The sequence below is a fragment of the Indicator indicator genome, chromosome 22 (genome assembly GCF_027791375.1).
Source record: "Indicator indicator isolate 239-I01 chromosome 22, UM_Iind_1.1, whole genome shotgun sequence".
In the NCBI taxonomy this organism is placed as follows: domain Eukaryota; kingdom Metazoa; phylum Chordata; class Aves; order Piciformes; family Indicatoridae; genus Indicator; species Indicator indicator.
The window spans coordinates 7,225,265-7,367,457 of NC_072031.1; the positions used below are offsets into that span (position 1 = coordinate 7,225,265).

The 142,193-nt window shown below is 52.1% G+C and overlaps 1 protein-coding gene across 1 annotated transcript; it reads right to left on the bottom strand.

Moving 5' to 3' along the window:
* Positions 1-58,080: 58,080 nt before the first annotated feature.
* Positions 58,081-114,818, bottom strand: HS3ST4 (heparan sulfate-glucosamine 3-sulfotransferase 4). The gene is made up of 2 exons (XM_054391129.1): positions 114,184-114,818; positions 58,081-58,717 (listed from the first exon to the last, which is right to left on the bottom strand). Exons 1-2 carry the CDS (start codon positions 114,816-114,818, stop codon positions 58,081-58,083), a joined length of 1,272 nt encoding a protein of 423 aa, XP_054247104.1.
* Between the last annotated feature and the right edge of the window lie 27,375 nt (positions 114,819-142,193).

The following is a 142,193-nucleotide window of genomic DNA, read 5'->3' on the forward strand; positions in this document are numbered from 1 at the left end:
GGTGTGGGAGTGACAGCGGTGCTGGGAGCTGGAGCACAGGCAGGGAGCTGTTTTCTTTCTTCATGGCTGGTGTCTCCTCCTATCTCTCACACTTTTATTTTCAGGGGCTATTTTCTTCTCCACGTTTTGGTGACGTGCTGAATACAGATGAGAGCCAATGTACAGAGAGCGATGAGACTGGCACATGCTCACTTGTGGTGTGGGGAATAAACAGCCCCCTGAGCAGGTTAGCCTGGCACAGTCTGAAAGGGATGCAAGACCCCTGGCTGGTGATAGTCCCATGGCTAGCAGAAGGCCTGGGCCTGCTTGCCAGTGCCTGGTGAGGGGCACCAGCCAGTTCTGCAGGGTCCATGGGATGAGCTGTCCTAGGGTGACCTGCATGTGGCTACACTGGACCATGGCTGCTCTTGCTCTGCCCGGGGCTGAGGCTGCCCTCACTCTGGCAGCTTCTGGAGCCCCCTGGTCTGGAGCCTGGAGCTGGACAGTTTGTGATCTGGTCACTTCTCTGTGCCTGCTTGTCCCAAGGCAAAGTGATATTTCTTTCCATAAGCTTCAGGGATTCTTCTTGGAGTACCTGGCTGGCCATAGTGGTTCAGGCAGAGCTGGTCAGGCACTTCTTTGTCAAATGGATTGTCTGATTAATTTTATCATTTTGAATGGTTTATTTATAAGTCATCTGCAGTAACAAATATTTATATTGCCTTCTGACCAGCAATTATTTGCCCTTCCATCTGATAAACTGCCATCCCCCTGTGGCAGCTGATGTTAATGGCCTTGACTTTGGAGCAAGACTCTGGGAACATGAAGAGGTCTCTGCAATTCCCTCAGCAGCCTGCAGAGCATTGGTGTTATCTTCAGCTCTCCTCCAGAACCCTTCCATGTACACTTTTATCAGAAAGGAGACTGCACAGGCCCCACGGAGGTCAAAGCTATTACAAATCTTTTCCACAAGCAGTGCTGCAGATCTTCAAACACTTGGCAGCTCTCCAGGGAAACTCTGAACTTGCAATTTTCACCTTTAGTTGTTCCAGTTCTGTCCAACATCCACCCCAAACCAGGGTGGAAAAGAACTTCCTACAGCACCCAGGTCTATCAAGCCAGGCTTGGTGACATGGCTGTTGTATTGTCCCTGGTGAACCTAGAGAGATAAATACATCTGGCCAAGTAATTCAAGGGACTGGAGTAGCACAGGGCATGCTAGGTGCAAGACATTTTAAAGCACAAAGGGATATTTGTTCAGCATCTTTTCAGGAGTCTGCTGAACCTGTATCAATGCAGAGAAGCACAGGGCTCAGGCAGACCTTGTGGTGCTGCTCTGAGACTCCAGGTTTGCAGCAGGATTTTGTGGCTCTCTCTTTACCTGTTTTCCCCTCACTTTGTGAGATGCCTCAGAAGGTCCCTTCAGGCAGTTTTGGATTTAAATGATGTAAATAGTGGTGTCATCTGTATGCTGTGCTGAATTCTCATTCCACCTGCTGTCTCACTTGTCGGCATGGGTGTTAAATGAAAGCGGTTCCTGCACAAGCCAGGATGGCACCCTGCTAATAGCCTTTGTCCTGCAAACATCTATGATTTATGTCTGCCTCTGCTCCTGCCTCCTCAGTCCCAGCTGGGTGTGGGTCTGTAGGGATGCTGCAGAACTTGGCTGCATGTGACCAGTAATGTCACCCTCATGCCTGCAACGGTTCTGAGGGATGATGTGAGAATGACATTGCCTGCAGCCTCTCTGTCTGAGCCAATTAAGCAGAGAAATTAAACAATGTCTGACTCAATTAAAAAGAGAAATTAAACAATGTGACAAACAGGAGACAATGGAAACAAAGCTCACTGCTGAAGTACCTCTAAGGAAGGACACCAAGTACGTGTACAGCAGCCAGGGTCTGGCCACGGTGCTGCGGTGCCTTCCCTGGGTCTGTGCCATTGTCTCACCAGAGAGTGGGAATCATCCCTGGGTGGGGTTAGCAGCTGTACCTGCTCTGAACCCATTCCTCAGGAGACATCATCTCCTTGGTCTGGCCTCTCGGTGCCTTCACTTCTGTCCTGCCAGTGGAAGCCAGCAAAGCCCTTTCTGGGGCAGATTATTCTGGCTTTAGTGGGCTGGGTGCTTGGTGAGGAGTGAAGGGTGAAAGGCACACAGGACTGGCTCTGGCAGGGCCAGTGTCCCTCAGCCTGACATTAGTGTATGGTCAGACCATCTTCAGAGCCTCTGTTCGTAGTCACAAACATAGCATCCAGAGTAATGTATACCAGGAAGCAATGAGCAGTTCTTCCAGTGAGCTCCTCTGTTTGGTTCAGCTGCAGCACTTCTCTTCCAAAGACAAGAATCCACCCCTGGAAACTTAAGAACCCCACAGCACTCTCCACTGCTCCACTCTGCCCGCTGGTGGAAGGGAGAAGCTGTCTAGAGCCTTCCAAGGTGCAGCTGGAAGGTAATTTCCCAATAACTTCAGGGAAAATGATAAATCAGCACCATAAATTGAGCTGTGCTTGGCTAAGTCAGCTCACGGCAGCTTGTGATGGTGCCTGGTAATGCAGGAGTGGAAGCTGCTGCATTTCAATACCCCAACACCTCCTCCACCTTGGGAAATGGTTACTGGAGAACAGACAGCCTGGGCACTGGCACCAGTGGCCACTGACAGATTTGCCCACATGGTGGGCACAAGCTGGACACAAGCTCTAGGAAATCTCTGTTAGTCTGTGTGGCAGGTGGCATGATGCCTCTGCAGGCAGGAGCACCATACACTGCCACCACAGGGCCCAGCAAGCAGGTGATGGGCAGGAGGTAGCCACCAGGCAGCATGGCTTTTGCTCCAGGTTCTTCTGGGAATCTCAGGTCCTCCTTCAGCAGGTCCTTTGGGTCTGCAAAACCAGACAGGCAACTGGGACTCATCTGGCTCCTTTCAGCCCGAGGGGTGAATGCTGTCAAGAGTGTAACAGGCACAGAGCAGGGTTCAGCACCCTTGGAGAGGAGAAGTTGAGGGCCAGACCATCACAACTCCTCTCTGCCCACTGCAAACCTCAGGCTTCCCAGACTAGCAACTGACTTCTCTCCTCCAGAGCTGTTAGTGGAAGCAGCTGAGCCCAGCCATGGCTTTGCTGTATCTAATTGGTGCTTTCAACTGTAAGTAAAGTGATCTACTAATCATTTTGATCTCTGCTCAGCTCTCTGATCTAGCTGTTGTTCTCAGGTGCGTACAGTGACAGCACGATTAATTAATGGCAAGCTTATAACTGTGCAGCTGCAGCATGCTCTACTTCACATTTGGAGTTTTACTAGGTGAGTTGCCAGGATCTGTCATTAATTCTGGCAAACAAGAGTGATCCAAAATACCACTCCTTGACCTTTTCAATTTCCCCAAGTCCACAAGCAGGCTGAGCACCAGGGATGGGCTCCAGCTCCTGTGAGGGCTGTGGGGCTGCAACATTTGGTGCCTAGACTTGGCTGGGGGCAAGGGGCTGAGCTGAGGATCAGCATTTCCTGGAGCTGTTTGATTATTTATGGGCAAGTGCTGTGAGAAGCACATCATCCAGCTCACTGAGAAAGAGGAGAGTGAGGGAGAGCACCTCAGGGAATAACCCAAAGACCTCTGCTAGCATTAACTATTCTGTATCCTTTGGTTTGAAAGGGAATTAATTAAACCTCCTGCTGCTGGGTTTTGATCAGTCCCTGCTGCAGGACAAAATGAGACCTAGCAGAGGAGCAGGAGATTCTCCATTGTGCACTCTTCTCAAGTGGCTGGCAGGAAAGTAAAGCAGATGCATCACAACTGTGATTTGTTTGTGCTGCTCCTTTTGCTCATCTGTTTTCCAGACCAGAGAGGTGACATTGCACTTTTAACTCAGCACCAGAGTGGCTGGCAAGTTCTTGTGTTGTGGGCAGAGATCTGAATGGTCCTCGTGGATGGGGTAGGTCATGCTGGGGGGAAGGGCAGGAGAACTTGGCAGCTGAGGGCCCTGCATGGAGCCAGCTGCAGCCCTTGGGGCTGTCAGGGCCAGCTCTGCCCCTCTTTCCTCTCTGATGGGGCTTGTTCAGGCTTGTGCTCCATGAGCTGTCAAATCTCCTTGCCAGGAGAGCCAGTGGACAAAAGAGCCTCATCTATATGTTTTGTCTCCCTTAGAACAAGGCAAATATTTCAGTATCTGTGGAAGAGTATTTGCATTTTTATGGATAAATTCAAGAAAAAAGGCGCCACGCAATCCCAATTTGCATCCCTTATTTCCATAGAAACTACAGGAGCCTTGATTGCTTTCATGTGCTTTTGATGAAAATTGAGTGGGGTATCTTTATCCTGCCATAAGGTGGGAAGAAAAATTGGCATTCACAATAATATCTAATGGTTCAAAGGATACTTTTGCAAAACAACTTGCTGTGATTTATTAAATAAGTTGGTGTTTTTCAAATAACTGGGAAACAAAAAAAATCCCAACCCAAAACTTTCTAGTCAACTTGTTGCAGGCCTTTGCTGAACCATTGTGGATGAACATCTGCCTGCATGGAAAGGGAATTGGGTCCCTGCACATGAGTGCTGCATGTGAGCTGATCCATTCGGCTCCCAGAGCTCAGGCACTAGCAGGGAGCAGGAAGAGTTTGGGTTTCCTGATCTGGACAAATGCTTTTAGAAGACTGAAGGAAAAACCCAGCCAGTGAACACTGGACCAGTGTGAGCAGGCAGCTTTGTAGTGGGATCAGAGGCTATCAGGGGATGAGGGTCAGCAGCATCTGGGCTCCTGCTGTAGCACAGGGTTCTGCAGGTAGGACCTTGCCTCCCCACCCTGCCCATCCTGCTCACCCTGCCTGCCTGCTCTGCCCACTATGCCCACCCTGCTCTGTGCACTTGCTGCCTCTGCCCCTCCATGTCTCACCTCTCCTGTGTCTGTAAATATTGATTGGAATCTGAAAACAGCAATTTCCTCTTTTCCCTCCTCATTTTCATCCTGACAGCAGGCCCAGTCTTGTTGCCAGCCCTGCTGGGTACTGAGCAGAGACTGGGGGATGCTGGTTCCCACTTTGTCCCACTCAGGAGCAGTTGAAGCCAGATCTCAGCTGCTGATCCTGAGCAGGCCAGATCTGCTCTGCTTGTGCTGCTTGTCCTGACACAAGGCCATTTATATTTGATGGTGTTTGGATGAATTATGCACATAGCCACTAAGAGAAATTTAATGATGGGTTTTGTGGTCTTTTTTTTTTTTTTTTACAGATTTCAGCCTTTGAATTAAGCACCAGTTCACCCTCACTGCTGCAAGGGATAAAAGGAACATGCCAGGGCCTGCATCCATCAGAGCTGCCAAGCAAAGTTAACAAGTAAACAGTAATCGCCCACAATTATTGCCCATTATGTGCTCTCTTCACCTGAGATCACAGCGAAGCTGAAATGTGGAGCCACAGGAGGGGCTGGGTGGCAAGGAGCTGTCAAGATGAAATAACAGCAAAAAGACCTGTCAAGCACCAGCTCTGTGAAAGACCAAAATCCTCTCTTGATGGCCCCTCGTGCAGCATACAAGAGCTACTTCTGTGTAATTATAAATTGTCTGCAGGGCTTATCTGAGAGGTTCAGAGTTGACATTACAATAATAGGGTGGGTGAGCTTTATTTAAGGGATAATGTTCCTGGCAGTGGTGTATACATGGCAATGAATGAGTGTGGTGGGTGATTAGCACCAGCACTGAGCCTGCCTGGTCCATGGACCCTGCTCAGTGGCCAGAGGAAAAGAAGCCTAGCAGGTCCCTGAATGGCAGGGAGATCCCATAGGTCCGGTGGGACTTTGTGTGCTGTGTCCAGAGGGTGCCACATGGCTCTGCATGTGGCCGTGGGGCTCCACACGTGGTTGTAGGACTCCACCTCTGGTCACAGAGGTTTCAACATGTGTGGCCATGGGGCTCCACATGTGGCTGTGGGCCTGTGGGTGCAGCTGTGGGGCTCTGTATGTGACCAGGGGCTCTGTGCTGGAAAGGCTGAGGTGTGGGAACGTGGGATGGGCAGAGAGGTGAGCTGGTGGAGTCATGTCACCCCGCTCTGCACTTGTACTGGTGCCATGTCTCTGTAAAGCTGTCTGATTGGACAACCTTTATAGCTGGCAAGGAGGGAAGGGCAATGTTTTGGTGTGGTTTGTCTGACCTGCTTTAGATCCTTACTTTAGGGTGAACTGAATTGTTCTCAGAATTGCCTTTTCTCTCCTTTTGCTATAAAAAAGCGGAAGGTGATGAGCTCAGATGTGGACCTGCAAATCAGGAGGGATTGATCCTGTTGGATACTCAATTTGCCCAGTATTTTCTCAGTGTGTGGCTGCTTCTGCTTTATTTTAAAGATTAATTTTCTAAGGAGTGGTTTTCTGCAGTGTTTCCATAGAAGTATGAGTTAGAAAGGGAAGGTGCTGAGAACAAGCCTTGCACCTGAGCACTCAAGGTCACCTTTTGTTTCCTTGAGCCAGATTTGCCCTGAAGGTAGCATCTAAGGAATGTTTGACTGCCTGCCAGCCTTGGGCAAAGCACTTTCCCCTATCTGTCTGCTCCACCCTGCAGCCAAGGGACACGACGGTGAGGATGGAGGGGGCGGGGGGGGCTGGTGGTGGTGTGCTGCTGCGAATCCAGCTGCTGCCAGGAGGACGTGCAGTGGCTCGTCTGTCTGCAAGCACGACAAGGTGGGGCTGGCTGCCAGCCCTTCACTAGGGACAGCCCCCACAGCCTGCAAGCAGGTCGCTTGGGCTTTGGAGCCGATACCTGAATCCGGCACTTTGCGTTAAAGTATAAAGAAAAAAATATCCTGGTGGCTCCACAGACTGTGCCCAAAGCCTCCACGGGAGCTCAGGGCCTGGAGGCAGTGTGATGCTGTTGCTGCAGAACATCGTGGGAGGGCAGCTCATGGTTGGAGGTTTGCTCGGGGCAGCAGCCCCCGGATCCCACGGGTTACAGTACATGGCAGGGATCCGCTGCTGGTTTAAAGTGAAGGGAAATGTCCCTGCTCACTGCCCCTGGGGCTGGGAAGTGATAAAAAGGCAGCGTGCCCGCTCCCGGAGATCTGATCCCATCCCCGGTCAGAGGGGCTGGTTTGGATCGGTGGAGCTGCCAGGCTGGTCCCCCTTCAGGAGAGTTAGTGGTGATATTAACTGGAGGAGATTCTACAGAGTAAGTATTAGCCTTGTGTTATGTAGAATTTTTAAGTGCTTCATTAATTTACAATTCCACATTTTATTAAATTAATTTGCATTTTAATGAAAAAAATAAGTGGATCCAGCTCTCTTCTTGGAGTAGCAATAATATGCAGCCCGTGTGTGCCTGAGCTGAGGGCAAGGCAGTGCCCCATTCCTGGCTCCCAGGTGCTTCCCCTGTGTGAGGGGCTTGCCAGGGGGACTGCCATTCTCCCTCCCCATGTAAGACATCCCCTGGCTGGCCCTGCTATGTCCCTGGGGGAGCTGTTGTGGTCAGTCTGGATCCTTGTGCAGGGGTCTGCAGTGCTGAGTAGGGTCTCCACCAAAGCATGGGGTGAAAGGCTGTAGGGCAGTGCAGGGGCAGGATGTGGTGATCCTGTGTTGCCACCAAAAACACCTCTTGCTCTGGCCGGTGTGCAGCCTTGTCCTCCTGGACACACCTTTGTGCCCCGCTGTCAGGCTCTTCTCATTCTCCAAGAAATAAGGGCTGTGACAGTAGAGCACACAGGACTGAAGAGCCCCTTCATCCTCTACCCTGAAGAAATTAAAGAGTTTAGCTGCAGGTAAAACAAAAGTAGTCCTCACTGATGGGCACCTTGTGAAATGTGCTCCCTTCTGACACATACCAGCCAGCAGCCCTGACAAGTGTCCTCAAACCTTGGCATGTTCCTAACTGGGGTTGTTTCTCTTCAGGGAGACTGACATCATGGCACTCCTTGACTGGCAGGTACCCAACCTGGAGTGAGGCAGAGCATGCTTCAATAAAGCAAATATATTCAGAGATCATCTCAAAATCACTGGTGTCAAGCAGCTTGGCTGGTACTTAACATGTGATACAGGTGGTGATTTTCTCTGCAAGGTGGTTTGGTTTGGTTTTCCTAGAGAGGACTTCAGACGTGGTTACAGCCAGGGAAGTAAAAAAAATAGATCCATCAGCCTCTGCCCCCTGCCCTCAGATCAATAGGTGACGTCTCTGGTGCCGCCACAAGCTCCTAAACTCTTCACTGGCACACAAGCATTTCCTTCAAGGTCCTTCTGCATTGCTTCAGAGAGTAATCATTTAATGATTCTATTCTTCAGAGCCCTAGTAAGGTAAGTTGACTGAAAATGAGATGCTTTCCACCAAACCATCTTTACTTGCAGTCTCTTTTCACATCACATTTGCTGTTAGTCTCACGAGCAGTAGTCCCGTGTGTTCCTTTTCCTTTTTAGACAGGTTAATTTAATAAGCCTTTTAATTTATTATTTTCCCCCCTGATAGCATCCACGTGTCTGCTCAGAGAGCCTTGACTCCATTACCTCATGGCTTACACGCTGTGATGACTTCAGTAACTGCAAGCCATGAATGCAGATCTTCTGACCTGTGCAGCTGGTGGCTGTGGGAGCTTCTGGACTCCAAGTACACACAAACTGTAGCTCCTGCAACTTAGCAGAGGAACACCAGAGGCATTGTGTGTGTGTAGGGGTGTTAGAAAGGAAAGTCAAGCAATAAATATCCAGAGAAATGAGACATTGAAGCATTCAAAGTAATTGATACCAGGAAAAAAAAAATGAGAGGATGAAATCTTTTCCTGCAATAAACTGTCCATTAGTTAGGCCATCAGCATAACCCTAATCTAAAGTTATGAGGATCCATTACAGATATAATCAAATACAATTTTCTATATTCCATGAATCAAAAGCACCATATGTATTAACAACCTAGTTTGTCTTTTTGTTCCTGCCTCCTCCTGGAACAGTGTATATCTGATTTCTTGTGTTATATTGCTCTGATGTCTGCTAAGGGCACTGTGCCCTAGAAATTCACATTAAATAACTGAGAGCAAGCACTAGAAATGAAAAAAGTGAAATACTATCTAGACAGCTGGAAGTAAAAATATGAAAAGTGTTGCACTTACAGAAGGAAAAAAAGCCTGTTTTTATGACTTGAATAGACAGTTTGGTATAAAGAGAAATTCCTCACCCAAGATCAGATGTGCAGCTGAGCTGCAGCAGGAGGCCTGGGACACTGCCATCCGCAGTGTGCTGAGGAGCAGCTCAGGCACTGCCCGTAAAGACCAGCGAGGGTCTGGGCACAGCTGTGGAGCTTGCAGGAGCACAGAGCTCCTACTATTGCTGGGCTGGTGACCACTGCCATCCCAGGACAAGTCTTGGTTTCACAACCAGGCCTGCATCAGGATTTTAATGGAGACACTGCAGATGGGGTGACTGCAGCTAGACGTGGCTCTGTGTGCTCTGTGACACCAAAGGATGATTCTTACGTTTTCCATGCCCTGACTTCCAGCTTGTCCTTTCTTTCCCTTTGCTTTGCCAGTTTTCCATTCCTCCCTATGGACCAGGTTGTCCTTATTCAGAAGCCTGCTGTCAGGCCCTCACTGTTCCTGCCTCTGTTCAGCGAGGGACCTATGCACATGGCAAATCCCATCCTGCCCAGGGCATGGGCATATCCTAGGTCTGTCTGAAGTTTCTCGCTCTCAGTACCCACATCACATCATCATCTTTGAAGTACAGAGAAAGCTGAGGTCGGAGTGGCTTCTGCAGGTCTGAGAAGACCTGCACTGTCCACAGCTTTAGCATTGCCCTTGGCACTGGACCCCTCAAGTCTGAGTGACCTGAAGAGGGGGCCCAACACAGGGGTTTTGGGGTGGGCAGCAGTGTCAGCAGGAGCCTGCCCTCTGAAGCCATCTGTCCTTGTCACCTCATCAATTATCCAGCTCTTCACTATCCCATCTGGAAAAGGATAAATCTCTTCTGTCTCCCTAGCCTACCCCATTGATTTATTTGCCTCAGTTCTCCATAGGTGCCTGTCCATGGGAAGGGATGCTTTAAATGATTTGTCACTCAGGACTTCTATGTCATTTCCTGCAGTATTCTATACCCATTCCACTGCTGCCCTGCATTGTTTGGCTCTACACAACATTTTGGGCAACAGCCCATAGGGAAGACAGTCTCAGGCAGAGCACTCTGACATTGTGCTGTTGCCAGTGTTCCAGCTCCATCATCCAGATAGACTCAGGAGTACCAGTCAGTGTTCTTGCTCCTGGGAACCATTGCACACTCCAGCTCCTGGCTCCTGCCCTCTGCGACGCTTCACCTCGTGATGTGCCGTGGCCAGCTGCTGGATCCCTGAGGGCAAGTGCTCCCTTCATGGGTTGGCCCTGCTCAGACAACTGCGGTGAGACCTGGGAGAGGTTTTGTTGAGAGGAGCAGGAGCAGCAGTGGATCTGTCACACCAGTGTGAGGGGCAGCTTTCAGAGCACGAGGCAGGCTTGGTGATAAATTCCAGGGCGAGAAGAAAAAGGTTGTAAAAGGGTAACATTCTGTTGGTAGTTAGGACAGGAGCTAGTGGCCAAGTCAGCCCAAGTCAATTAATGGATGTGCTGAGAGAGTTCCACTGCAGGGAATGGGCAGTGAAAGCCTGCTGAGGGCATCGAGTGGGAGAGGGATCGTAGCCCTTGGCTGAGTGGAAAGCTGTCAGCAGCAGGAATGAGAAGGAGAGACAAGAAGGAACGAAACCCATGTGTGGATTTCTTTGCCTGAGAGCTGAGGATCAGCCAGATAATGAAGCAGTGAGTTCTGAGGCAAAGGAAGAGCCTGGGACATGGTTAGCTGCTCATTAGCAGCCAGAGACGTGCAAGCTCCCAGCACAGTCCCTTTGCCCTGGCCGAGCCTTTGCCGTCCCTGCAAGAAGGGCTGGCGCTCTGCTCCCTGCGGCAGCGGCTGTGGCAGTGCTCCTGAGCGGCAGAGCAGCAGCTCTCAAGCTGCTGTGCTAAGGGCTTGAGAAATTAATTTTGCCTGTCAGAGATTCAGATGTGAGCATGTGAGCTGAGGTTCAGCGAGGTGTGTGCTAACCCACCTGGCTGCGCTCCAGCTCCAGGGATGCTGCTCACTGCGGGAAGGGGAAGGCCAACAAGTACCTGTCTGTGTATTGTCTTCCACATAAAACATGCCCTTAATTAATAGCTAGCATGAACCTAAGCCACTATCTCTGTTATCAATTTGTGGATGTGGTTGGATTGTCTGTCTCCCAGGACAGTAATATCCCTTCATCTTGCTGCAAATTGCTCGCAGCATCCTTCTATTACACAGGCTTAATGCTTGAAAAATAGAGATTTAATACTCCACTATATCAGACTAAGTGAGGTCAAAGCAATTCATATTCACGATCCCTCAGAGCTCCTGACAGTGTTTCCTGCCAGAGATATGGGTGTGGAGGCAGCAAACCGGGGAGCTCTGGCCCTGCTCTTGGCTGTCCTGCACCGGCAGGGACCCTGACAGTTCCCACGATGGGTCTGTGGGGTCCAGCCCTGGGAGGAGAGCAGATGCATGGGGAGCACTGCTTGCGGGGCCTCTGCTGCCAAGCTGTGCCAGTCCCCCCAGCCCCTCGCTGCTGAGCCCCCCCAGGCTTTTGCTGTTGTGTGTTTTCCCAGAGCAGTGCACCACCAGCAGCAGCAGCAGCTCGTGTTTGTGTGTGACAGAGCAGAGCCTGCCGCGTCCCCAGGGTGCTGCCTGTTCCCCAGGTGCTGGGTGTCGGTGTGGATTTAATAAGCTGTTTGTTAGTGAGTTGCAAGCCAGTTTCCTACCACTTGCCAATTGTCACCTTGCCTGCTGAACAGAGAGCCTGGGAGTAATGCATCCTGTAGTTACATGTTTATTTTTGTCCTGAAATGTGTATATTTTGTGGGAAATGAATAGCTGCTGTGTGTGTGAGCCTTGAGGGTTTCCTCCCCAGCGAGAAAAGATTTATCTCCAGGGATGATGCGTATATTGCTAGGACACATTCCTTCTGCATTTGCTTTTATGTGTGTGCCAGGACATGGATTCCACCTGCAACTCACGAGGAAATATCTAAGCCTGTAAAATAAATGGGAAGTTTAAGTTCAGAGGGATTTATGTGCAGAAATTAAACATGGGTTAGGAGAAATATCCCTTTGCCTTGCACAAACCCAGTGTAACAGACATAATTCTTCTGGTGTGAGCTGCATAGACCTGGAGCTGCTTCCTTCCAAACTGAGCTGATAAACAACAGCCTTGCTGGATGGACCTTGGGGTTAGGAGAGTCTTGCCTGCAGCCTTGGCTATGGTAAATGACCTTTAATGGCACAAACCAGGGTAGTCTCAGGGCAGCATGAAGGATCTGTGACCACTCGGGGTCCAAAGTGCAAGGGTTGCTCCCTGGCTTTCAGGCCAGCTGAGATATGAAATTTCTGTCACCTGAGAGGGGACGAGACAGAGCTCAGAGGTCCCAGGAGCAGACACAACAGAGGAGGGGAAGTGCTGCTCTGGGAGGCAGGAGGATTTTGTCTGCCTGTTTTCCATGGCTACGTGTAAGGACTGTTGCAGTCAGAGGCTTCTGATGGCTGGACCCATCCCAAGGCTGTGACCACCCATGGGATGCTGCTGCAGAAGGGTCATTTGCAGAGGTCCTGGGAGATGCCACTGTAGCTGGCTCCAACCCCATGTGCTGGCTGCAGCCCTGTTCTGGCACACTGGAGGTGGTACTGCAAAGGCTCTGTGCATCTTTCCTGGGCTCAAAAAGCTCTCTCTAAAGAAATTTGCCTTGGACCTTGGGAAAGAGGACCTCTAATGTGTATTTCTTCATTAGCAGAAAGCAAAGGGAAGTTTTATATTCCTGACTCCAAAACCTGCAGGAGTTTCAAGAAGCCTTTAAGAGAAAGAGACTGAAGATGGTCTGTATCTCAGACTGTATTTTCACCCAGACAAAAGCTATAGTCTGTGTGGAAAGCCTGAATTTTGCTTTGACACTGAAACAGTAGGGTTTGGGAATCGTCGAGATGGATGGTGATTGGGCTGTGATGGAGGATTGTCAGGAGGAGACCTGAAGAGGGAGGCATCCAGGGGGCTCTGCTACCTGCTCTCCAGCCGCAGAGGAACATGTCCCACTGGGGAGCACCAGTGGCAGAGCAGGTGCCCTCCTGCTGGCTGCTGCACAGGCAGGGCTTGGCACTGGAAACACTACGGGACACAGAAGAGGATGATGTGCAAGCCTGAGGAATTCTTAGCAGGAAACTGCTGGGCTAAAATTAACTGGCTGAGCTCACAGCAATGACTCCAGAAACACCTGGATTGCTGAAGCAGGGGCAGCTGCAGAGAGCCACGGGGGTTTCCCTGCTGGGACCAATCTCCTGGTGACCTTGGGTCACGCTGACACCATGGTGAATGGCAGCTCTTCAGCAAATGTCCTCAGTGAGGGAGCTGTCAGGAGCTTGTGGTGTTTCCTGGGGCTTGGTGACACACAGAGGAGCTACGACAGGAGGCTGCTTGCTCAGGGCAGTCTGACATAATGGAGCAGATTGAGAGCACCTCCACTACGGAGGTCAGCAGTGACGCGGGAGGGATAATTCTTCATAGCGTGCTCCTTGCGTCCTACAACTCCTTCTGTAATGGACTGGCAAATTACCACGCTGTTTAAGAGGCACCAATTTATAACATTTTGATAACTGCATGCTCCTGAGGCTACATCATCTGTGCCTGTGGAGAGGATGTATGAGAGTGCTCCCCTCCCTGCAACATGGGCATGGCCTCATAGAAACACAGCCACACATGTCCCTCTGCCTCCCCACCACCTTCCCCTTGGTGCAGAGCAGAGGTTCATCAGACGGGATCCTGGAAAATCCCTCTACCTCTTAGGAACAGGCTTTGTCTCTCCCATTCCATCTCATTTCAGTGTGTTTCTGGTTTGGGCACCCTGCTGAGGTTCCAGTGCCCACCCAGTCTTACTGTTTCCTACCTCAGCTCCCTGGACCCCGCATAGGCATTGCTCAGTTTGGTGCACTTGGCAATTCTCCTTTCACAAGGGAATTACTTTAATCCCCAACAAGTGTTCAGGTGGTTACTCCCACAGAGGAACTGCAGTCACAGTGAAGTAGCAGTGATCACTGAATCATTCTGTCCTCAGTTACAAAGCCCCAAGGTCAGCAGGCAGCTGTTTTTAAGGTCTCTCCTTACCTCTTGTTGGGAATGCACCTTGGGGCTCCATTGTATGTGCAGCTGCCATTGTGACTCTGCTGTCTCTAAACACACTTTTGACTATCATGCTCACATCTACTATGCTGCCCCTCTCCTGCTGCTGTTCTGCACTGGTGTCTCTTCTCCTGCATGGGAGGAACCTCCACTTCTGCCAAGAGTAATCTGAAGGACTGAGTGCCTGAAAGATTTGGATGGCACCATTCATTCCTGTTGAGTAAATAAACCCTCATCCCAGGTCATGGCAGCAGGTAGGCCCTTTGCAATGTCCTCCAGCACAGCTGCTGCTGACAGTACTTGCTGTGTCCTGGCAGGAAGGGAGCAGGAGGACCAGGGCACACTGGTATAGGGTCTGGGCAGCTGGCCAGTGTCCCCATCACAGGAATTATTAGCAGAGCAGAGGAAAGCACTGGCCAAGGCTGCTGCAATGCTTGTGGTGATGAAGGGATGTAGGTTCCAGTTGCTCCAGCCCGAGCATTGGGCACTGTTCTTCCCTGCAGAGTGGGCTGGAAGATTGCAGGAGGTGGGAGCGAAGTCTCAGGAAGCTGAGAAAAGTGGATGGCAGTGCTGGGCTTGGAGGGCACATCTTCTGGAGATGTTGATGCTGTGAAATGCACAAGACTCCAGTGGCCCATTCTTCTGGGCACGGATGTGTGCTGGGCTGCTGAGCGTCTTCTCCGTGCCCTGTGCCCAAGCCCACAGCCTGCAGCCAGTGGGCACCTGAGTGGCAGTTATGGCAGTGCTGTGCTCCTGCATTGGAACCACAGCAAGACCTTCATTAACTGTCTGCTCTCCCTCTGGAGTGAGGAAACTGCACCATGCAGCAGAGATGGGCCCAATTAATCGGATGGCTAGAAGTGGTTAATGCACCTTGGAGAAGTGTGGTTTAATTGGGAGTGATTATTACGTGCTGCTCCTATGTAAAGAGTGAGAGAATTAGCACTAATGACTCTGCTATGAACATGACTTTTAATTGCTGCATGGTTCTGTGATTTAAGTCCTTTTCTGGGAGTGCTTTTGTTTCCCAGAGCTTTCACAGGGGATGCTGATTGCAATGACACACAGGGGACAAATGCAGCATGTGCCAGAGAGTTAGGGCTGTCAGTCCTGCTTGTGCCAGTTCTCGGGGGGAACCAGGATCGATGATTTGCCTTTGAAATCTATTGAGACTGGCTCTGCTTGCAGTGTGCTCAGGGAGAAGCATCTGGGCTGGTGGCGTCACCCAGACCCTACCTCCTTGCTTGCTGCTGGTTCCCCATTTGACTGAGGGCTGCTTGCAGCAGTTGTGCCCACTGAGGCAAAAGCTGTTCTATTCCTGGCAGTTTGGCATCACCTTTCTCCCCACGTCTCTGCTGATCCAGACGTGATCAGTAGGATTCCTCCTTCCCTTGCTGTGTGCAGGCAGTGGTGGAAGCAGCAGCACATGCACTGCAGGCAGTGCTTTGTAGCTGCCATGTAGGCTGTGGGTGCTGTGGGACTAAAGCTGGTGGTGCTGGCTGTAGTAACCAAGCTCCTGAGTATCCCCTGTGCCCCTGTGTTCACCCAGGGAGCTAATAAACAGCCACGGGAGGAAAGATGGAACATTCATCCTCCAGAACCTGCAAAGAAAACAAAAAACTAAGGAAGGGGGAACTTCCACCCACCCAAGCTGTAGAACACTCTCAGTTCACAGGCTATTTGTTACAGTGTCTTTTACAGCCCTTTGGGATTTGCTGCCACACAGGAGTGGTGCTTGCACAAGTGGTGAAGGTATGGTTTTGTAAAGGCATGGAAAATGTCTGCAGCAGACAAGATCCTGGGCTGTCACCAGCACAAAGGTATCTGTGCATTGTTTGCCTGTTTTCCTGGATCCAGAACAAGTGCCACTACAACCAACAGTTTTTCTATCCTTTTTTCCTGTCCTTCTACAATGATCTTAAACCAGACTCCTCCCTCCCAGCAGGAACAGAATGCGCTGCTGGGTATTGAATGAAAAAAAAAAGGAGGTATGGGGAGAAAAAGTTTCTGTTGGATGTAAACCCAACCAGTGCCCACTGAGCTCCCTCTGTGCCCTTGACCAGGCCCTGCCTGTGCTGGGGGGGCCAGGTGTGTCTGTTCCCTCTTCCCCCAGAGATGGAGCTCAGCAGCAGCTTGCACCTGCAGTGCTGTGTCCCAACCTGTCCCAGCACCACCAAGCCAAGCTCTGGTCAGAAGTGAAATGGGGAAAGCAAAGTCTGATAGGACCCCAGGGTCCCTTTCTGTGCAGCTGATGGCTGCCTGTGGGGTTGCAGGGGCATCAGTGGAGCTGCTGGGAACCTTGCAGTTGCCCAGCACTGCAGATGTGTCCAATGCTGCTATCCTCCTGTTTGTTCACAAATCTGAGAGGAAACAGAAGGTGCTCTTTTAAAGTACAGATGCCTCTCACAAGCTCTGCAGTACATATTCTATTTGAACTTGCTTTACAAAGTGACCTGTAAGATTTAGTCCACTCACTTTGATATTAGATACCATTTCTTCCAACAACTGTTGTTTTAGCTGTTGCTTTAAATTAACTAAACTCTCCACTTGCAGGGCTGGTAACTAGCCCAGACTTTCCTCTTGTTCAGGGGAAGCAGGATGCAGATCCATGGAGCTCATGGTCCAGCTTTGGAGGGAGCTGAACCGTGAACCCTGGCATTTTCCTGTGCTCCAAGCATTGTTTTGGCTCCGATCCATCTTCCCAGGGAAGGTAGTTTGTGGGATTACCTTCTAACTACATGCAGATCTTCCTCTTTAATTGATTTAAAGTTGTTAAAAGATGTTAATCCATAGTGGAGCTGTGGTCCTTGTAAAGAGGATCTCAGCAAGCAGTGCCTCTGCTGCCGAACCTGAACACACCAAAGCTGCAAGTGGCAGCTCCTGCCCTGTTCCTCAAACCTGGAACAGAGTATTGTTGAAATGACCCAGAACATGCTCTGTTCCCTGCATCTGAAAAGTGAGAAATGCTGAGGGTGGAGAGCCAGGGCTGCCTGAGACCTGGCCAGAAGCACTGAGCTCAGAATGGTGCTCAAGGGAGGATCTCACTGCAGCCAAAATCAGATCAGAAGCATGGGGCTGGTGCAAGCAGAGGTGAGAGGCTGAGGCTGGAGAAGGTGCAGACCACAGGCCAGGGTTTACCAGATTCCCACTCCAGGGTGCTCATACTGTGAGCTTGCTGAGTTCCACCATTATATCCAGATCTCTATCTAGTCCCCTGGCAGCATTGTAAAGATCTGAAGTTCATGTGTTAGCTCTCAGGGTTCTCTTCTGACTGAGATGCTTGGGGCACCTCCTCCCTTGGCCAGACTCCCAGTGCTGACATCACCTTCTTTGCCTGCATCTGTTGGTGACAGCACAGGGATAATCAGTGAAGAAAGAGCTAGAGGGTGAATGGAGGTGAGATGTGTGAACACCTGTTATCACCCTGCCAGGAGCAGCAGGACTGGGGAAAGGGAGGAGGGGGAGGCCCAAAGCTCTCCTTTATCCATTGGCACATTGGCACCATGCCTTGGGCACTCCTGCTCCCACTTGCAGCAGCCTCTGACCCTGTGAGATAGGAAAGCAATGTCTGATCTGTTTCCCTGGCAGCTCAGGTCTCACAGAGGAGCTGGGTGGCCTGTCCAGCAGAGCTGAAATGATGTGAGCTGCAGCAGCAGCGTGAAGTGCACAGCTGGGTGCTGGGGTGACCCAGCAGGAGACATCCTGATGATGACAAAGGCAGAAACCTCACCACAATCAGCAGGTAACACCAGCCTGAGGAGGGGACTGGCACCAGCATGGTCGCTCTGCTTTTATGTTTCAAATGTATGTGCTGCAGATGATTTAGTGTAGAGGGCAGAAGGAGGGCCAGAGGGAGGAGACATGGATCTGAAATGGTCCTTAGCTTTGTGTTTGTGCCACCTCTCAGGTCATTCACAGATTAGTACATCCCTACCACTGGCCCAGGACCTGCCAGGGAGAGACACAATCTATAAATAATGAAGCCCAGGACATGCTAGGTAAATTTAAGCCCAAAAGGAAAAAGCCCATGGGGACTCATCATCTTCCTTGGCAGGCTCTGCTCTGCACCTTGAGTTTCCAAAGCCATTGCTTCCCTCTCCAGCAGCAATGCATGGCATGGACACAGCCAGATGGCTGCTCGGGATCGAGGGCAGCCCTCAGAGCAGCAGCTTCGCCAGGCAGAATTAAACCCTGCTCTGCTTATTTATTCACTGCAGAGAAAAAGGAACTCCTGAAGCACTGTGAAGAGGAAGAAGGGGGAGAATGGGGTGTGCGTGTGTGCAGGAGAGGTGGGAGGCAGCCCACAGCCCCACTGCTGAGTGGGATCCTCACGTGTCAGCCAGAGAGGGCTGACAGGAGCTGGGGGAGCTCTGCCTGTCTCTCCTGCATGCAGCCTGAGGAGATGATTTTTTATTTAAGCGCCTTTGAAATGCACACAGAAGATCCTCCACACCTCAGGCATCTTGGCAGGCTGCTGCTGGGGGGAGTGCAGGAGAGGATGGCAAGGGGCTCTGCCTCCCAGCCAGGATGTGTTGGGGCTGAGGATTGGGGTCTGCACACCTGGGGTGGGTGAGGGTGTGTGGGGTGGTTATGCCTCCCAGTAGGGCACTCCCTTTGTCTGCTCTTGCTCCCATTGGCATGGCACAGGTGATGCTGTGATGGGTATGTTCACCCTGCCAGTCGGCACTTCCTTCCAGTGGGCTCCAGAGAGCTCCAGGCTGTGCTGGGCTGTGGTGCTGCCAACATATCTTCTGCCTCTTTGTTCCATGTTTTTGCTTTTGGCTTAGGCTGCAGCTAGGGACCGAAGATGCACGTGAAAAGCAAAGGAGCCAGCCTGCATCCACTGCAGCCCCTGCTGGAGATTCCACTGGGAACAGCGTAACTCGGCTCCTTCTCATTGCTCTCTCCAGCACCGCCCCAGCTTCCAGACCCACCCTGGGTACGAGGCAGGGGTACGAGGCAGAGCTTCAGGCTCCTTCGTTGTGCTTGTGGCAGCAGACTCAGATGCTGACGGCCCCTGGCAGTGGTCCACAGCTGAGGCCTCCTCACGCCTCTGGAGATGGGAAGCTGTTGAGAGGGTCTCGCTCTGTACGGGATCGATCGGCATGCCGGGGCCCAGGTGCAGTGCAGGTGGGTGGCAGAAGGGCTGTTTTCAGGAGTCCTCACCAGTACAGGAGAAAGGTAGGCAGGCAAGAGGGACTCAGCAGTAGGAGGTCACCGAGGGACGTGTCTATTTGTGCCTCCAGGGCTGCCCTTCCGTAGCAGGTGCCCCAAGCTTTCCATCAAAAGTCTCTCCCTCAGCAGGGATTCCTTTGAAACTCTGTTCCAGGAGCCCAGGCAGGGAAGCTCTAACCCGGGCACGGCCAGCCCAAGGGAGCAAAGGGGGCTGTTCTGCAGCAGGGGGAGGCTTGGAGCAGGGAGGATGGTGGCAGTCCACAGAGTCCCAACCCAGTCCCAGCAGCAGCCAGGGCAGGGCACCGGCAGGGCTGCTCCTTGGAGTGCACTTGCAAAGCGAGCTGATTTAATAAACACCGGGAGTGTTTTCCCAGGCCACATGCTGAGCTGTATTCAAAATACATTTGTACGAACATCAATTTTTAATGCAATTTATGCCAACTGTTGTTGCAAAAAGCAGCCGTTAACATGACATTAATTCAATCACTGGAAATACAGTACGTGCTGCTAAATGAAAACATGTTATTAGTCAATTAGATTAACTGGATGTAACTCTTCCAAACACAATGTATTATGGTTTCTACATGGTTAATTACGCTGTGCAAATTATGTGGCAATGAGGCTTTAGCACTGGACACACACACATACAATTAATGCACAAGCAAAGAAAAAGAAAAAAAAAAGAAAAAAATGGCTTGCAATTCACAGCTGAACTCTGTGAAATTATTCGAAACACAAATATCTTGCAAGCTTGAAGTAAAGAGAATTGTGCTGATGTTACAGCAGGAGCAGGGCAATTTGTGAGTAAGACAGGGAAGCCTTTGTTGTGAGATCACACTTGTTCGTGGGTGCTTTCACAGCAAGTTTTAATCTGCTTTTAAGAGAGCATTTTAAACAGAAATACCCCTGGCCCTGCTGAGCGTCTCCCTGTGCAGGAGTCTCTCAGCGCCCACATGAGCAATGACTCTGCTGCCTCCTCCTAGTTTGTGTTTTAGGATGAGTTTGTGCCCACATGCAGGGAATTGCGCCAGACTTTGGCACCAGGAGCGGGCATGGTGCCTGGCAGCCATGCGACACACCACAGGCACTCAGCCCCATGCATGGTTCATGTGCCACCACAGACACCCCTCGCTGGGCAGGCCTGCAGCTCTGATGCCCCTGGGGATCCCCGTGGGGGGTCTACAAGTGATGACCCCAGAGGCCCCTAGGAAGAGAGAGCTGTTGTTACAGGGAAGGACCCAGTTCAGATCTGCTCAGGGCGCAGCACAAGGTTGGTGGTGTCCTTGGAGGAACAAAGTGCCCTCAGCCCCTCAGTTCACCAGAGCAAGAAGAAGGGGTGGAGTGGTGGATGAGTGCAACACAAGGTGCAGCAGGAGCTGCTGTGCTCACAGACTGCTGGAGCTGTATGACACTGGCTGGGCAGGATGGGCCAAGCCCCACTCATGGGTACCTGTGTGGAGATGAGGCATTTGGGCAGAGCCAGAGGTGGCAGTGGGAGGTGCACAGCAGACATGATGGGCACAGTCTTTCAGCCATGCCTGTGCAGACAGGCCTGTGCCAAGAGCAGTTACTGCACTGTAGTGTGTGGCTGGATTGTGCAGATGTCACCATGGGATGTGTGGAGAATCTGCTTGACCCTTGCAGGAGCCAGTCCATGGCTGTGCACACAGTGACAGCATCTGTGTCCTCAGATCCACGTGGTGCTGGTGAGGTGGCTGGGCTGGGAGGTGAGATGTGCCACCCCACTGCCCTGCAGCCTCCTAAACCCCCCAGCCCTACCAATGTGAGTGCTGCACTGGCAGCTCCAGCTCCAGCTCTTGGAGTTCCCATGGCTGTTCCCCAGCCCCAGGGGTACCCAGGGATGTGTGCTGGTTTTGGCAATCTGCCAGGCACGGGCTGAGATTTAATCTGGCACGGGCAGGGGGCATGGGGCGGGAGTGAGCGGGTGCAGTGGAGTAGAGCTTATTGGTTTCACCGGGAGCCAGAAGGATCTGAGCAGCTCCTCACCGCCGGCCCAGACACACACCAGCGCTCTGCTGACTGAACCAGCGCTGACAGGGAGAGGTGATAAAGCTCTCGGAGATATTCCCCTCTCATCTGTCTCGGGGAAAGCAGGGGAAGGCTGGAAACATCAGAGGAGGCAAAATGCAAAAGCAACTAACCACTCCTGACTCTCGCTGAAGGCAGAAGCTGGTCCGACATGACCACTGGCAACAGAAAGGCTTCTCATGATCAGGGGGTTGTTGATTATTTAGTGGCTGCTGAAGGGGCTGGGGGAAAAAGAAATCAAAGCTCCTGCTGTTCGTGGGTTGATGAAAGGACTGCATGCTGCCCCTCCGCAGCCCTTGTTTACCACCAGCCTTACCTGCTCCAGTACTTGGAGAAATTTCTGGCTGCTTGCTCAGAAATAAAAGGAGCCAAGAATCAATCATTCGTTTACATTGTATAACTTGTTGGGAATCAATTGGCTCCACATGTTGCAGATCTGATTGCATTTTGTTAGCGGTCACAGGGAATGGTTTTCCCCTGACATGCCTGTGTTCCTGGTTTCTCCAATGCATCAGTTGTACCAAGCTTTTAGGATAATTGAGACTGAGCAACAGTCCCCTTTATAAATATTAACTCTGATATGCTTGGGAAGCTCTGCCTCTCTTGGATGAATTTTTAACTAGCTTTTTAATCTATCGCTTCTCGTTAGAGCAGCAGCAAGAGAGTTTTGTGGTGCCTGTTTCTGTGCTCCCAGCTCCAAGGGAGCAGTGTCCCTGCAGAACCCTAGCTCCCAGGGCAGGGAGCCTGCTCCTGCCCTGACTATCTGGAACAGCCCCACAGAGCTGGTGGTTCCTTTTCCCCTCCCCCTCCCCTTCCCTTTCCCCTTCCCTTTTCCCTTCCCTTTTCCCCTTCCCCTTCCCCTTCCCCTTCCCCGTCCCCTTCCCCTTCCCCTTCCCCTTCCCCTTCCCCTTCCCCTTCCCCTTCCCCTTCCCCTCAACACTGCTGCGGCACAGGCTGGGAGGCAGCAGGGACACAGGGCTGAGAGCAGTCACGTGTGGGCTGAGGAGAAGGTCTGGTTTCTCCCAAGGTGACTGGCATGAAGGGATGAATTTCCATGTGGATCTTTGGAAATTCCCTTAGGTGGTACCTGGGAAAACCAGAGCCCAACAATGGGCAACAGGAGGCCATCCCTGTGCCCAGCCCATCACATACTACCTCTCAAACGATGCAGCCATTGGAGAACGTGGCCAGCAGGGACCCTCTTGTGGCACTGCCATGATCTGCCAGCAAAAGGGTGGTCTAGCTCCACTGGCAGGGGCCATTGTATGACCAGTGCTTTGGTCACACGGGATGCTGGGCTCCTCTTGTCTCTTCTGACTCCAGAACAAGCCCCAAGGCTCTAATGGGAGAGGCTGCTTGAGCCCCATCTCTTCTGCTCAGGTCACCCTGCAGGGAGCTGAAGGTTTGGGAGCAGAGGGCTCTGGCTGCTGCCTGTCTTGGCAGAATGGCTGTGCTGCGGTCTGAGTGTGGCAGCAGGCAATGCATGTCCCTCTCCTCTCCATTCCTCCCCATTGCCACCATGGTGAGCTGGGACCTGTCTGAGTGGGGTGAAGGATGAGGAGCACTGGGTGTTGGGCTGGGGCAGGCTGTGGTGTGGGTGGGTGAGTGGTGAGATGAGGCTGGGGCAGGCTGTAGGGGGGATTAGGATGGATTTGTCTCTGCCAGAGGCTGCAGTGTGGCACTGAGACCCTCTTCCTCTTCCCTCTCCACTGGCATTTGTCCACCTGGTTGTACAAAGCCTCAGGTCAGAGTCGAACAGCTTGAGCCCATCGCAGCTGAACTGTTTCTGTTCCCCCACAATCAGATGTTGTCTTCTTTAATATCATCTGAAGGTCTGTCCAACTGTGTGTATTCTTGTGGAACCTCTGTGCAGGAAGAGACAATAGGAATCAGGGATGCTGATAAAATGAAAGCCCTGCTTTACATTTCAAATAATTTAACAGATTTTTCTCTTCTTCCTTTCTTGGATCTTTAATAAAAGCTTTTACAAGACTTTTATTTTCAATGCTGATTGCTTGCTAAAGGAGCCATCTCTGAGGAGGAAGAAGACTTTGCAACCAGAGGGTGTCCCAAACCAGGCTCAGCTCTCTGGGCTTCTGAGCAGCTGCATGGTTCCAGGAGAGCCTGGGCATCACCTACCACCATTTGCCTAACAGGTGCCTGAGAATGCACCCTGGGAGTCCTGCCTCTTCCCCAGCAGCAGCTGTTTCTCTCCAGTAAGTACGGAAATCTCAGCATGTTCCCAAGGGCAGGCACTTTCTGCCAGACACCAGAGGCTGAGCACTGCCAGGGGAGCTGGGAGACCCCTGGTGAACTCCAGAACATTGTGATATGGGCAGCATTGGGTAAAATAGCTGCTCCTGGGCACTTGTTTGTGCTCCGAGGTAATTTTTTTTTTAAACAATCTGTATCATGCCATGGATGCTATTAAATGTTCTGCCAGTCAGTGAAAGTGCAGCTTACTCAGAGGAGTATGCAGAAATGTGAGCACAAAAACTCCATTTGATGTTCTTGCAGACCCTGGCACAGCTTTGTCTGGATCTGTGATCTCTGCTGCTGCCCAGCAGGGCTGGCAGTGGGCAGAGGCCATCTGGAGGATGCTCAGAGTGTCCTGCTATGTGTGCTTGACTCCCAGGGTGATGGTCACTCTCTGCTGTCTGTCCTATAGGTGTCTGTGCCACCATGCCTGCAGTCTTGGCATGTTCCCAACTCCTCCACCCATTACCCAGCTGGCAGCAAGGGAAGGGGTGCAAGGGAGCAAATGGAATTTCAGATGAGAGGATGGTTGCAGATATGCCCATGGGTCACCCCTTGGTGTGGCCATGCACGGCTGCTCAGTGGCTGCTGTGCTGGGCAGCCTTCACAGAATCACAGAATGTTAGGGGGGTTGGAAGAGACTTTGAAAGATCATCCAGTCCAAGCTCTGTGCCAGAGGAGGATCACCTAGAGAAGGTCACACAGGAACACCTCCAGGTGGGTTTTGAATGCCTTCAGAGAAGGAGACTCCACAACCTCTCTGGGCAGCCTGCCCCAGGGCTCTGGCACCCTCACAGTGAAAGTTTTCCCTTATGTTCATGTGGAACCTCCTCTGCTCCACCCTTTGCCCCTTGTCTTATCACTGGACATCACTGAGCAGAGCCTGGCTCCGTCCTCCTGACACTGCCCTTCACATCTTTATAAACATCAATGAGGCCACCCCCTCAGGCTCCTCCAAGCTAAAGAGCCCCAGCTCCCTCAGCCTTTCCTCACAGTGGAGACTTTCTACTCCCTTCAGCGTCTTTGTGGCTCTGAGCTGGACTCTTTCCTAGCCATATTTCAGCTCCAGGGGAGGGCAGGTCCTCTCCTGGCTACTTGGCGTGGCTGCAAAATGTAGTGGCAAAGCTAAACCAAGCAGACTGTGGAGTGTCACATTTCGTTAGCGCTGAGTGGAGAGAGGCTGTCAGAGCCACCGACGAGCTAGGGACAAAGCCTGGGAGTGACAGCACTGACGTCTGCTCCCGCCGCGAGGCTGTGCTGCGGGCAGGCGGCGGAGCGGGGCTGGCACACCTCCGCTCGTTGCCAGCCCTGGTGACGAAGTGCGGAGCGGCGAGGAGCCGCGGAAGGGCCTTTATTTAAATTGCCAGGATAAATTAACTTCTAAAGCTGCGCCGAACAAAGTCTTAAAAGTCTGTGCCGCGAATCCGGGGCATGAATATTCAGGCACATGCACTCAATTGAATTAGGTTGTTGCAAACATATTTGGAGGCAGCTGTTCATTTAATAATCAGAGATAATCACAGAAAGAGACGACCGGTTACTCCAGCTAAATTGCATGGTTAAAATTATAATTTTATAACTCTATCTCAGCAATTAGATTTAATAGCTATGAAAAATCCAGCAAAACCCAGTTGAGGGAAAGCTGTGATTCTTTGACTGCGGGAAAGCCAAGGTCAGGCAGGGGCTGCCCCTGCACCTAACCAGCAGCATCGCCTGAGCCTCGCTCCCTCCCCATCCCACCCAAAGCGCAGAGGTGAGGCTTCAGGGCCAGACAGGCCGGTGCTAAAACCAGCCCAGGCAGGAGTTAATTTTCTTGGCGTTTCCTGTCTTCATTACAGTATTTGTCCCAAGAACAGATTCATTCCTCTCATTCTTTCTGCCTTTCCAGCCTTTTGTCACGGGAATGCATTTCACGGGACTGTAATGTCTGATACTTGCTCTGAGTTATAGCTGTGCCGCATGCTGCACAAGTTTGACTCTCTCAGTATTGTACATTTTGATTCTACCCCTGCAGGCTATAAACAACCCAAATTACCTCTTTCTTTAGCTTCCAAGAGGACTAATCCCCTGCCTAGTGCTTTATCAGTCAGTTGAGAAAGAGTGAGACCAACCTGCCAATCCAAACAGAATATATTGAAAAAATCACATTACCGCAGCGCAGAACCTTGTTGTAACTCACTGAGCGGCTCAGCTGGTGGAAACTTGGTGTTGTGGCCACCTTCATTGCTGTGATGAGACCAGCAGCAGATGATCCAGCCACCCACCCAGCCTTCACAGAATCATAGAATCATAGAATCACAGAATGGTCTGGGTTGGAAGGTACCTCCGAAGGTCATCTAGTCCAACCCCTTCTGCAGTCAGCAGGGACATCCTCAATGAGATCAGGCTGCCCAGAGCCCTGTCAAGCCTCACTTTGAATAGGGGCCCCAACCACTTTGCTGGGCTACCTATTGTAGTGTTCCACTACCCTCATAGTAAAGAACTTGTTCCTACTATCCAGTATAAATTGTCCCTTGTCCTACCACTGCAGGCCTTTGTAAACAGTCTCTCTCCATCCTTCCTGTAGGCCCCCTTCAGGTACTGGAAGGCTGCTATTAGGGCTCACTGGAGCATCCTCTACTCCAGCTACCTCAGCCTGTTTTTGTAGCAGAGGTGATCCATTTGCCTCTCCTAAGGCCCTGCATGGAGCAGGGAAGGACTGGGGATAACAGACCACTGGAAAGGACCCTGCTCAGCATCATAAACCCCATGTTGATGATGGGTGCTGTGCTGCTGATGGGCTTTCAGGGTCTCTGCACCTCCAGCTGATGTTGAGCCCCTCATGCACGACAGGAGCATGGGCTGGGGTGGGTGGTGGGGGCCACACTGGTGATGTGATCCATGGGGTGGGAGCTCCTCATCCTGGTCAGGTCAGATTCATCAGAGCTAGGCTGACCCAAAGTGATGCCCTCCAGCCCACGGCAATCAGGTCCTCAGCTGAGCTGAAGCTCCTCTCCAGCTCTGAGGCCAGCCTGGGCTTCTCCAAGGTTTAACACTTTATTAGAAAATGAGAGGTTAGAGCATGTTCCAAAGGAGAAGGAAATTTATTGTTGTCCTGGCCCTGCAGCAAAGCAAAACTCAAATAACCCATGTGCAGGGAGGACTATAAATTCCCCATGGCAATCATACTGCTAAAAGGATGGTGACAGCCACAGCAAAGTTTGGCCAGTTCATATTTCTCATATCTGAGTGAGAAAAATAGCAATATTTAAAATGCTATCTCTGCTGAGCTATACAAGGGAAAAAAAACCCAGACCTGTAACCCTCCTCAACGCTCAGCTTTGGGAGGTGCAGGAATGCAGAGGGCTCCCTGGGAACAGTGGAGGGTTCTGAAGTCTCCTCCTCATTTGCCCCCTTTGCAGCTGGACCTTGTTGCCATGACCAGGGGGCAACAAATTCCCTGCCTGACACTGGGAGGAGGTGGCCCAGCCTGGTCTGACCATTTTGTGAAAGGGAAGGCAGAAGAGCTCCAGAGACACCAGGCAGGTGATTAAAGCACTGGAGGAGTGCAAGAAGCTGGTGTCACACCAGTGTGATTGGGGCAGCAAAGGCTGGGATCTGTCACCCTCTGCAGCCATTCTCACTGCCCAAATCACTGCTGGGGTGAGCCACACCACCCCAGGGTGGTCACCCCAGGGACAGGAATGGAGAGAGGTGTTGTTCTTCCTAGCTGGGGCTGATGCCTCTGATGGAGAGGATTGTTGTCACCTTAGGAGCTCTAACGGTTTCTTCCATTTAATGACTTTAGAATGAGAAATTTCTGCTTTTTAGTTTTTATATTCATGTGTTGTGTTTTTGAAGTTATACTCCTCCACAGACTAAAGGTCCTTGGCTGATAGTCCTGGGAACAGTAGGGAACACATAGCAAAGGAAGCATTTCAGCCCCTATACATTTCAAGCATATGTTTTTGTTGTATGTTCTGGGTGAAAGGAGCAGAAGTCATCAGTTCTTCCTCCTGTCCCTGAACTGCTCATGTTGCAGGCAAGCTGGGCAGAACCTGTCTGAGAGACACTTATTGGGATGAATGTACCTGAAGGGGGCTACAGGAGATCTGGGAAGGGAGATTTTACAAGGACTTGTAGTGATAGGATGAGAGGCAATGGCTTTGAGCTGGAAGAGGGGAGATTTAGACTGGAGATTAAGAAGGAATTCTTTACAGTGAGGGTGGTGAGGCACTGGAACAGATTGCCCAGGGAGGCTGTGGATGCCCTCTCCCTGGAGATGTTCAAGGCCAGGCTGGATGAGGCTTTGAGCATCCTGGGCTAGTGGAAGGTGTCCCTGCCCATGGCTAGGGGGTTGAAATTGGATGATCTTTAAGGTTTCTTCCAACCCAGACCATTCTATGAGTTTGTGAATCTATGAATGTCAGTAGAGAACCTGGGACATGCTGATGGAGATGAAACTCAGTGAAGAACCTGGGACACCCTGCTGGGGATGAAGATTTTGGGCTGCTTTGGTCTAACAGATTTGGTTTTAAACCCCGATTTTTCCATGGGCAGAAAGCGCAAGGCACGGAGGGCAGAGCAGGAGGGGAGGGGATGTGTGGCCGCTCCTGGTGCGACGCCTGACACCCGTTATACTCAGCAGCAGCCGGGGCGGTGCCGGTGCGGGCTCCGCGGCGCCGCCGCCCGCTCCGCCTGCAGCCCTGCGATTCATGAGCCCTCACATCTCTGTCATTAGCCCTCCTTTAATCCAACACCGCCCTCCAGCCCCGCAGCACCGGCAGGATTTATGGCTCTTCCAGACCAATTTCATTATCCGGGGGGGGAAATCAGCATCTCGTTATGGATAAAATGCAATAAATGAAATGGCCATTAATTCGCCAGCTTGCCACACAGTGCCACTCCAACAGATTCCCGTTAATGACTTCTTGTTGTCACCTCCTCTACAGGGCTAATAACAGTTTGTGGAGAAACCTGAGCCCAGGTACAATGATGTCTGCTGGGTGTGTGGGTAGTGACACCCCATCCCTGTCCCCCAGAGAAAGATGACCTCTGTCCCTGTCCCACAGTGGCAGGTTGACCCCCCAGCCCATTCTGTGGTCAGTGGGAGCCAGGGAGAGGCCAGATGCCCCTAACGCTGACCTGGGTGGGAAAGAAGCAGTCAGCCCCTGCTATTTGGGACCTGCTGGCTCTCTAGAGCAAGAGGCATCTCAGCCACAGAGGCTGATGCTGTCCCTCCCCTTAGGAGCTGTGATTCAGAGCTGCCTTTTGCAGAGGCAAAGCAAGAAGCAAGGTTGGGCTGGCTGCATCCTCCCAGGGACAAAGGGACCAGGCTGACACTGGTACAGGGCTGTGATGGGTGGTGGAGATCCTCACCCCACCCTGACCCTTTATTTTGCACTGCAGACAGTCCAGGGAATATTGCCTGGGGCTGGAGCTTGGAATGGGCTCTGTGCTGGGCACTGACAGAGATTGATCAGCCGGGCATGGAGGCTGCTGTACAGAGAGGGGAGGGAAAGCTTCTGCCAGCTGGGAGAGCATCCAGCAGAGTGGTGTAAAAAGTGGATTTTTCTGTTTGCTTGAGGCTCAGAAAGCGCAGGAACATTGGCTTGACATCAAACAACTTCTCAGAATCTTCAGCAAAGCAAAAGCAATGTAAAACACAAAGCAAAGGCCAGCTTTCCTGTGTGGTCAAAATACTTAATCTGGTCCAAAGTGAAGAACCAAACTCTTTTATTGAATTTATGCTTTTTAAGAACATTAAGTGGCATCAGATGGAAAAGCCCCTAAATGTCTGCTTCAAACACTGTCCTTATAGCAAAATAAATTGGCAAAACCAAACTCAAACTGGCAAAAGTCTCAGTCTAATCAAATTTGTTTCTTTGCCACCAAATGTTTCATCTGAAGAACATCTCCTGGCTGCTTTCTTCTATCTGTGTGGATCCAAGTAGTTGGAATTTGCTGGGGATCACATCGCCTGAAGCCTGGACACAGGCTGCCAGAGCCCCACCAGACAGAAGAGTCCTGTGCCTGACAGAGCTGTGTGCCCTGTAGAGCCCTGTCCCTCGCAGAGTCCTGCGCTGGGCAGAACCCTGTGCCTAGGGCAGCCCTGTGCCCTGCAGTGTCCTGTGTCCTGCAGAACCCTGTGTGAGCAGAGTCCTGTGTCCTGAAGTACCCTGAAGTGCCCTGCAGTGCCCTGAAATGCCCTGCAGTGCCCTGTGCCCTGCAGTGCCCTGTGTCCTGCAGAACCCTGTGTGAGCAGAGTCCTGTGTCCTGAAGTGCCCTGACGTGCCCTGAAATGCCCTGCAGTGCCCTGTGTCCTGCAGAACTCTGTGCCCAGCAGGATCAGATGCACACAGCTGGATCCACTGCTCCTTCTCTGTGCAAATTCTGTGCAATGTGCATTTTGCTGAACACAGTTTTGTGTAGCAAGCAAAGATTCAGAGAGTGGTCTCCATACCCACATTTTCACAATATTACCTGATGAATAACTGCTCTGAGAGCCTCCCAGTGTTACTTTTATTTACATTTGGAGTGACCTGCTCTTACTGCTCCTCTGCCACAAATGCCTAATTGAGAGGAGGGCAGTGAGTGGGCAGGGCTGATGTGAAAGTGCATTATGCTAAATAATTCATAACGAGTGCTGTGGCTGTGGCAGTGAGAGATGTAAAGAGAGGCTCCTGATTTTTTTAACATGCAGTCTGTGTTGGTTTATGAATTTTAAAAGAAGAAAGTCTTCACTTTCCAGAACAGAACTGAAGAGTTTTGTGTTCCCTGATGCCCCATCCTCAGCAGGTAGCTTCACAGGACTGACTGTGAGAGAGCACAGAGCTGCTCGCAGACCTCTTTCTGCCTGAGCATGTCAGGTCTGTGCCCCCTGTGCTTTACCTGTCGTGACAGTTCCTGTGCCACCTGCAGACCCAGAAGATGGAAACTGGCACCCAGGGATGAGAGTGCAGTGTCTGTGTTGGGGCACAGCAGAGCATCCTTCCCTGGCACCTGGCTGCAGAGACCCAGCCCAGGAGACCTGAGCTGAGTTTCTCCCCAGCTGGGTGAAGATATGGGGCTGGTAGTGGAGCTGACCTGCAGCCCAGACATGAACCCTGCAGATGCCAAGGCCCTTCCTCTGCAGCCTGGACATGAACCCTCCAGATGCCCAGGCTCTTCCTCTGCAGCCCTGAAGCACTTTGTTCTTGTCAGGCAGAGCAGGGCACCCCAGCCTTCTGGCACCTCACCTGGGCTGTATGGCACCAAGACTCACACACTTTTTACAGCTCATGTGAGAAACGTATTTCCTGCTTATTCCACCTTTTAAATCAACATCATGTTTTCTCTTCCTTTGCTATGAGTGGGATGAGTGGAGCTCCCTGACTGGTGATTCAAGACTGTTCATTATTTATTTGTTCTGTTTCTGCCTTGGTTTTCTGCCTCTCCTTATTTGAGAATTTTCCCAGCCCTTGATATTACTTTTACTCCTCTCTAGTTCTCATCTGTTCCCACAATACCCTCCAGAGAGAGGGTAATCACTCCAGGAAAATTGACTTATATTCAATGGCAAAAAGCCTCATTAAAACCTAGTTAAGGTTTGCAAGATGCTTTCTATTTCTCAGGAATATTCAGCAAAGCTCATGTTCCCAACCACACAAATTGTGGAGTTCTGGTGCCCTCTGAGCAGGGCTGCAATGGCACATGGGCTCCTCTGCCCTCTGGCTGAAGGCAGGGCTGCAATGGCACATGGGCTCCTCTGCCCTCTGGCTGAAGGCAGGGCTGCAATGGCACATGGGCTCCTCTGCCCTCTGGCTGAAGGCAGGGCTGCAATGACACATGGGCTCCTCTGCCCTCTGGCTGAAGGCAAGTTCTGGGGGCCCTGAGATGCACATGGGGAACCTGCACTGTCCCAGAGCTCAGGGCGCTGCCTACAGTCCTGGCAGCTTTATTCTGGGTCACCCTGCATGGGTGCCTGGCATGGGGTGATGGGGTCCTGCTCCCTAGGGAGCCTCAGGATCCTGCAAGTGCTTCTGGCTGCTCCTGGCATCACAAAACAAAGCCAAAGCTGGCAGTGCTTTAAATGGTGAGAGCTCTGTAAGTGAAGCTTCCCAAGCCCTGACCTGAGGGATAGCTCAGGAGAAATGAATTATGTTTTTTTCAGTATTTCTTGAGAAGGGCAAGGCTGGAAAATTTGCCTTAAAATAACTTGGAAAGTCAGCCTCTTTCCTCCTGCAGCAGAGGAGTAATTACCACTTGGTAAAGCTTTTCATTTTTTTTAACATTGCATATAAATACTGCTGCTCAAGAGTTCAGAGGCAGGGATTTTAAATCTAATCCACATTTAACAAGGCTATTAAAGAAAATGTTTAAGCTGCCAGAATTTAACTGATTACAATATTTAATAAATCTTAGCCAAAAAAAGATGTCTTTTAAAAAGGGGGGGGGGCGGGGGGGAAGCAGCAAGGAGCCAAGATCACATGGCTTTTATAGATGCACTACTGAGAATGCTTTAATGGGAAATGGAAACCCAAAAGAATGCCATAATCCTGCCAAAAGGGCCCAAATGTATTATAAAAATGTTTAAAGCACCATTTGAGTTTTTCTAATTAACTTGATAATGACACCAGCATCCTCTCACTATCAGTCTCCTGGAAGATTGGATGCATCTCCATCGTTAGAGCAGTTGTGAGAGGGGCAGGAAAAGCCACAGGGTTTTTTCCTGTCCATGGGAGGAGAGGGCTTTACTGTGGCTCTGGGGCTTGGCTTTGGGTCAGGGTGGGAATGTGGCCTCCAGAAAGGAGCTGGTCACAAGTGCCCACCCAGCCTGTCCTGTGCCCAGCTGGGGCACTGCAGGCAGTGGGGACTTTCTGTTGGCAGTGAGAGAAAGGCAATGGACAAAGGCTGCTGCTTCTCAGGAGCTCTGGGCTGGTGTCAGCAGCACTTGGTCCTGCTTCCCAGCTCCCTGTGAGGCTGTGGTGTGCCAGGAGCTCAGCTGATGGCAGTGCGTGACCAGCCTCACCTTGTGCACAGCCGTGCCCACTGGGGACCTGTGCTCTCTTCACCTGGGCAGGGGGCACCTGGGGAGCTCTCTCAGCTCTTTTCTCTCCCCCGGGTGGTGAGAGGGGTGTCAAGTTTGCTGACACAGAGGAGCATCCTGGCATGAAGCAGTTTCTTGCCCGCTGAAAATTCTGCCAGTCCTCCTGAGCCTGGTCTCTGTGCAGGCTCCAGATCCTCACCTCCTGCTCTGCAGCACACCCAGATTTTTGTGTGTTTTAAAAGACACCCTCTGGAAGAAGGTGAGCAAATGAAGGCTTGAGCCCCTGGCAGATGCTCATCCTGTGTTTGGGTGGATGTCTGTAGTGCTGGTTTCTGCAGGTGCAACACAGGGAGCCAGGGGGATGTGAACTGGGAGTGGGCAGGTCTGCAGCATCAGCTGTGGCTTGTAGTACAAGTCCCAGGGGACTTCTACAGGGAGCAAGACTCCACCAGGCAGACCTAGGTAAACTGGAGCTTCTTGTCCTCTGTCTGCAGATCCTGTCCTGTTCTCACACAGGGCATTCCTTGGAGGGCAGGAGTAGACTCTAACAGCAACAGCACCTAGATGGGTGGCTGGGGACAGTCCCAGCAGGTGAAAGGGGGCAAAGAGAACTGGGTGCCTGTGGGGAGGTGTGAGCTCTGTGGTGTTCCTCAGACAAAGGCCTGCACACAGGCAGGTGCAAGAGAGGACCCTTGCTGGAGCCATTGCTGTAGCAAGCAAGCCTCTGCTCTGGTGCTGGCTGCTCTGGAAAGGAGAGGAAGGTGTCCTGGTGGACTGCAGATCTGCATTTTGAGGTTGCATTTCTTGCTGGCAGAGTCAGAACTGCCCCCAAGCTGTGGTGTGTATTCTGTAGGAGACATTAACTGGAGAAAATCTGAGGTCAAAGCAGAGTCATATAATTTCATGCTTGAGGACTCTGGGCTGCAGCAGACACCTTACTGATAACGTGTTTGTTGTTATTCCTGCTCCAAAAATCTCGACTGGGGTAGTGCTTGAGGGGGGGCTCACAGCTCTGTGTCTTGGCTGTCCGCTGTGGGGTACCTGCCTCTCCTGGTGCCAGCTCCTGGGCAGTGCTGATCTTGCTCCCAGTCTGGGCAGGAAAGGATGGTGCTGAAGCAATACAGAATCTCCAAACATCCACCTGAATGGACCCGAGATCATGAGCTGGCTTCCAGGGCTGCTGGTATTTGCTTCTCTCAGTTACTCTGGTCCAGGCTTTGCTGTTCAATTGCAGGTGTATTCTTGAGCCTGTTTTGAAGCTCTCATCCCCTCTCTACAACTTTTGCACCTCATCATGGCATGGGAGGGGAACAGATGTGATATTTCTGCTGTGTCTCCCCACTGCTGTGTGAAAGTTGTTCTCCTGGCTCCTGTGTCACCACCTCATGCTGGGACCTATGCCACGTTTCAAGGTCAGTGGTGTTGAGGAGGCAGCTCATGCAGCAGCTGGCCCCATGTCTGGCTCTTGGTACCCAGGTCCTCTGTGGCAGGTCTGCCTGGTGTGTCCCTGCTCATGACAAGGCTGAGCAGTTTCTGAACTGTGCTTGTCCCCAGGAGGCAGCTCCTTGACGGGGTTTCCTCACTGACAGCCACTTCAGCTGCTGCCTAATGCATTTAGCATGGGCCATGGCATGGAGCATGGTGCTTCACTGGGAACACTGTGTGACATGGTGCCAAACACCTCACAGAAGCTCATTACATCAGTGTAATTGCCTTAATCAGCCCAACTTGTCATCTCGTTGAAGGAGGAGGTGGGGATTGTTTGACAGGGCCAATTTTCTGTTGCTTCATGCCAGCTGGACTTATCCCTTCCTGTTAAATCTTCATGGGGCCCCTTGCAAGCTGTCCTGTTTCCCTTGAGGCTGCAGCCAGCCCCTCCCACACAGAACCTCAAACCTTTTGTGGGCATCTTTTCTCTTCAGCCTTTCTAAGTCGTAGCATGGGTTGGGTTGGAAGGGACCTTAAAGATCATAGAATTATAGGATGGTTTGGGTTGGAAGGAAGGGACCTCCAAATGTTGTCTAGTCCAACCCCCTGCAGGCAGCAGGAACATCCTCCCTTAGATCAGGTTGCTCTGAGCCTTGTCCAGTCTCACCTTGAATATCTCTGAGGTTGAGGTCTCAACTACCTCCCTGAGCAATCTGTTGCAGTGTTCCAGCACCCTCACGGTGCAGAACTTGTACCCAACATCAGCATTAAGTCTGCTCTTCTCTCATTTCAAACCATTGCTCCTTGTCCTGCCACTGCAGACCTTTGCAAACAGTCCCTCTGCAGCCTTCTTGTAGCCCACTTCAGGTACCGGAGGGCTTCTATTAGGCCTCCCTGGAGCCTTCTCTTCTCCAGGCTGAACAACCCCAGCTCCCTCAGCCTGTCCTCATAGCAGAGGTGCTCCAGCCCCCTGATCATTTTCATGGTCCTCCTCTGGACCTGCTCCATCAGGTCCATGTCTTTCCTGTGTTGAGGAGAGGGTTCCAGAGCTTGACACATTACTCCAGGTGAAGTCTTACCAGAGCAAAGCAAAGTGGCAGAACCATCTCTGTCCATCTGCTGGCTATGCTGCTTTTGGTGCAGGTTTTGATGCAGATCATCTAGTTCCAGCCCCCTATTACATTTATTCCCCATTTTCCCCCCTCAGAGTCTTCCAGAGCACTTCAATTTCTCCCAGCCTTGAAGAGAAAGGAACAATAGGTTGGACACTTTTCTTCTGTTGCTTCCCAGGTTGCATGGACAGGAACTTTTCAGGCATGGAACACTGAGAATTGTTGCAGTTGCTGTCATTGTGACATCCTCAACTAACTGCTGACTGCAAGCATTTACCTGTGTGTGACCAATGGACACAAGGTTGAGTGCAGAGAGTGCAGAACGAAAGTGCTGCTGAATATCTATGGAAAGGGCACATTTGAAGTGGCATCTTTGCTATTCCCCTAGAAGCAGCCTCTGTTGTTGCTGGAAGTGACAGCAGTGCCAGGAATCTGTAACTTCTTTTTCCTTACCCCTGTCAGTACCTTCTGCTGTCCTGTAACCTTTGCTTCAAAAAGCTCCTGGCTTTGCCCAGACATCTGCTGCCTCCTCCTATCTGTGTGGGCATCTGCATTTCCAGTAGCTTCTTCTGCTTCCTCAGGGGACAGCAGGAACCCTTTAACAGAAGTTGCTGTTTTCTGCCTCTCCAGCTGGAGCAGGCTGTGGAGGGTGAAGGAATGCAGGGGGGGTGCTGGGCTCCGGCGTCCTCGCTGCGTTGGCAGCAGCAGCACATCACTGGCAAATATCAGCTATTGAGCTAAGGTGCCTGCAGGAGGTGATGGATGTGGCTGTGATGGATGTGGGGCATGGCTGGTGCGTGGTCACCACGCTCCTTTACAAGCCTTTGGTGACAAGTGTGCAGACATTCTGGTACTGTACAAATTGTCTGATGCTTGAAGCTGTCAGACACAAATTCATTAGCCAGGTGGATTTTGAGGATATAATCTGCAGGATACAGCAGTGCTGCCTGAAGTGTCTGCCAGCAATGACCCAGCTCCCTTAGCACTGCTGTGCCCCAGCCCTGGACTCTGCTTACTTGCCCTGGGCTCCTGCACAGCCACAGCAGCCCTCCCAGCCTGCTCCTGTTACCCCATAATTGGGGTTTATTTCTCTGTTTTCTCCTCTGGCTCAGGGAAATTTTATTTGCTCTGCCACATCCCTCAGTAGTGTTGATCTGCATTATTAAAACTGAGGTTTACTACTACTTAAAGTTCTAATCTGGAAGGTTTTTTTAGGGCTGTAGATCTGTTTCCTTGCCATAGATTGGCACTTCAACCCTACAGCACAGCCTGCCTGACTTGATGCTGCTGTGGGAAGGCTTTGCAGGGCTGTGCATCTTCCCCCAATAGATTTGAGCAGTCTCTCCATGCTTGGTGCTTTGTCCCTCAAAGAGCAAGTGCGTGTCATGTGCAGACTGGCTTGGCTCTGTCAGGAAGGGTGTGGGCACTGCTGGATTTTTCTGATGTGGATGGAGAGGCCCCTGCAGCATCTCTGCAGCCTTTGACAGGTGCCCCTCAGGTGCCCAGGAATGGATTTGGGTCTGCAGGGTGTGCTGCTGTGGGCCTGGGGTGAGGGCAAAGCCTATGATCAGTTGGTGCTGAGACCAGGAGAGGAAATGTGACCATCTCCTGGCTGCCTGTGACCAGCAGTCCCTCCCCTGACTGCCTGCCAAAGCTGAAGAGGTCACTGCCCCCAAGGAGCAAACTGAGGCCGTGGTGCCATGGGTGATGACTGCACCTCTGCTACAGGCTCTCCTACGCTGGCTGCTGTGTCCTGTCAAGCAGAGCAAAGCTGTTACCCTCCTGCAGGAGAAATCAGCCTTTTTAGAGCTCCCTAAACCGCTGTCACTTTGCAGAGAGTGCTGGTGGAGCTGCTGTCTGCTGGCTCTCCCTGGGCTGGCACAGATGCCCTGGAAGCAGCAAGTTGTGGTGCAAAAGGGGCTTCCATTTTTGCTGGGGGTCAGCACGGCCTGGGAAATGAGTAGAGAGTGTTCCTTTCCTGGGGATCTGGGAGATCTGCTGCTGGTGGCTCTGCTGTCACTGCTGAGGGTTAATCATTCAGCAGCAGCACCTTGCTGCTTGAGACAAAGATTGGACTTGTGCTGGAAAACAGCAGAAGAGCAGCGGAGGAGGAAAGCACCTTTGAGAGCAGTGGGTGAAGAAAAATGCTGAACACTTGTGTGTTCTGAAAACCAAGGTGTTTTAACTGAGGTCTGAGAGCTGGCTGTGGAAGCTGGCTCTCCTTGTTCTGAATTTAGCCTTGAATAAAATCAAGCAAATACTGCAGGAAGTTTTCAAAACAAACAACCTTTACTAAAAAGCAGAGATTTTTTAAACCTTGGTGTCCCCTCCTGTGTGAGGGTGGATGGGATCTGTGGCTGGTGAGAGCTCTGCTTCCTGAACAGGCAGCCTGGGTGTGGGTCCTGCTTCCAAGGAAGGGGCTGGGTCTTAACCAGCATTCAACTGAGCTCTGTGGGACTGGCTTCTCCCCAGAGCTAAGCATCTGGGGGGGGGGTGGGGGGCCTCCCTGCAGTTGTAGGGGATGCAGGATGGGCATCAGGTGAGGACTGCATCTTCTCCAGCCCCTCTGGACCTCATCCATAGCATTCCCTGCTTCAGCATGACCTCCTAGGGGGTTTCAAGCCATGCCTGCAGGTGTTGGAGGCCTCCTGTATCACCCAGGGATAGGTATTCTGGACCAACAAGACATCGATGCTGCTGCTGCTGAGCCTCTTCATTGTCTCCTCCACTTCTTAGCAGCTGTGGTCCCTTCCTGCTGTTTGTGCTCAGAATGGATTTTTATTGCTTAATTCTCTGTAAGTGAAGTGCTAGCAAATTGTAAAATCCTATTGCTTAACATGTAGCATTAAGTATTGAACTAGCAAAAGAATCAATTACAGGTTTGGTCACTGATTAGCTTGACTTTTTATGGAATTTAACGTCAAGTCTCATTATGATTCCACTCTTTAATTCAGCAAATCAAGCACATGGAGGGGGGATAATGGCTGTGGGTGGCTCTACTCCAGCTTTCCTGCTGGGGGGAGGCTCAGCACCATGCTGCCAGGAGGACCTGGTGACATCCAAACTGCACAGCCTTTGGAGCCTACTCCCTACTTCCCCACCAGAACAGCCCTGGGGCTCTTTTGGAGTTCCCCAGTCCTGCAGAAAATGTGGCTGAGCCTCACAGTCTGGCTCTCTGTTTCTCTCCCTCACTCCTGTGAAGGGCCCAGGGACTGCTCTGTTAGCTCAATGCAACTTTACCTGCAGTCTGGTGAGAGGGAGAGATGCTGACCTGGCACCTTCTTGGTGCCCAAGCATGAGGCAGCATCCCACCTTGCAAAGCAGACAACTGCCCATGCTTTGAGTTTTGCAATCAGACTTTATTTCACTATTTCCAAAGCCTGAGTGCAAAGTCACTTACACCTGGCATCCAAAATACTGATGAACCCTCCAAGCCTCCTTCCTTAGAGGAAGTGGGGTAGGAAATGGCTGCAGGGGGCTTGCAGGAGCCTTTCAGCAAAGGGCTGAGCTGGAGCCACATGGCAGAGGACTTAAGCCTTGGTCATATCACTGGAGTCCATCCAGGACCTTGAAAAACTCTGTCTGGCTTCTGGTAAAATATCAATGCAATGACTCAGGGCAAGAGAAATATTGAGGAGGGATCTGAGCTCAGGTTAAAAATCCTGGCAGGAGCATTGAAATCAATGTAATTAGTGTCTGGTTTGCCCTGGAAATCAAGGGAGGTGCATGGAATGCAAGCTGTGCTTTCCTGGGAGGAGTGGGGTGTCATTGCAGCACTCCCCAGTCCTGATGGGACTGGAAGCAGCCCTCACTTCCCTCCCTGCACCTCCCAGTGCTGCCATCTAAGGTGGGGAAGGCTTGTGCCAAGCTGCTTTCCTCCATTCTGCTCCTGCTTTTGTGCTCCTCATGGCATCACTTGTACTGCACATGGTTCCCATGCCAGTGTAAAATCCCTTCCGGGAAAAGGGCTGTGGACTGGAGCAGAGCAAAGAGGCCTTACACCATCCTGGGGGTCCTCCTGCCCTGTGCAGACTGGGATCCCCTGGTGCTGAGTCCTCTGTGCCCCTGCCTTGGTGCTGTAGGCTCGGATCACCTGCATCCTCCTGCCTCCTCTCATCAGCTGCTGCTTTTGCTGATGGACAAGTGCAATTGGATTTCCAAATTACAGCAGCTGGGATTAGATCCAATATCCTTTTCTCCAGCCAGACAACCCTTTAACTCCTTTTCTTTTGATTACGTGGGGACCCTTTTGTGCATTTCAGACCCTTCGGCAGGAAATCTTTGCTGTGCAGGGGCTGCTGAGTGCTGCTGCTGCTGCTGCAATAAACTGGAGCCACAGAGCTCCAGCACAAACAGTGGCAGCCTGGCAAGTTTTCCCTTCCAGCACCGAGGCTCCTGCAGGCTCCTTCTTGTCTGCCCGAGCTTGTGCCCCTTCCAGGAGCAGCACTGCTTGCATACTGATTTGTAGCATACTTGAGCAGTTCCCCTATGTCCTGGGCATGGACTGTGTGGGAAATTAAACTTTGTAGGAAATGCATCAAAACTCTGATGTCCTCCAGCAAGACATCTGTTTTGCCAGCCACAAAGTGAGGGCTAAACCAAACTGTGGTGATTTGGGGGTCAGCAGAGAGGAGGGAGGGAGAAGCTCTTCCTGGGCAAGGGGTGAGGGGCATGTGGCTCCTGCACCTTGGCAAGGGAAGGTTGGTTCATGCCCATGGGCTGTTGGCACTGGGAGCATGGTGCCTACCCAGGAGCCGTGTTATATGGTGCCTGCACTGTGCTGGGCACGTTCCTGGTGCTGGCAAGTAATAAATAACAATAATGATTATGGAAGCAGCATGCATGTACCCCTCGGGCTCTGCAAAAAAAACCTACAACATCAAAATCCAACCAGAACGTTTTCCCCTTTGTCTAATTTGCAAAACACACCCACAAACCCAAGAACTTACCTATACAAGGGCAACTCCTTAGGGATTTAAACAATGCCTGAAAGCTGCTGAATCGATCCTGTCCTAGCAGAGAGAGAGGCCCCGGTGGGATCCCCTGGGACTTTGCACAGAGGCAGAAGCGTTTTGGGTTTGCCTGGTCAAGAATCATTAAATGACATAGTATCATAGAATGGCTTAGGTTGGGAGGAACCTTACAGGGGTGTCCAAGGGACACCTCTCAACTAGACTTGGCTGCTCAAGGCCTCATCCAGCCTGGTCTTGAACACGCCCAAGGAGGAGGCATCCACAACCTCCCTGGGCAGCCTATTCCAGAGTCTCACCACCTTTGTACTGAAGAACTCCTTCCTAAGAACCAGTCTAAACTCAGCTTGTAACCATTCCCTCTTGTCCTATTGCTAAACACCCTTATGAAAAGTCCCTCTGCAGCCTTCCTCTAGGATCCCTTCAGGTACTGGAAAGCAGCTGTAAGGTCTCTCTGGAGCCTTCTCTTCTCCAGGCTGAAAAACCCCAGCTCCCTCAGCCTATCCTCACAGCAGAGGTGTTCTAGCCCTTGGATCATCTTTGTGGTCCTCCTCTGGGCTTGCTCCAACAGCTCTGTGTCGTTCTCATGAAATACCTACTTCCTTTCTCAGCAGCCAGCAGGGAGGGCACCTTGCCCTTCTGCACAGTTGCAGGGAGCCCCACATTCAGCCAAGCTTTCTTGGCATGCATAGCCACATGGTGTTTACTGCCTGGGATTAAAAACTCTGGGATAGGTGCTGGAACAGGTTGTCCAGGGAGGTGGTAGAAGCCTCACTGCTGGAGGTGTTTAAGGCCAGGCTGGATGTAGCTCTGGGCAACCTGATGTAGTGTGAGGTGTCCCTGCCCATGACAGGGGGGTTAGAACTAGATGATCCTTGAGGTCCCTTCCAACCCTAACAATTCCATGATTCTATAGGTCTGGCCCACCTCCAGCCCTGTCTCTGCACCTGTTGATGACATCCCTGGGCCTCTCAGCTCAAATTTTCAGTAAAGGAGCCCAGAGCCAGTGCCTCTCCCTGCCCCCAGGTTTGACTTTCATATGATAGCTTCTCAATGCACTTCAGTCTGCGCGGTGTTTAAAATTCAGCGATGTTTGTCGGAATTCAATTACCCCTGAAGATTACACAAAGATTATCAAAGTTGTAAACAGCAGAATATGCTCAGAGATCAATGAAGCGCAACAAAGACCACATTTAGCAGGAGAAATAAAAGAAAAAGCGTGCTGGCAAACTCTGGCAGAAGAGCATAATGGTGCAGCATCGTGCTGGAGGTTGGCAAGTAATTGAAATCTATGTTAGAGCACAACATATTCCCGTGCAGATTTGCAGACATGGAGCACAGTTTCAGCTCTAATACCTGAGCAATTCATTTGCTTTAAGCAGTCCCAGGCTCTGAGCTGTTCCCACTTAGCATGGCTGTGGAGCACCCGTGTGGGCTGTATGATGGCTGTAGAGCAGCTGCCACGCGTGTCCCAGCTTGCTCCTGGCACTCTTCCAGGGGCAGAAACTCTTCCCTGGAGGGTACTCAGTGGGTTGGGGTCAGGAGGATTACCCATAACAAAGTGCCTTGCTGGTTTTGGTTTGTTATTTGTTTTTGTTGTTGTTGTTGAAAGAAGGCATTGCCAGCTCTGGAGCTATGCCCATGAGGTGTTGCTGGGGAGCTGCTGGGGTCAGAGCTGTGCCAGCTGCCTCCATGGTGTGCAGGCACAGTTAGTCCCTGTGCCAACAGAACTGCCCTGCTCTGGGACAGTGCCATGTCCTGGGGACAATGCCCTGCCCTGAGGTGGTGGAATGCCCTGCTTGGGCAAAAGAGCTGCTGCCTGAAGAGCCTGAGCTCTCCTTGGCCAGCTGCACCTCCATCATGTTTTGTGGCTCTCCATTGTCATTCTGGAGGCAAGGCAGCCAGCTGATTTTTCTTCTCTGTAATATATTGCCACTATAATACCAAGTCTAGCAGAACAATGAACTCTGGAGGATGGAGATACCTTCCTCCTGTTTTGCAAACTAAACATAATTTTTATTTTCACACAGATTTGTGGCTGCTGCAGCAGGGAGCATGGGGCAGGGAGGAACAACAGTGCTGGGCAGGTGCTGTGCTCCATCCCTGGGTCTTGCCCCAGGACCCAGCACTCCTACTCCTTATCCCTGCCATCCCCAGCAGCATTGAGATTCAGGGGAGGATGCCTCCTTTTGTCAGACACCGTGGGGTTTCAGAAGAAACCCTTCAACCCAGATTAATTACTGTTATCTGTACCCACTGGGGCTGGGTCCACCTGCCTGCCTGATACAGCCAGAAATTCTCATTCCCCTTCTGCCTTTCTCTTTTCATTCTCTCTCTCTCTTTTTTTTTTCCTTCCCCTATTTACTTCTGCTTTAATCTGCATATTATCATCAGTGCAAAGACCTCTGAAATAACATCTGACAAATGATGCCTATTAAAAAAAAAACTCTGCACTGTCCTCTTTCACCGCCTTCCAATTTGGTCCTGCACCATAACTATGCATCAATAGACAAGCAATATTATGTTAAGAACATGATAAAATACCAGCAGCTTCATAATGGCAGCAGCCAAATGGTAATTTCTGCTTCAGAAATTGGTCATTTATTTTGCTGGTCTGTTCTTACGTTCAAATTAGATGAAGTTTAATATACTGTAAAATTGAATGTATTCTATCCTTTTCAACAAATATGGCATGTATGGAATGATTCATGGGTCTTACAAACCTTAAAATGTTAAATAATCTCCTTTTCCCTCCTGCCTTAAGTCAGTGACGCCAAATAGTTTTAAGTAGAGAGAAGCAAAACTTTATTAGCTCCCATCCTGATCATCACTTTATTTTGCTGCATTTACAGAGGCAGGAACACTATTTAACATATTAGACTGAGTTTTAGAAGCAGCCATATTAATTGGTACATTAATTTTACCCTATTAACTGTAATTGGTAGGAAAGAGATTCTTTTCTGGTGAATGTTGTAATTTGTGGTTTAAATTTTTAATGATGGCACTGCAGATGCCTACAGGAGTGGGCTCTTCTTGGCTTGAACCTCCAGCTGTGGCTGGGTTCCCCTTGGATGGTGCATTGCAGGGCTCCCCCGTGGCATCCAGGACCACTGGTCCTGGGCCTCCAGCTTTGCCCCCTGCCCATGATGTCCCCCAGCATACCCTTCATGGGGGTCTCATATCAGTTCCATCTTGTCTGAATCCAAACATGCCTCCTCCTGTGCTTCCCCTACACAGAGTCACAGTGCTGGGTGCCATGGGCTGGGTGGGTGTGAGAGTGCTGCAGCTTTGTGTCTCTTGATCTGCTGCATCCTGAGGTGTGCACTGGTGGGATGCTGAGGGCACAAAGGCTGTGGTAACCTCCAGTCATGGCTGCAGGCAGTGTGCCAGCTGCTCCTAGCTGGTTCCTGCTGTCACCCTTGTGCAGGATCCGTCTTGGCATCGTGTCTGTGCATGCTCTGGGTTACTCCAAGGGCTGGCAGAGCTTCTTGCAGCACCTTCCAGCTCTGCAAACACGAGCCTGCAGAATGGCAGAGCAGGCAATGAGATCCACCTCTAGTGATCTGAACGCAGCAGCCCTTGGAGACATGCTGGCAGTCCCCTGAGGTGGAAAGAGAAGCTTGTCTGAGTCTGAGCTGAAGCTGATCTACAAGATGCTTCTGTGCAGACAAGGAAATCAGCTCCTCCATAGCATAAGGAGAGGGAAACAACCTCACCCTGGCCAGTGTTGCCCTTGGTGAGTTTCTGGGCGCAGCTGGTTTGTGTGGTCTGGTGCCTCTGATCTGTTTTGGAGACAGCAGTATGAGGTCCCTCTGTCCCCACAGAGCCAAATCAAGCCAGGCTTTGACCCTCCCAGTGCCCAGCTCTGCCTGGGAGATCAGAGCCAGGATTAGCATTCTGGAGGGGTTTGCTGAAAATCACTAACAATGTGCAAATTCCACCTTGATTTGAAAACAGGCAATTATGCCTCTTAAAGTTACAGCTTTTGAGCATCCTGTGGCATCCGAAGCTGGCAGAGGTAGCTTGTGTACATTCAGCTTCCACACATTCAGCTTCCTACAAGGCTGGTGACAGTAGCTCCCCCAGTGCATGGGGAGGTGTGTGGACTGGAGGCCGCCCTCCCCTGCAGGGCAACTGCTCATCTGGGTCAGGAAACAGTTCTCCTTCCCCAGCCTGACAGCACATCAAACCCTCTCCCAAGGTCTGACCCCAGGGAAGTCTCTGAGGCTACCGCCCTGTGATGGGGTGATGGATGGTGCAGAATCAGCCGAGGAGCAGAATGAGGGTGACTTCCTCCTGGCTTGTAGTTATTTAAAACCAACTTGTCTCCTTGCCCTTAGCCCTTTCTCTGTTTCCTGATCAGCAGCTTGTCCCTGAGGATAAGCCTCAGAGCAGCACAATCTCCTGCAGTCCCGTGGAGCTGCAGCCCTGTGTGCCAGGATAATAGAGAAGCCTTTTATTCTGTTTATTTGCTCTATATAATTTTTCCTGCTCTTGCTGACCCTTCTGGGAAGCGTTCCACCCTTCAGTCTCTCTGCTGGGTGCCAGAATTGTTGAGCTTAGGCTATATTTGCATTTCATATCCTAGTTAAACCAACATCATCAAGGTCAGAACACACTGTTGAATTGGAATAGGCTACAAGACAGCATCCTCCTCCGTGGTGCAGGGCAGAGCAGAATCCAGACATCCATTCCCCAGGAGTGCCTGTTCTTGCCCCAGCCTGCTCCCAGCAAAAAGGAAGGGGCTTCTGCCCCAAACCCTGCCCACTGGGGGTCTGACAGCTAGAGGGGACTGGGCAGGGGCTGCTCTGGTCTGCATCTTGGAGGCTGCATCCCCAGGGTCTGCTTACAGACAGCCCTTGGCAGAGGCATAGGCTCAGCAATGGGTTTGTGCCCCAGCTCACAGGTCTGAGGGCAGAGCCCTTTGCTCAGCCCTGCTCTGGGCATGGTGCAGGGGGAATGTGGAGGTTTTAAGACCACACCAGCCTGGTTAGCTCTCCCCTGGGCAAGGCTCAAAGCCCCAGCAATGTCACCCCTCTCCAGGAATCTCCTGGGCGCTTGAGTGACATGGTTGGGCACCCACTCCTGAAGCGATAGCATGCAGATGTAACTCCCAGACCTCTGGGACCACCACAGCCAAGGAGGTCTCTCCACTTGGGCTGTCTTTGCTCCAACAACCTTCCCGCAGACTCTCAGACAGATCAGCCATGGCCATGGGTGACAGTCCTTGCAGAGGGGGCAGAAGACCCATGTTTAAACACTCCTGTAAAAGGGTATGAGGAGCAGGCAGAATGAGAGAAAATGCAAGAAACACGAGAAGCAACCCCCCTGCTCCCCAAAGGAAGCTGGAATTGGTTTCAGAGCATAACCTGAATGCAGAGATGCTGATGCGCATCTCCGTGTGTGATGTGTGTTCCTACAAACAGGCTGCAAGACAGCAGCTCTATGGAGCACAGAGCTACCCTGGAATGAATTTTACATCCGTGCAAGCAGTCTGTCTTTCATTAAGGAACAATTCTTACAGAAAAATAGCTGGATTTCTGATGTGAAAAAACAATTCTGCTCAAGACTGAGAGTGGTTTAGAATAAACGCCAGACACTGTGTGATGGAGACATTGCACGGAGACTTAATGCTGGTCACATCTCTCTTCGCTGCCAGTAAGTCAAGGATGTGTCTTTGCTATTGTATTTGGTGACTCATCTTTCAAATAATCATCTCTGGAAGAATTTTGTGCCAAGATGAAAAAATGCCTGGGTTCCAGAAGTGTGTGTGTGTGTCCGTGAGCACAGCCCAGGAGGGGGCTGCAGGGCAGCTCTGCTTGCTGCCCCCCCTCTCCCCCCCACCACAACAAGGCCAGGGGCTGGCAGCATGGGTGGGGAGGGAATGAACGCAGATCCTGGCAAGAGGTAGTGCTGCCTTGTGCAGGTCCCACTTACTATGATTTGGCTGGAGAAGAGGGTCAGGCAGGCACCCCCAGTCCACTAGCAAGCCCCAGGGGGGGGCAGCCAGCAGCTCTCTGCCACACTTGTGTGTGCCCACCTGCCTGAGAGCTGGAGGCCAGGCCCATGCCAGCATCCTACCAGCACCTGGAGATTCCCTCATCCTCAGCAAAATATGTAGATTAGCTGAGTAAGTGGAGAGCTGTATGCTAATTAATTCAACACACTCGCTGTTCCCTAACATCAAACCTACACAGGGAGGATGTACTGGCATCCACCTCCCCTGCAAAACGTTACCTGGCTGCTCAACAGAAGTTACACAAAGTTATTAACCACTCGACAAGGTGAAGAGAGAGGAGCTGCAGGTGCTGCGTGGGCGAATCCCCAGCAGCTGTGCCCATGGAGAGAGAAGGAGTCCTCGGTGGCACCGGGAAGGCTCCAGCAGCAGATGTGTGTCTGATGATGCTGAAATGTGCCAGCAGCAGGGTATTTGCAACCCACAAGGAACCCAGAGTGTGAATGGCCCAGAGACCAGCATGGCCAAGCAGCACGGGCTGCCAGCACCACCTCCATCTGCTCCAGATCATCTGAGCAGCAGGTGACAGCATGGCTGGTGTCATCAGCATAAGCATGGTGGGGACAGAGCTGAGTTTCTGCAGGAAGCTTCAACAGCAAGTCCGCAGGTTACATCTCCTAAGGCATGTGCCAGGGTGAGGCACACTCCCATCTGAAATGAACACAGCCCTGAAATGTGTCTCTTTGGGCAGTTCTGTGCCTCAGCAGGCATAAAGCAGCCTTTGATGTGAGAGGGGAGATAACATTGTGAGGCTTCCTTAGAGTGGGAGCAGACCCAGGTACTGTAGCCTGTGGGCACCACCCTGTGTCCTGCTTCTTTCTGCCACCCTCCAGATACGCAGCTCCTTCTGCTCCTTCTCTGCTGGGATAGGGACTGGCACCTCCAGAGCTGCAGGCCCAGCTGGAGCCAGAGCATCAGGTGCTTCCAAAAGGACCTCTGCTGCCAAACGAGCGCCAGGGCTGCCAAGGACACAAAGCAGCAAAGCCCCACAGCAGGAGCATTTGCTATCACCTGGGCACAGCTGGGAAGAGATGCTGGAAGAGGCAGCTTCGAAAGCAGGGAGAAAAAGGCTTTAGCAGAAACAATTTGACAGCTGCAATCAGGCCAGGAGCTGAAGGAGCTGAGGAAAGAAAGACACAGCTGGGTGGAGGAGGATTGGTCACAGGCAGAGCACAGCTCCTAAGAGATCCTCTGCACGAGCACACACATCCACACCTCCAGAAGCCTTGCACTCCTGCAGGCATCCAGCATGAGCACAGCCTGAGAAGGTATTGTTGGCCTGGCTCTTCACTGATACATTCAAAATGCAAAACGCCTTTCCACCTGAACATGGGAACTGCCCCTGCCTGAGGCCAATGGTGTGACTGCAGTGAGGCTGATGGAGCAGCTTGCAAGGTGCCTGGGCACACAGGAACATCCTAAACAGCCCTGCCCTGGGTTCTGGCAGGGCAGGGGCTTTGACGGGAAGGCTCCCTCTCTATGGGTAACACCTCCAAGACGGTGCAGTTCAGCTTGTTCACTCCATGACAAGGGGGAAAGAGTCTCTGCTGCAGGGTTTGAGTCAATTCTCAGTCTGCCTCTTCCTCTCCAGCACTGGTTTGTACCCAGTACCCTCAGGGTGCCTGAGGTGCCATGCGTGCTGGTCACTCCGGCTCATGCTGCTCACAGCTCGTGTGTCTTGTGGTTAAAATAATAAAATGGACACTGCAGTTTTTGAGAGGACCCAGGGTTGATTCCTGGTCTGAGAGCTCTGCTGCTGCAAATAGAGCAAGACAGATGGACAAGCCAGTGGCATATGCCATTCCCTCTTGGAGTTGCATGAAAAGACATTTTCCCTAATAGAATGGGAATGAAGCTCACAGTTCTGAGGGCATTCGAGCATCTCTAATGTATGTCTCTGGGAACATGGGCTTGGCTTTTGGTATTGGGTTTTGGGGTTTGGTTTTTTTTTTTTTTGCCTTTCTGAGAGCAATTCTCCTATTGTAAATCTACAAATCTACTTTGCCACACAAGTTGTCATACCTGGAAGGAAAACACCAGACTTACGACTTTATTATTAAATCTTGCTAGGAGGAAATGTTATTTAAACTATTTTCCTATCTTACCCTGTAGAGATGGCCCTCAACCAGATGGATGAGCCAAGTGATTGCTGGTGCATGTGCACTCCAGCTCAGGAGCTGGAGCTCTCCAGAAACTGCAAAGTCCCTCTCAGCAGGATCTCTTCCTCTGTGAACTCTGACAGATTGTGTGAACTGGAGAGTGGCCAAACCACAGCCTGGGTAAGGAGCCTTTTTGCACAGTCACTAATGAACTGCCTCTGCAGGCTGCTGTCACGCTAGGCAGAGGCTGTGGTGGTGCCAGTGCTCAGGATTAAGAACTCTCTGCAGTTGGCTCAGGAGATGCAGCTGGCTTTTAAGACAGAGCAAACTTTGGAGCAGTAAACCTTTGCTAGGCAGTAAACTTTTGCTAGACAAACAGGTCAGCCCACAAAGGGCAGCCAAAATCACTGGTGCTTGCACAAAACAACCATCAGTTGCTCAACCTCCTTCAAGGAGATCATCTGCCGAGAGTCACTCAGCTTCATCTGCCAGGATTCATAGTCATGTTACTCCAGCAGTGCCCACTGCCCAAGTGCTCTTGAAGCCACAGGACAGTGTGGAGCAGATGGTCAGATTGTTGAGAAATTAGATTAAATCAGCAGGAATTAAGTGTGGGGCTGAGGACAGGGAAGGTGCTGACCCCCTCCTTTCCCCCCTGCTCTGTGCAGGAGACTGGGTGCCCTGCTCATCCTCAGAGAAGGACGTATCAGGGTGCCATCTAGTGCCAGGCTAGGAGGGACACTGGGGACAAGGGTGATGCTGCCCAGGACATGGTGAAAGAAGGACACACACCTGTGTGGGGCACAGGAGTCCCGTAGCTGCAGCAGTGTCCTCTCACAGAGCGGGTGGGAATCTTTCTGTCATCTCCCATAGCATGACTGGGATGTGCTGCATGTCATGGACTGCACTCTCTCCCTTCATCAGTGAGGAGGGAAATGGTGCCAGTGTGTCCTGGGTGCAGAAGGCAATGGTTGCTTTGTCTCATGGTGCACAAGCTCCCACCACTGTGCAGGATGTCTGTCCAGGGTCTACTCCTGACCTGTGTCTCTGCTCCTGTCCAGGACCCCAGACCTCTCTGCTCTCAGATCCCTTTTTCTGCAGACTGAGGGGCAGAGCATGGCCCAGGCAGGGAAGACAGAGTGACTGTGTCCTCGGTGTCCCTGACATGTGCTGGGGCACAGCAGGAGTGAAGCAGGTGAGAGTACCAACCCAAGACCCTGCTGGTCAGGTCCATGGGCACAGCTGGCTCCTGCTGTGAGCAGCCCACGTGCAGCAGAGCCCAGGCCACCAGCATCACTTCCATGTGCAGGAGTCCCATAAAAAAGGAAACACCAACAGGGTTTGGCCAGTGGAAGTAAAAGCTGCAGGTCACAGCCATGGTGACAAACCTTTAAAATGTTACTCAGGGGGACCAATATCTAGGGATTTGTCATCTGAATGGAAAGATTCCCTGAAAAAAGCTGAGCCTGTCAGAGGACTTGCTCTCAGCTGCTTATTCTGCTGAGATGAAATCCTTCAAGAGGGGAGAGCAGATGCCCTCAGTGACCTGTGCATTCCTCACTCTTTTCATCAGCTGCAGCTTCCTCTGTGGGTGTCTTTCTAGGAGAAGGGCAGAAGCCATCCATTAGCTTTCCCTTGTTAAACCAGGGCTGAAGCCCAGCAAGGCTGGGTGCTGTGTGATGTCCCTGGGGAGGGGGAAGGATGCTGGTCCCTGGGGAGGGACATTGGAGTGCCAGCACAGGGCTGGGCTGGTGGTGACCATGGGAGGAGCACAGCTTGGCAGGGTGATGTGAACTGCCCAGGCAGCACTGCTCAGTGTGATTAGGGCTTCCTCAACCCTTGTCTCCTCCTGGAAAGTGTCTCCCTCTGCCACTGCCCTTCACCCATGGCTGTAACTCCATTCTACCTCCACTTTTGAGGGGCTGGAGACCTGGGCAGCACCAGCCCACTGGTGGCACACTGGCCCCACAGACTCTCAAGACAAGCTTTGAAGGATACTTACAGCATTAATGGGTGTATTTATAACTGTTTATCTCTGTCAGTTGGGTGGAAAATTGCCAGCTGTGTCGTTTGCCTTCATTACACAGACAGCTCTCCTGTTAGCCGGATCAGTGCCTTCAGGCAGTGTCAGCACCAGGGAGAAGTTTGTTTCTTCTGTGTGGTGTTTGTGGCACCTGCTTAGAGAGCATGGAGAGCAGTGTCTTGGAGACAAGTCTCTGTACAGGACAGATCTCAGTCCTTGTTGGAGTATAAAATCATCACAGTCATCCACTGCTCTGGATATTAGTCTGGAGGAAGGAAAAGGGAGTGGCAGACCTGAGAGGCTCCTAGATGGGGCTACAGAGCAGCCAATCTTTCTGGGTTGGGCACTGCAGCCCTGAGGAGCAGAACCCTGCCCCTCAAGCTGGTGACCAGGGATGGAGAACATGGCCAGGCACAGGAGGATGGATGGAGTGGCCATCATGGAATAGGGCTGGTGCAGCTGGGGTCAGTTGGCTGGAGCCACCCCTTCACAAGGCCATGATCTGCTGGCATCTAAGAGGCAAGGGACCACCCTGGGGCTGTGTCCTGAGCTCAAATACAGGTTATAGTGCCCACCACTGCCTAAGGGTACAGCATTAATTTACCCTTCTTCAGAGCTGTGAGATCCAAATGAGCACACTACTTCAAGACAGCCACTTCTGTGGCTATTTCCTGGGGCTGATGCCACATGCCACTCAGTGCCACTTTGGAGGCATCAGGAAACCCTCCAGTTGGGACCACCATCCACCAGCTGTGAGAAGTGTTGAGGAAGGTAAGGGGTTCCAGCTGGACAGGGGTCCTGGGAAGCAGACACCCTGTGTGCAGGAGAGGCACCTCAGAGTTGTGCTGATGTCCCTTCCGACACAGAACGAGGGAGAAAGATAAGAACAGCTTAAACAGAAAGAATTTGTCTCCAAATAAAATGGTTTTCCCTCATTTCCCATGATACAGTGAAATTTCTTCACAGCCAGATAGTCAGAGTCAAGTCCATTACACTCCACGCTTTTTGCCTTGAAACATAAATAGCTGCATATCATATAAGTGTTTGTTATGAGGAAATGTGTATGCTGGAAAAAGTTAGACATTAAATCATTATTTCATGCAGAAAGATATTGCTAAAGGGAGAGGATTACTTACTATATTAATTCTGTCCTTCAGCTACCCGTACATCTCCCTGCACATAATGACTCTAGTCACGAAATGTGATGTTGAGCAATCCTGGTTCCTCTCACTTCCCATTTCCTCGGAGACTGCGCAGATGGTCCATGCCCCTCCATGCCCAGCTGCAGCACAGAGGGCATTGGGGCATCTGGACTGTGAGGCAAAGTGCAGGAGGGGTTTGCAGGTGAGCAGACCCACCTCTGAGGATGAGAAGAAGGGAGGGGATGCAGCTCCAGACCCTTTCCTTCCTTCCCCACACAGCTGCTGGGGTACAACAGATGTCAGCCTCCACCTGAGGGGCTCCTCAGCCATGCTGAGGTGATGCCCACCCTGACCATGAGCCAACAAAGGACCTTTTCCCTGCCTATACTGGAGCTAAGCACTGGCCATGCAACTTGTCCTGCAGCATGGTGAGTCAGCAGCAAAGAAATGTGCCTGGGGTCTCTTAGCTGTGCACAGCCTCTGCTGCCCCCCTGCCCAGGCTTCCAGCTTGGTACGAGGCAAAGCCTTGGCCATGGTCCTCTGAGAGTGCTGAAGTCCATGATGCTCCTTTTCTGGGGTGTCTGACATGGATGAGATGTGTCCTACATGTCCTGGAGCAGCCATGGGGCTGGGCATTGCTGGCATGGGGAGCTCTTTCCATTCTTCAAAGCCCCAGCATCTTCCTTCTCTATCATCCCAGAGCACCACCAGGGTAGAGCAGATGTTCCTGATAATCTGCAGGTAAATCCTTCTGATTTGGCAGCTTCTGTGCCTGCATGGAGTGCATATGGGCAAGTGCTCAACTCCTTTGGGCTACTGCATTACGCCTAAAAAATTCCAGAATATCCCTGTTGGTGATATAAAGCAATAGCGAAGAGACCCTCAAATTGCTTCTTCTGATTTCAAGGTTTGCATCTGAAGTTAGAAGAGCTTCTTAAAATGCATCAAGAATTTTCTGATTTTTTTCCCCAGCAAGTAACTAATAGAAGTCACCAACCCCCCAAAATTTAAACCTCCAACACTGAGTGAAAGGCATCAGGAAAGCTGGAGAGGTGAGAGGATTGTTTTGTTTTATGTTTCTGCCTGGCACAACTGGGACACAGCATCCTGTTGGCACAAGGCACAAAAGCCACCACACACAGAGGGATCACAGGAACTCAGGGTAGGGGGCTGGAAAAGGGAGGATTGGGGGGGTTTTGTGCTGATGAAGCTCCTACAGGTCATTGTGAGTTTGTAACCTGACCAGCTAAATAATCCCCATGCTGCTCTTCTCCTGGCTCATGTGTCAGAGGAGGACTCATTATTCCAGCATGTGAGAGCTGACGGCTGGAGCTCCTGCCTGGTGCTCTGGTTTCCTGTAGTTGCTGATCCAGATTCAGAACCCAGTGCTGCACATGGGCTGGGGAAAAGCAGTCAGCAACAGGGTCTTCTATCACCATCTAGTATGTCATCCTTATTCAAAGGGCTCTGCTTGAGACCTGGCATTGGCACATACAGAACATGTTGCATCTTTGCTGGTACCTCTTCAATCTGCTTTGCAAGACATCCTGGAGGATGTGACCTTGGAAGGCAGGTGGAATATCGAACCTGCATAATCAGAGCATCTCCGCATCAGTGGCAGCCTGTTGGGTACAGGGCAGTTAATAAATAATGAGGATGTCAAAGATAACAGCAGGAAAGTGGGAGCAGGGAACAGCTTTGCAGCCAGCTTCCTGACAGCTGCCTGGAAATGTCCAATTACCCGGCACTTGCCTCGGACCAGCCCAGTTCCAGGACTGGGGCTTTTGTGGTGCCAGCACCGGGGCAGCCCACAGCACTGAGGTCACAGCACATGGTCCCCAGGGTGGAGGGAGCAGGTGACTGCTTTGCAGAGCTGAGCATGTCTTCTGGGGAGCAGATCCCTGAAGGGGGCAAAAGGCTCCTGGCTAGAGTGATGGAGAGAGAAAACAGCAGCCAGGAAGAGAGATGCTGGGAGGTCCAACATGAAGGGGTGTGCAGAAGGCCATAATGCCCTGCATGGAGCAGGGGAAGGAGACCCTGCAAGGGACAACTGGAGCAGCTAAATGTGGAACTTACTTCCTCGGAGTTTGCATGAGAGGGACCCATCAGCCCTGCCCTCATGCCAAGGCAGCTCCTTGGGGTCATGGTGCCTGCTCATGCTGGGGGTTGTGTTGAGGGCAGAATTCTATTATGCCACATCTCAAACAGCAGCATTCTGACTACTTCTGAGGTGTAACCGATCTTCTGACCATCTTTGTAAACTTCTGGTAAGAGGGGACTGCTTTCCAAACAGCAAAATGTGCACCAAAAGTGGTCTTGATTTGAATAATAAGTATTCCATCCTTGTTTGGTAAATATACCCAGTGTTAATGGTGCTTAATGGTGCCTGTAATTGGTGTCTAAAGTTATTTAAAAGTAAATTTACTAGAAAATAATTAGCAATTTTATAGTTCACTACTTCCTAATTTTGTTGATAAAAGTTTTTCAGTGTTTTTTATCAGATGACACAATAGGGCCATGTGAAATGGCATTTTTTTCCTTTTTTTTTTTTTTTTTTTCCAAACTAGCAGGAAATTGTGCACACAAAATAAGATGAAAAAAAAATTCTCTCTAATTTCTTTGCCTGGCAGCCAGCCCTTGCTTGCCTTTTATTATCTACTGATTTATCCTCCAGCAACAGCAGCAGCAGCAGCAGCAAGTGAAACTTCCTGGGCATTGTTCAGGGATTTGTTCTTTGTGACCTTGGGAGGTGCACCCCAACCTGTGAGGTTGGTGGGGAAAGCTGTCCCCCACTGCATTGCCAAGCCTGCTGTCCCTCCTCACGGGGACATGGACACATCCTGCTGTTCCCCACTGCAGGACTGCAGTTGAGACAGCTCTGGATCTTGGAGCTAGTGGCTGGTCCCTCCCTAAAGAGGAAAGCAGGGCTTCTGCTCTCCATGGGTCCCTGACCTGATCCCATGCAAGGGATCTCTGGGGATGCTGCCCAACAGGCTGCGAACTCCCCCAGCTGACCCAGATGGTCCTGGTCCTCGTCCTGGTTCTGGTCCCAGTCTAGGTACAGGTCCTGTCTGTGGCATGTGTCTTCTCCTGGCCATTTTGGCACTGGTGGGGCCATGTCCTCCTTGGTGGCTGGACTGGCTGGTGGTGGGTCTTGGTGAGTGCCCACCATGGTTTGGCTGCTCACAGGGTGTTGGTGCTGCTGGGGGGTGTGCAGGAGAAACGGAGCAGAGAAATGCAGCTGCTACAACGTTTTATTGTTTAGTGCTGTGGGTTCAAGTGTTCAGTTCAGGATTTTCATACTCAGGTACAGAGTGACACCGACAGACAGAGACACAGCAATTTGGTTTCAGAAAAAGAAAAAAACAAACCCTAACTCTCCATTTCCAGTCCCTGAACCATGAAGTACCAGCTTTTCCAGAAGAATGAATCACCCAGTCTGTGTATAAAATTAAATATAATTTATGCTTTGCTAATTGAAATCAAATACAAAATTCAATTTCCTGTGTATTCTAATGCTGACATTTAAATAGTTTTATTTAAAAACAAAAAAAAAGTGTAATTAACCTGACTCTCTCTCATCTGGCAGGCCACTGTCTGGCCAGCCAGGAAAGAACCCCTCTGCAAGCCCCTGCTCAAGCTTGGAAGTGGCAGGGCAGAGCTCAGGAAAACAGAACAGCACAAGCCCCCCAGAGCCCTCTGTGCCCCCAGCCCATGCTGGCTGGCACATCCTGCTCCTTGCCAGTGCTACCAAGGGGCTGGTGGCACCTTGGTGGCACCCAGAGGGGTCCCATTCTGCACTGCTGGGGTGGTCACTGTCTGTGGGACAGCAGAGTGGGGCCTCCTCTCCCAGCCAGGTGCTGGAGATGGCACTGGTATAAAAAATAAACCTCTGGAGATATGGCAGAAAGAGCAGGAGTGAGAGCAGAGGCAGGGGGGCGAGGCATGGGCAGGACTAGCTCCATCAACTATGGGGTGGCTCCTCCTGGGGATGGGGCCCTGCTGTGGGAACCCCCTTCTGGATCCCTCCTCCATATCCTCACTCCAGCTGCAGGACTGAGCCCCAGGCATGACCGCACCTGGTGCCACTGCAAGAGGGCTGCTCCTGCCTGGCCCAGCACATGCCATAGCTTCCCCAGAGGGGTGCTTCACTCAGTTGCAATTCTCAGACACACAGGTTTGAATCTTCTGGCCCTCCAGCGAGGGGCATGATGAGAAAAGTGACAGTGGTTTGATGGCAGTTGGAGACCAGAGCTGCTTCCCAGAGAAGCCAGCCTGAGCTGCCCAGAGAGACATGATGGGGCAGGGCTCAGACCAGACCAAGGCTGGGCTTGCAGGGAGACCTGCTGGGTAGGGAAGGAGGTCTCAAGGGCTCTTCCAAGTGCAATGAGACCTTGATCAGGGAAAAGCTGCTCCTGGACAAGCCGTGGATGAAGGTTGACTGTCCAAGCTTTGGCCATGGAGGCAATGCCCAGTACCATGCTGATGGCTGTAACAGCGGTGGTCGCACGCAGTGCCAGCCTGCCAGGTTCTGGCCATGCCATGAGCCAGGACGATATTGCCTCAGATCTGAGCCTCTCCAGCAGAGTCAGACCCACTGGTCCTGCCATCTCCCCCAGCAGGCTCCACTCACAGCTACCGGTGCCAGGGGTGTCATGGCTGCAGCACCGTGGAACAGGCAAAAAACTCTGAATATCCCTGTGGTGAGGGGCCTGGATGAGCCCCTTGTCCTCTGCCTGACTCCTTCATGCAGCTTGCACCAAACTGTGGAACAGCAGCTCTCACTTAGGAGCTGAGCTGACATTTCAGTGAGACACTGGGAAATAATTCCTATTACATACTTCCAATTTTCATGTCATATTTTGGGGGGTTGTGAGTCTGTGAAACCTTGTGTTATGTCAGGAGCTGTATTTTAATCTAATCAGGCTAATAGGAACTAACATGGTGTGAGCAGGGACCTTGCAGCGCCCCTCCAGCATGGCCCACAGTTAACATTTTCCAAATGGCTTCAGTTCTTTTTCATCCAATCCAAGGCACCAGCACCACTTCATGGTGTAACGAACCACACGACAGGCCACGAAACCCAGAGCAGGCTCAGCTTGTTACCCAGCTCAGCACTGATTTCATTTGCTTAGCTGGATCAGCAGGCATTTCTTGCCCCCTTAATCAAAACTGAGTCTCCCACAGCAATCTCACACCACATCTCTACTGCCTTCCAACAGCCAGGGACCTGCCACCCAAAAGGGGATGAGGGACACAGCTGCACTCCACTGGAGCCATCCTTACCATGCATTAAACCAAAGCAGGCAGCCAGTGATGTTTGAGTGCCATTAGAAGTCACCCAAGCAAAGGAAACATTGCAGCAGCAGCAGCAGCTCCATGTTTTCTTTTATTTCCCTCTCTTGCTGGTTTTCTCTGTGTGATGGTGATGAAAACAGAGCAGCTCTGTCAAAGCACTGCTGGTCTGCTCTCCACTGCTTCCAGGGTGCAGCTCCCGGCACCTTGCTGGATGATCCAGTTGGGATATTGGTTTATTCTGCAGTTTCTACCAGGATTTGCAAATGTGGTTGCCTTGGTCATTTCCCCTAGAAAGCACACATACTTGTGGAGAGCCATGCTCACCCTCAGAATTAATTGCTGAGTTGGAATTCTGAAGTAGAGGTGAAGCTGCTCCCCCACTCTGCCAACCTGACAGTCAGCAGCAGGCAACAGAGATCTTATTTTCAAGGTGCAAATGAAGAGCAGTGCCAGGGACCCCAGGGCTCAGTCCTGCCCCAACCCTACACTGGGGCTGTCCCCACACTTCTGCCCTGTGGTGGGCCACCCAGTACCCATCAGGAACACCTGGCTCCAAATCTCAGAGCAGGGCATGGCACAGCCTGGCTGAGAAGAGCTGCACAGGCTCTGCACCGCACCTGGGCAGCTTGGCTGTGCAGTGAGGCCCCAGTGTGCTCTGAGCAGGTGCCTGGGCATGGTCCCAGGAGTGGGGGGGTCTGGGGAGGCCCTGGTTCTGATCTAACTGAGCATCCCAGCAAAGCAGGAATGACTCTCTTCCAAAGGTGGGGATGCACCCATCAGCTGGAGGAGGATCAGGCCCTGGTGTTTTGTGGCACTTGGTAAATAGGAGTTTTAGTGCAACAAGTAATTGAAATGTCTGGTGCAAATGAAGTTCCTGTACATAGTTCCTCTGCAGCATAACTGGCTTTATTCCTTCCACACACAAGTACCAGTGTGCATGTGAATGCATGTGTCCTGAATTCACCAGATCTGATGCTGCTGTTTGGGCAAAACTAAAAGCCAGGGCAGGAGAACTCAGACCTCTGGGTTTGTCCCAGTGCTGCTGGGTTTTGTGAGCCATGCTCCTGCTCAGCTGGATGTGGCAGGAGGTGCTGGTCCTGCCTTCCTGGCTGCGAGCAGCACACTGGCAGCAAAATGTGGACACAAATGCCTCCTTCTCCTCCCAGCCACACCCCTACTCCTCAGCCCATGTGCAGCCTGAGGTGACTTGCCACTAAGGTTCCAGAGCTGGAATCTTGGAGCAGCTTGGGCTGCAACCCTGACAGCGCAAGAGTCTTGCGCTTGCAAGGCTGAGCCTCAGCCCCGAGCGTATTTTGGGTCTATGAGGATGATTCTCATCTCAAAAGAAAAGAGCTTTTTTTCCTGATCTTGTGGTTCTACTTATCACTTTCCTCCTGCTCCCACTGGAAATCCTGGCCTGTCATTTGGTAGAACATGACATTGAAGGGTTTGTAAAACTTCCGCAGTCTGTGGATGACATCTGGGTCTATTTTGGGGTGAGTTCGACCCTTGGACTTGCCCAAGCAGCGGGGAGCACTGCTGTCCTCTGGCTTCTTTAGACAGGGGAATCCCTTGGTTTTATTAAAATAAAAATGTTTCTCTGTCACAATCCTCTTGAGGCCTAAGAAGTCCTGAACTTTGGCCATCTCCCCTGCTGGGTCAGTGATGAGCCTCTCACCACTGACAAAAAGGATTTGGGAGAGGGGGAAGTACTGGAGCCAGTTCTCGAGGTGCAGGGCATAGATCCCGATGCGGATTGCGCTCCAGGAGGCATCAATCAGCCCCAGGGTCCGGTTCTTGAAGGCCAGCACCTCAAAGGTGGGGATCTCTGGCTTCTTGGAGAGCGTCTGCGTGTAGTCAGAGATGGCCCTAGTGACCGGGTTCCTCACCACCACGATCAGCTTTGTGTCCTTGGCCATGGAGTGAATGCGCTTGGGAGCCTCGTTGGTCACAAAGTAGCTGGGGGTCTTCTCCATGGTGATCTGGCCCTCCAGCGTCTTGGGCATCACATTCCTGCACAGAAGCAGAGGAGGGGTGGTTAGCAAGGGGCCAGGCATGGGCAGACACCTTGGCGTCCCTCCTGCCCCAAGCAGGTGCTGGCAGGACATTCGGGAGGAGGGATGCTGCCACACCGCTGTGCCCCAGCGACCAAAGCACTTCTGGCTTTGTGACTTCTCAGCCCAAGCGTTAAATGAGCCTTGGTAGCACACTGCACAACCCTTTCGCCATAGGCATGGTGTAGACAGAAGTTAATTGGCACTAAACCTGCACAATACCTGTCTGCTCAGCAGCCAGCTGCTGCCAGGGGCTCAATTAAGCCCATTCACTTCAGAGCCTTGTAGCAGAGTGGTGCAGTTAGGATTACACAAGACCTTTTTGTTATGATGACATGCTTTTAAATGTCTCAGCTAATAAAACTTAATACAGAATAAGATCCCTTGCTTCTAGTACAATAATTAAATTTATTTACTATCTTGTGTGTAAGAAAGAATGACTTTTCTTTTATCTCTAATTCACATGCTCTGTCAATAATTAATCGCTGCTGGGTTTTGAGCTTCCCGTGCAAGCACTTTTATTAGCCAAAAGGAATTCGCCTGCTGGATAAATTAGCATGGAGCAAGACTTTCCTGGATAGCATATTACCATTTGTAAGGTGGAACTGCAGCCAGATAGCATTTATATCTAAGGAAATGAAGAGGTAAACGCTTGTCCCAGCTGCCCCCAGTTAAAGACTATCATAACAAGCCAGAAGGTGTTAAATGATGTCCCTGCAAGAGCACTACAGCCACTTTCACAGCTCCTCAGCAGCCATATGGAGGGCACTGCCATCAGCCAGGTACCCACCCACCTTCAGCTCCTACATATGCCATGGCCATGGGCAGCCCCAGTCATGCCACTGTGCCCCCTGCCCTGTAGGTCTCCACTCTGGGCCCCTCTGTGTCATCTGCAGCAGAGATGCTAACAAGAATGGTAGAGGTTAGAAGGGACCTCTGGAGATCATTCAGTCCAACCCCCTGCTAAAGCAGGGGCACCCACAGCACCTTGTCACAATGTTTGCATTTTCTCCAGACAAGGAGACTCCACAGCCTCTCTGGGCAGCCTGCTCCAGGGCTCCAGCACCCTCACACCAAAGAAGTTTCTCCTCCTCTTCAGATGGAACCTCCTGAGTTCCAGTTTGTTCCTGTTGTCCCTTGTCCTTTTGCTGGGCACCACTGACAAGAGTCTGGCCCCATCCTCTTGCCCCCCACCCTTTATCTCTTGCTGAGCATTGCTCAGATCCCCTCTGGGGCTGCTCTGCTCCAGGCTCAACAGCCCCAGGGCTCCTAGCCTTTCCTCCTGACAGAGATGCTCCAGGACCTGCAGCATCTTTGAAGCCTTTGTTGAACTCTCTCCAGTAGTTCCCTGTCTCTTTTGGACTGGGAAGCCCAGAACTGGACCCAGTACTCCAGCTGTGGCCTCCCTAGGGCAGAGTAGAGGAGGAGGAGTATGTACTTCAACCCTGCTGGTCAGACTCCATCCAGTCCAGGATGCCGTTGGTCCTCTTGGCTGTGGCAGCACATTGCTGGCTCATGGTTAACATGGCAGCTTCTTAAATGTGTTTTACCAAAATTTTTATTTTAACCTTTTCAAACACCCCTGCCTAGGCACACGCACACAAAGTGTAGTTTGTTTAACCTGTTATTGGCTATTTTGACCCAAAGACAGAGTGCTTGAGGGTGCTGTGTTTGGGAAGGACTGACCAGGTGCCCTGCAGCAGACACAGAGGATGACAATGCTGAGGGCTTGCAGGTTTATCCCTTCACATTGCAACTATTTTTAGTACAAACATATGGTGAGGAACAGTGTCAACAGGCTGCAAATGGTTCTGTGAGAGCACCTTGGCCACTGGCAACCACAATGCTGCTGACGTCAAAGCACCAAGCTCCAGGATGCAGCCATTCCAGGAGCTATGCAGCTGAGCCTGCAAACAGCAGTGGCTGGCAGGGCCCAGCCAACCTGGCCTGAAGAGCTGCCCCTTGTTTGTGTCTGCTAAATCACAGAATCAGAATCACAGAATGTTAGAGGTTGGAAGGGACCTTGAATGATCATCCAGTGCAAGCCCCCTGCCAGAGCAGGATCACCAAGAGCAGGTCACACAGGAACACATCCAGGTGGATTTCGAATGTCTCCAGAGATTCCATGACCTCTCTGGGCAGCCTGTTCCACTGTTTTGTCACCTTCATAGTGACAAAGTTTTCCCTTATGTTCACGTGGAAGCTCCTCTGCTCCAGCTTGCATCACTGCCCCTTGTCCTATCACTGGACATCACTGAGCAGAGCCTGGCTCTGTCCTCCCAACACTGCCCTTCTCATATTTATAAACATGAATGAGGTCACCTCTCAGTCTCCTCCCCTCCAGATAAAGAGCCCCAGCTCCCTGAGCTTTTCCTCGTGCTCAGCTTCTTTATACCTCCCCACAGTCTGGGTGTTTCTTGCTGGTGCAATTCTTTCATTTAGGAGTTGCCAGGTCTCCTATCAAGGTGACAGTGAAAGTGGGATTGGTGCTGCCACAGGGCTGCTCATGCTTCCAGCCTTTTTTGGATGAAGAGGTCAGAGGATCCTGTGGCTCGTCCCCCTTTCCTGCAGTTTTCCTGTTGAGGAATCTCCAGTTGAGTCCTGGCAAAGGGGGTTTTAGGTGAGTAGGGCTGCAGGCCTCCAGCTCACACATTTCAGAGCCAGCACAGTGGTGGCCAGGCTGTGCCAGAGAGCTCATCCCACCAGCATTGTGGCCCACTAGCACTGTGTCCTACCAGAGCTGCCTTCTCAAAGTGGCAGGGTGTCTGCAGCACTGCACACCCATCTTGTCCTGCTCCCAGCCTTTCAATGGTGCCCACACAATAGCAGTGTGGCTGTGTAAAATCCCCTCTTCAATTTTTCTCTTTTAATATATTGCTTAACAAACTTGGAACTGGAATGCTAGAACTTCTGCATGGAAATTAGGTCTCAGCCTTGGTATGACAGTGGGAGGAAGGAATGAAGGGAAGGAGAGTTGGCAGCTGCTGGGGGTTCAGCACTGCTCCATGCAGCTGCTCTCACAGCCCCAGTGCCAACTGCCAGCTTCTGAGGAGGGCATCAATCCACTCCCAGTGAGGACTGGCACTGGAAACCACTCTGGCTATGGCTGGAGGAGGTTTCCATCCCTTTGGGGATGAGCACTGCCCAGACAGCCACAATCCCTGCCCTGAGGAACATCTAGAAGAGGAGTGGGAGCTCCTGAGGAGCAGCAGCAGCCCCAGCTGGGCAGTATCCAGCACCTGGGGTCGTGCCAGAACAGGCAGAGGACACCAGGGAATAAAGGCACTTCCAATCCAGTGCCTCTGCCCAGGGCACTTGCACAACAGGTTTGTATTGAACCATTAATTACCAAAATCAATGTGTTACTCTTCTGTTCCTTGCTCCACAAAACAGTTATTTTATCATCAGCTGCAGCTAGCATCAGTCTGCCCCTCCTATGTAAAGGAGCCAGCTGCAGACACCTTCTGCCCTGCTGCTGGCTGTCTGAGCTAACCCCAGAGCTCCCCCAGTCCCCAGCATCCACCCCAGAGGCACAAGTACAGCCTGCATGCTGCCTAAGAGATCTCCTGCCTGGTTGCTTGTCTTGGATGCCGGTCAGTAATGGAAGACCCTGAAGAAGGACCAAGGGGGTCCTGCTGTGAGATTACTCTGCCCATGCTCCTTTCCTGTTTCCCATCACTGAAGATTTAATCTAATACTCAAGTGGAAAGTTCTGATATGTTTAATATTCCAAGTCTCTGTAGTTAGTGGCAGCTCTAGAGATGGTGACCAGTCCCTCCCATCTTGCTAAATTCTCTGCTCAAAGACATCAAACAGAAACAGGGTCCACAGACTCGTCTCTCTGCTCAGGCAGTGTTCCTTCTCCACTCTGGTTCTGCAGTCACTACTGTCCTGCTCCATGAGGAGGGGAGAATGCACCTCTCCACCTTCTCCCTTTATCCCAATCTTCATTTTACTCCATAGTAAAGCCTAAAAAGGACAGACCAGCTTTGATGCTCCCTTTTCCAGCTCTCCACAGGAATGCTGAAGGTCTCTGCTCATGACAGGCTCTCCCACAATATCCCTTCAAGGCCAGAAGCAGGTTTGGTCTCCAGCTGACAATGGTGGTGAAGCTCTGGGGAGGCTCTGGGGCTGTCCTTACTTCTCCTGCTCCTGTGAGCTGGGATCAGTGCTTTGAGACAAGAGGGACAAATGGGACCATCAGGATGACAGCAAACCCACATCGTGGGCACAACAGGGAACTCCCCTGGTGTCCAGTCACCCTGAGACGTGTGCAGCAGTCCCGCATGCTTGTTTGTGCTTCTCAGAGAGGAGAAGCTGTTTTCCTGTGCAGGTGTCTGAGCAGAAGGAGGCACTAGGCAGGCAGAGTTGGCTGATGTCTGCTCCTCTGAGTCAGACACCTTGGTAGCATGCAGCAGGCTGTCACATGTCAAAACGTAGCAATTATGAGACACTAAAAGCTTTGCTGGACTATGAGCAATGGACTCTCAGACAACAGGACTCAAGGGGACCATTGCTGTCATCTGTTCTGCCCCTAGGTATGGCATAGACCTGCTCTGGCCCACCTGGACACATCTGCTCTACAGTGAAGCTCCAAGGAGTGGGGGACAGGGAGGCCCTGGGAGTTCCCAGGTTGGGGAACACTGCATGGCCACCCAGCACCTTGGCTGCTCCTTGGACTGGTCTGACCACAGCCTCTGGCTTACTAAGGCTTGATAACACATCTTTGTACCTAGGCTCTCCTAGCTGACAATACTGTTCTGCAACAAGCAACTGTGGAGGCTCAGACCCAAAGCTCAGAGAAACTGAGGGCTGGCTGGGTCCCTGCCCCTTGTGCCAATGCTCTGGCTGTGCAGCTGGGTGTTACTGATGGGGTCTGTCCTGTGCTCACTCCCCCCACCAGCATGCCCCCGGAGTGCTGGGATCCATCTGCAGCCCACATCTGTGGGCAGGTACCCAGTGCAGGCACAAGGCTTCATTTGCTCTGTGTTATGAATTGTCTGTGATTTGTGGGGTTTTAGATGACAATGCTCTCAGAGAGATGAAAACGGATCAGGAGTCAAAGTTCTGCTACTCTCCTTCACTGTGCTGCCACCCCTGTTGCTCCTGCTGCTGGCAGGGGCTGGTGACAGCCCAGAGCATGTTCACCTCTCCTTCCTGGCAGTGCCATGTTCTGGAATAGCTCCTTCATGGATAGTTTAGTAAACAAGGATTTTGCTCCCCTCTAGGGCTCTAGGGTCAGGGCAAGATGATTGCCTTGCCTTCAATATTATACTTGCTTAGTTTTTACTTTAAATGATGATCTCAATAAGCTGCTGCTAAAAACCCAAACCAAGCCCAAACCTCAAAGTCTTCTCTCTGCGATGGGGACACTCCAGACCATACACTGGAAGCAAGCTGTAGCAACTGATGTTCAAGTTATAAAGCAAACACACCAGGGGGTTATAAAAGAAGCAAGAACAAAGTGTTAATTACAGCAGCCCCTTCAGATGATGTTATCACAATAAACAGGAGCCAAGATATTGCAGAGCTAATCATCTGAAAGGGTTGCCACATTTAAGGACTGTGTTTAATTCGGTGCACAATAAAGACAAATGGATAGCTGGGCTGGCACTGAAGAGAGACAGCAGGGAAGTGGTGATCAGGCAAAAAGGGGAGGAGAGGCAGGTTCAGCTTTTGCTGTACAGTTTTGAAGATAATGCTGGGAGCTGCAGCCTGTCCTCGAGGCACCCCTGGCCCTGCAGAGCACTGGAACCCTGCAGCTCTGGTATTCACAGGCAGAAATCATAGAGTCAGAGAAAGCTTTGGGTTGGAAAGGACCTTAGAGTTCATCTATTTCCAAGCCCCATGCCATGGCCAGGGACACCTCCCATTAGATTGGTTTTTTCAAAGCCCCATCCAACCTGGCTTTGAACAATTACAGGCTTGGAGCCTCCACAATTTTTCTTGGCAACCTGTTCCAGTGCTTGCCACCTTCATGGAGAAGAATTTCTTCCTCAAGTCTGATCTAATTCCAGCTTCTTTCACTTTGAAGCCATTACCTCTTGTGCTGTCACTCCATGCCTTTGTCAGAAGTCCCTCTCCAGCTCTCCTGGAGCCCTCTTCAAATGCTTTTTCCCAAATTGTGCTTTGCTTCAGAGTGGCATTCAAGGTGCTCCCTTCCCCAGGCAGGCACCTGGACATCCTTGCTGAGCTCCCACCTTGCAAAGGCAGCTGTGAAGGGGTTGGTGCCTGCCAGCCCCAGAAGTCAGCATGTCCTATGGCTCCTGCTGCAGGCAAGAGCTGTTGCCATCTCCACAGCAGAGAGCAATGCACAGCACTGCTGGCTCCTGCTGCTGAGAGTCACAAAGGGTGCTAAAGCCAGGGCAGCCAAGTCTCTGGCACAGCAGGAATGCTCTGTCCAGATTGCATGTGCTGACAGATGTCACCAGCTCCACTTGCTCAGGCAGGTTGCAACCCTGCAGATCGCTCTCCTGTGGTTGCTGCTGCTCAGCAATCAGTGGTGCTGAGCCAGGGCTTTGCTCCTGGGGAGTGCTGCACAGCCTCCTGGACTCACTTTGGCTTTTCTTGCAGCATTTCTTTCCCTTCCAGTGCCAGACTGGTTGGTGAAGTGGCCTTGCCATGCTGCTGACCATGCCTGATGCACTTCTGCATAGCAGCCCAGGAGGTGAAGTGTTGGAATGGGACATGCCTACTTGTGGCTCTGCTGCTGGTCTTCACTCACCTCCTGCCTCCTCTCTGTTTCCATCACTACCCACCCAAAAAGAAGGGTGATGACAAGTCACTGGAAGGAGCTCCACCACCATCCATCACCAGTGGCTCCTCTTGCCCAGCTATGAGGATGGGCTTCATGTCTTTGTGCCTGTTAGCAGCACCATCTCTGTGCTATGCAATGCCAAAATCAAACTCCTATTGCCATCCCTGAGCTTGGATCCAGGAATCACCAGATACGTACCACTGCGTACTTGCTTGGCTTCCGGTCTGTCAGCCCTTCCCTATTCACACCCCAGCAAGGTGACCTGGAGGCTGAGCGTTGCTCTGCCTGCCTCCAAGAGCTGCTCTAGCTTCCACAATCCCCCAGTTGGACAGGGTCCCGCTGTTGTGTCTTCCAGTTTTCTGCTGTGTGCCTAGGAAGGGCCCCTGGGCGCTGCGCCACGATGGGCAGGACAGCTGGCTCTTGGTCCCCTCTGCTTTGTGGCCAGCTTTAAGCCCTCATTGGGAAAATGTGCCGTGGTAATTGTCCTTAACTGCTGACTTCAGACAAGCTCTTTATTTTCAAAGGATACATTTATAAATTGGTGAATTTGCATGTTGCCAAAATCCCCTTGTGCTTTATTTAAATCCAGATTATCTTGTTTATTCCTTCACTCACAGCTGTCATTTATCTCTGTGTAGGCAGCTTGCTCACGATGTTGCAGGTTGCCTGCAATCCCTCTCAAAAGGACTCTTTGTTAACTGCATTTCTATGTTCTCAACAAGAGAAAAAAAAAAAAAAAGAAAGAAAAAAAAGTCCACAGCAACTCCCAAGGCTTGGAGAACCACCGAGAAGGACAGGGCTTTGCTCAACTGCCATGCGAAAGAGGCGGCAGTCAGGTGCTGCAACAGAGTCACCTGCCCACAGTGCTCATCGCTGCTGCTCCTCAGGGTGCAGCAAACATCTGCTTTTGTCTTCTGGAAAGACAAACATGAAGTAATTTTCCTTTTTATTATTAACACATTCCAGTATAATTGCTTGAGCTGTCAACTGTGACCTGCCAGTAATTCAGCAGGCGTGGGACTTTCAAGGGGAGAACGGCATCGCGACCCAAGCCTGCAACACGCATTAAAAGCAGAACCTATTTGCTGTAAGCCCCCAAGTCAAATCTCTTGTTGAATTTGTTCAAACACAAATTTACAGCCGAATTTACATAGGTTTAATGTTTCATAATCTTTTTGGTCTGTGAATCTATATTCAAGACTGAGTGCATTAGCTTAGAAATATTGTGCTTAACGCTGAAAATAATTTTAATCTCTCCAAAGTCCAATCCTTTGCACATCACTAAACCTCAGAATCCAATCCCTTCTAATAAGAGACACAAAAACTTGCATCTGTCGCTGCCTAATAGATTCATCCTGCTCTAATTCAAACAGCTTCCACATGTCTGCTCAAAAACATTAAATGCAAATTGTAGAGCACTCTCAGAAAAGCGGGTGCCAGATCAGACTGGGGCTAAAGCAAAACAGATCTCCCCCATGAGACTCACTGGAAGAGTTTAATGGTTTGGAAGCTGGTGGTTGTGGGAGAAGGGGGTGAACCACCCTTCCCTGACCTGAGCTCTGCTCTGGCAGAACTCACCAACCCAGAATCAGCAGCTTTTCCTTGTCCAGAGTTTGTAAAGCCATTTGTTGTCCAAGCAAAACATTCCCTTGTGGGGCGGTTGAGATTGCAAGGAACCTTCCTTGCTCTGTGCCAACAAGGCCCTGTGGAGCTTCCTCTTTAGGGTCTCCCAGGCCATGTAAGACTCATGAGCCTAGGACATGACAGTCAGAACAGGATCAGCCCTCTCTCCCACTACAGTAGAGGAATGGGGAGCAGCTGGAGCTCAGTAGCCTCTTGGTGTCCCCAAGCATGCCCCCAATGCTTCAAGCTCACTCTGGGCAGCCCAGCCCTCCGCAGTGGTGGCACAGGATGGAGAAGGGTCTGCGTTGCCATACCAACGCAGGTGCCTGGTGAGTAACTGTGGGTGGAGCTGATCCAAGAGTGGCAGCATCCTGTTGCTATGGTAACCAAGATGCCACACTGGAAATTGTGTCCACAGCAAAGTTACCCCACAGGAGGCCAGTGTGTGCAGAAGGGCACCAGCCTGAGCTGGGGCACAGGCTGCTGGGGAGTGCCAGTGGGCAGCTGCCCATTCACAGCTCCTATCCAGGATGCCACTGGGCCTTCGTCTCATCCCAGGCGCCAGTCCCAGGATCTCCCTTCCATAGGGAATGGCTCCACTGCTCCCTCCTTCCCTGTCCTGCTCCTCTACTTTCCTGGTAAAGGCTAGAGGATTCTGTGCCTATCCTTGCAGCAGATACTGAAGGACAGGGCTCTGCTCCAGTGACATCAGGCAGGTCAGGCTCACTGGGCACTGCCAGGACTGCATGGGTACACAGCCGAAGGAAGGATGTGAGCATCACTGGAGCCACTCTCCCAGACACTGAGGAAAATGCCTTTGGAATTGAGTCTGTTCCTAACGTGATTTTTCATGATCTCACTCAGCCTAGAGCCCAGCAATCGCCGTGAAAGGGATTCGGTGTCTCCACAAAATGCAAAATCTTTAACGGCTCATTGGCATCTGCTTAAGTTGGCCTGGATAAGAAGTGACTCCTGAGAGCCCACTATTGATTCTGTCAGGGATTCAGAGGTTTTATAGGCATCGCTCAGGATCTCTTTAGTACTTGTATCTTCTTAATGGCTCTCATTGCCGACAGACCCCAAAACATCCCCCTGCACACCAGGAAGCAGCTGAATCGGTGCCAGGAGATGGAGCTGTGGGAGCAGGGCTGCTGCCCTTGGCCAGCTGCACAAGCCCTGCCAGAGAGCCTGTCCATAGGTCCTCTGGGGCCTTTTAGGAGGTGGGGAAGACACCAGGGCTAGGGAAAGAGGTGGGTGAACTTCACCCAGGAAGGCTCATCTCCTCCTACCACTATGCAACAAAATCAGTGGGCAGCTGGCTGAGTAGCAGACAAAAATATAAATATGCTCTGATTTCACTGGGACCATCTGGCTCCTGCATGATAGGCAGGCAGGAACACGATAATCATGGAGCAGGGAACTAAGCTGATCCATTAAAGTCTTTTAGCAGAAGCAACTATAGAACCTGTATTAATCCAGCAATGCTTTGTGAACAGACATCACAAGGTTAGATCCATTCAGCTGCAATTAAAAATAACCCTGGCTGTTCAGGCTGGCTTGGATAGCTCTTACAGCACGGCACTCCCCAAAGGCTCTCATCTATATAGATTGTTGATGCTCACACAATGCAATCTGAAATTATGATCTTAATGCTAAATCTTGCTTTCTTCTGTTCTTTCCTCAAGTGCATCTCCTCTGGGCTGCGGCTGTTGCCTTGTGCCAAAATCCCTCACCTATCTGCCTGCACAGCTCACACACAGATTGGGCAGGCTCAGATTAAGAGTGCTGCTGTGGTTTCTCTGCCCTCCTAACAGGGGGTGCCCATGACTGCTGCCTTCTCCACCAGCAGCCATGAAGAGTGCACAGGGTGTGCTGACTCCTGAGTTGCTCTCCTGGGTGGAGATGCCTGTTCAGTGTGACATCACCAGGGATAAGTCTGGCCTGATCTCTCCAGTTTTAGTGCAAGATTTATGGTTGGTCAGCACTCAGCCATGAAGCAGGTTGTGAGCAAGGCTGGAAAGGCACATTTCTAACCCCACTGCAGGCAGAGTTGTTTTGACTAAGCCTGGCTGCGGAAACGCTGCGAGCCGTTCACTGGGAACCTCACGGTGTTGTCTACCAGCTTCAATCACTGCAGTAATCACAGTTAAGGCAAAGCAGCTTCAGCCTGAGTGTCCTGCCTCTTGCACGCGTGCTGGAGCAGGGACATGCTGACAGAGTGAGTCGTAGTCCTTTGCCTGGGAACATGCCACCAAGGTAGTCTACTCCAAGCCCAGCTTTCCCTTCATCATACAGGTACAAGTCCCTTCAATGCTTGCACATTCATGTTTCACCATCACAGGAGGAAGGGAGAAGACCTGGAGGTCCATGACTTGGAGTAAATCCCAGGAAGGGGCTGAGAAAACAAGCAGCCAATCCAGAGAAACATGTCTACCCTCTGGGTTTTGAGACCTCAAGGGAGGTCTAGTCTTGCAGAAAGGGTTCAGACAGTTTGGGGAGCAAAGAGAAGCTATTTAACAAGCAAATAAATACAAGCTACCTCTGAAAAACTTGGGGTGTCCCAATACCCAGGCCTCAGTCACAGGTGAAAAAAAGAAAACAAATTATGAAAATGTGGTGGTACAGAGCTATACCTCACAAGAAGCCCTTTTTCATCTTGTGGAATTTCCTTCTCTCAGGTAAAAAATCCCACCAATAACAGCTGAATAAGTGCAAGCAGCACTGCTGTATCGTGCTAAAAGCTTTTCAGGGGAAAGCAGTAAATATAAATACATTCCACTCTGCAGAAGTATTTGGATGTTATCCTAACCTAGTGCCAGAGTAATAGGCAAGCCATCAACAGCTAAAAAAAAGCACTGGGAATTGTTACAGAGGGACAACAGAGGAGCAATATCTGCAGAACAGGTTGAATAACAGAAGTAATTGAACATGTCCTGGTGTGGAGCTCTCACACCGCCAGCAGCCAGGAAAAGGAGGAGTTCCCCCCAGCACAACCTCACATAAAGGCTGGCACAACTACTCCTGGCTGGGCAGAAACAAGCAGCCAGGAACAGAGCCCTTCTGCCTCCTCAAACCTGGACATTTATGAGCATGGGCCCCTGGCAGGAGGTGACAGGCTCTTGAAGACAACGGATGCTGATGTTGCAAAGCCTCAAAGTTCTAAATCTCTCTACCCAGACATTGGGTGGCCAGATCTTCCCGACTGCATCAACCTCTCAGCTGTCCAAAACACAACATCCCATTTTCAGTCTGCAGCAGGGCAGTGTTTGCACCCAGCCCACAGCATTTCCCTCTCCATTATCACCCCCCCCAGCCTCCTTAGCAGCCTCTTCCCTGCAGCTCCTGACTGTAGCAGTTCCCACCTCCAGAGCACCATCGAAGCATTAAGAGGTGACACTACACTGCCCTGATCCCGGTCAGACAAGCCCCATGGTGGCCAAACCCCCTAAGTGACCACCTAAGACTGCACCAATCTGACATCCCTCCACTCCCACCCAGGAGCTGCTCCTGCCCTGGGAACAGCCAGGCTGCTGTCGAGGGCACAGCTATTTATTATTTGCTTCTGTCGATTATTTTGGGGTTTAAGCTCATTTATTATGTATGCAAAAATGGTAATACACTGGCATCTGAATGTCTTTTAGGCATACAATATCCTTATTATTCAAAGTGATTTTTCCTCCATAATTGAATGGTTTACCTTATTATTACTTTATGTTAATGACCCAGCATTTCCATTTTTCTATAGGATGCTTAATTGTAAGCAAAGTGCAATCAGAGTCAGAGCTGCTGTTTGTGACTGACAGCTCCAGAATAGCAGCCAGCATGGCAGGGGCAGCACCAAAATAACCACTGTCAGGGAGAGAGCTGCCATGGAAAGCACCTGGGAAGCTTCTCCAGGCTGGGACAGAGCCCTGTCCTCTCCCCATGCAGTGACAGCTTGGGCATTAACACAGACAGAGTGCTATTTATATCAGTTTGTACATTTAATCAGTTTTTTTGCAGTTTTCAGCGAGATGTGAACTATATCCCTGTCCAAGGCATTTGGTTCAAATCAGCTGAGACAGAGAATAATCAAGATTTATGATTCTCATTCTGACTCGGATCACACAGCCACTGCAATCGGCACAGCCGAGCTTCCTCACCAAACCCCAGTGACATCCCTTCCCCATGACATCCTCTCACTCTCCCCACAGAAGTGATTTAATGTCTGTCTCAGGAGCTGTCCAAGTAACAGCATCTCCAGGCATCCCCTGCTCCCACCACATGCAGCCACGCCTGCCCTCCTGGCAACGGCACTGCACGGGCACCACCACTGAGTTAGGGGCTGCTGGGCACGAATCAATAAACCAGCACTTTGCAAATAAAAGTTATTTCATCTCCTTCTGCCTCTCAGTGCAGCTGAGAACAGCCAGAAGGAGCAGCCTGTTGGGTCTGACCTTCCTTCTACAGAACATCCTCACAGGGGGGACACCACCACAGATTCTGCATGTGCCAGCGTCCACCAGTGACACCTGCCCCTCTGCAAAGGGACAGAGCCAGCATTAGTCTGCAGCAGGGAAGGGCCCTGGGAATTGCCCAGGCAGCAGCTTCCAGCAGCAGGAAGGGCTGTCAGCACCTCCAGCAGACAGCTCTATTTGCAGGGTTCAGCATGGGGCCAGGAGCCAAAGACCTGTGTTCCCTATGCTCTCCAAGACCTCAGCTGGGAAGGAAATGTTTAGATCAAAATTAAATGATTCAAAGGCAGTTCCATTTCAAAACAGCCAGAGAAGGGAGGGTGGCAGTGGAGAGGCCATTTCCAGGCCATTCTGAAGGCAGCTGTTGTATTTGGCTCTTGGGATGCTCCAGTAGGCTTTGCCCCAGACATCTGCTCCTGTCAACATGAGGTAGATGTGTGCCCAGGTCAGGCAGCTCAGCAATGGCTGCAGAGGAGGCTTTTGGCACATCAGGTACTTTTGTGCCCAGGAGAGACCCCACAGGCTACAGGTGCACTGCCCAGCAGACCTGGACAAGATCCCTCCTCAGGCAGCACAGCACAAACATCTCAGCCCATAACCTCCATCTCCTGTGTGGTGAAAACAGAGTGATGGGGCCTGGCAATGACTAGTGGAGTCATGAACATCCCAGTGATGGCAGCTCTGTCCTGGTGTGGCAGGCACTGGGCTGGGAAAGGGTCCATAGGCTCATCTTTCCTCAGGCACAGCCTGCAAAGGAGGGCAGAGCAAGAGGCCAGCCATGGAGGGAAAATAAACTCAGTTTACCTGCAATGCTGGTGTCCACTGGTGGCTCTGGCAGTGCAGGTGCCTCTTAGTGTTGTGTTTTCTTCAGGGCTTGTTTAGCCACCTTCTCTCTGTAGTCATACACAGTGTGTGTACACAGAGGTGCAGGTACCTGTTAGTGTTTTGCTTTCTTCAAGGTTTGTTGAACCAACTCTTCCCCATACATAAACACAGCTCAGATCTAGCCAGGACTCTGAAATTCACACATCAGTGTAACATTTGAGTAAGTGGGGGGGGGGTGTGGGAAAAGGCAGCCTGATACCCTGCAGTCAATAGAGTCAACAATCCCTGGTTTGGATAAACAGAATTACCAGCACTGAAGAGCCCTGGGCAGCACTGCACACTCTGATTAGTGTAAATGCTAAACACAAACCAATTAACACCCTCTAAGTCTGCTTATCTCATGTCACTTAGTGCTAAAATAAAGCCCAACACTAAATACACATATTGATTTAGCCATTAAATCTAGCAGCACCCAAAATAGCTCATTATATTACTGAGAAACAAATGAAGTCACCTCAATTTTCAGAGCCTTCTGTATTATGAACAATGCCTTAATCGCTTCAACCACCACCAAGGAGCTCCTACAGATGTTGAGAAGAGGCTGATCCTGCGTAGCCTAAAGATGAAACCCAGCAGGACCACGGGCCGAGGTGACAAGAGGGCATCGTGTGCCACCACAGGTGCTTTCACTGAGGAAACAGCCTGGTGCTGTGCCATCAGCTCACAGAGGCAGGATACAACCACCACCACTGCTTAGAACACCACTGCTCTGCTGGTACCAGACACAAGCCATGGCCATCAGCTGCTCTAAAGAGGAGAAGATTTATCACATGGTCCTGGCAAGCCCCACTGACAGCTGCTGCCTCTTCCTGGAGTGCAACCAGCACCCACGAAATGCCATTCCGGGTCCCTGAAGAACCAAAGCTGCTTGTGGTTTGATCTGGGCTTTATATGCCTGCTAATTCAGATGCAATTGGAAACTGGTGTGTGGGAAGTTAAGGATGGGAAGAGCCCGTCTGGAGAACTCTGCCCTGAGAGCACCGGGAGAAGGCGGGGATGGGAGGTGTGGATGGTTAGCAGGCAGTGCCTGATGTTTACACTCCTAATTACAAGAGCTAATTCTCAGGTTTGGCCAGGTGTCCCTTCTGCAGACAAGGTTAATGGGATGTGAGAGGCCACAGCTGCCACCGCACCAAGTGAGGAGGACAGGCAAGGGACAGCAGCATAAGTCAGGCGGGAGCCATGCAGAAATGGTTATCTCAGGCTGTTTGGAGGCATGGATTAAAAATAAATCTCCCTCAGTTTAATATTCTGCCAGTCAGCCCCTTTTTGTAGGTGGAATCTATTAAAAAATTATCTTTCTGCTAAAACGCTAAAGTATTTTTGACATTTAACAGCTTGCTCCAAGCAAAAAAGTGCAATAAATACATGGGAGAGCTAATTGGCTCCAGTACACCAAACATCCAGCTGCCATGAATAAGTAATGCAGTGCCAGCTCAATGATGGCTCCAGCAGACCCCCAGCACCTCCTGGGCCCCATGGCGCAGCTGCTCCAGTGTCCCCTGTTCACCAGGGTGATGGAAAAGCTCCGAGATCCAGCAGCAGAGCATATCCAGCCACAAAGTGAGTGTTTGGACCAGAGGGTATGAGGCAGGGAGCATGAGCTGGGATTTGGTCTTACCAAAGCCTGTACTTTGAGGTACTTAGTTTGCTGCAAGATGCAGAAGGAGCAGCTTGGCAGTGTAGTCTTCTCAATAAAAATTAATGCTTTAACAAGAAGCCAAATAGCTACAGCTAATGTACTTCAGAATGAAGATCTAAATTTTATTCATAAGCATCAGTGTCAGGACTAAAATAACAGTTTTATGGACACTATGAGCATAAACAGCTCCACTGATTCAAAAACAGAAACTGCACTTCTGAATGAACCAACTCATTCATTTGGAACAAAAGCATCATTTTAAATACATGCTTCAAATAAAAGAGAAAGCCAGAGACAATATTCTCCTTGTGAGCCTGCTTCCAAAAAATGCTCTGCAGAGAAGAAGGGACCAGCTCCTGGAGAGAGTGTAGCCATTGGGAATGTGCTGGGGAAAAGGAACAGCAGGCACTCAGAGCTGCCTGGGATATGGCAGGAGGTGGGGTGGATGTCATTCCCTCCTCCTATATCTTCTGTATGTGGACAAGAATCCCAGATGGAAAAGAGGAGAGCTGTGGTGCTGTGGTAATTCTACTGAGGTCCAGCAGTTGGGACATACCAGCTCTGGTAGCTGTTGCAGTTCATTGGGATGGACTGCATCACATTTAGGTGTTTCTCTAGGCTCCAAAGTCCCATCTATTGGTACCAGGCTCAGGCATGGCCAAAGCCTGGGGCAGCAGAGGAGCCATGCCTTGGAGATGGTCAAGGGCAAGAAAGGCTGATGAGGGACAGTGACACAGGGCATGTGGTTCACTCGGAAGGCAAGGCCTGAGTCTGCACTGCTTGTCTCCTCGCAGTGCTTCTCAGGAGTGTCTTTCCCGGCCACCTTCACCAACCCCCCCAGAGACCCCAACAGATGCCACCTGAAGGTGCCTTTGTGGAGGACTCTGAGGACATCTGCCCTCCCCTGGTATATGTGATGTGTGTGGGGGCTGTGGTGTCACTGTGCCAGCCAGAACAACCCCAGAGTATGGCCAACACTGGGTGAAAACCACATTGTGCATTCCATTAGGAGTCTGTGGAGCATCTGGCTGCTAATGAAGCCATGACAGGCTCTGGGCAGTTAATTTCACAAGGCCAGTTAGGGCCATGCAAGAGAAACAGCACCAGCTCCCAGCACCCCCTGCTCCACAGGCTGTCTGCAACTGGAAACAGGACCAAGCAATCACAGTCAGTGCTGGAACACCTGGGAGAAGTGATCCTCATCCAGCCCTGAGCCCACAGAGCTCCCAGCTGGGACGAGGCTGTGCTGGACCCTCCTGCCCTGGCAGCCCACAGTCTCCCAAGACCCTCCTCAACTCTCTCCCACACCACACTGCGAGATCAGCAGCTGGCTCCTGGCACTACTGTGCCTCCCGTAGTGGGGGTAATATATCTGTGCCCACAAATGAAAGATCAATATTTATTTAACACACACACTACCCTTTAGAGGCCCTTAATTGTAAATTAATCATCATTAACTGACAGTAATTGAACATGCTGAAAGCTATGAGCAGGGCTTTCCCCTGCAGCGGGAGGCTCTGCCATGGCAGAGGGGAGTGGGATGGAGGTGGGAGGCAGGAGAGGGACTGGGCAGGAGCTGCTGCTTACCTCACACACCAGCCCTTCCTGGGCACCAGGAACGCTCAGGACACTGCTGCCAGAGCTTAGCTCAGCTTGCAGCAGCCTTGAACCAGAGGGACAGAGTTCTGTGGGCTGAGGACCCTCCTCAGACTGGCAAAACAAGGGGCTCATCCTGGGAGCAGGCAGGTGCCCCTGGCCCTGCTGGAGTCCCCAAGCCCTTGGCAGGACATGCTTGTAATTAGGTTCAGTCTCATCTCCTATGCAGAAAGGCAGTAGCCTCCAGACTGGAACCCCTCATCACCAGCATGCCCATTACAGGGAGCTGAGAAATGTGAGTGAAGGGATTGCTGCCGAAAGGGTGCATGGCCTGTGCCCTGCTGCCATCCTGGGACTGCAGGAGCCCCAGGCAGGGAAGCACCCTTGGGTAGCTCACTGGATGCTCAGTGGGTACTCACCAGCTCACCGCTTGCTGCCTGCAGGAGGCACAGCCAGGGATGGGCTCTGAGCCCTGGGGATGCCTTTCCCTTGGGAGGAGAAGCTGCAGCTCATTTCCTTCCAGATTTTACAGAAACACAAAGCAGAAGCACTGGTGCCAGCTCTCCTTCCCTCATTCGAGGCACATCAAGCGGGATGCTGCTCCGGGGCAGTGCGGGAGAGCAGCCAGGGAGGCCGGAGAGACGCTTGGGCACCAGCAGAAGTGTTCTGAGTGCTGTGTTTTAGACAAGCTGCACGCTGGAGGGCTTCTGAGATACTGGTGTGGTCCCCAGTCTGGGGCTGGAGCAGCTCTGCACTGCCTTTCTGGTGCTACAGTGATTAAACAACAAAACATAACCCAGTCCTTGGTGGGGTGCAGGAGTGCGTGGCTGGTCCCCAGTGCCAGCAGGCTGTGCAGAGTGAGCTGGCAGAAAGAAATGCAAATTCCCTTTTTGTGAGGATGACAGCGGCTCCAACGCTGACTTTATTAAAATGCAGAATTATTTCAGGGCCCTTTGTTTAGCTCAGAGCCTGAGGTAATTTATGCGGAAGGATGGAGCAGTGAGGGCTGTGCTCAGCTGCCTGGCACTGCCAGCATTTCTTGGCTCATGCTCCTGGTGAGAAAGCTTTCCAGCTCTGGAAGGAAGGCCTGGGAAGCACAGTTTTCCTGCTTGTTCTCGCTGGAGAAGCTTTCCTGTCCCCACAGCTCCTATATACAGCTCCTGGGACCAGACTTTAACACAGAAGCTAATTAAGTTCTCACTTAGCAAGCAGCCTGGTTGCTGCTGCTCCTCCGTGCCCAAGCCTGCCCCTCAGCTGGCCCGGAGAGCAGCAGCCTGATGGAACTCAGGGCCTGGAGGCTGCTGCACAGCAGATGCCATCCCTGAATGCTGGTGCACAGTGTCCCCAAGTGCCTTCCCTATGGTCACCTGAGGACATCCCCAGTATCACCCCCCAGCCTGGCAAAGGAACTGATGGAGTTCTGGGCAGCAAGGAGCAGATCTCCTCCCACCCCACTGCTGGTTGCAGGCCTGCCCTGCTGTGGGTGCCAGCTGTACCTCTCAGGTGGGACCTGCAGAAGCGCTGACCCTGCAATCACTGGACTTGGAATCACTGCTGGACCTGCCCCAACTGCCCTCAGCTGGGCAGTTCACAGATTTTGAAGCCCATGAATTATTACTTTTATTTGGATAGGGAGACTTGCAACAGGCAGAGTCACTGCCACCTCTGCTCAAAATCTTGGCCTTGGGTGGCTCTTCTGAAGCTTCGGCCTCTCTGTCAAAAAGAGGTTGGTAGCAGAGGCAGGGTTGGGCACTGCGGCAGCGCAGTGGGGATGCTCTTGGGCATGGAGACCGATGCCAAACACTTCACCTCAGCCTGAGCATCATCGTGAGAGCAAACAAAGGCTCCTGCAGCTTGTTGACAGGAAGGGTTATTGAGATGAAATCTTTGCACCAAGTTACATGTTCTTGTTTTGAGGAGCTTAAGCTATGTCCAAGATCAGGCTAGATGAAATCCTTGACTTCTGCTGCCGACCAAGATGTCTGGTCTAGGCCAATTTGCATTTCATCTGCATACTAATGCTGGGCTTATCGTTAGCAAGAAACCCTCCCCAGCTCATTGGTGAAAAGGTAAACGTCTGCCATGGAAAGCAAACAGGGAGCAAGGCTCCTGCACTGTGCTGCTTGAGCAGAAGCCCCTGTGCCACGCGTGGGATTTGCCATATCCTGACTGACACTGGGGCTCTGCCACCTAATCCTGAGAGCTGAGGCTTTGTGTGTGACACAAAGCCAGCCAGGGTTGTCACCCGGTAAAGCTGCTACATCCAGACAGCATAGGTAGAGCAGGGGGGCTGCTAGAACAGGGGAAGGAGCAGGTCCGTGAACCCAGGGCTGCTGCCTCTGTGCGGGTGGGGTACAGATGGAGGCTGAAGAACCTTGCTGTGTGCCTCCTAAATGCCACCAAGGCCCTGCACACATCCATCACCAGCAGCTGGTAACAGGTGACAGGAGGAGGAATGAGGGTGCCAAGGCTGGAACCAGCCAACCTTCTGGTGAGAGAGACTATTCTTAGGTGGGTATTTGGATGCAGCCCAGAGGAACCTGCCTTGTCACATCTGAATTCCTCTCCCTGTGGTGGCACAGTGACAGAAGCCACCGTATGGTGCCGTGGGAGGGAGAGCTTCCGCCTGCCATTGTCTGTGGCGGATACCAGACGGCATGCTGGGTGCCTGCCATCGGCGTGGGCAGGCGGGTGGGCACACAGGTGGCACCCCAAGGGGCAGCGGCAGCTCGGTGCCCAGTATGAAGCCCCATCTCCACCATGCCCCAGCCAGGAGAGGACATCATACACATGACAGAGACTCTGGCTGCAGACCACCATTCCAAGGCATTAAACACCCTGTTTAACTTCCCAAACGCTTCACTCCATGCCAAAGCTCCTCACTTTGAGTTCTTCTGCATTTTGATCTCCTCACCACACATGCTGCCAATTACTGTGCAAAATAATCACGTTAATTTCCAACTCCGTCAGCAAACAGCCAATAAAATCTCTGGTGCTTGCCAAGAGTGGGGCCCTGGTGCTGGCAGCGGGAATGTGGTGCTGCCTGCGGAGAGGCTGGGGAGCAGGACTGGGACAGGCTGGAGAAGCCCCAAGTTCCATGGAAGAAAATGGCCACAGCCTCAGCAGCAGATGGCTTCCATGCCATGAGCAATTTCATTCTAACCAGCAGTGCCACCATGTGCCATGGGAATGCCAACCTGTGTTCCATCCTACCTAAGGTAGCCGTCTCCTCACAGTGCATCCCACTGTGGCTCTGCCATCGCTGTCACCCCTTTGAGCTCATTCCCATCCTGGTTTCCAGCTGCCAGGGACAATGAAGCAGCTCTGATTCCAAGAGTGGGCACCACATTTCCACCAGCTTCTCTGGAGGAAGCATCTCTCTTCCTGTGGTTTTAAGTTCACCAGAAGTTTCTAGCAAACTGATGGTGACCCTGCTGCTGACTGGCTGAGAACCCTAATACCCAGCAGAGGGTAGCCCTGCCAGACCCTGGCTCTCTGCTGCCTGCCTCATGCCCACCCTGCACCCCTGGGAAACAGCAGACTGCAGGGCCAGGGCTGAGCAGCAATTTTTGCCATGACCTGGGGTTCTGCCAGGCTCCAGGTATTTGCTGTGTCTTCTGCAGCTCGCAGTGGTGAACAATGCTCACTGGGACAGGGACAACTTCCTTGCCTGGGATGGAGCTCCAGGGCAGAGCAGTCTCCACCTGCTTGGCTGCCAGGCACTGTGGGGATTCTTGGCAGCCTCACCCCATATGAACATGTTTCAGACCAAACAAATATCCAGTTTGAAGTGCTTGGGGACCAGTAGTGATGGATGGTGGTGGTGGCTGCCCTGGGCAACCTCAGGCTCATAAGGAACGATGTCTCCTTCCTGTCAGAGAAGAAAAAAGCCATAATCCACCCTAACTGCTACTATGATTTTCTTATCCATCACAGAGGCAGCTTATTCCCACCTGCCTGGGTCCTGTTACTGCTCCAGCAGTGGAGGAGATGTGGGGCAGCTGGCGGGGAATCAGTGCAAGCAAACTGATGGGCATCCCCTGCTTCCTGTAGTGGCAGCCAGACTACAATTCTTCCTTACTTTGGTATTTCAACCTGGGTCAGCAAGGTCTCTGAACTAAGCACCCTCCCCTAGATCAGCTCCAAAGCCTTTGGAAACGTGCAGCATCTTTGAGTACATCTACAAGTCCTGTTTGCCAGCTGTGACTAGAGATGCTCAGCTCAGCATCTCACCTGCTGACAGTGTCTCCACTTGCCATCTCCATCTCACCTCCTGAGGGGTTAAACAAATCTTAAGGCTGGGAAACAGTGCATGCCAGGCAAGGTCTGAGGAGCTAACCCTGGATCCAGGGATGGCTATGGGACCTGGAGATGCCACACAGCTTGTCAGACTCCCAGAGACAGAGAATGAGAAGCCATGTCACTGCAAAGGACCTGAGGACAGCTTCAGCACCAGGCTGAAGTTTCAGAACCCTCATTTTGTAGTGGGGAAAGTGTGCCTGTGTGTCTGTCGGTGTCTGTGTGTGCAGACAAGTCTGTATGTCTCTGACAAGACAGCAACAACCCAGCAGCAGCAGCTGCCAGATGGTGAGCAAAGCAAATGTCCATGAAGAAGCATCTCCAGCCTGGGGAAGGCATCCCCTGTCCCTCTCACACTGGCTGGGTGTGAGGGATGGCCCTGCAGACCCTGGGCAGCAGGACTTCATGTGCACTAGGTTGCTTCTGAGCACCATAAATCCAGCCAGCTCTGATGGTTTTCTGGAGTGGCCATCCTGAGTCCACACTGGAGCTGGGGGTCCCTGGCCAACGGTGCTCCCAGCCCCACTGGGGCTGAGGGGTAACTGGTGGCTGGTGGCTGTCCCCTGCACAGTCCCTGGGATGCTCTATGCCTCAGCTCCACAGAGAGATCCTCAGCTGGACAGCAACAACCTGTAGTGGATGCAGAGCTGCTGCCAAGAGCAAACCTTCAGCCTCCTACACAGCTCCTCTCTGTTTGCAGACACAAATCCCCAGCTTGTCACATGCAAGGGTTCAGCCTTGCCAGCCAGGCTTGGAAACCACTCACCAGGAGCCCACAGCTCTGACATGGACAGTTTCATGTGGTACCACTGAGTGCTGAAGCTACACCTGCCTCAGCCACTGCCATGAAAAACACCTGTTCCAGGGCACAGCCATGAGCCCCTCAGAGGAGGTGTAGCCCCCACAGCTCCTCACCTCATCTGCCAGCCCCCTGATGCAGCATCTGCCCTGGCTCAGAACTCCCAGCCAAGCCTTGGACCTGCTCCTGGAGTGCCTGAGCCACCTCAGCAGGAGCCACTGAACAAAGCTCCAGGAGCTTTCGCCCTGCCCAGGGAAGGGAAACAGCAACTTCTAAAAAGTGAATTAGCTCTCTGTCAATTAGCTTACACTGAAGAAGGTAATTACCTTATCACATACAGCACTCCTGTGCTGCAGGGAAAGCAAACACTCCTCCTCCCTGCCTGGCACATGTTGTCCCCATGCTCAGCCACCAGCCCCACCATCCATGGGGTGCTGGCCAGCACTGCCAGTCTGGTGCTCCTGGCTGTGGGCTGCCTTGGGCACAGCACCGCCCCAACTCACACTATGCCTCAGCAGACCAGGATTTAGCACCTGCAACCATCAGAACAAGAGTGAGAACCAGATCCATGATGACCGGCTGCTCTGAGCTCCATGGCACAGCTGGGTCAGGCCTGGACTGTGCTCACCCTCCTCCTCACGTGCCTGATCCTGCTCTCTGTCTGTGGTGGTCCCTCCCCTGCTTCTCCACAGATGCTTCTCCACACCCTCCCCAAGGGCTGCCATTCTACAGCCTGCAGCTTAACAAGCCCTGGGTGAGGAGAAGGAGGGACACACCAAGTGCTCCCAGGTCCCATCCCAGTATCCTGGTTAGTAGCATGTGGTGAGCTCTTCTTTGGTGCTTGGCAAACGCTGCTGCTTCCCAGGCTGCTCCTTGCAGTGATGTCTTGGCACACCCACCAAACGAATGGTCCAAAGTTCATGGGCTCCATCTCCAGAGGAAGACATCCTCCTCACAGTGGAGCTGCCTTGCAACAGGATATGGCCAAGCAGGGCATGGCAGGCATGGCAGGATAGGGAATCCCCATAAAAAAAATCCCCATAAAGAAATCAAACAAACTAAAAAGTCTCCATTGTAATCCTATTAATGCATCTCCACACAGGTTGGTATCTCCTGAAGAACACTTCCCATTAAAGAAATCAATTTAGTATTCGGCTTCCTTCCTGTGGTGCATATTGAAGTGGGATTTGACAATGATGGAAAACAGATTTGTGTTAAATACTGCCAATAATGTCTCATAGCTCAAGGTTACAGCTTCTTGTGAGCGACAGACGCTCGTAATCCAAGGCACTGAAAACACTGCACTCCACTATCAATTATCTGGAGTTATTAGGTTTTAAAACAAACTGCACATCCGGACTGCAGGCCACATGTTTATTTTACATTTCCCTTCCAGTTGCCTCCCCATGCTCTGTGCTTTCTGAGGCTTTCTGAGGCTGCCATCCCTTGCAAAATGCAGCTCCAGCTGCAGACCTATCCAGCCTGTGGCCCTAAAAACCAGAGCCTGTGTCCTTGGTGCCCCTGGACTTCAGACCTGGATTTCAGACCTCAGCCAGGCTTGCAGCAGACAGGTAATTTCTTGAGTCTCTTCTGCTGGGCTAAGCACAGAGTGCAGTCTTCAGTGTCACCACTGTTGTTGGCAGTTTCAAACAACTGGTTTTCTTCCCACAGTTTCTCAGCAGCTCTCAGAGCAAAGCAGTTTGCTTTGTGTCTTAAAACCAGGCTTTGATGCCTGACAAAAGCTTTCTCTTCTTTGATAAACAGAAATGAAGCTAAACATTGCCAGATCCTTTTTATTTTACTTGAGAAGAAGAGAAACCTTGCAGTGGGGGCACAAGACCTTTTGGAACAGCTTTTCATTTTGGGACTGCGGAAGCATTGTCTGAGCTGGTGTCTGCCTTGTGAGCTCCCTCTGCCAAGGAGGTGCCTGGACAAAGGCACAAAGTGACATGGACCCCACGGCAGCCAGGAGCCCAGGGGTCTGTAGTGTGCCCCAAAGAAAAATGGGACAACCTGGGAAATGCAGGACAGGCTGGATTTCAGCCCCTGCTTGGGTGTGCAGAGCATTACATGTCTGCAGAGGAGGTACTTTGAGTGCCATTGAGCAAAGCCAGCAGTCAGGGCTGGGGACAGAGACAGAACAGACAGGTCCATTTGACAGGTAAGATATGCAGAGGGGCCAAGGAATCAGGACCCCTGCACACCCACTGCCAGGCTTCTTCCCAATTCTCACCCCACTTTGGAAGCCAGTGAGGCCATACAGAAGCCCTGTCCCTTCTCTGGATCACATTTTTGAAGCTGTGTTCCCTGGGACAAGGAGTCTATACTGTGAGTCTTTACAGACATCACTTTGGCCAAGCAGTGGCAGCAAGGTCAACCAGCTGTGGAAAGGGTTACAAGGGTGGGCTGCAGCTTGCTCAGGCTGATGACAAGGTGATCACAAGCTGGGGCACAGCCACATCTTTTGGAGACCACAAAGACATTGATTGATCCTACAGACCCCAGGGTAACAGTGAATATTCTTGGTTGCTGTCTATCAGCACTCCATTAAGCCATTACAGATCTACAGACATTTCTCCTCTATGAAGTGCTCCTGCATCAATGGCAACAGCCTGCAAATATTCCAGAGGCATAAACAGAGTAATTAATCAGGGTGCTGTAATGGCAAGAAATTAGCATAAGGAAAACAGACTCAATATCGGAGAAAGTTTTCTGGCAGCAAACCAGGTTAATCAGAGAATTGCTGTGCCAGGGAAAGGGGAAACTCCACAGCATGGCACAGGTCAGAGATCCCTGGCAGTCATCCCAGAGGGAATGCACAAATGCTGCCTCATGAGACGGGCAGGATGACCCACACTGCTTTTCCTCCTATCAGTCACTGAGCAATTTCTAATGATGATTCACCACTCTAGGCAAGGCACAATCACTCACAGCTTCGCTGGCAAGGCAGCAAGGTGCTCACTAGGGTCTCCCTGCTCTGCCACACCATTTGCTGCCCAGGTCTCTCCATCCCCATCCTGCTGTCCTGCCACAGGCCAGGTGCTGCAGCAGGCCAGGCACTCCAGCAGGTCACTCTCTGCAGCAGGTCGGTCCTTTGCAGTAGCTTGGTCCTTGTGCACACTTCATTGACTCCCCCCAGGGGTAAGTGCAGTTCTAGCAAGGAGATGCAGCTTTAGCCTTGCCTGGGAGCAGAGGCTCAGAGGTGCAGTGGGACAGTGCTGGTCCCACATGTGTCTGCCTGGTAGCTCCTCAGAGCACCATGCAGCTCCAAAGCACAGCCCTGCTCCTGCATGCAGCTGCCAGCAGCAATGCTGCGCTCCAGCCAGCCTTTGAGAGGGCAGGGACTGCAAGGTGAAATTACCCCAGATCATAAATTCTACTTTTACAGCAGCTTTTCCAGAAATGTGGGCACACTGTAGTGAATGGAAGAGCACTGCTGTGCCTGTGGTGACCTCCCGGACACAGTGAACTCCACTGCTGAATGCACAGATCTCAGCTGGGGCTGAAATCCCCACAGTCGTACCTCACCTCCTCCCTGCTCAGGCCTCCCCAAGCCCCAACTGTGTGTTCAAAGCCTGTTCGCTGCTTACCACCATGAGCTGTCTGCACTTCTCAGGACAACACACGGTGCCCAGCACTCCTCCTTTAACCACGGGGATGTTGCTGTCCTGCACCACAGTGCCTGGATGTGGCAGAGCCAGAGCACCGCTGCTTCCAGCTGTGCTCTGCAACCATAGAAGCCAAACCAGCTCTCTGGAGCTGGCGCAGAGAAATGAATCCAAAGGGCTGAGACATAGATTGGATATTAGGAAAAATTTCCTGAAAGAGTAGTCAGACATTGGAATAGGCTGCCCAGGGAGGTGGGGGATTCACGACCCCTGCAGGTGTTCAAGAAATGTGTGGCCATGGCACTTGGGTACATGGTTTAATAGCTATGGTGATCTTAGGTTGATGGTTGGACTCAAAGGTCTTGGAAGTCTTTTCCAACCAAAACAATTCTGTGACTCTGCTGCTGCCTGCTCCCCCAATCTCTGCAGAAGGCTCTGCCCTGCCTGTCATGATGCTGGAGGTTGAGAACACAGAAGACAGCAACTGATGTTACAGCACAGGCCAGGAACTCAGTGCAGTAACAAGTGTCACTGACACAGTCTGGGAGTGCCCCTGGTGCAGCTGCAGTGGATGGCAAGGTTACCTCCACCTGCCATCAGTGGGCAGCAGCCGCTGGTAGGACACGTCTCCTCCAACACTGACAGATCATTTGCTCCGCGCGTCCTGCTGTAAACAGATGTCCCTGTGCAACGGAGCAGCCACCCGAATGCTAAAGCAGTTTGTTCCCGGCGCTCCATAAAGATGTTAGATTTGTTCCCAGAAGTTAATCTTTAAAGATTTTTAGAGCGATCAATACCCAGTGGATGTATGCAGAGCAGTCTGGAGCAGCAGCCAGGGGCACCTCCCAGCGCAGGCAGCATCTCTGCCGGGCAGCGGTGACTGCCGCTGCGCCTCGGCACTGAGGGCACCATAGCACCAGAGGGACTGGGGAGCTTGGGATGCTGAGCCCCACAGCGCTGAAGGGATCGGGGAACTGGGATGCTGAGTTCCATGGCAATGAAGAGGTCAGGGAGCTGGGATGCCAAGTCCCATGGCACTGGGGGGTTCAGGGGGCTGGGACACTGAGCCCCATGTCAATGAAGGGATCAGGGAGGTAGGATGCTGAGTCCCACAGCACTGGAAGCTCTTGGAGCCAAGCTTGAAAGCCATCAGGCACCTAGACAGCACTAAGCCAGGTCAGCAGTAGTGGGGATGCTCAGGTGCACCATGTCCTGCTGGCAGAGGACTGTATCTTCACTGGGGTTCCCACATGCCCATAGTGAGCCTCAGGCTCTGGCTGCTGCCCATTTTCTGGGCAGGCTGGGGGCACAGAGATGTCTGTGAGAAGAATGGGGAAGTTAAGATTCAATCTGGCAGGCAGATTAGCAAGGAAAGGAGTATTCAGTTCCAAGAACCTCTTCATTCGCGCTGGGCAAGCAGCGTGGTGCGGGGCTGTGCTGCCAGCAGGGACGCCGTGTGCCGAACAGAGCCTGCCTGCTTCCGCAGACCGCATGGAGCAGCCCGGGCCCACGGTGGCTGCCGGAAAACTGCGAGTCCTGGCACAGGCAACGCCTCATCACCCTCACACAGCTCCCCAGAGTTTCTTTGAGCCCCTGCTCTTCTCCTTTGGAGAAGGAACCAGCTCAGGCACCCCGGTCACTTGTCCAGCGCTGCCCCCGGCTGCCCACGTCGGAAGAGCTCTGGGCAGTTCCCGTGCCCCGGGGGTGTTGAAGATCCGAGCTGGCCATTGCTTCAGCATACAGCACTTGAGGACGTGAACGTTTGAGCGTTTCAGGAGAATCCCCCGGGTCCCAGCAAACCCCCTTCCACCCTCTGAGGAGAATTTCCATATTCATGAGCCTTATCGCTCCCCTCAAGCTGCAGTGAGCGCAGCCATTCACAGAGCAGCACCACACAAAGATCCCGGAGCCGTCGGGGAATCATTAATGCAACTCCTCAAAGCCCCGCTTGCCCCGTGCCCGTCCTGCACCCGTCCTGCCTGATTTCAGCTCCTCTCGGTCCCAGGGTGCTGCCTTCATCCCAGCGAGGCCAGCACAGCTCTGACGTCCCTCAGATGGCAGTGGAATGAGTCCCTGGGCTACCTGCAGAGCGGGTACTCACGATATCCCACAGGCACCACACTTGCAGGGCTGCCTCCTTGCTCTGGCTCCTTGCTTCAGGGAGGGTGGCAGAGGCTCCTGGTGAGGTGCTGGAGGTGCCTGGTGCCAGGGCACATGCCACCTGAGATCCTTTCCAAGCCCACCAGTCTGTGATTTTGTGACCATCTCTGTGGGACTGAGCCACAGTCTCTGCTGGGTTGGCTGGGGAGCATCCAGGGAGCTGTGGAACTGAGGAGCAGGGGAGACCTGCACTCATGGGCTCCCTGCTCATGGTGCTGCCAGCTCCCCTTCCCATGCTGGCTCCTGCACAGACAGCCCTGCTGCTCTCCCTGTGCTGTTCTGCCGCAGGCTAAATTAATTATTTCTAATAAACCCATGTTTAAATTACAGAAGCAGGCAGGGGCCAGCATATTTGAGGGCTTCTCACTCTATTAAGCTTCCCTCAGCTGTGGGCCAGGAAAATCCCTGACTGCACCCCGTCATGGGCTGGGCTGGGGTTGACTTTCACAGCTGAGGGTCTCAGCCACCTCCCTGGGCCTGGGGACAGCCCTAAGGGATTCAGTGCATGCCCGCTCATGTGTCCTGGCTCTGGGAGACAGGAGCAAACACCTCACCTGATCTCTGATAGAGGTGTAATGGAGATGTCCCAGGGACCAGGAGCTGGAGACAAGCTGGCAGCTGCCTGAGAAGGGCTCTCAGCTCCTGTTCTGGGGCAAGTGCAGGGACAAAACTCACCAAGAAAAGGAGTAGGTGTGCAGTCAGCACTGCTGAACAAGGTGTTCCAAAGGGCAGCTACAATCAGCAGGACCCACAGTGGCAGCACTGCTTGGCACAGGCAGGTGCTGAGAGACACCATGGGGGAAGAGGCTGAAGCACACAGGTAGGATTTATCCTCCCTGCCCCAGGTATCTCATCTTTGCCAGCCTGAACCCACGTGAAGCAAAAGCCCTTCCAAGACACAAATTCATTTCACAATATTGCAGTCAGTGCAGCTCAGCTTGTCCAGCTTCCCCCACAACTTAACTCTTTCCAGATGGCTTTTATCTTTAAACTCCTGTGCAGCGATCCAAAAAGGACAACAATCAGTTCAGATCCTCTTTGCCTGCAGGCTAATACCAACTCATCCCATTTGCCAAAGGATGGTGCCCATCTTTATATAGCCTCTGTGATTTTTCCAGCCTATGTAGATTTCATGCTCCTCATAAATGCTGCCATAAAGTTCCCTCCCTCTGCCCCCTCAGAAGTGCATAAAACCTGCCAGATAACCAGCAACACCCCAGGAGGCCTCTCTGGGGACATCACAGCTAAAATGGGGCAGCAGCTGCTGGGCAGATCTGTGGGGAGCTCTAGGAGCTGGCACCCATCACTCACCCTGTCACAGCCGTGAGCAGAGGAGAGGGGATGGGCACAAAGTGAGGGAGCCTGTATCTCTGTAGGCTAGAATCACAGAATGGTAGGGGTCGGAAGGGACCTCTGGAGATCTTTGAGTGCAACCCCCCCTGCCAAAGCAGGGTCACCTAGGACAGGTCTCACAGGAGCACATCCAGATGGGTCTTGAAAGTCTCCAGAGGAGGGATGCTCTCTGCTGTGGCTACCATTTGGGGAGGTCTCCACAGGAAGGTCCCTGGCTGGGGAAGTGCTGGGGAGCATGAGACATCTGGACACAAAGGGCTGGAGGGCTTGACATTGGCTCCTGCTCTCACTGCCCTGCAGCCTGCCCAGCTCCTACAGGTACCTGGCAGGTACAAGCCCTGTGCACAGAGCAGCTAGGAGGGTTCATGTCTCCTGAGGAGAGCTTGAAACAGAAAAAGCTCTTCCCTATGGATGAGAGCCAACACCTTGGAAAATGATATGGTCTCTCAGTGTGTTATTTGGGATCTACAGAAATGCAGCTTTCCCAGATGTCAGCCCTCTTAGTTCTGGGGTTTTGTTACCCCATACTAGGTCTAAATTAATTAAGCCTCCAAAGTTTGACTTATTTTCAAACCTGTTCATTAGAGCAGCTGGAAGAAGATGTTCTGTTAACAATGAAACCTTCTCCCCAAACACTTTATGTTCTGAAGGTTCATCAAAATCAACTTGAGTTTGCAAACTGTTAGGGTTTTGACTTAGCAGCTTTTGTGTGGCAAAAAGAACGGTTAAGAAACGCTCGCAGGCATCTCTGCCACGGATTCTGGGAGAGCAAAGGGGCTGGCACAGATCTCTGAGCCTCAGCCAATTTCTCCAGCACTGGTTCCTAAGCATCCTTCTTCCTCTTGCTGGAGTGCAGACAAAAACTGCGTGTTCTTGTAAAAGCCTCCAGCCATAAAGAAGACAAAATGGTGCAATGTTTAACAGAGCACAGTCTCCTAGCTCTGGCTTTCTGTCCTTGGGGTTATACACTGGCAGCTTAGGCCACTGCTGGCCCCATCACTCTCAGGACATCTCTGGCTGAGCAGTGGGAAGATGCCACCACAGGAATCTGGGTGCATCGTCCCTGGACACCAAGCAGACCTTTCCATGGATGCAAATTAATGACAGTCCCCTCCCTGGGAGCAGAAACCTCTTGTCTCTACACTGGCTGCTCTTTCACAATGGAATGAAAATGAGCTCTTGCATCTTCCCTTGGCCTCTGACAATGAAACTACCAGAGCAGTCACAGAATGGTTTTGGTTGGAAAAGACCTCTAAGATCATCAAGTCCAACCATTGACCCAGTACTGCCAGGTCACCACTAAACCATGTCCCTCAGCACCACATCTCCATGGCTTTGAAAGCCCTCCAGAGATGGGGACTCCACCACTGCTCTGGGCAGCCTGTTCCAGGCCTTTACAACCATTCTGGGGACGGAATTGCTCCTCGTGGCCAATCTAAACCTGCCCTGGTGCAATGTGAGGCCATACAGACTCACTGCTGGGAAAGGTGCTGACACAGGGGGCTGAGCTCAAGGCTGACCTGGGCTCCAGGTTGCCCAGTCAGCTTTGACAGTGATCCTTCAGGATTTTTAGGTTGTTTTGCAAATGTTCTGGTCCCAAAGACCACCCTGGATCTGTAGGTTCAGTGCTGCACGCTCAGCTCCTTCAGCAAACATTCCCCAGCTTGCTCCCCACCAAGAAGCAGCATTTAGTTTTTTCCAGGAGTTGTCCTGTTCATTACAGGTACCTGCATCCTGCAGATGACAAATCACTTGCTGAGTGTTCAGGCTGCACAGCATGTCTCTGGTTGAGCTGAGATTTCACCCAGAACCACATCCCCAAGAGTTATTATGGGTTTCATTAGATTAATGATTGCAGAACCAGCAGCAGCATCGCAGATGAGGCGTCCACGTTTGCATTCCCATACAGTAGCAACTGGTTGCATGGGTTTGCTTAAATCAGGACCAGAGACTGACTGGAGACTGACACAGCCAGCCGTGATTTCTTGCTGGCTTGAGCAGGAAGGAGACAGATTTATGATGCTTAAAAAATACCAACTGGCCTGGGAAATGGACAGAAATCTTCGTGGCCTGTGCATGCTGACACTCAAAACTTTAACCCCTTGCACACTATGGACTTCCTCCCAGCCTATCCTCGGATTAGGCTGGTGGCGGCCCCGTCTCCCCCCTCCCTCCCTAATATAATGGGGTGAGGAAAGCAAATTAGAAAACATCCTCTCACTGCCTAGGCTGTCATCTGTGCTACTAACAGTCATGAGCAGACCACATGGTGGGCATGCTGAGATAAAAGGAAGCTAAGAGATTGTTTGTACCGTTAATACATCTCATGATAAATGATGCGTAAAGTTTTACTGCGAGGTCTAAGGAAGGCTGTGAGCAGGGAACACCAGATGAGGGAATGCCAGTTTGGGGGAAGGGTTGGAAGGCAGATCTGGGGAGGATGGGAAGGGTTGGGAGCAGCCTGAGCCCAGAGAAGGGAGACAGGGAAGGTATACCCTGTCTCTGCCAGGTCTGTGTGACATCCCAAAGCTTGACACAAGGCACTAAGATGCCAGATCTGGTGTCGGAGAGGGGGGGGGTGTGTGCATGAGGGAGGTCAGGCCACCACACCCACACTGGGGTGGTGAAGCTGGAGACTTCTGCAACAGCTGAAACATGGAGGCAGCCACAGCTAATCCCAGCATCAAGATGCTCTGATGGCTTTCTTGCCTTAGCTTTTGATTTTTTTCCAATGCCATGACCCAGTGTAAATTAAAAAAAGTTATTTTTCACCCAGAACCCTCCACTGAGATCTCTGGACCCTCCTGTCTGGGAGCAGAGAACTCTTAAGAGTCATGGGGTCAGAGGGTTCCAGAGCAGGAGCTGCAAAGGTCCCCACAGGGGGGCTGTGTCTGCAGGGTGGGTGCCAGGCAGGGTGGGCTCCCAGACCATTTACACTGTGGCTCCTGGAGCAGTCCTCTGGAAACTGCTGAGCTTCTCCTTGGCAAACGTGTGTGAAATTCAGGGCTGCTGCTGGTGTTTGCCAAGGTTTGCTTGAGGCAGCAGCCATGCAGCAGCAGGAGGGATGCCAGCACAGTCCTGTGCTCTCCAGACTCTTCTAGTACTTTGTCCTTGGCTCATGATTGCCAAGAAGCAAACAGTAGGTCACTGTGCCCTGGCGAGCTGGAGTGAGCTGCGCTGGGGTGGGCTGGTGTCTGGCCAGAGCCTGTGTTTGAGGCTCTCAGCACTACTCCTGGAACAAACCTGAGGGTCCCTGGAAGCTGCCACCCACCTACATCTGCTTCTCCATGCTGCATCTATTCGTACTAGATCCTGCTGCTTGGATCCTGACTGGTTGGGAGACTCATGGCTGGTGACACCATGAGCCCCTTCCTCAGCTGGGGCTGTTGAGATTCCCAAGGCAGAGGCTGGATGCCACAGCTATCTCTCATAAGTACCATGCAAACATGAAGAGAATTGAGCAAATGATAAAATGGAGATGAATTTTTGGGAGCAGACAGATTGAATAAAGAAACAAGGCATCCAAAGATGCAGTTTATGCCTGGGGAAGATCAATCTTGACAAGGACCAATACTTTATGTGGAGCAAATAACTCACTGCTAACAGATCTGCACATCTGAAATGTGCTATTAGGAAGCAAGCCCTGGTTTCCCCTGTGTCTCCTCAGAGTCCCTGACAAGCACAGCCTCCTCACCCTGCACTCAGCACTGCCTTGTATTTAAACATCATCCTCTTCCCTGCCCTTCTCCTTCCCCAGCAACTCTCTTCTCCCTGCTGAGCCTGTCGTGCTGAGATGGGCTTGTTGCTCCAGCTCTTCAGAGCAGCGGAGCACATTCCCCTGATATTGCCCAAAACTGACATCCTCCATGTACAGACTTTGGGTGCTGCAGTGTTCCCATCATCCCTTCACACCCAATGCTGCACCGTGCTCACTGCCCACACCACACCATTTCCCTCTGCCCAGAGGATGCTCATTAGCTCAGCAGTGCTAGCTGTGCTTGTGTGGTCACCATGCATTGAGACAGCTCGAGTCCACCTCGCAGGCAGACGGTGTGCTTAGTGACTTGTGAAAACTGTGATCTGTGGTGGTGGGACCCAGACTGTGGTGACTGGGAGTTGGGACTCCTCACTGTCACATCTTTAAGGGACACTGCCACCAGACAGTTCCAAAATCCCAATTTTAGGATCTGTGCTTTGCAGGCTCCCAGTGTGAGCTCTGTGCCAGACCATCTGTCTGTGCTCCCCTTCTCCTTGCCACAGCCAGAGATTTGCACGAGCCAGCACATTTAACTGGCACTGGAATCTTCCTACCTGGAGCGAAGGCCCTAAGCCTGATCTGCATCTGGGATTGAGCTAAGCCAGCAGATCTCCTGTACATTTGCTCTTTGAAAACCATGCTATGAAAAGCTCTGGCAGGAGGGCCCATAAAGGGGAAGCCTGACATCTCCAGCCTGCAGATAAAGCTTTGCACCATGCAAGACATTTTGATATTTTATGCTACCATTTGGCACCGCTCCAGAAGAGCTCTGAGTTATCTTAAGCTTTGTAAATGCAGAGCAAAGCATTAGCAGGGGAATTGTTCCTAAGTCAAGGCACGCAGCAAAAAGGGTTCTTACAGGGTACTCTCCCACTGGCTTTGGAGGATAAGTGCATGCTTACAACCCCTGCCCAGGGAGACCACAACTCACTAAGCTGAGGGGCTTACCCAGAAACTACAGCCAAGCAACTCATCCCAGCTCCTAAGTACATAAAAGCATCCAAAAGTAAAAACCCATTTCAAACTCTGGCGATTAATTAGGATGATGGATGGGGACACAGATCTGGTCACACTGCTCCCTCCGTGCGGACATAGAGCCTGTTCCGAGGAGAAGAAGCTGAGATGGTCAGAGTAAGATGTTGCTCTGGATGGTGCTGGCTGAGAAGGGCATGAGACCTCAGCTACCAAAGATGTGCAGGAGGCTCCCATTGGTGTGTGAGCCAGGGCTGCCTTCGCCCCCTCCCTGGGCTGCCCACGTTTGCAGGAGCCCAGCAGCTAAAACTGGCAGTCTGGAAATAATCTTGAAGGAGAGAAGCGAGGCAGCTGCTCAAAGGCTTCTGCCAGCCCGGAGCCAAAACTGGCTCAGGGAAAGGTGCCACAGCAAAGGAGACCCTGTGTCTGATCAGGAAGCTCAGTCAAGAACTGGAGCATTTAAACAGCAGCAGCAAAGGGGCTGGGAAACAGAAAACAGGAAAGAGCAAACGGCTTGTGCAGGTTGGAAAAGCTCTGGAGGAGGAGGAGGACTGAGAGGGAGGATTAGCCAGCTATAAATACAAGCAGCACCGAGTTAAAAGGCTAATTAGAATAGCAAAAAGAAATACAGCAGCGCATTTCAGAGACCATTTCCACTAACAAAGGGTTTCTCAAACCTGTTTGCAGGAGTGAATATGAAAGAGAAAATTGGATCCCCATGAAATAATTTCAAAAAATGGAGGAGGAAAAAGGTAATGGCAGATCTCTTAACAGCAAGTCAAGCTCCCTGACATCTTCATCTGTGGCAGAGGGAGCCACAACAGTCCTCAGTTTGCATGTCCTGGGAGGCAAAAAGAGCCAGTACCAAAGGATGGGTTTGTGAAGAGACAGGCACGAATGGGCAGCCTTCCCTGCACGAATGGGCAGCCTGGAGAGAAGTGAACACTCTCCTTATTCCAGGCTGAACTGGAAGGGCCTGGGGGTTGCCATGGGTCTCAGACACCCCCATGACGCTGGGCATAGGGGCACAGCCTCTCTGTGCTGCCATCCTCAGGCTTGGCCCAGCTGCTCTGGAGAGGATGCTGGTCCCAGGGTCATCCCAGATGCACAAGAGGCAGCTTCTGGGGCATTGGATCTGGCACCAAGCAAACCATGGGCTGTGGAAGAGAACCAATGGGCTGCAGGCACTCATGGCCCACAGCCTCAGCATAGGCCAGGCATGGCTTTTAGCTTCCCCTAAAGCTGAGCAGATGGCCCTCAAGTTCCCAACCTATTCAACACACAACATACATGTACCTCTCTATGTGTATAAACACAACCCCCCACAACTGGGTGCCCCCACCTCCTCCTGCAGACACGGCTGCCCTGCTGCAAAGCTGCTCTATCCCCAACCATGCCCACTCTGCTCTCTGTAGTAGTGGTTACAGCACCTCTTGGCAAGGCATGTGAGCTGCCAGCCTCTCAACAGTCTGCTCTGCACCCTCACCCAGCTCAGGTCTTCTGGCAAAAGCTGTGACCCATGCATGATAGTCCTGCAGTCTGTCCTAAGCTCGAAGTGATGCCAGAGTGGCCATGAGGAAGAACCTGTTTCTTGTCCAACACACTCTGATTCGGCTCAGTCTTTCAGACATAGAAGCAGTTCAGCCCTGCAAAGAGCCTGAAGCTAGCCTGAGACAGAGTTTTTCCCACACATCTGCTGGCCAGAAGCAGCATGGGAAAAGGAGATTGTCACCAGAGCAGAGGCTCATTTGGATTCACATTCTTTATCTGGGCTTCCAGAAGCTCAGCAACGATGGGGTCCTTCAGACCACTCTGCAGCTGGAGAGGAGGGATTGGCATCCCCAGAGCTCACATGGAGGTAAACATCTGAGGATAAATGGGATGACTTTATTCTTCTTCTGTTCATGATATCACTGGTGGCTGTTGTGAACAGAGCCACAGGTCATGATGACATCAGGGTAGTAATGGGACAAATGGGTGACAACTGGGGATGATTCAAGAACCGGGGATGAGCCTGGAGGGCAGAGGTGTTCACAGGGAGCAGGGGCAGAGTGCTGCTGTCTCCTCCCTGGCAGACGGTGTGAGCTGGCAGTGAAGGGGACAGCATGGTGGCTGGGGACAGGGCTGCCTGGCTGGGAACTCTCCAGAATTAAACTAATTGCATTGCCTAGGAAATGATCACAGCAATTCAGATGTTCTCCCCTCCGAGGATGCAGAGGGGCTTTATGAGCACTAATTAACTCCGACTCTGCAACATGCCTATGGGGAAGGTACAATCAGACCCATGGAGAGGGAGCAGCTGCAGGTGCCGTAGCGAGGCAGTGCCGAGGCAGTGCCCACTGCCTGGAAGATTTCACAGCAATGGGTCCCTCCTGGCTGTGATTACAACCCAGGAGCTCCCACTCGCAGGACTCCTCTCTGCCCACCCCAGTTCCCTGCACACACACACCCATGGTCATCAGGACTTCCCAGAGCAAACATAAGGCCAAACCACGAGGAGCAGTTTTGTTGATAAACAGCCATCAGCTGCAGCCTCTTGTCCTGCCTGCATCCATTCCTCTGTCCTCTCCTGACACCCTCTTGCATTCCATCCCTTGCTCCACCCTGAGCAGCCCATGGGGCCCTGCTGCTCCACACCAGACTGCTCCAAACACCCTGGGAAAATCCTGGTCCTGGGCATGAGGCAGCCTTGCCAAGGCAGGAGACAGCACACTGGTCCTGGATGCTCTATTCACTTGGCTCTGCATCCCTATCCCCCCCCTCAGAGTCAGGGCACTCCAGCCAGCCAGGCGCCTGTACTCCAGCCAATGTTCTCTGTGGTATGAAGCAATGGGCAGAGAAGCAGAGAAGTTCACACCTAAATAAAATATTTTTAAGTGAGTTTCCCATGAGGTGCCAGCAGCTCTTTATGTCATGCTGCCTTTACTGGCTGATTGTGTTGTCACTCCAGCTGGTGGGGACAGTGGCTGCCAGCTGCCAGCAGGAAAGGATGATGGCAACGTCTCCTCTTGCCTGGCAGAGCTGCGCTGGCTCAGCCTCGAGCACTGCTCTCAACCCTGCAGGAGACTGGCTCCTTGCAATGAGCAGCAGGGTGGCAGCAAGAGTCATGGCACCAAACGGGTGCAGCCCCAGCCTGCTGCCCGAGCCCGGTGGGAGCAGAGCAGCAAGTCCCAGACACCAGGTTCGTGGGATTTTGTTCAGAAATCAGGAGTTCTGATGTTTGGAACTAGTTTTAGCCTTCTGCATCACAGCACCCCTCCAGGTGGAGGGAGAGCCACCCTGTCCCTGGAGTCAGAGAGTCATAGAATCACAGAACTCTTAAAGGCACACAGCTGCACACAGCCTGGCACTGGGTGGCCAGCTGACCTCCGTCCTAATCCTTGGACTGAGGTTTGAGGTTATTAGGGGGAAACACCAAACATTTTAGGGAGTGATTCCTTATACACAGAGGGACACCCTGTCCTGCATCCTGGACATCTCCCCATGGGCATTGGCATAGGCAGGGTACCGAGCAGGGTCCCTACAATGACCGTCCATCCCCTCTGCTCCATCACTGCTGTCACTCCAGAGTGTGGGAGACTTTTGTATGGAGCAGGGATGCCTGCTGCAAATGTCAGCTCTAATGGCAGGCTTCACCTTAGCTGGACAAAAAAATCTCTGTGCCCTGTGGCAAAGCCACTGCGGCTGAGCTGCACAAACTCACCGGGTCAGACCTGGCCATTTGCAGTTTGCACTTTCTTCATGTGGGGAAGAAATAGTTATTTCCCCTAATTACAAGTTAAATGCCAAATAAATGCCCTATCCTGCATGGTAATTGTAGTGTCACTGAGTGATTAATTCCTGCTCTACAAGCTGAGAATCTGCACAACGTTTGCAAATGGCAGTAACCTGGCTCCCAAGCCACTGAGCTCTGCATGGCCCTGCTGGCACTGCCCATTTGCTGGGCTCTGGTGAACCAGGACTATGGGTGGTCTTCAGGCTTGCCAGGACACATCTGCAGCAGGACACTGTCTGACAAAGGCAGGCTGTTCTGCATCAGTCACAAAAGCTTCCCCTCACCCATGGTGTCCTGGCATGGGTGGCTGAGCTGCCCAGGCTATATGCCTCACACAGCACCAGCTGCCTGCACCCCAACCCACAGCAAACTGCGGGAGCACATGGCGACACCGAAAATCCCCATGTGCCCATGGAGAGCTGGTCCCTGGGGCTGGAGCAGAGCCTGTCCAGTCCCAGGGCCAGAGCATTGAGCTCTGTGTGGGCTCCTGGTGCAGTGCCAGCCCTCAGCCCTGACAGCTCTGTGTCCAAGGGGCATGCCAGCACCGTGCCATCCCAGAGCAGAGGCTCCTTGAAGCTGCTTATACCACAGCCAAGAGATCACCACAGTGCTGATCGATAGGAGACTGAACGTTAGAAGTGATCCCCCAGCCGATCTCATGTTCCAGTGGTGGGCAGCAGCCTCCTCCTCGTGACTTCTGCAGACCTGCAGCCCTTACCGGTACCCAGCAACAGGGGTCTGGCCCTATCACGCCCCACACCCACGCTCCCAAGAGGTGGGGAGAAGGAAAAGCTTTCAAGTTCAGCTTTACATGTTTGTGAGAGTCTCAAACTGTGACACTTGCTAATTACATTTGAGAAAATAACAAAAGGAAATTCTAGAGGAAACCTCAGCATTCAGTCTTCCTCCCCCCTCCTCCCCCCCCCCTATTTTTTCCCCCCTGTTTTTTAAAAGAAATAATTTTTTAGGCATTAAAAAACCTCCCCAGTGGTGCTGGCACAAATGCGGCATAACCTTGAATTCTATGTAGCAGGGCTGGCTTTCATTATTTATTAGGAAGATCAATTAGAATATTCTGTTTGCAGAAGAATATAATCCAATATGTACTCCAAGCACTAACAGCTAAATATATGCTTATTTAAAAATCAATCTAAAAGTCAAGGTTTCCTTTGTAAATCCGTGCTACAGATTGGAAAAAAAAAAAAAAAAGAAAGAAAAAGAGGCAAAAAGCTGTGAGTGTTACCACCTGCTGAAGGCTGCGGTCTCAAGGAGACGCTCACACGTTCTGAGACATCTCAGATGGGAATTGAGAGCAAAAGGCAAACAACTGCTGAAGTCCCCAGCACAGAGGGCTCGCGGCAGGCACGCGTGAAGGCTGCTGGCTCCCATGGGTGGGCATCCAGGAAGCCCTACACTGGGGAGGGCACTGACAGCCCCCAGCTCTGGCAGTGGGAGCGTGCCAGTAGTGCCAAGTGACTCACGGCCGGCTCCCAGCACCCTGGCAGAGGTTTGTCTTTCATTGACTCGCTGGGGCTGACACGGAGCCAAAGCCTGTGCCTGGCAGCCCGGCCCAGATCCGCAGTGTCCTCGCCTCTCTCCTCACAGGAGCAGGTTTCCAAGATTAATTGTCATGTATTATTTATTGACCTCAGCCACGACCTTGGCCCACCACAGGCTCCTTCGCCACAGCCTCCTCTGCGGCCACAGCAGCAGTGGCAGGCAGCAGCTCTGGCAGGGCAGCACCGATGGCACAGGGTGTGCGGTGCAGCCAGCCCCACCATGCCACAGGGCTGCCTGACAGCCCCAGAGACCCCAGCTGCTCTGCTTCCACTCCCCATCCCCACCCTGCGCAGCCATTCCCCCGATGTGCCAGTGCCTGCTTTCATCTCTTCCCTGCCGTGAGCTGGGTGTGCGCAGCCAGCTCCCAGGTTCTCCTGATTTCTTAAGCTCTTTCTCTTTCGTCTTTCATTTCTAAATCTTATCTCCAGGTAAAAAGGGTATTTGATGGGATCAAAAGGTGACCTTTAAGGAGGTTAGCAGAGCCTCAAACGCTATCCTGGCAAGTTCACGCACACTCGAGCACTGAAGGGAACAGCTCTCTGATCTCCTGCTCCTCAGTGGAAAAGTTGCTTCATAAAGATCTCTGCCAAAAGTCCGTACAACAAACTGAGAAAACTTTCTGAAAAACCCAGCACCTAGAGCTAGGCACAGGCTGTCCTCCAGCTGCTGAGAAAGCAATCATCAAAAACTTCTGATGCAGTTCTTCTTCTGCTCAAGTTCCCTGTCTCTTGCCAGTCCCCTGTGTCCAGCAGTGTCCCAATGATCCCCCACCTTTCACTCTGCCACACAAAATCAGTCAAGTGCCTTCAGAAACATGAGAGCTGCGGAGGGAGGTGGGATATAAGCAATCATAACAATTAGACAGTGACTAGTGCCTGGAATTGCATTTGAGCTGAGCATGGGATGCAGACCCAGCAGTTGTCCCCCAGAACAGAGGCAACACAACACTGCACAGGGACCCCTCTGGCCCCAGGGGAGCCAATGGCCCTGTCATGCTGGGGCTCCCCAAGGCCTTCCCAGCAGTGTTGTGCCCTGCACAAACCTGAGCACCTCTTGGTCATGCTGGGGGAGATGTAGAGAGGGATCAGCAGCATGAACTGGTGGGTGACAAATCCCTCCCTGAGGAGATGGCACCACTTTTAGCAAGCCAGAATCACTCCAGCCTTGGCCAAGACCAAGACTTGCAGATCTCTCCTAAGCACCTTGTGGTTAAATTCCAGATGGGAGAAGAACAGCCTGAGCTAAGGGATCACGTGGACACATGGTGAGATGGCTCCTGAGCTTCCACCACACCATGGGGTCAATTGGCTGTAGCACTGCATCCCTCCAGGATGAAGAGGAGAGCAGGGAGGAACAGAGGGATCAGGAGGGCAGGCCCATGCTCTCAGTGGCAGCCCAGAGCTGGCACTGTTGGTGACAAGACCCAGCTGGGCAAGGGTGCATGCACAGGCTCCTCTGTGCACAGTGGAGATTGCTGGTGCCTCTGCCTGCAGCAGGAGACCCGAGGCAGAGGGAACAGCCAGGAGCGGTGGGTGGCACAGATGAGCCCAGCATTAATCACTTCCGTGCCACTGAGCAGGGCTGCAGCAGCACACAGCCTGTGCTGTGCCACTGCCAAGCACCAGGCACAGTGGGCAAGGGCACAGGCAACTGTGTGAAAGCTGCCTGTTCAGAGCAGCTGACCCATCACTAAGATCGTGTCCCCTCCACATCACCTTGCCTCTAGAGAGAGGGACAAGAGGATACCCTGAGCCATGCCCCTCTCTCCAGCCTCCTCATGCACACCCATCCTGACAGCAGCTCACTGCAGGGATGCCAAACCCAGCCCAGCAGCCAAGAGGTTAAAGTGCCTCGTTATTCCTTTCATACCTGGGCTCCACTTATTTGCAGAGTCCACTTCTCAGAAGCCAAGGCTTTTAGCAGCAGCTCTGCTGTAGAACCCCTTATTATGGATTGCGAGTTCCTTAAAGGTCAGGGAACACAACACAATGGAATGGTATCAGGGAGCTCAGCCACTTGGTATTTTACTAGGGAAACCCATAAAGCAGATTGTTTGCTGCAGAAAACATATGCTGGATAATAAAGTCGGTGTAATTGTCTCCAGAAACAAACAATCAGTTTAGGGGGAAAACACTCCAGTAATGGGGGTGCCTGACACGGCCTGGCTGCAGGTGCTGCTGGGCTGTATTTCACCCTTTAGGTTACAGCACCTAAATGCATTGCCAGAGACCTCATAGGGAAATAAACCATTTCCAAATGTATTGTTGAGAGACAAATACTCAATATTCCATCTAACAAGGGCGTGCAGCTGGCGCTTAATCTCAGACAGCGCGGAGCAGGCCACGGCTCGCTCCCCCATTAAGGAAATGTAGAATTGATTGTGAGGATGATTGAAGATTTCTACAGAGCACAATTCCCAGGTCTGTGATGACCCCTCCTTTTTTTTTTTTTTTTTTTGTCTAATTTGCCTGTAATCTACTCAGACAAATCCTTTTATCACATTTATTTCCTTTCCAAGTTACCACCGGTGTGATTAATTACTTAACTTTGCAGTCCTACTTACCCTGCTGTACAGGCCAATTTTTCTTCCTATTAAAATGGGTTTCCATCCCAAACAGACATCTTTCCCTGTTAAGCTCCTTCACTCACTGCTAATAACTGCTGAACAGTTTCCTGAGGACATGGCCAGCAGTCACCCATCTCATCCTTTCCCGTCCCATCCCATGGTTTCACATCACTTTGAGATGCAGCAGGCACCGCTCATCGCCCTGCTTCCCACTGCAGAGTGGCTTGGCCCTTCCATGGGGAGAAGAAAAGCACCAACCTCCTTCTCCAAGAAGCCAGGAGCTTGTCAGATCCCAGGGGGTCACAGCCACTCTGCCAGTCTAGAAATTCTCATTTGGTTCTAGATTTAATCTTGTAATGAAAAAGGAATTGGAACCAGTGCAACTGTTTTACCCTTCCCTAGTCACAGAGAGGGAAGAAAAGTAATTTAAAAGAACCAACGCTGCCTACGCGAAGGCAGGGCTGTTCTCACCCACCTTTAACACCCGCAGTGGCGGCTCACCAGCTGGGGGGAGCAGAGGAGAAACACTCCCAGCCCCCTCCCTGAGCATGCCGCCGTGTCCCAGCCAACAGCAGCGAGACACTCGCCACAGAAAAGTGATTAGATTTAAATCCAGTTTCCTCTTTCTGCGTCGCCTTTTCTCTTCTCTCTACTTAGATGCTCTTCAGTGTGGTACCTAATATGATTTGTGTTGAGCACAGTGTGAAACAGGAATGATTTATGGGTCTGTTAGTACTCCACAGCTACCTGACGCCATCTCAGCCCCCCAAAAGGGCATTCCAAGAGCAGATTGACAAGGGAGTCCTGGCATTACATGTAATTATTTGTGTACCCTGCCCACATAATCATTGTTATTCTGGCTCTCACGATGCTTGAGCCCTTTCCTTGTGCCACGCTGGGCTCTGCTTCAGGAGAAAACAGGTCTTGGACCCTTGACTGACACCAGCCCCTGCTGCCCCACTCTGCCCGCTGCCAAGAACAGATCTGCTGGTCTCTAATTGTTTTGGCTCACAGGAACTTGTTCCTCAAGACAGGCTCAGTCTCTGCATGTCATTGCCCACCGCTAAGGCACTTGGTGCTCAGGTACCCACCAGACCCAGCTCCCCCAGTGTGCTGGGGCTGCAGCAACTCGGGTGCCAAAGTCCTCCTGAAAGTCCCTGGAATAGGTCAGATGGCGCCATGGCTGCCAGAGCAGCTCTGCCAGGGACGATCCCACCCCTCTGCGCTACCAAGTGCCCTTCATTAATGCTTAATGCTGCCCCAAGAACATCCCCTGTCCTCCTCTCTGCAGCCACCGCTGCCAAGGGGCAGGCAGGCAGCACAGCCGCCTCCCTTCCTCCAACATACAATGAGAAGCCAAATGAAATAATGAAAGAAACTCATTTTAATGCCACAGAGGGAATTGTTTTATTGCTAAAGCAGCAAATAGAACTAATTGAATCGGCTGAGAGAAAAAAAAAAAGAAGAAGTGAAGGAGAAGAGAGGTGCAGTGCACCGACAGAAAGGGCGAGCAGGAGCCTGAATATTCATGGGCCTGGGAACTGCAAATCTGTGAATGCAAAATATCCTCAGAACTGATAACAGTTCCAGCAGTGATGGCAGTGCCCAGCTCTGAAACTGAGCAAGCAATGTTTGCATTTACAAGATGGGGTTTTAAGTAATATCATGGAGCAAATTCTCTGGCTCATTAGGCTGCTCTGCACCTCCCTGCTGAAACAGGACAGCCTGGGAGCGAGTGCAGGGGACGCAGCATCCCATCAGCAGCTGAGCACAGGGCAAGGTGCCCACATTGCCCCTGTCCTGCCTACCAGTGGGTAAAGCACCCTGAGGTGATCCACAAGCTTCCCCTCCCTCCAGTGCCACCCTCATGGACAGCAGACACCCCTGGGACCATCCTGCTGCCCAGCAGGGACAGGATGGTGACCTGGCTGCTGCTGGCTGGGTGAGAGGCTGTGGAGGTGGATGTGACCCTGCCCCTGCCAGATTGAGCACAGGCTGGCATGGCTGCAGGGCTGGGCACCTCATCTCAAATCACGTCCTGCCACAAACCTTTAAGCTCACTGTTTTCAGCCAACCTTCATATTCAGTGGCCACATATATATTAGTGCAGAGGGCTGCATTTTAATTAAGGCAGTGCTCATGTTCTTCATTGCAGCACTAAGTCACCCAGCGAGGAACACCAAGGATATAAATCCCCTTAATGAAGAAGGAGCAACACGTTCTGCTCTGTACGTTTAAGCAGAGGCACCACTGCACAAAATGACTGCTCCAAGGAGAGGAAGGTGCTCCAGGAGAAAAGCTGGATTAGACATGCAGCTGACCACACAACACCACCAGCAACATCAATTCAGGACCACCACAACCTCCCTATCTGCATCCCAAGGGCACAGCAAACAGTCTGTGGCAGCTCAAGCTGCTTTCCCTGCACTGAAACCCTAATGCCCACCTGGGCTGTGTGGGGTTGCCCAGTGGGTTGTGCCATGCCCAGGCTCCTCCTGGAGGCCCACACACAGATAGAGGGGAAGGTCTGCAGCAGAGACCCCCATGGCAGGAGCTCCAGGACTCAAGGGCTTCACTTCTGTCCTGAGCTGCTAGTGCTGGGCAGCCAGCCTCAGAGCTACCATGGGGCTGAGGACAGAACCATGGGTTGAAACTTGCATCTCTGCAGAGCCCCCCAGTCTCTCCCCACGGCAACATCCACAGTCCTCATCCCCTGGGCACAGTGAAGAGCTCCAGGCTCTCTCCCCTGCCTGTGACATGCTTTGAGCATTAGCAGAAGTTAATAGGGGGCACTGGCAGAGCCACGCTGCAAGCACCTCGCCAGGTTACCTGTTGGCAGGACCTTGATCTGGGCAGCAGCAGACTGGCATCCACTGTGCTGCCCTGCAGGGACCCTGGCTGCCAGGAATCCCTGCTCTAAACACATCACCCTGCTTTGAACTTAAACATTAATAAATGGGGTCCTTCAAAGCCCTGGCAAGGAGAAAGCTCCTCCCCACCATCAGCTGCCATCAGCAATGGCTGAGGAGCTGCTGCTCAGGTCCCAAATGAAGTGGGTGGTGCTGGAGACATGACAGGTGTCCCAGAGAGAGAGCCACGTCCCAGGACCAGGGCCTTGCAGAAAATGCTGTGGGAAGAGGGTAATAATAAACTCCTTTGGTGTAACTTCACCAGTAGTGGCTCCCGCAGAAAGCCTGCAGTGATCTAATAACACAATTCCCCTGCTGCCACTCCAGCCTCCAGAAAACAGAGGCAGCCTGAGCCTTAAATCCATCCCAGCTCTTTCTTTCTCTGTCATTAATTGTCAGGCTATTTGTACTTCACATTTTACATACCAAACAGACTTCAATTTCATGGTGGCCTAGGCTGCAGAAAGGCCTCTCTTAATCTCCCTAATTCTAAAGTGGTATCAAACTTTACTACTGCTGTACACTTACTCACATCTAACACTATCACTACAATTCAGGAGCAATAAAAGTCAAGCTCCCACCTTGTACAATGAGCTTGCAGCTTTCTTTCCAAAGTTCAATCAGTTAACCTAGGAGAGCAATGGCTTCCCTACAATGAGTAATGATGCAGAATAATATTTAGATAGAGATAAACCCCTTTTGCATTGGAAATTGCATTACAATTTGCTGGGTCTCAAAAATTCGCAGCGAGATGCCTTAGTTTGCCAATGAAGTTATTGCCTCAGGCATTTTTCCACAGCGCTTTGATTTTTTTTCAGGGGTTTCTGGAGGATTTTGAGCTGAGTAAGGAACCTTTGCTGCTCCTGATCCAGGCGTGTGCAGCAGACCCCGCGGCACTGCCTGCCCCCTCCTCCCACGCTGGTTCACCTGGCACTGACCGGGTGCAGCAGATAAAGAGCTTCCCAAAAAGTGGCTCTGCACTTCATGAGGAAGAGGCAGGAGGGCACTGCCTATGCTGCTGGATGGGGACTCCCAGGGCTGCCTTTGGCACGCTGGGGACCGACAAGTGCTTGGCCTGTCAGAACCAGTTCTCAGGATGGAGCACACAGGCACACAAAATCACAGCAGCAGTGGCAGCAGGTGCCTGGCCAGCTTTGGCCAGACATTCAATCTGCCTTGGTCAGCCATTAATTAAGATTGGCAAGCAGAACACCGCCAAGGCCTCCCCTCTGCTGCCAGGGCCTGGCATCGTTCATTCTCCCCTGCCTATGGCACCCAATACCAACCACCATGTTCACACTTCCCTCCACACCTGCTGAAACATCATTCCCATCAATCCTCAGCCCCTCAGGTTCACACCCAGCTGTTGATGACTAGTTTGCTTTTCTCTGTTCTTGACAGCTCAGGCAGGTGAAGCAGAGCCCCTTCTGGGGTACCTCCATGCCCTGGGACTGCCTGGTTCTGCAGCTCCCGGCCCCTTGGAGCAGCAGGGCAGAGGTTGGTTTGTAATGAACACAGCTCAACTAAATCACCCCAAATGAGCTGGGAGGTGCGAGTGCTGATGGTGTAGGCAAGCAGCAGCAGGATCAATGCTACTGCTCTCCGGGGGACAGGTCTGATGGGGATGAACCAAAGGCCAATTAAAGACCTCCAGCAGCAAGGATTTCAGGATCCATGGTCTGCCACCAGCATTCCGCAAGTCAGCACTTTGGACCCAAAAAGGTTTTCAAGCAAGCAGGGCTGGAGCTGAGCAATTATTAATTAACAAGGCACCCTAGTGGCACAGCCCCTTAGAGCCATGGTGAGCTGAAGGAGGCTCAGAGGTGGGTCCTAAACAGGGGACAGCAGCTGAGCTCCCCTGGGAGTCCCACAGCCTCTGGAGCTGCAGCCTGGTGCTGAGTGGCACCACCCAGAGTGGGAGCTTTTTCTCTTCCTTGGCTGGGCGACGGCAGCTCCTGCTGTCAGCTGCTGAATCCAGCGCAGGTCTAACACGGTGCTGAGCTGACGTTGGCTTTCCACCAGCGTGCTGGCTGCTTGGCTTAATTATATGAATGTCCATCATGAACAAATAGAGAAAGAGCAGAGCTGAGGCTGAAATAAAGTTATTTGCAGATGTGGATGAAGGCTAATAGAAAGTATATTCTATTACTGTGCCCATCTCCATGCAAGATGAAAGGAGATATGCTCCAAAACAAAGCAGAGCTGTGAATGTGGGCTTACCAGAGCACCGCTGCTGCGCTCTGACCCAACGTGATTACCCACTAATATAGGAGGGGGGCAGGTCCATTGCAGCCTGGCTCTGGAGGGAATGGAAATCAGATTTTGGCTTCAGATGCAGCAATCTCCATAACAGAAAACAAAGCCTGGCAGCTGGGATTATTTTCATCCTAAGCCAGCTCTGTTTAGTAGGTCCGTGGCTATCACTGACATCCCATTGCTATTTCCTCTTCCCCCCATCCTCCTTGCCTCAGTTTCTCCAGGCACTGACTAGTTTGGAGCTCACAACCAGGGCTGTATTTTGAGAGAATCCGGCATTCCTTTGTGGTAAAAACCAGTTGTGAATTTTGCATCCACCCTGAGCATTTGGCCTGTTTATATTGCCGAATAAATTCTTTAAAGAAGTACCGTACTTCACAGGAGAGCTTGTCAAGGTAAATACCTTCATTTACATAAAATGTGACTAGCAATTGAAATGTTAAAGCCATAAAGAGCAAGTTTATGATCCATCCTTGATGCCTGGATGTATAATATGACAAGAGGGAAAATAGTGTGGCTTGCAACGTTTACTAAATTAGTGTGCTGACTCTGGGGATGGAAACGGGAGATTTGACAAAATAGGTTGGAGGGTCTTGTGGGTTGTGGTTTGTTGGGGGTCTTCCCCTCTTTTTTTTTTTTTCTTTCTCCCCATAAATATGAATCCCTTCAACAGCATTCAAACAGTTGGCTCTTAAACACTCTTCTTAGCCTGGAAACAGCAGCTACCTAAATAAACAAACAGACTGCAGGGCAGAGAACTGCATAGGAAGGAGCTATCCAGCACGTGGTGCTTTTGGGATGGTCACCTGAGGTCACAGGGGACAGGATCCCAGTGTGGGCTGGACAGGAGCCCAGCCACACACACCCATGCATTGCTGTGCCTCCAAAAAGCAGACATGGGAGAGATGCCCACAAGCCATTATGCATAGCAAGGTCCAAGCAGCAGCTCCAGCACATGGTGGTTTCATGGTCCCCAGGGATGCTGAGCTGCTCCAGCCTGGGGCATGGGGATGGTTCCTGTCCCAGCCACTATGCCTCCCCCTCCCCAGGAGCTTTGCTGGAGCTGACCCCCACTCCTTTGATCTAAGCAGGAATTTCTCATGGTGACTGGAATTTAGGGGTTTCTTTTCAACTTTTTAAAAGGGAGAAGAAACCAATTTAAATCACTTCAAATCCTAAATAATACTTTAAAAATGTGAATAGAAAGGATAAACTGGACTGCTGCCTACATACATACCACAGTGAAATTATAATATCCACACTTAATGCTCTGGAAAGTTTGATCGTGCATGTTCCTCACCTCAGCTCTGTACGAGCGTTTCAGCCATTCATTCACACCCCTACCCTTCTCAATTCATTGAAACCACTTCAAGCAAAAATCATTTGAAAGAAATTACCTCTGTGTATTGCACCATGAGCAGTGAGAAATGTCCCACATGAGCCTCTCCAGCCCCCAAAGCAATAAAATTTCTGCTGAAGTGCATGATATAATGACTCTGGGAAAGAAGTCCCCATGACAACAAGAGGTAAGAGAAATCCATGAAAAGCAAAGACTCCGACCTCTCTCGATACAAGGTGTCACCAATTTGTGCTGGAATTTTCACTTTGAAAACCAAAAGTCTTTGTCCATAACTTTCTTTGAGAACCTGTTGTTCCCCCTTTGCTAGGCTGGGCTTGGAAGAGAGTGGATCAAGCCTCACCAAATCAGAAGCTGAGCAGGGGTCAGGCTCATCGTTTAAACCTTGAACATATCCAACCAAACCTTCACCTTTCCCTTCTCCAGGGGGGCTGCTTTTCCCCAGGCCTATTTTGGGGGTTTCTGCAGCATCCACAGGCTCGAGCAATGTTGCAATCACAGCAGAGCAGAGCTCACAAACTTTGACACTACTTACAACACTTAAACCATTAGCAGCAAAGCTCTGCAGCCTTTACTTAGTGGATTATTGAGCAAAACCATAGAGATTGTTCTTGAAAGCACAGTTCTTTAGTGAGGTTATGTCAGGCCTGGTGACATATGATGGTTCCCCAAGTGCTCCAAGGGATGCTCCAGAAGTTCCTAGAATCACAAACTGTCTGGGGTTGGAAAGGACCTTAAAGATCATCTAGTTCCAACCCCCTGCCATGAACAGTGACACTTCCTGCTAGAGCAGGTACTCAAGCTGAGGGAAGAGGCATCTCTGCTGTACTTGTCCTTGGTTCACATCCCTCCCAGGCACTCCTGCTCAAGGTGCTGGGCACACACCAGGGAGAGTAGGACAAGACCCTGCTGGGTGTGGGACATGGTGGCCAGAGCAAGTGGCGCCAGCCATGTCTCTGCCAGGGCTGAGCAGGACAGGTGCCCAGGATCTGCAGCTCTTGGCTGTGCCACCTCCCCTCCCATGTCTCTCTCTGCACCACGTGCCCTGCAAACACACAACTTTACCCAGTGGCAGCCAGCACTGCAGGAGCAGGCATCTGGAGCTCTCCCTGACATCGCCTTGTCCTGGCACCGCTCTCAGCCTCTTTGCAGGAGGAGCAGGCACAGCGTGGAGGGGCTGCGGGTGCTGAAAGCTTCTGCCATTCCCATGGCTACAGCCGAGTAGCCTGTGGATAACCATCATCAGGTGATGACACACTGCAAAAAGGCTCGAGTCATTCCTGCATCCTGTCCCTTGAGCTGAAACCAAGGGGAAGGCTGGAAGAAGACCCTCAGCACTGTCACACAGTGGACTCAGTCTGGCAGCTCTAGGTGAAGAAGAAAAATTGATGCCTGATGCTAGAGTGGGCTCTCTCAAGCACCCAGGGCAAATTACAGGGATTAACCAGCAGTGAGCCTTGCCCCTGCTCATAGCCTCCAGTTTATAACCCAGCTCAGCCAGAGCCTCCACCAGCTTCAGTGAAAGCCTGACCCAGGCACCAGAGGGAGGTCAGTGGTGCAGGCGTGGGCTCACTCTGTGTGGGAGACTTGGGCTAGGAAACACAATGCATGCCTCAGATGTTCAGGAAAGGCAAAGGGGTCACGGTACTGAAAGCACCACGTTACACAAACACTAGTGCAGTCTCCAAGCCAGATTCATCCCAATACACTGGATCCACAGAGGAGGGAGGCAGCTGAGTCACTACATTTCAGCAAAAGCCAGCTCACAGCAGGTCCCAGAAAGAAAATCAATACCCTTTCCCCAAGTTCCCAGAAGTGCAGAGGGCACGGAACGCTGGAAAGGCCTTTTCCAGAGCAGTCCAGCCGTCACCAGGCTGCTGCAGTGGTGCTGGTCGTTAGCAGCAGACCCAATCCATCTGTCCCCTGCAGGAGCCCTGTGGTGCCCATCAGCACAGGCTCACGGCGCCGCTGGCAGCTGTTTGATTTCCGAGTATGCTGAGCTGATGGGAGAGCCACCAGCACTACCCAGCAACACAATTACAGCTCCCAGCAAGGGCTGCACCATGTGAGACCAGCTGAAACAGCCCTGAGCCACCACTGCCCAACTGCTGCTGAGGGATGCTGGGGTGGGGTCGGGACTCATCACATCTCCTCAGACAAAACTGGCACCATCTCTGCCAGCTGCTATCATGAGAAGAGCTGGGTGCTTGGAGGTGGGATGAGCTCTGGTGCACACAGGGATGGCCCCAGCACCCCAGGGCACAGAGCAACAGCCTCACCAGCCCCAGAGCAGCACAGGAGGGCAGGTGGGACATCAGCAACCCCTGGGAGGAGTAGAACTGTCAGATGAGTGTCCTGTCTGCAGGAACATGAGCAAGAGCACTGGCTCTGCAGCCATGGCCAGCTGCTCCTGGAACCACTGGCTTGGAAGCACACAGCCATTGTTGGGAGAATTGCTCCTCGACATGGCATCATTTATTACTTGTTGAAGGTAACAGCTGATGGAGCACCACATGGGCCTGGCTGTTGGGGAGAAGGCTCCAACAAACGCAGACAAGAGGCAAGAAGAGCATTAGACATGCAAACCCTCTGCACACTCATTGTGGTGGCTGCTCCCTGCAGTGAGGCTGCATCACACACAACTGTGCACCCTGCACAAGGGCAGGAGGTGACACAGCCACAGGCAGAGTGAGAGGAGAGTGGTCTTCTTACACAGATCCTGCTGCAGCTTCCCTGCAAGGAGTCTGCTGAGAGGGAGGGGAGGAGAAACCCAACATACTTGTACAGACAGAAATTCACTCCTGACTACTTGGAACAGTCCTCAAATCAGTGAGCTTTCAAACTCCACAACTGAAGTTCACCAGAAGTTCACTATCAGAGACTCTGCATTGTGGAGTCCACACATCTGTTAAAATTGCAAACTGATTTTCAAAATAGTTATGAATTTCCAGTTTTCTGCTACACAGGAGATGTGGAGATGGCCCTAGAAGTGACCAGACAGACCTGCACCACCCCATCGTGCTGAGCCTGCAGGCAGCTGGGAGCACTGGGCTCAAAGCACTGGGCTGTTCCACTCAGCCCAGAGAGCCACCGAGATGCTGGTCATTTGCACAAGCAGAACAGCCCAACTAAAGCAACATCCATCCCAGTGCTAAGAGCCCCCATTCTCCTCACACAGCCCCCAAAAAGCATTTCTTCTCTGGCACCTCCAGACTAGTCACCAACAGCGAGAGGTGTCCATGTCCACACACTTTACACCATACCACTGATAGAACCACTGATGAACAGGCAGCATGGTGGCTGTGGAGTGCCAACACTATCATCTTCCCTTCTCCTCCCATCACATAAAAACACACAGGATCACACAAAAGCCAGGGCTCCCTGCAGAGCCCAGATGCAGCTCACTGACACATGGCCTCTCCTAAAGCTGTCACAGTAGACCCCAAACCCAGGCCTCCAGCACCACAAGGAGACAATTCTGTCCAAGTGTTGGATGCTATATTCAATGTGCAGTTCCCATTATCCACAAAATCCTCTCATGCTCCCGCACTCTTGTGTCACGCCCAGGCAAGAACCTCAGGCACATCCCCAGTGTCCCTTCTGTTTGTGCTGACAGCGCACATTTGTAGACATCTGCTAAACTCCTTCTGTGCTCAGAGGCCTCCAAAGTCTCCCCATCATTCTGCTGTCATTGCTGCATGCTCAGAAAGGCTCTCACAGTTCACCTCTAGCTGCAGGGTAGCTCAGGGCAGAGCTCACGGCATGGGCCATGCCCACTGAGGTATGAGCACTGTGCTGCAGCGGGCACATCACCCATGCAAGCACCTCCAGCCCAGTCTGGCCAGAGGGGCTGTGAAGGGGGTTAACCCCATGGTTGGGCTGAGCAGGCAGCAAGAGCTGCCCCAAGTCTGTGAAGGAGCAGGACCACTGCCCAAACACCATCTGCAGTTCCTAAGGGGCAGAAGAGTGTCCTGTGGTTCAGAAAGGATGAGCAGGTAGAGCCACTTCCAAAGGTGAGGCAGATCCCTGCTCCTTGCCATAACCATCATCCACAGTGGGACCAAGTCCTGGCATATTGTAAGGGGTGAAGTCAAGCGAAGTTCATCACCAAAGAGAACATTTACTGGCAGGCACCAGTGTCCTGGACTTGGAGAGATGAAGACACACCAGTAACATGCACCACAGAGGAGTGCTGACAAAAGGAAAGGTTCAAAGCCACTTCCCAAAGGCTTTAACACCATGTAACAGTGGTCAGCTCACACTCTGCTTTAAGCGGGAGAAAAAAGCAAGCTAGGAGATGCATCCATAACAGTTAATGCACAAGGGGTGTGAGGTGCAGCGTAAGGGAAGCTGTGCCCCTAAACCTGTCCTTCTGACAGCCTGAATTGTGAGGTATGGAGTCACAAATTATAGACACACAAAACCGCTGGCAGCACAGCACTGAAACAAGCCTGTGTGGGGAGAGCTCAAGTTTCTTCAGAGACTTTGCTGAGCTGAAGGGACCACAAACAGCCCATCCCTCAGGGTCACCAAGAACACAGCCTGGATCACAGAGCTGAAGTGATGGGCTGCCACATGCCCCAGCCACAAGGCAGAAAGCTCTACTTGCACCTACTTGTCCCTAACCACTGTCCTAGTGCAGGTCTTGGACATAGTGTCTATGGTTGACTAACCTCGAGGCTGCAATGATGTGAAAAACCCAGCGTAGGACACGCTCAAAAACTGGTACCATTTAGGTGCTGTTTCCATTTTACAGGTGAAGAAACTAAGGTGGTGAAACTGCTCTTCTTCCCTGCAGCTCAGCCAGACTGGAAGATGTTCTGCGCTGAAAGACAAAGCCAGGAATCCCAAGGGGCTGCTCCTTCCTCATTTCACTTCATAAGAACAAACTTGGCAGTAGTAAAAGCTAACAGTTGAGAATGCATAAATAAAGCAGCGTCATATGCAAAATATAAACAAGTGGTAGAAGTCCCTGTTAGGAGCTGCTGGTGTAAACACTTCAGTAGCTGCTGCTTTGCTTACAGAAAATTGACATTTCTGCAGAGAGGAAAAAATCTCCAATTACTCTGCCCAGGACTCAGCTGCAGGCAGCCAGCCCTCAGTGCACTCAATCAGGGGATCTCGGAGAAGGTCAAAAGAAATAGCTGCCAGTGGGGAAGGCAGCTTCCCCCACTGCTTTAGCTCATTGTTTACATGGCATCGAGCACACCAGCCTTCTGCTCTGTGACACCAGCACAGCACCAAGGGAAACCCATTGCCCCCACCAAGGCACAGGTCACCAGCACTATGTGACCTGTGTCCTGTCCCAGCACTGCTTGGAAACTTTTGCAAGGAGAGAAGAACACTTCTCGGCTGGGCTGGTGTGGAGACAGCTGGAGGTTAAACTATCAGGGCACATCCTCAGTGGTAGGTAGCACCAGTGCCAGTTACTTATCCCATGGCCAGAGCATCCATCCCCCAGACAGCTCGACCCAGCCTTCCCCCTCTCTACCAGCACAGCAGAGCACCAGGAATGAGCTAAACAAACCACAGAGCTAGTGCAGGGATGAAAAATGTCGATGTGCATTCTGCAAGCACAAACCTGTGGAGCCTTTACTCCTGGTGGAGCTACAAGAGGCTCACCAGCCCTTTCCTTGTAAGCACGAGTCTAGAGAGGCAAAAGCAGCTGCTTGCCACATCCAGCACTCCATCTTCTGCCTATTTTGAATAAAATCAAACCTTTCATATGCCACCTTCTAGCCTCTCCCAGCAAGTTTCTAAACTTGTTTTCCAAGGCAAGCCTTTCCTACCACAAAATTCAGGGAAACAAGACACCACATCTGAAATTAGGTACAGAAGCGCCACAACCATAGCCGGTCCTTTACTCCTTCCCCACGCTGGTACAGCTCACAGGGAACACTCAGAGACAAACATGCGCTCCCTGTACTGATCTCCACTCTATCGAAGCCCCTCAAGAAACCACCCCTCAGCATTTTAACACAGCCAAGTGGATGCTTCACCACACAAGCGTTCCTAAGGCTTTGCATCCACAACTGGTACAGCAAATTGCCTGAACCTCCTTGCATTCAAATGCCATTGACTTTAATGAGTGACCCCAGCAGTAACTAACTCGCTGCCTCTGTTTATTCTCCCTTCATGTTCAGAGGAGCTCAACACTTCCCATACTCAGTGTAATACAAAGATACAACTTCCCAGCTCAGCCAGAGACTATTTCTTAAAACAACACTGGCATTGGTTGCTTTTAAGTGTAAATTTGAGCACCACAAGTGACCTGCAAGCTCCACTGAAGTGTTGCAGTGGCTTTAATTTCAGATTTTTAAAGAGAACCCCCCGAAGCCATCACAAGCCATTGATTTACTGAACCTGCCAAGGCATTTAACACTTCATTACCGCAGCCCAGCATCTTCTAATAATTAGGACTTCCAGTATGAGGTTCCCTTAGCTGTGTCACACAGCAACATGCGGAGTCTTCCTCACAAGCAGAATTGGATCCCATCAAGGGGAAGAACTTTCTGATATGGGACTTGTTGAATAAAGAGCAAATCTGAGCAGTGAAGCGAAGCCTGCAGCTCGCTGAGGAGCCGGCATCACTCTTCACTTCTAAGCCCCCAGCATCACCTGGAGCAGCTTCCAATGTTGTTTATTTCAGTAATTATTAATTACTGACCTATTTACGCCAAGCGCAGCTGAGCTGCACGGTCTGCCCGTGAGCTCTGTGCACGGCAGGTACCGAAAAGGGCCTTTTCCACACGTTCTCTGCCTTACCATCACAACGCCGCATTTCACACCGCCGCAGCTGCCAGACGAAGCACCTACCCGACCCCCGGCCTGTCCCGACAGCGGCCCCAGCCGCCGGGCTCTGCACCTGCCGCAGCCCCGCCGACCCCCGCAGCGGTCCCGGGACCCGCCATCGTCCGACGCCTCCGGTGACACCACCCGGGGTCCCCGTTCCACTGCCCCGCCACTGCTGGGGTCCCTGTCCCACCGTCTCGCTGCCGTCCGGGACACCGGGGACCTTTCCCAACCGTCACCTGGGACTGCCCGACTGCCAGGACCCCCCTATCCCAGCGTGGACGGACCCACATCCCCCTCCTCACCTGTACCACTCCAGCCCCTTCTCGTAGTTCCTGTCGAAGAAGTGGGGCTCGGTGCCCACGGCACGCACGTCGGGGTGCGCCCGAATTGCCTCTAACAGCGCCCGCGTCCCCCCCTTCTTGACCCCGATGATGAGGGCTTGCGGCAACCGCTTCTCCCCGTAGTCCGGAGTCGTACTGCCGCCGCCACCGCGGCTGCCGAGGCTGCCGGCCCGGCTCAGCTCCTCGTCCGTGGTGCTCGACTCCTGCGGGTCCCTCTCGAAGGCTCCACTCTGCGCCGTGATCACCTCCCCGGGGGCCAGCGGCGACTGCGGCCAGGCGCCCGCCACCCCTTCCCGGCTGCCGTTGGAGGCCCGAGTCGGTGCCGCGGAGGGGGCCGGGGCGGCGGGGCTGGGACTGGCGCTGGCGGCGGGGCGCGGGGCCGCCGTGCCAGGGAGGGCCCCGGGGGGGCGCGGGGCCGCCGTGCCGGGCAGCGCGGCGGGGGAGCGCAGCGCGGCGGGGCCGGTGCCCCCCATGAGGCTATAGCACAGGTAGGTGAGGCAGAGGGAGAGGCTGCACATACAGAGCAGCTTTCGCGCCGGGGGCCCCTTAGAGCCGCGCCCGCCCGGCACCCCCGGCGGGGCTGCGGGGGGGGACATGGCTGCTGCCCGCTCCTCGCCCCGGGCACCGGGCGCACATGGTGTCAGCCGCCGCCCGGCCACCCCAGCCGCATGGGCCGCCGCTGCCCTCCCGCCCCGCCGCCGCCGGGGGGGGGGAGCCCCGCATGGCACGGTCGCCACCGGCCCCCCCGCCGGGCACCGGGGCTTAGCGCGGCCGCGCTCCGCTGCCGCCCCGGTGCCACCGGCCCCGCGCCGTTACCGCCCTGAGTTCCTGCTGCTAAACTTTGTGGCGGGTGGGAGGCGGGAGCGCGCTCCCGGCGTGGGGAGGGCCCGGACCGCCCCCGCTGCCGAGAACGCGCCGGGCCTCGCTGAACGCCGCGCCGGTACCGCCGGGCCGGGGGGAGCCGCGCCGGGTGGAGCGGGGCAGTACCGGGTGAAGCAGGGCAGCACCGGGGGCAGCGCCAGGGGCAGCACTGAAGGAACGGGGCAGCATCGGGGGTATTGACGAGGAGAGAGACCAATCAGCCCCGGGAAGCACAGAGCCCCAGCGGGGCACCTCCGTCCCGGACAGGTCCCGGTGTGCCGGGGACAGTTCCCAGCAGCCCTCAGCCCAGACCCACCCGCTATGCCGCATCCAGCCGGGCAGGAGCGGTACCAGCCACCCTGCAGACCCTGCTCCTCGTCCTTAGCAGAAACCACTGTGTCAGGGCTCCCTGCCGCCTGGTCTGGTTCCCTCTGCCCCCCAGACCACATCTGCACTGACACCCTCTCGCCCTGCTGCCCCCAGCCGGAATCCAGCTGTCCAAACCGGAGCACTCAGACAGGTCCACTGGGACACCCACCACCCCGGGGTCCCCTGGCTCTGAGAATCTTCAGCAGTGATGGGCTTCACTCAGCAGCCTGCTGTTTCCTAGGAGCTTGAGGAGAGGTGGCAAAGGGAGGGCAGCAGCTTTTTTGCTGGTACAAGGGAGCCAAGGGCCCGTTGGAGCCTGGAGGGTTCAGAGTTTAGATGCCAGGAGCTGCGCTGATAGGTAAGACCAATTAAACCCTTGCATACTGCTCCTCCAGCCTTGGTGGAGCAGGCTGCGGCTGGGAGCCTTTCCCCTCACGTTTTTGTGGAGCAGCCACCACCTCTTTCCGGTTCCACATTTTGTCACTTCCCACCTCAGTTCTCAGCTTCAGCTTTGGCAACGATTTTGTGAGGGGAAAAAATTAGTTAGTGTCTCTCAGTTTCCTCTTGTCCCTCATGCTGGGGCATCCCACGATTCTTTCCTTCATAGGTGTGGCACTATGGTGCATCACAGCTCTTGGTATCCTGACCAGCGTGGTCCCTCTCAGCAGAAGAGTGCTGGCATCACCAGGGCATTGCTGTGGTACAGAGATGAATTGAGGACTTTTAAAGGTCATCTGGTTCACACTCCTTGCAGGGAGCTTGGTGTCATCTGCAGGTGTGCTGAGGGTGCACTTGATCCCACTGTCTGTGTCTTTCATGGGGATACTAAACAGTACTGCTTCCAGTATGGACCTCTGGGGGACACCACTTGTCGCTGATAGCCATCTGGACACTAAGCCATTGATCACTACCCTCTGGGTGTGACCATCTAACCAGTTCCTCATCCACCAAACAGTCCACTCATCCAGTCCCTATCTCCAGTTTGGAGAGGTGGATGTTAAGGGCAACTGTGTCAAAAGCTTGCAGAAGTCCCGGAAGATGACATCTGTAGCTCTTTTGAGCACTGCTGTAGGAGGCTATTAGGCTGGTCAGGCAGGACCAGCTCCAGCTGCCCTGGTCCCGTACCCACACAACTGGACAGTGTCCTGTACCCTTCCCAGGACACCTGTCCCTGCTTCCACTGCCCTCTGCAGTTCCTTCTTCCCTTTCAGTTTGACCAGCGGGTCTCATCTTGGCCATGCCAATCTCTTGCTGTCCTTGGCTTGATCTCTTACTCCAGGGATTGAGATTTCTTGTGCTCTATGGAAAGTGTCCTTAAAGAGCTGCCAACTGTGCATGTCTCCCTGAGGGCCATTTCCCAGAAGATATTATTAACAAAGTGGAATTTTGATTTCCTGAAATTCAGGCTTCTATCTTGACTCTTGGCCTGTCCTATGTCTCTCAGGATCATGAACTCCTCCAGAGCAATCTGCCGCTAGAGTCTCAGGTGTGCTGGTCCCAGGGCAAAAGCAACATCTGAAAAAAAAGTGAGTGCCAATATTAAGTAGATACCCAGAGCTGAGAAAAATAAAATATTAATCAAAAAGAGGAAGAGCACAGACTTCCCATAATGAACCAAAGCTCAATGCTGCTCTCAGCTGGACATGTGTTCTCTCTGTGCAGCTCCAGTTCCAACAGAGATTATTTCTTCATAATATATTTTTTATGGCCCACAGGAGACCTCTGAAATGCAGCGTCTTGTGTCCTGTAAATCATTGCCTGTAACTGGTGGATTCCTTTTCAGCTGCATTACAGTAATGTGACTGTGAAGGGACTAACTGGAGCTGGCAGAGGCACAGCCACCGTCACTCCCTGCAGCTCTCCACCAAACTGCTCTGAAGGGCTGCCCTGCAGCAGGTGCTGGGCCTGGGGTGTCTGCTGGAGGTCTACAGACCCCCTCAGAGTGACACATGGCCCCTGCCCAGGCTGAGTCCACTCAAAGGCTCCTGCGAGATGGCCATCAGATCTGAATCTTAAATGAACATCCTGAGTAGGTGCAGTTTGGCTCATGAGGGGAGGACATGCTGGAGGCCCCGGGACAGGCTGATGTTCTCAGGAAGCCCTGAGCAGGGTGAGCTTGCTTTGCTGCTCTGCTTGGCTCATATACAGGGGTCCTTCCACATAACTGTTGTAATATGTATGGGTCTGCCTTGAGAGAGCTGAGTCCTCCTCATACTCAGAGATACATTTGTTTCAAACTGGAGAACCCTATCCAAAAGCCTGTTCTCAAGTTTTCCAATACCCCACCAAAATATAAAAGGAATTGTTTTCAGTTCCAAAAATGCCAGATACAGCTCAGAACAGACACCCTTTAATGAAGAGTCACAGCGCTTTGGTCTGCTCTACACTGAGCACACATCTAAACCGCAGTGCTTAGTGAAGTGCCCTGCTCTGACACCCTTGTGTCTCCTCTCCTGTGATGTGCTGCACAGAGGACTAATAGGATTTGCAGGCAAATCACACACAATGCAAAGACTATTTCTTCTCAGGCACCAGCTTCCAGCCCAGAGGAAATTTTACAACCTGAATGTAAAGCCTCTAAAACAAATGGCTTAGCCTTAAATGCCTGCTGCCCAGGCTTGGCTCGTTTTACCCATCACAGAGTGTGTATTTCTCCTGCGTGGATGTCAAACGCATCCATGAGCAGAGCTGAGCAGTATCCAAGTGTCTGGTGGTGCTCAGCCGGTGGATGCAGCAAGAGCTGATGGAGTGTAACACTTGATCTGACAGTTGTGCTTTTAAGGGCTCCTGTATTTACATTGCCTACCTGCATGCTTCTCTTCACAGTCATTAACAACGAGAGTGCTCCCCAAGCAGTCCCCAAATGTCCACTCCAACAAGGCCAGCTGATGCTGTCAGCCCTGTGTGGGAACTGGGTCGGTCTGGTGGATCAGCTACTTTGTGCCCCACATTCTGGCAGGGAACAAGACAGTTGCTTCGGAGAAAGGTGGAGGAACTCCACAGTGGGCAGCTGTGGAGCAGCCTCCCCTCAGATGCAGGTTCTTCTGAGTCCCCATCATTCAGTGTAGCTGTCCCAGCCTGAAGGGCATGCCTGTGATGTTCTCATTTCCCAAAGGAAAGCAGCACTGAGTTTTGTGCCAGTCTTGGTTATGGGGATGTGTGACAATAAACCATGGTAGACACTGGGAGCCCTACCCCACACCAGCTGGCAGGGCCTGGCTCTGCACATGCTAAAGGCAAGGCTCTGATCAGACTGGGAAGCCCTTTCTGAGATGTTGCCACACCTCCAAACAGCACAAGGGTCTTGCACCCCTGGCTGGTGCCAGGTAAAGCTGATGGCCTGGCTTATGAAGGGTAAGCAGAACTCTGCTCCCAGGCAGAGACAGTTGCAGATTGACTCGTGCTGATCAGACAAGAGAATGTCCACCCCTCTTACCACCTCTGCTCCAGGAACATAAACTAAGAGAACAGGGGCAGGGTCAGACTCCAAGGACAACCTCCAGACAGAAGAGCCCATCTGAAGGGACCTGAGCTTATTTATCCCCACGAGAGGAGGGCTGGGGAATGCATCCCTGCTTTCTGTCCCATCCATACAAGCAGATGAACAACAAGGATGGAGGAAAGTGGCCTCAGATGGCAGTCAGTGCTGTACAACTCCAGTGAGGTGTGAATTGGCACAAATGCCTTCTGGCTGGAAATCAGCTGGTTTCTAACTGTGGGAGCAATGTGGTTCTGGAACAGATTCCTGCGAAGAGTATTGGGGGCAAGGCACACCATTAGTTTCAAGATTGAGTTTGAAATGGACTTTATAAGGTGGTTGCCAGCAATTGCAGGGAAATGGGATTTGATGGCCCAAGCTGTCCCTTCCAGTTCCGTGCTCCTGGTGTGATTCACAAGCACCAACTTGAGAAGAAGACCTCTGACAGGAAAAGGCTCTGTAATCAATCAAAGGCTGAATGAGACCCATTGGTGGGAAGCTGGAGTTCGAAACGTTTGAGTGAAATGAAAAGCGTGTGTTTAACCAGGACAGTAAGTTCCTTCTGAAATAAATGGTGAGGGAACATGGCAAGTTGCCTCTCCTGGAAGGCTTTACAAGGCAACTGGGAGTCTTCTGGATGAAATGGTCCTACTGGTCCAAGCTGAGGATGCTGTCCTAGTGAATCTCTACCTGCATTTGCTAAGAGTTAAGCTTCCAAGGGCCATCACCTTTATTTCCTGACTTTTAAGGATACTAGAAATACTTTCTTTTTTTTTTTTTTTTTCAGAGAACTTCAGAGCTTAACCTCTCAAAACTCCTCCTCACTCTTCACTTGCCATCAGAAGCAGTGAAACACTTTGAAGAGGGGTGGATGAATTCACACCATGCTCTTCAGGGATTGAATGAAGTTTGTAAATATCTACTGACTAGGAAACAGACAGTAAACATGCAGTGGCTTTTCAACTCCAGTCCAAGAAGGCACTCAAGATGCTTTCCAGTGTCATTCCAGGCTGTCAGAGTATTTTCCCATTCATGGAAATAGCTTCAGGTCTAGAATAAGTGTTTGTTTGTAAGCTTTTAGTAGTGGCTCCTGTGACCCAAACATTGCAGCCCAGGAACCTGCATCCATCTTCCTTGCCCAAAATTAACAAAAGGTGGAGGAAAAGCATCTTTGGGTGAGCTGCTGGGAAACCAGACCCGTGCTTCACAGTTGCTATGAAAAAGGGAGTAGCTCTTCAGCTTGGTAAAGTGTATGTGCCACAAATGTGGTGTAGGACATGGTGCATGCAGTGACTGGTCCTGGAAAGGTAGCCAGAGGGAAAGCTGTGGAGTCTGAGAGCTGCACGCTGCAGGAGGCAATGGGAGAGGTTAGACAAGGGACAATCATGTGTGGCTCAGGCATAGGAATTAACTAGATGGTCCCTGAAGATCTCACCAGCCCTTAATGTCCTGAGCAACCTGCTCCCACCCTGCAAGCCCTGGGTATGGTTCAGGACTGAAGGCTCCCCTCACAGCTGCCCTGGGTCTCACTGGTGAGCACAGGAGCAGGCTGCTCTTCCTGTGGGAAGGGCATGGCAGGACCTCTCCCATCTGTCAAGAACTTACTCAGGGTAAGTGAGGGGCTCTGCACAGTGTCAGATAACCAGCTCTAGTCTCTTGCAGCATGAGGACCAGGGCTTGTAAAGGAAGCCCTTTGCTAGTCACAGAGCAGAATGACATGGCAAAGCCATGCTGCACAGTGTCTGCTGGCTGTCTCCATCCTTTGTTGGAGTAGTGGTGGTGGTGTGGAAGGGGAAGGCAGCAGCTGCAGAGAAGCTGTGCAGAAGGGGAACTGGGGCAGGGAGGGAGAAAGAGACCTACCTGTGATCACACAGTGGCTTTGATCACAGTCATGAAAGGCAACTTGTCCCCATCCCAGCCCTTCTGCAGACACAGCATGGTCCTGCTCTCTCCTGTCACATTGAGACCTGACCCCAGCCGCTGCTGTGGTGACTCTGGGGACAGGGCTGCCTTTCAGGGACCCAGAAAGAAGCTTCCCAAGACCTGTCCATGATCTCCTGCCCTTCACTGGCAAGAGTGATGCCTGATGTGGGTCTCTGTAAATCATCCCTGCTCTTACTCATCCTCTCCCTGCAGTCCCTCCTCCCCACCTTACCTGCCACTCAGCCAGGCCCTGCCAATTTCAATAATTTAATCTCTGCTCATTAGATGGATCCTCCACCTCCCTCATCATTTCTGTAGCTCTTCTGTGAGCTGCCTAATTTATCACTCTCTGCCTGGTAACGAGGTAGCCAGCGCGTTCCTGCTGCGACTCATTCTTCAGGAACACCCATGCCACCTACTCTGCAGGGCTCTGCTCTCTTGACTGCTTTGGGTCTCTGTCTTTTAGGAATTTGAATGATTGTACTTGGGATTTAAAGAGGACTGGTATGTGGGTATGACTATTCATTCTCTAGACTTTGATGCCATATCTGCCTTCCTTGGTTCTGTTATCTTCTATAGTCTAGAGGGAGAAACCTCTGCTGATGTGTCCTTAACCACACTCCCTGAATTCCAGATGGTGAAATGGACTCTGCTCTGTGGCTCATCTGACCAAGGAGACAGCAAGCTGCGAGCAAGGCAGCAGTTAACTCAGCCTGGGATGGCATTAGTGAAGGCTGATGTCACATCTTCTCTACCAGAAATGCGAAGTTCTTGCTTTCTCGTTTAGAAATATTGCTGCAATGTTTGACTTCACAAACCTGTCTGTTATTTCACCATCGTCTGGCTCCTCTGAACTGCTGGCTGGGGGTCACCTGGCCAGCAGCACCACAGACACCCCTGGGAGCCTGCTTAGGCACAGAGACATCTCCTACCACCCCTCCTTCAACACCTTCAACAGCTGCCACAGAGGAGTGAGGGGACACTGCCAGTGCTTGCCAGATGATGCAATCTTCACCTCCACCAGCACATCCCCAGGAGCTGGAAGAGACAGGCAGCAGCCATACCTCCCTGGGGTGGGTCTCAGAGAATTTGAACCTTCCTTAGAGGCAACAGAGAAGTGAAGCAGTCAGAGCCTTTCAGAAGGTTTAGTTCAAATGAAGCTCTTACTGCTCACCAGCACTCTGGACTCCTGCCCCTGAAAGAATTCCTTGGTGATGGCAATTCACATTTCACAGCTGCACTCCTGCTCTGGTGTGCAAAACATCAAGGGATTAGGAAAAGGACCAGGAACCAAAGTGAGTGTATATCACCTGCTCACAACTCACAGCCAACCCCCACTGATCAGTGTAGCAACCTGAGCTTGTCCTCTGCTGCACCAGAACCCAGGAAATGGATGCAGGCTGCAGCTTCTCCCAGTTGTGGGTGGGATTTCTGGGCAGAACTGACTCATGCCAAACATTTGGCTTCATTTGGGAGCAGAAGAGCCCTGTAGTGAGCCAAGTGACTGACATTTGTGAGCTTGTGACACTGCAGGACAGGACATTATCTGCAGCTAAGCACAGAGTCCACAGGGACACAGCCCATACGTTGGCTCCTCTGCAGGAACCACAGAAGGGCTGCACTCTCATCTCCTGGGCTACTGGCAGCACAAGCTGCCCATCTCCATCAGCCCTCACCACCCATGCACTGCTATCAGAGTGGCCAGTGTGGCCCAATTCTGTCCTTGCTGTGGAATTAGCTCAGCTCCTGGGACCTCCCAGATCTACAGGGTCTTGGGCTGGCTCCAGGCTGGAGGCAGTGACCAAGAGGGAAAGGCTGCTGCCCAGGGCTCAGGACACATCAGGGGAAGTGTGGAAGACAGATCTGGAAATGCCCATGCAGGGATAATCAGACCATTTGCTGCAAGGATTCCCCACCCTACTCTTCCTCTCCCTGTCCTATGGATGGCAGGAGCTGTACTGGTGCCCAGTGTTTGCCTTTACACCCCCTGCTTGTTCCCCAGTTCCAGCTGTGCAGCTGAGTGATGCCACTGGTCCTGTCTGGGCTCAGTTTGTCTTCCACGATGTGAGAATCGACAGCTCATAAACCTGAAAGAGAATTTGAAATGAAAAGGAAAGCAAAAAAACCCACCAACCCACAGTGCCAAAGCAGGGGCTGGCTTTGTGTATCTGCATCTTGTGGTTCAGAAATCCACCATGCAGGACACTGGAAACAAAGCTGCTGCTTAAACAGCTGCTGAAAAAAACTTCAGAATCATCTGAGCAGAGTTTCTAAAGACTGGGATGTAAAGGTCAGAGAGTCCTTGGCAGCCCACAAGCCTCTTTTACAGAGGAGAATCAACTATGGTCCTCGTTATGGAAAACAGTCAAAATAATACAGTGATGCTACCTCCAAGAGAAAATAGATAGAGCAAGTTATTCCATCTTCCCTTTCAGTGATATCAGGTTAGAGAAACTGGGCTATTTACAGAGAGCATTTTGCTTCCAGTGCTTTTGAAGTAAGTGAATTTTGAATTAGTTTAAGTGCAGGATAAATCAGTGGAATAGGAAGATCTTTACACTCCAATAAGATGCTATTACTCATAAGCATATTGCACTCTAGCTTGTGGACTAAAACTATCAGTGCATGACAGGACAGCAAGGGCATGAAACACAGGGGATCCATGAAAATCAGCAAAGCACCTTTGCTGAGAAGAGGTGGTTTGGGATAGTGATTGGAGAGGATGGTAGCCATGGTAGCCCAGTACTGAGATGATCAGGACAGATCCTGTCATCCTGGGTGCTCCAGCCAGGAAAATCCCAAAGCCCTCCCAGAAGCAATCTGCATTTCATCACATTTCATACCAGAGGCTGAAGCAGGAGCAGAGAATTAAGTGTTGTGATGCTAAGGAGACTGTCTCCACTTTACTCTTGTTGACCACATCCATCACTCTGGCAGGAGCCTGGCCTTTGCTGAGGACACCAAAGCTATGTCTGGTGGTGGGGTCTCCTTAAAGAGGTCCTAACTGTCTCAGAGCAGAGGATGGTAAAAGCACAGGGGTAGGGAAGAAGGGGGGAGTAGTGGCTGCTGCAGAAGGAGTATCACTACAGGATGCCTGAGGAAATTAGGATTTTTCTTTTTTTACATTGATGACCTCATTGGACATGGGCAGCTGGACACAAGGACACTTGGTATGGGAAGCCTCATGCCCTGCTCCCCACTGCACAGGTCATTCTAACCATGGAACAACACCAAGCATGTCCTGCTCCTGGCAGCACAGCATGGAGCTCTTGGTGTCTCCAGTGTCAACTGGTATGAAACAAATGTGATGGGGGGGAGGGGTTGGGGGTGTGTGTCAAGGGAGGGCTAGGCATGATCATGCCACATCCACACTCTCAGCTACTGAGCATGACATGCATGAGGCAGTCACTTCTGGCCCTTGTCTTTGGACATCTCTCCAAAGAGCCTCCTTGGATTGCAAGTCCAGACCAGAGGCTGACCAGAGAGGAATGGTGCCAGTTCTTCATCAACCACAGTCATAGCTGGATTCTCCCAGGGAAACAAGGAGGCAAAGAGCAGAATGGCTTTGCAATTTCTACCATTTCTCTACTTCTTCTCGATTCCAATGGGGAAGGAGCATTTGAGGTGAAGGCATTTCCATGCCTTAGGACCATGCTTCCTCCCTGTGACCTAGCTACAGGTATCAGAGCAGGACTCTGATGTGTCTTCAGCTGAGATGTCCAGTGGGCTCTCAGCTGCTTTCCAAAGCCTGGCCAAGGGACTTTCTCCTGGGCTCCTGCCCGGCTCTTATATCTCCAGCTCTGCAGCAGAGGTGTTGAGAGCTTTCTGGGAAGGGAAACAGCCACACGCTGGATGCAGAGAGGCACGGAGAATCTCTCCCTTGACATCTCTCACCCTACTCCTCACAAGCTGCTTGGATTTTGTGTCAAGAGGGTGATTCTGCAAATTAAATTGGTTCTTGTCTCCTCTTCGTTGGCATAGCAACCCAGGAGGATAGATGGCACAGCCTTGCTGCAGCTCTGATGGCTGGAGACACAGCCTGGCTCCCTGGCGCCGGGGCTCCTGCTGGTCCAGGCAGATGGTGCAACGATTCCTCACGGAATAGCTCTGTGGGTGACGTGGGACCTGGCTCATGGGACAGCTGCCCAGCACCTGGTCTGGCATTCTGTCTGGATGAGGGGCTTAGCCCAGCCTGGGCACCACAGGAGCAAACCCTGGTTGTGGGAAAGTGGTGCCAGGGTCAGCAGAGGCTCTGGAGCCCCCAGGAACAACTGCAGCAGGAGCTGCACAGCAGCACGGTCACCTCCTGGCTTCTGGACCTTCCAGTCCTTGGCAGGGATCTGCTTTTCCCTGCTCTCTCAATAAATGAATTTAAGCATTTTCCAGCTCAGCAACTAGAGCCTTTGCTAGTCTTGCATTTGTGTTTGATTAATGAGATAGCCAGTAATTTAAACATCTCTTGAGGTCTCTGTCTTTCCTTAGTAATTCTGAAGTTATTGCTGTTTACATAGAAGAAAATCATATTGCCTCACCAAGAGCATTGCTGTGGTGATAAGAGTGGAAACTGATCCTCAAGGAGCATAGGCAATGGCACTTCCATGGAGTTTCAGTGAATCCTCATTCTTTCCTGGAAGAGGAAAACTCCTTCTGCCCACCCAAACCCCATGAAAGTCTGGGGCTGTTCCCACCCCATGGATCCTTTTGGCTGCTGCTTCCCTGGGAGAGGCGCCAGCAAGCCAGGGGGGCTGGGACCCACACTCATAAGATTCCCTGTGCTAGGGACTCCTCCAGGCTGGGGTTGGGAGGATTAATTTCCAGGAGCAGACTGGTTGTCAGACCCTCTTGAGATAAATCCTTTTGCAACATTATTATGTTAAAAGGTTTTAATTATTAGGGACACGTCAGGAAGACAGCTGGGATTTGCCTTCTGTTGTTCCCACCAGACCTGATCAGCCCTGGGTTTTTTTCACATCCCACCACTGATCTGGAATAATCCCCTGGGTCAAAAGAGCCAGGCAAAACCTAGCCTGGGGAGATGGGGCAGAGGAAAGGTTTGGAGAACACTTCTACAGTGTCAGGACATACTGCTGAACAGGAGGGTTGGATTAGATGGTCTCTAGAGGTCCCTTCCAGCCCCTAACATTCTGTGGTTAGCTGCCCAGCACACCCCACCCTTCCCAGCAGCCCCACTCAGGACCCTTCTCCCTCCCTGGAGGCCTCCCACCTGTGTCTCCCACCCAGCTGGAGCAGAGGCCAAGCTGTTTCAGAGGAGCAGGGCTAGTGGTTTGACACCCCCTGCTCTCCCACAGCTCTTTTGTGGCCCTGTATGAAATTATTTCAGTTTAATGAGCTCAGTTTGCTGCAGATTAATTGAAAAAAATTTTGCACAGGTTCCTTCTTCATTATAAAAACATTCTGGTCTGTGTCCTCACTTCTCAAACTGTCTCTCTGTGGTCATCTTCCTTCTCTCCCCTCATGCTGATGATAAAAATCATTCTTCCCTAGCCAGGAGATCAAACTCCTCAAGAGCACCTTAACCCCAGCATCTTCCAAGGGAGATGCTCAGGGACCTCCTCCCTGTCTCTTCAGGGGAGATACTCAAATTTCCTACCATGGTAAGAGGCTGAGTTTGCTGCAAAGCAGCATCTCCTGGCATGCCCAGGGCACCTGCAATGGGGCCACAGCTGGCAGCAGCTGGGCAAGCCCTGGCCTTGGTTCACACAGGGAGGGCGGAGCAGCCCCAGCCGGGATGGGCAAGGATGCCCCTGGCTTCCCAACCTCACCAGCACTGTGTCCTCCCACCAGCCTCCTGCAACCCCAACATCTGGGCCAGCACGATGCCCACAGCCCCCTTTGATTCTTCTCTCCCACACCCAGCAGGCTCTGAGCTCTTCCAAGCCCGTGTTCCCTCCAGGTGCCAGCTGCAGCCTCATGGAGAAAATTCCCTGGACTTCCCCCTGCAGCTCTGCAGGCATCCCCATGACAGAATCATTACAGCTCAGGCATAAAGCAAATATTAATCATCTGCATTATCTCCCAAGCAAAATAGCCAGTGCAGAGCATAAACAACCTCCAGGCTCCTGCTTGGGACAGGCAGGGCTGGTCTCAGCTGCCCCTGTGCTGTGGGGTAGGAGATGCTGCTCCCCAACAGCCCTTCCAGCCCCTGTCTGTGCTCTCCCACAGTGGTGGACAGGCTGCAGCCCCTCTGGGCACCACCACATCCCCGCCTGGTCCCTGCAGAGACAGGTGCCCACTGTGCTGCCTGCAGACTCCTCACCTGTGGGGAGCCATGGATGAGGTGAGTGACCATCCCCTTCTCCAGCCATCCCCTGAGCTGTCCCCACAACATGCGAGTTCCAGCAGAGGACAATCCGTCTTGCTGCCTGCACCTGATTTACTGCTATGGGCACTTGGCAAGCTTTGCCATTTATATTCAGTGCCAAGCTCTGGTTTCCAGTTTGTTTTCTGCTTCAGCACATCCTGGCCCCTCTCTCCACCTCCCACATTAATGCAAGATCTGTGTAGAACTCATCATGGGATGCATTTCAAGACACCAGCAACACTGGTTTTCCCTCCTCAGAGCAGCACAAAGCTCCATTTAAATGAAAACTCACCAATTACAGTGTCACCCCAGCCAGCATCCTGTCCAGTGGCAGTGTCCCCAGTGCCACAGCAGCTGGTGGCACTGCCCTGGGATGGCTCCAGTCACTTTTGATGGGAATCCATGTGAAATAAAGCAGGATAGGAGCTGTTAGCTCACGGACAAATGGAACTACTCCAGCTACAACCCATGACCTGTCCATCTTGAAGCTCTTAGCATCCATCCAAAGACCTTCCTTGGCCTACCTTGTGTTTGAGTTAGTGGTTTGCTGCCTCATGCTTGAGTTGTGTGGAGCATATGGGGGTGGTCTGGATTTGAAGGGTGTCTCCTGGGGTTTGTGCTTCTAACTCCAGGTGTGGTGGTTTCAGCCTTAATAGGACACTCAGTCACACCCAGGCTAAAAACTTTGCTGTTTTGGGAAAGAGAGAAGGAGTAACAGGGGCACTTCATAGGGAAAACTACCCTGAACTTCATCAGGTGTGATGAGGAGTCTCCACCTTCACTGTCAGCAAAGCTGGAGCCTCCTGGTATGAGGAGCACCTGGCAATAGGCAGAGAGCTGCCTGCCTCTAGCCCAGACCTGCCAGCAGCAAGCTGTGGTGGTTGTTGCTTTCCATGAGAGAGTGGGAAATGGGCTTGTAGCTGAAACAGCAATGAAAGGAGTGAGGCAATAGCTGGTGGTGGGTCACACCTCACCCTCCTGCAGAATGAGCAGGGCTAGAACCTGAGAGCAGAGTTGTAGACAGAAAATCTGTGACCATCCTCCAAGCTTTGCTGCCTGGGAGCTGTTCTGAAGCCCTGGTGGGAAGTGCCTGCAGACAACATCCTCGCTGTGGGCAAGTCCCCTGCTATGCCCAGGCCCCAAGGGTCTGGCATGAGAGACCCAAGAGGGGTCAGGGAGGTGCTGAGCCCCTGCCCTGCTCCTGAAGGCAGCTCCGTGAGAGTCCTGGGCTGGAAACTTGCCTTGTTGAGGGGATGCAAAGGTTCCCAACGGTAGCTCCAGCTGCTCCCCACTGCTGGGGACAGGATGGTGGTTGTGTGCTGTGGGATGAGGTTTCTCTACAGGAAGTCAGGAGCAAACAACAAATATCATTGCAGGAAAAAGCTGTTTCCCACATTTTGCACCAATTAATATTCTTTTGGAGAGCTACCCATTGCTCCTTTGAGAAAGGGACAAAAGAAATATCATTGACAAGTTTTTCAGCCTCATTACAATATTCTGTACATCAAATGTGCTCAGTGTACCAGAAAATACAGATGTTGCAGCTGTCATTTGGGATACTCTGATTATCCTTTTATTTCTGGCTTTGTTCAAAATAAATTAGCTGGGGTAGTCTGTTTAGAGAGATAATTAGAGCCAGGCCAAACATCAGAGTGTCAGAAGCCTTCTCTAGGTCACAGACTCAACTGTGGCCAAGCCAGGCCAAGGACCTCAGCATGGGTCTGCACATCCCATCCCACCACCTCTGGGATATTCTCTTCTCCTACAGAAAGTATCAAGGACAACAGTTGTGCTGCTGTGGGCAGGAGCCTGCTGCTGCCTGCATCCTGCAGCAAGTCTGCTTGGAACAGGCTCCCTTTGGCACCACAAGCACCCTGGAGATGGGGGGTCTGTGCCTGGTGCTGTGGGTGGGCAGGGGGCTGTGCACAGCTCCAGCCTTCACAGGGTGCTCCCTGCCCAATGTCACCAGTGAGTTGAGGGAGGCAGAGGGGGTCTCTGGGGAAGGTTTGCTGTGGGTTTGGGGTGAAGCTGGGGGCTGCTGTGGGTGCAGATGAGCTGGGGCTGGTTCTGCCCAGGTCTCAGCTGAACCTTTAGGCTGGGAGCTGAGGCCAGATTTGCAGCTAATTAACAAACAGATCCAGCACACTGTGCACCACTAAATGCCTCTGTTCCAGTTATTAACCCTGCTCAGTTTTTAACAATCAGAAAAGTGAAGGCATTCTCTCCTCTTTAGGGCTGATGTTACCTCGACAGCTGTTGAACGCCTCAGTCATGGCAGAAGCAAATTCCTCTGAATTAAGACTGCAGTCAAACTCTAGTTTCTCACTCCAGATATCTGAATCCTGAATGATTAGATAATCCAGAACAAATGAACAAAGCCTGAGGAAACAGAAAAACAAGGCACTCCACTGAGGTCTCATCCCATATGTTCTGACAAGTGTAATGCACACAAATGCAAGTGGCAGCGTGTGGCAGCAGGCTGGTGGGCAGCCTGGTAGCACTGGGGTCAGGCTGTGACTCTGTCAGTGCTCAGTGTGCTGCTTTTCAGAGCCCTCCCCTCACTCCCTCTGAAGGGGTTTCCCCTTTCCTGGTGCCCGCTCCAGGCTGATTCCAGAACAAGCTGCACGGAGCAGGATGCCATTAATTAGTCTCTCACCTCTGCTAGGAGTCCCTGCTGCAGGTTATTAATGTTGCTGGCACTGCTGCTGCTGCTCCCTGCCTGCCACTCCCTGCCCATTGCTCCCTGCCCAGCTGATTGGCATAGATCTGGCTGCCCCACACCCTGTGGCTGGCTGGTGGGGAGCTGCAGCTGCTGCCTGCTGAATGAAATTACAGTTCATAAAATGTCATGTCTCAGGAATCTATGGCAAGCACAGGCTGAGCCTTCTGGGGAGTGTGGCTCTGCCACAGGCACAGTCACGGTGCGTTGGGCTCAGCCTTACTTGGGGACACCCACCTGCCCCTGGGACCTTCCTAACTGTGGGGCTCATCAGGGAGGCTCAGCCCAGGAAAGGTGAAATGCTCACTTTGAAGCAGCAGTGCAAGGAGCTCAGGTCTCTCAGGAGTCTGTTGGCAGCACGTGGAATTAGAGAGGGGCAGGAGCAGGGCCCAGCTGTCAGCTCAGTATGACAGCTGCACCCCAGTCTCTAGGCAGGGCTGCACCCCTGCGTGCAGAGGAGCTTCTGTGGGTGTAGCTGCTCCAGGTGACACAGGAGAGGCTGGGCATCCCCACCTGCAAGAGGATGCATGGGCTGCACAGGTCTCTCAGTCTTCTTCTCCCATGGACTGGGGTTTTCTCTTTGCCAAGGACAGATGCTGCTCAGCTGCCTTCTCCGTGCTGCTGTGCATTTCATGGGTCCTGGGCATCCACATGGAGCTGATGGGATAGGCACCAATGGGCACCCCAAGGTGCCAGGTGTCTCCCTTGCAATGTGCCCCAGCAGGGCAGGGAGGGATGAGCAGACCCCACCCCAAGAGGCAGCTGCAATTTAAGGTGAATCCCTCAGGAAGGGGTCAAGTCCCCTGCCCAGTGGCAGGGTGCAGGAGGAGACAAACTTCACGTGGCTGCTTGTGCTGGGGTTGCAATGTCCTGGGCACAGAGACAGGAGGTTCCCAGGATATTTTCCTGGAGAAGCCCTGGCTTGGCTGTGGGAGCCCTGGTGCCAGCTTCGTTTGCCACAGTGACCAGGGGACACTGGCTTCAGTTCCTGATGCCTGCTTCAAATCATCTTGCTCCAGAAAAGCCTAGCAGTGAAACCAGCTGAGGAGAGACTCAGAAGAGATGGTTTGTGTGCAGGACCCCCTGCCTGGCAGTCCCAGGGCTCCAGATAGTGCGGGCACAGAGCGGTGCCAGGCAATGCCAAGGCTGGGTGCTCCACAGCAGAGCAGAGCTGGCTGCCCAAACCTTCATAAATATTCCTGGTGCAGGCAGGCCTGGCTGGGCTTTGATCGTGGCTTTTGCTAGAGAGCTTTTGCAAGGATCTTTATCATTCAGTGTCTGTGGGAAATGCTTCCCAGAGTCTCAATTCTGCTATAGAAAAACTATTTATCAAGTGCCCCCCTCCTGCTGATGCACTGGGCAGGAGTTGCCAGTGTGCTCTGACAGCCTGCTGGAGCAATATGATAGATCTGTGGCTAATAATCAATCGATACTTTTGTTTAGGCCTCTGTCTATCAGTCTGGCATTGTGTGAACTAATTAGATGATAAAATGTGATGAATGTGTATTAAAGTCAGCTTCCTCCTGTTAGCACTCCAGGGACCCTTTCCATTTTCTAGCTGACCTTTTAGATCTCAGCTTTATTGTACGTGAATGCAATTAAATCAATTTGTCAGATATTTGCATTGCTCCTGCTAGTTCAGAATTCAATTAGTCAGTGTCACTTTACCGTCCTTGTCACAGCCTCTGCACCAGCTCAGGGAAAAAACACAACAAAACCCAAACCCCAGCCTCTTCAGACCAAACCAAACCCTGCCAAGGCTCTGCTCCTCTCTCCATGGCTGCTTCCACCCTGGCTGATGTTGTTTACTGCTGCTGGACCCACACGGGAGGTTGCACCCTGAGGGTCCCGAATGTGCTGGAGCAGGAGGGAAGTGGTGGTACTCAACCGGGCAGGAGAATCATGTGGGTCTGATGGGGCAATTAGCAGCTGCCCCTTGTTACCTCTGCTTGGGCTGTGCCGGGCAGAACCTTGTCTAGCAAAATTATTCACACAAGTAGAATGAAACTGCAGCAGCCAGCTCCATGCTACAAGGGTTTTAAACAATATTCAAATGAGAGCCAACCTTGGCAATTATTTTTCTTCCTGCTGTTCTAAAGTGATGGCTCCTTTATCCATATTTTATCAGCCAGTGAGGAGCTCTGATAGTTAAGATTCTGTTGCTTGCTTAGATCCAGGAGAGCACATCCTGAGCCTATTTGAAATTGGCACACAGGGATGTGCTTGGCAGCTAGGGCTCGGCTGCTCCCTTGAACTTGAATTGAGGGTTGGTAAGGTGAGGCTGCTGCTACTGCTGGTCCTGACACTGGTGCCCTCCTGGGGCTTCCTCGGGGCTGTCACTGGGCATAGCAATGGCAGGGGTTGTGCTTGTAGAAATGGTTGTGAAGCATGAGTGAAAGGGATGATGGTGAGACAGAAGGGGTAAGCAGCCAGACCTGGTAGGAGCAGGTGCTGAAGGGCTGTGTCCCACTGTGAGGCTGGGCAGTGGTCAGGGGTGGGTGCTGGGGGATTGTCTGGGGGCAGAGGAGTCAGTCAGGGTCAGGGTTGGGTGCTGGAGGCAGTTCAAGAGGCAGGACTGGGTGCTGGTGGGCAGGGTTGGTGCCGTGGGCAGGGTTGGTGCCATGGGCAGATGGCAGCAGAGCTGGCAGGGGTGAGAACCAGGATGAGGCACCTCAGATGGAAGCACCTTTGGTTCTTTGCTCCTTAGTGCCATCCCCCATCCCTTTCTGGTGCTAGGCACTGTCTCCTCACTTGCCCATGGATGGTGCTTGGGCAGACAGGCATATTTGTCCTTTATCTCCTTGGAGGTAAAAATTCCAGTGTGAGGATGCAAGCACCAAGTCCACTACCAGAGTAACGTGCTGCAGGCTCTCCTCAGTCTGGGCTGGGTTCAACCTCATCAGTCCCCAGATCAGCCCAAGTCTGACCTGAACCTCCCACCACACTGGCCTCATGCCCTGGCAGAGGTCTGTCCAAACCTAGCCTGGAAGGGCTCTGAGGGACATAATCTCTGGAAACACCTATGGAGGGCTCTGCAGCTCCAGGGGTTTGCAGTAGGCAACTATTGCTGGGGCTTCCCAAACTGTTAAAATGCCACTAGGAACACTGGGAGAGTGCCAGGGAGGGGCTGGAGCAGCAGGAAGAAGTGGGGCTGCTGTACCCTGCACCCTGCTAACATGTGGGATGCCTTCAAGCAGCAGCTTGAAGAGGAGAGAGAAACTTGCTGGGTCTAATGTTTTGGTGACAGGAGTCATGCTTGCACAGCTCACCTTCCTCCTCGGAGTTGTGGCGGGGATGTGCTACGTGAACCGTGGCAGGTATAATTAACAGATGGAACCAGCTAATTATGTTCTTTGCATGTGAGCAGAAGACGCAACTGTTAATTGCTGTTTGCACATTTGTTATTCCAAGCACTGGGACTGTTGGCATTTCCTGTGACATGTGCCCTGCTTCAAAACAAACAAACTGCACTCCTGGCTGTGCCACGCTGTGATTTACGGCCTCATTAATGCTGCCTGCTTTGCTGACCTGTGGCTCTGAAGAGGGCATGGTGGGGAGCATGCTGAAGGCAATGGCAGCCTCCAGACCCAGCACCCAGCCAGAGCCTAGTAGCCCAGCTGCATAGTGGAGACATCACTGCAAGCAGGGCAGGGGAGGTGTGCAGGGACAATAACTGGGAACCAGCCACTGCCCTGCTGTTCACAGAGCTGTGAGCCCTCCCAACGAGCTATGCTGACCTCCAGAAGGACATCTTCATATGGTTTTCCTGGAGACTACCTGGGAGCCGAGAACTGGCTGTCAGCCCCCTCATTTGTCACTCTGTATCTGTCACCTTGAAGTTCTGAGACCAGCTGTGGTTCAGAAGTTTCTTCTCACATCCCCATCATGTGTTGCAGCATCCTTCATGCTGCAGCCTCTTCAGCCTCTGTTGTCTCCTCCAGCCCACACCTCAGTCATCTGCTCTGGAATCAGCAGCAGGAACAAAACTTGCCAACTCCCTCAGAGCCTCTCCAGCCTCAGGCAAGAACCACCCTGCATGGCCAGGAATGACTCTGCACACTGAGGGTTGAAAAGACCCAGTGGCAGGGGGGCACATCAGCGCAGCCCATTAGTCCAGGTGCAGGATGCACAGCACCAGATCCTGGCCAGAGCAAAGCCAGGATGATCTTAAAGAGCCACTCTGCCTCTGCCTCTGCCTCTTTATACTACAATAAGAGAAACAACAATGTTTTCAAAGCAATTATTAAATCTCTCCTCCTGAATAAATATTTGTGTGAGACCAGCGCTCGGAGCGTGCCTTTGCCCGGCGCTTAGCTACATGAATGTTGGAGATGAATAGCAGGAGAATTTCTACCTTTTCTATTAAAGAGCTGAGATGGATTTCAACGACCACACTTGCATCAGGGGGTCTGAGCTAATATTCTCCGGGTGAAGGCTTTCCTTTGTCACTGGAGAAAGCAGTTTCTGAAACGCCATTGTTCCCAGAGAAGCAGGACACACTGCACCAACCTGCTCTGCCACTAGCCAGAGGAGAGAGAGCAACCCCTCCAAGGGTCTCGCAGCATGAAGAGCGTCTGAAGCAATCACGGGAGAAATGATGGTGCCTGAGCCCTGGGCTTCAGAAGGGCCTGAATACCCTGGGGACAGTGGGCCTGGAGGATGGAGGGTCCCTGGCTCCCCCAGCTTGTGGACAGAGCCAGAGCTGATGTCCCTTCAAGGGCTCTGTGGGCAGGGGAGTGCCCAGCCTACCCCACCCCACTGCCCCAGGGAAGTGGGGGGTCTTACTTGGCCACCTCCTTTCCCTTTTCCCAGTCTTTCATTGGAGAAAAGCATCCTGTGACCTTGGGACCCTCCATGGCTGGAAGTTCTTTGCAGGTGAAGGCATTTCTGGGCTCATTAACAGGAGAAATAAACTGGACTGAATGCTTAAGCCTCAAGGTACCAAACTTCGAAGTGCCTGGTGCTCCAGCCAGTGGGTATGGACATTTCCACAACCTGATAGATCCCTCCAGCTTGGTTTCACACTGTAAAGCAAAGATATCTGTCCTGCCATGGAGATGTAGTGACCAGCAGTGGCTGAGCTTGGCCATATCCCCTTGGAGAGGCAGGAAACAAAGCAGTGAGGAGATGCTGGGTCCTCAGCAACCTGTTAGGCTGATGTGTGGCAGTGCTCTCAGCAGTGGCATTCAGGAACCCTGAATGGGATGGCAGCAGCCTGGGTCCTCGAGGGAGAAGGAGGAACAGCCACAAGGATGATGTGTTTCTGCTGGGTAGGGACGAGGTTTATGAAGCAGGAAGGCTGACAGTGCCTCAGAGCAGAGCAGCCACACAAAGCCATAACCTGCCAAGGGCTGGGCACCTTTTCAACCACCCTGTAGCATTTCCAAGCAGGTATCTCCCAGGAGAGCACGTGGAGGGTCTGGGAGATGTAGCACACACCAGCCCTGGCATGTGCCTGGCACAGGGAACAGGGCTTGAACCAGGCTCCATTTGTCCATTGTGGGCTCAGCTCCCTTCTCTCTGTTAGAGGAGGGGGGTAAATGCCCAGATGGGTGTCAGGTACCAGCCCAGCTGTAGATATTGCTGAGAGCCTCCCCTGCTGCTCCTGCCTTCATTCTGCCATCACCCTCCTGCTACCTGGGAAGGAGTTCCCCCACCAAACCTTCACCCGCTGGGTGCTGGTGCCCATCACTGGCACTAGTGGGCTGCAGTGCCTGGCAGGTCCCCAGGAGCAGCCCCGGCTGCTGTGAATAAATGCATGGTTTAGAGTAATGGTGCTGTGCTTCCTGCAAAGGGCTTGGGCCTTTTGAAACTGCAGTCACTTCTGTGGGTATGTGATGAACACGCTGCACACCAGTGGGAGCTGTCAGGCAGCCGTGAGAGTGCTGGGCTTTGGCTACACGTGTTTTAGCAAACATTAAAATCACCTGAGTGCGGCGTGGGGAGCCTGGGTGTCAGAAGCAATCTCTTCAGCCTCACCTCACAGGGAAATTATGGATTGGAAATTTCAGAAAGCAAGGAAATGCAGAAGCTGAGTTTCTGATGCTGATGTTAACTCAGACCCAATTAAATTTAACTTGTCCATTTTATGTAACACGTCTTGATGTGCACTTTGTCACACAGCTGCGAACAGGAAATGTTGAATGTGCACAGGATGATGGATTCTGTGTTCCTCTCACAAATACATATTTTACATGCCTTTGGCTGTGACTTGCAGAGCACAGTGTAGGTGTGGCAATGCTATTTCGTATTTTCAGAGCACAGAAAGTGTGTGTGGAGGCACCATGGAGAAGGATCAACAACACTGAATGAGCATCCTTGGCATTGAAACTGCCTCAGAGTTCACATTTCACATCCTTTTGGGGCCTGGTTCCTATAGGTTTGGATCAGCAGCTCAGTGCAGGACCTGGCTGCAGTGATTTCAGGGTGATAAAAGGGTTTGAAGCTGCTCAGATCCAGGTGGACTCCTGCAGGAAGGGAAAGATTGTGGAGCTGGTGGTGGGGAGCAGTGAGTGCCCAAGCTCTGAGCTCAGATCTTTGCTGTGAAATGTTCTCTGAGAAGCAGCTGTGAAGCTCTTCCCAAGGAACTGCATTGAAATATCCCTGTGCCAAAGCAGCAGCAAATGCTGTAGCTGCTTCTTTAATTGTTATTTGTTTTATTTCTTCATTTACAGACTCCAAAATTGGTCCTGGGTACTTATAAACCGAGCAGGTATTGACCTGGTGATTCCAATAAAATGGAGCCAAGTAGGAGCTGCAGCTTCTGCTGTGAGGAGGTGTGTGGAGGGAGGCTTTGCCTTGTAGGGTGGGGTGGGGTTTGGGGAGGATGGTGGCTGATGGAGAATGGGGCTATAGAATAGTAACAGTGACACTCTCTCCCCTCCTGGCATCCTGGCACTGCCCCTTGTCCCCAAGGATTGTGGCAGCACCTCCCAGCACAAGGGACTGAACATGTCCATCTCCTGCCTGTCCCCTGCCTGTGCTCCCACCTTCCGACAGCTCCAGCTGGTCCCACTGTGACAAACAGGTCAGGTCCCAGTGTCCTTTAGCAGTGCTGGCTGCTGCCTGTCCCTTGCTGTGCTGCTGTGTTCAGCTCTCACAGCACACCAAGAATTACAATCCTGCGGCACACACGCTGGACACAGAGCTGTTAATTCCCTTCTCGGGGTGCAGGGCACTTCCAAGACACATCCTGCCGTCAGCCAGCACTGCCCGTTCCAGCACTGCCCGAAGGGAGGATGCATTGGACAGGGATGGGCACCCAGTGCTCCCAGCCAGCACCATGCCCAGGAGAGACCTGGTGAGTTGGCCACTCAAAATATGCCCAGGAAGGTGAGGGGAACACTGGGCAGATCTGATCCCCTTGAGGAGACCCTCCTGTTCCTGAGGGTCTGAGCAGGGATGGGTGAGCCCGAGAGCCTGGAATGCCAGGCAGGAGCAGGCAGGGTGGGTGGAATTGTCTAAACACCCCAATTCTTATAATTGAAGCAATTGTGAATCATTGGAAATGCCAAAATGCTGACAGGATAATGAGTTCGATCTGGGGATGTGAATTCAATTACATCTCGGGGTGCTGCTCGGCAGCAGCTGCTGCAGCGCATGCCCAGTGTGCTGCTGGTGCAGGGGCAGCCAACCTGCCAGCCTGGGGCATTCCCCACTGCCCTCGGGGGCTGTGTCCCATCCCAGCAGCCCAGCATCTTGGGTGCTGGCACTGCTCCCTGGTTCCCTTGTGCTGCAACTGCAACAATGCAGAGCTGCAGCTCCCCAAGGCCCAGAAATCATGGGCAGGACCCCCCTGGATACAGCCTGCCCTTTGCCAACTCCATGGGCTCTTGGCTGGCCCTTGCTGGGGCAAGGACCTGGCGATGCTCTGCTGGGACCCAGTCTCTACCAGTACCCTGTGCTTATAAACACCAGGTGAGGAGGCATTTGTCTTGCTGTCTGCTCCTGCCATGGCTCGCCAGCTGCTCCCTCAGCTCCCACCCTCCAGGCCTCATCACCTCACCAATGCCATGCAGCAGCCACAGCCTGGCATCTGGCTGGTTCTTATCGCTGTGGTGGGCCTGGGCTGTGCAGGACATCACTCGCTCAGCTGTGTGGCAGAAATATGGGCACCACTTTCCCTTTCCTCCAGTGCTGTCCGTTCCAGTCCCTGAGGTGGAATTGCCTTGGATGGCTGTGGGATCGAGGGGGAGCCACTAGGACGGAGATGGATGGGCTGTGAGTGCTCATGGGGGTCTCTGAGTGACAGAGGCCCCTTTCATCTCCAGAGACCACCTGGCTGGAGGCAGCCTCTGTGCTGGTAGAAACATGGCTCAAAGGTCACTGACGCCAGGAAGCAGTTGCTGTGACAGAGCTGGCATGAGACCTTGGGAAATGCCTGGAGGGCTACAAAGCACGGGAAGGGGATCCCAGTGTGGGTGACAGCGCAGCACTGCAGTCCCCGTGGTCACAGTGAGCCCTGAGGCTGTCACCTGCAGTGGCAAGACCTACCAGTCCTTTTTGGCACCTCTGGAAACAGCCTGGGTATGCATGAATCCTCCATCCAGAAAGCCATCACCCATGTGTTCAAGCTTCACCAGATCCAGCAGGCTCTGGCTACTCAAAACCCCTGCAAGCTTCAAAACAGAGGCTTTGCAGGATGATGGATTTCAGTGTCTTTCTGCTTCAGCTTATTGAACAGGGTGATTTTTTATGGACATCTCTTTCCTTGCCTCATCCCTATTCATTCAGATGTCCCCAGACATCTGGAGGTGCTGGAGAAGCACAAATCTAAGGAACATCAAACTGCAGCTGGCCCAAGGGAAGGAGGGAGCTGTCTGTCCTTTCTGTTGGGGTTAAGTGTGCACGCCCCAGGACCCTGCCCCAAACCTTCCCTCCATAGAAGCACACGAGGCTGCCTGCCAAGCAAGTCAATACGAATCAATCAATGCTTGTGCCCTCTCAATAACTCTATTACAGCCTCAAGGACAGCTCTAAACCACCCAAACGGGCCTGAAGCAGCTGCTTTGCTGCCGGAGGAGCAGGCACAGAGGAGATTGTAAATCATGCAACATTAATATTGTCACTGACAATGAAAATCTCTGTACCTCCGCATCTGCCTGTGCCTGGTGGCCTTCAGATGTGCTTAATAAGCACCTGAGCTCCTGTGCCCACAGCAGAGGGTGGGTGAGAGGAGACATGGAGCAGGCTGGTGCCAGGCAGCTGAGCCCAGGCAGTGTGCCAGGGCTGGGGAGTGCTAGGGGCAAACCCTCACCATGGGGCTACACAGAGTTTAGGAACTACACCCAGTAGTGCTCACTTGGTGTTCCCAGGGGCTTGGAGTGTGAGCTGCCATACCTCCAGTTATATAAATAAAACCTTTTCTAACGTATCTTTAGGAGCAGAGAGGTGTTTCTCCCATCACCTTCCAGCCCAGTCTTCTGCTCTGCCCTGGGCTGCCAGCCCTGCCCACAGCACAGGAAGGCTTCTACTGGGCAAAAGCACAGAGCAGGGCAGAGCACCCCCAAGATGTCAGGGGCCTGGTCAGGAACCTGTAGAGCATCCCCAAGACATCAGGACCTGCAGAGCAGGCAGAGGCAGGCAGGAGGAGGAAGAAAGGACATGATGGCTGCAGAGAGCTGGTGGGGACATGAACGTGCCTCTGGCCTCTGGCAAGGAGCAGAGGGCAACAATGCTGAGGCACACTCCAGGCAAGAGGGAGCTGTTTTGGGAGCTGGGGAGGCTGATGCAGGGAGAGCCAGCACCGCAGGCAGGGCTTTGCTCTTCCTCAGGTGTGATGCCAAGTGCCTGGTGGGAGATTGATGGGGACACGTGGGGACCTGCTAATGGAGGTGGCTGAGCCTGTGCCCAGGGGATGCAGAGCTGAGATAAAGCACTTTGGAGGATGGTGGAGAGGAGGATCTGGCACTCAGGGGGGGCTGCCCAGCCTCACAAGCCCTCCCAGCCCACCAGGATGGAGTGCCAGCTGCCCGAGCCCACCACACTGGTAGTGCTGGCTCTGACTGCTCATCTCAGCTGAGCAAATGCAGCCTCCCACAGCTCCTCTTGCCCTGCAGATCCAGCCCAAGACAGCATCACCTTTGGCATTCCTTGGGTGTGCAAGATGCTATCAGAGCCTGGCTGCAGCACCAGCCCATGGGACCTGAAGGTCAGAAGATGTTCTGTGGCTCGTAAATAAATAACAATAAATCACCATGTTTGAGCAGGCTCAGGATGCCTCTGTGTGCAGAAACACCAGGCTGGATCAGTGCCCGCCGCTGACATGGGCATGGCAGGGTGCTGCTGCCTAGCCTCACCCTGCCTGCAGCCAAGGGCAAGTCCTGCCATGGTAGAAGCTCTGCCATGGCTGGGATGTCACTGTCATGCAATGGCCCTGCTCTTCCTGAGTGTTCCAGAGGCACACAGACTGAGGCCCACGAGGACTGCACCCACAGGATGCCATGTGCCTGCAGGCATGATGTGCCAGGCAGCAGTGGGAAGAAGAGACATGGGGCTGCATGTGGCCCATCCAACCAAGGTGCCCAAGCAGAGCTGACCACAGCCAAGACCTTCTCCCTGTGGGGCAAGGTCAGAAGCAGCTTTGCAGCAGGTCCTGAGTAGGGGGGTGGTGCCTTAAGGAGAGGGGCTCCCACTGCATCCTGAGGAGAGGGGCCTGGCAGGGCTGTGCCTGCTGCTCCTGCAAGTCTCAGAGCCACCTAAACTGAGTTCAGTTTTCCCTCAGCCCAGAGCTTGCCTCAGCCCTGGCAGCTGCTCCATCTCTTGAGCCTGTTTGGGGTCTATATGAGCATTCATATGGAAAAGATCTGTTCCTTTGAGTCATTTTTCATTAGCTGCAATACCACTGAGCAAAGCAGAGCTGGGTTTGTAAATTAAAATGGGTTGCAGTTCAATACAGAATACTTCATTTGCAGCCAAGTTAAATAAGAGAATTGACATAAATATAATGCAATTACTTTTGCTACTTTCATAATGCCTTTATGAGGAAGATAACCATCCACATGAATACATTATCCCACAGTATCTCAGCATCTTTTCTGGACTTAACTCTTCTGAGCTGTATCAGAAGAATGGATACATTTAATTAAGTATCTTATTTTAGAAGTCTATGATTCTAAGTCAATTTTACAATGATCAGGAAGCAGTATCTTTAATTTTCAATCATAGCAGCAGCTTTCTTTTTTCCAGACTTTTGTAATTTTAAGGGTGTGATGTTGAACAGAGCCACCACAGGCATGTGTCTTGCAGAAGAAGCTGTGTAAGGTTCAAGTGTCCCCTTGCAGCCCAGGCAGGAGAGGGCACCCAGGTCCCCTGGCACTGCAGAACACCTCACAGTGTTGGCTCAGATGCAGCCCCAGGATGGGCAGAGCTGCCCACTCTGTGAGGTTGTCCCTTCCCACTGAGCCCTGGCCACTGCTGGGGCTCAGGATGGGGAGCAACAGCACTGTGGGTCAGGGGCACAAACTGAGGTGCCATACCTGGGGCAGCTGAGCAAGCAGAGCCCTTTGCTGGGTTGGGCATAATATCACTCACCCTCTCTGGGGTGCTCAGTCTCCAGTGTTGAGTCCAGGTGAGCTTGGAACACTGGGATGCCACAGTAAAGTTGTGGGGCAGGTCTGAGGGGCTTGGCTTTGATGACTCCTTGCTTAATGAAGCTTTTTTACCTCTCTTCTGCCTCTACAATTAACTCTCAGGTGCTCCAATGAGGTTATTACCTGCTGTGCCCAGCCCACCTCCACCAGCTCCCTTCATTAGCAAAGACTCCTAATCCATGCAGGATCAATTGCAGGTTTGCTGGGAGAAGGGTGAGTTTGCTAAAGCACAGTCCTAAGGCACTTGAGGATTTGTGTTGCTCCCAGCAAACCTTTCATGTGGGGGCCAGGAGAGATACGAAGGGACAGGGATGTGCAACAGCAACACAAGGGACAGGGAGTGAAGGGACCCCTCCAGCTGCCCGGTGCAGGTGGGGAGGGGAGAGGTGCAGAGTCAGCCCCAGCTGCTCTGGGGGTCACTCAGCTCCTCCATGTCCCCATCCCACAGAGCCAGTGCTGGGCTGCAGCAGCCTGGGCCCCATCTCTACCATGAGAGAAACTGTGAAGCTGCTCTGGCTGGAAACAGCATTCCAGGGGCAGGGGGGTGTTCAGTGGGGAAAATCAGTTTTATGTTAAAAAAAAAAAAATCCTTGAAAAGCATAAATCTTTGTTAAATTAAGAACCTTATCTCACCCATCTCACTTCAGTCTTAAAATACAGAGTACAGAGAGAACAAAATCCCTGAAACTGGACTGAAACCCTTTGGAA

Coding starts and splice junctions, on each gene's coding strand:
- HS3ST4 (XM_054391129.1), bottom strand. CDS start 114,818: ATGTCCCCCCCCGCAGCCCCGCCGGGGGTGCCGGGCGGGCGCGGCTCT. Junction 58,718..114,183: donor AAGGGGCTGGAGTGGTACAG/GTGAGGAGGGGG, acceptor GCTTCTGTGCAG/GAATGTGATGCCCAAGACGC.